The 122,689-nt window shown below is 33.9% G+C and overlaps 6 protein-coding genes across 9 annotated transcripts; 4 read left to right on the forward strand and 2 right to left on the reverse strand.

Moving 5' to 3' along the window:
* The first annotated feature begins 4,493 nt into the window (after positions 1-4,493).
* DNApol-alpha50 (DNA primase small subunit) lies at positions 4,494-12,893 on the forward strand. Its single transcript, XM_023162719.2, has 6 exons — positions 4,494-4,727; positions 4,780-5,311; positions 11,587-11,794; positions 12,248-12,453; positions 12,524-12,723; positions 12,773-12,893. The coding sequence occupies exons 1-6, from the start codon at positions 4,625-4,627 to the stop codon at positions 12,790-12,792; spliced, it is 1,269 nt and encodes a 422-aa protein (XP_023018487.1). The 5' UTR covers positions 4,494-4,624; the 3' UTR covers positions 12,793-12,893.
* A 799-nt stretch (positions 12,894-13,692) lies between these two features.
* On the forward strand, positions 13,693-15,422 carry LOC141481222 (uncharacterized). Its single transcript, XM_074172425.1, has 2 exons — positions 13,693-14,146; positions 14,209-15,422. The coding sequence occupies exon 2, from the start codon at positions 14,292-14,294 to the stop codon at positions 15,420-15,422; it is 1,131 nt and encodes a 376-aa protein (XP_074028526.1). The 5' UTR covers positions 13,693-14,146; positions 14,209-14,291.
* Positions 15,423-24,504: 9,082 nt separating this feature from the next.
* Positions 24,505-31,752, reverse strand: LOC111507424 (syntenin-1). Its single transcript, XM_023162718.2, has 4 exons — positions 31,228-31,752; positions 28,708-28,989; positions 26,110-26,432; positions 24,505-25,968 (listed from the first exon to the last, which is right to left on the reverse strand). The coding sequence occupies exons 1-4, from the start codon at positions 31,489-31,491 to the stop codon at positions 25,914-25,916; spliced, it is 924 nt and encodes a 307-aa protein (XP_023018486.1). The 5' UTR covers positions 31,492-31,752; the 3' UTR covers positions 24,505-25,913.
* A 7,332-nt stretch (positions 31,753-39,084) lies between these two features.
* MED19 (Mediator complex subunit 19) lies at positions 39,085-40,299 on the forward strand. Its single transcript, XM_023162715.2, has 3 exons — positions 39,085-39,389; positions 39,447-39,703; positions 39,893-40,299. The coding sequence occupies exons 1-3, from the start codon at positions 39,209-39,211 to the stop codon at positions 40,157-40,159; spliced, it is 705 nt and encodes a 234-aa protein (XP_023018483.1). The 5' UTR covers positions 39,085-39,208; the 3' UTR covers positions 40,160-40,299.
* Positions 40,300-48,209: 7,910 nt separating this feature from the next.
* On the reverse strand, positions 48,210-111,958 carry obe (activating signal cointegrator 1 complex subunit obelus). 3 transcript variants are annotated; one of them, XM_074172370.1, is made up of 24 exons: positions 111,704-111,958; positions 111,393-111,648; positions 110,992-111,344; positions 100,611-100,729; positions 100,337-100,487; positions 100,155-100,276; positions 99,757-100,100; positions 99,514-99,706; positions 89,831-90,183; positions 84,717-84,903; positions 84,504-84,628; positions 84,226-84,450; positions 84,033-84,152; positions 83,728-83,979; positions 82,653-82,826; positions 81,944-82,526; positions 77,867-78,156; positions 70,139-70,534; positions 68,549-68,832; positions 52,819-53,425; positions 49,313-49,506; positions 49,090-49,255; positions 48,419-49,037; positions 48,210-48,366 (listed from the first exon to the last, which is right to left on the reverse strand). In XM_074172370.1, the coding sequence occupies exons 1-24, from the start codon at positions 111,787-111,789 to the stop codon at positions 48,275-48,277; spliced, it is 6,291 nt and encodes a 2,096-aa protein (XP_074028471.1). In that variant the 5' UTR covers positions 111,790-111,958; the 3' UTR covers positions 48,210-48,274. The 3 variants fall into 3 exon arrangements, with proteins under 3 accessions (XP_074028471.1, XP_074028470.1, XP_074028472.1); XM_074172369.1 differs by having other exon boundaries at positions 100,337-100,499; XM_074172371.1 differs by lacking the exons at positions 110,992-111,344; positions 111,393-111,648; positions 111,704-111,958 and having other exon boundaries at positions 100,604-100,729.
* Positions 111,959-112,399: 441 nt separating this feature from the next.
* LOC111511814 (uncharacterized) lies at positions 112,400-117,230 on the forward strand. 2 transcript variants are annotated; one of them, XM_074172373.1, is made up of 2 exons: positions 112,400-112,777; positions 115,604-117,230. In XM_074172373.1, the coding sequence occupies exon 2, from the start codon at positions 116,002-116,004 to the stop codon at positions 116,713-116,715; it is 714 nt and encodes a 237-aa protein (XP_074028474.1). In that variant the 5' UTR covers positions 112,400-112,777; positions 115,604-116,001; the 3' UTR covers positions 116,716-117,230. The 2 variants fall into 2 exon arrangements, with proteins under 2 accessions (XP_074028474.1, XP_074028473.1); XM_074172372.1 differs by having other exon boundaries at positions 112,412-112,777; positions 114,490-117,230.
* The last annotated feature ends 5,459 nt before the right edge of the window (positions 117,231-122,689 follow it).

Consider the following 122,689-nt stretch of genomic DNA (forward strand, 5'->3'; position numbering starts at 1 on the left):
ATAGCATGCAAATAAATAAGTGTATGTTTTTTAAGTAGAATACTTATATTTATAAGAAAATATTTTTTTGAAATGCTCAAAAAAAATTATTTTTTTATAATCAATTGATTAATTAATGAAGAAAATAGAAATGAAACTTTCTATGTTTTTTACCACTTTTATTTGTAATTAACGTTACTGCAGTTTCGTCCTATAAAGACATTTTCAAACTTATACATTGTATAAGTTTGAATATGTCATATAGAACGAAACTGCAGTAACGTTAGTTACAAAAAAAAGTGGTAAAACATAGAAAGTTTAATTTCTCTTTTCTTCATTATGATTTCCTACCACGTAGTAACGGCTACATAATAATAATGAATTTATTCAAGCGAAGACATAAAATACAATGTTACAGGCACGCATAATATGTGGAATACATTGATACGATACATTGGTTACAATGACCCTAATTTATTCTGAACAAATTCATGGAACCCACAAAGGAAATCCTGTGCGTGGGTCCATCAATTAATTGATTAATTAATCACCATCTTCATCTTCATCACGAACGAGTCTCTGTAATTAGCTGTGATGGCGTCATGGCAACATAATTCAGAGTGGGGACGAATTGAGAGAGTAATAGATAGAGAAAAAGTGAATAGAGAATAGAGGAATAGAAGCTCGGAGAGGAAAATATAGGTACCACACAACTGCACGCATTAAACTTTATCGACGAATTTTTGTTATTTCGGCTTGCGGAAATCGTCAGATTATATATTTTTCGTTATCCTTGAATTATTTCCTTCAAAATAAAAAAAAATAGCTACTCTCGAGAATGTCGAAATGACGTTATTTCTTCACAACTTTGTTGTCGTCCTCTTTCTTTACGTCACTTTCAAATTGTCAGATTACTGATATGCACTTTTTAGCAGGTAATTAACTCACCCTACCTTAATCTGACGCGCTCGAGAATTTCTGATGATCAATTTTTTTTTACTAATCTGATCCTTTATCCCTCACAGGCGGCCTTATATATGGGGCTCATATTTGGTGGAGGTACTTAACCGGCTACAAGGTATCCCCCTGTATATTAATCTGCCGCGCTTTAGTAAATCCCGAAATCCCCGCTTGGCCTCCCCTATCATTAAGCATCCAACTTCAGCAGTCGGCTCTCTAGAGATAATCTTGTGAATTCTTTTGCTGCGTGGTAAATCAGAGATACTCTCACAGAACTTTCTCCAAGACTTCCGTTTTGCCTTTCTTATTTCCTTGTTGTATGTCATTGGAGTAGTTTTATAAAGCTCTCAGTTACCTGACTCTTAAGCTCGATTGAATAATCGTCGAACTACTTTTCTTTGGTTTTACAGGCTTTTGTTCCACCAAGAAGAGTTATGGTTATCTGTTTTAAACCTCAGTGAACAGTTCTCATGATATGATAAGATCAGTGCTTCGCGAAATTGCTCCGCTAGTGTATCCATATCATTACAATAGTAATGAATCCTCAAAGTACGATTGGAGGAAGTTTTCATACCCAATCCAACCAGTAGATTTTTGAGTCACGATATTCCACTACTGGTCTTAGACCTGTTTCAATATTGAAAACAATATATCTTTAATCTGATCAGGAAGGTTCAGTAAATACAGACCAATGGTGTATCTTGTTGCATGGCCGTGCTTGACCAGGACCCAACTTTTCCTTGTGGAGAATATTCCACTCCAAGGTTGACAGCCTAGTGAGGACCTGGTCGGAGGTCAGTCTGCAACTGCCTTCGTCAGGTAGGTAAGCAACACAGATGTGTGGCTTCGGAAGTTGGTCCCCTGTGACGCATTTCAGAGAAGCGCCCTCCCACGGTTGCAGGGTATTAACTACACCCACAAGCCACTCGGAGCTAACCTGATCCTCACAGACGACCTGTAACCATCTAAGTCGAAAAACGCAGCTCTGAAATTGTACCTGTGGCCCATTATCTGGAATAAGCTCTATAGCCAACAAAATAACCCCCCTGAAGAGATTGGCTGATTGGCCGTTAATGAGGTAGTCGGATAATCAAGTTGCAAGATTCTCACCTTGATACCCGCGACAACCTTCCCATATGAGAGTTTTTGCACGTCATCTACACCTGACGATGCCTTAGATTCAGCCGTGCAGGGCTTTTTCGCCTTTGGTTTCAATGAATCATCATTTGAGCGCAAACGTTTGCTACCTTCTCATGAGGGGTTTGTTCCTCCACCTGAGACAGATTCTGCGTACGCTGCTGAAGAATTTGGTGCAAGGCGTTTTCACGCCTTGCACCGCTCCGCTCTTAAGGATATGACTCAATCGTTTTCTGGCTTCACCACCAAACTATTTTTTTAGGTTCAGTTATTGGATCAGGAGTTGGAGAGTTAAGAAGCTCTCGCTCCTGATCTGAAGTTACAGGGAGGTCGGTTGGAGTCGTAAGTCCCAAACCCATATTCCTTTTGAACTTCATGTCACGTTCACCAAGAGTGGCGACTTCGGATCGGAATCGATTTCAAAATTCCTGTTCAAGCACCTAATCAACCTTCTTTCATCGAACGAATCCACCTTCGAATAAGCAAAGTCGTAATTTTTTTTGTAGCTATATATAGCTACTTCAAATACACGTGGTGCGGCCATTCAGGAATAAAACTGGTCCTGGAATGACGTTAGCTATCAAAACGATACTGAAGAAACCGCTATACTCTCTGAAGAATATTGTTACTGATCAGGGAAAAGAATGTTTCCACAATTATTTTGGGAGTATAATACTAAAGCATCACATCAATTATTATTTCACATTGTCTGCGAAAAAAACAGCTTCAGTGGAATCTGTGATAAAGACTATCAAAACGAGTAACGAGTAAACGCGAAAAAAATCGTTTATTTTTTCATTATTTGTTAATAATATCCCTGCGCTTTACACATTTTTCATAGAAAGTATTGAATTTGTTAACACGTTTCTCACCTTTTCCTGTCGGCATCCTCACACTTGTAACGCAGGATAAAATATTCCGATATTCTAACCTGAAGAATTACTTTGATATATGGAAGATATTTTCTTCCACATATCTTCTGTTGTGCCTAGTGATGCCGGTTGAAAACGTATCCACCCCTTTTCTTTGCTGAATTCTTTAAAACAAAAAGTTAATCATACTTGATCAGTTAGCTTTCAAATTTTCCGTTCACGTCAATATAACAATCTATGGGACAATATAACAGCCCTTCACCGGTTTGATATTGATCGAAACAAGTCGTAATTCAAACATACGTCAAGTTGAACTGTATGATTGAATTATTTTGACAGAGTTTTTAACAACAAGATATTTCTCCATTTCCACGAAGAATACAGGAACTTTAAAAGTTTACGAACAATGTTCAGTATCACAAACATTCTAAAATATTTTCTAACACTTTCACCAGTAGAATGAGGCAACACCGCATGTCATTCCATTTTTTCAATTTCATTTTTGATTTGGGCGTAACTCCCATTATGAATAAATATCGCTGAGTTTGCAGTTTCCACCGAACGTGTTGAAGCATTACAGAAGCACCAACGAAATGTTTTACAAACATCCACAAAACGTCTAGAAACATTCTAGAAACGCTTCTAGACTCTTCTACCAGGCTTCTAGACGTTTCTAGAACGCTTCTAGATCTTTCATGAGCGCTTGTTGATTAGCCTTGGACGCTCTTTGGTACATCTGGAGGGCTTCACATTTTGCTCATAACATGAAACTACTTCATTATTAATTATTACCCGTAAGGCATAAGATAAACATTGGTTATTGTGAAAACTAACTGTTTTCATGAACAGTGGAAAATTCGTTGTTGCTTCTTTCTATTGCAATATTCTTTCACAAAAATGAAAAAGACAACTCTTCATAATGATTTAAATCCAAAAGGTATTGTTTAGTGAACCGGTGTGATAATTATGTATCACACTATCTGCTCAATTCGTTTTAAACACCAGGATCAATCTCACTTGGTAACGAGTGAATTTCAGTGGAAATGAAGGCCAATCGTCTAAGTTGCATAAATAGTACACAATTAAACTCTGAAAACTGCTTTAGGTTTCACTTCCGAACTAGCATCATCCTCCAATTAACAGATTTTTTCTGTCAACAATGCTTTCACTACAGGAATTCTGAGAAAATGTTTGTTGAAATAATAAAATTAATTCGAACTGAAAGGGTTATATTTTTTTGGCTTTATACTTCTTTACCTCCATACAAGAAAATGTAAGAAACTTCCAAAGAAAGGAAGTAAGCAATCAATACCAAAAATGTAACTCTGTACGAAGATGTTTAGATCATGTAAAGTAGTAACTTGCAGACACAAACTGGGAGAACAAGCCGTCTCGAAACAATTAATATTCAATATTTCGCAGAAATGTCGAAACAAAATATAAGTTTGATAATTATTTTTCATTTGTTTTCTTTGAAAAGTATCCACCGCCACCATGCGTCAATGGTCCTTTCGAATTTTATTGCTCTGAGATAAAGAAGATGATATGTCTACATAACCTTAAAAATTATTTGGCTCCAAAGATTTGTCATAGATTCAAATTTCAAAATATAGCTGTTGACAATAACTCAGCGACTCGGCTACTGCTTACAAATATAGAACTTTTATATCTTGAAAATGAGTGGTTCGGTGTTCAATGAAGATACTTTGCCAGATTTGTTACCTCTATATTACAAGAGGTTATTTCCACATTTACAGTTTTATAGGTGGTTAAGTTATGGTAAATATACTTCAAACTGAATAAACTCATTCTAATTGGAGAGTTTTTGCAGGTAATGTTGCTACATTTGCAAGAAGAGAAATATCCTTCACTCTTTTCGGAGATATTTATATTCGATTTCAATCATTTGACACTCAAGAAGAGTTCATTGCCGAACTCCAAAAGAAATATCCAGTCAAAATGGATTTGGGAGCCGTTTATTATACCAAACCTAAAGATCGTGGACCAGTAGGTACCATGACGCCAGTAGAAAAAGAGATTGTTTTTGATATAGATATGACTGATTATGATGATATTAGAACATGTTGTTCTGGTACTGATGTATGTACAAAATGTTGGAAGTTTATGGCTATTGCTTGTAAGATTCTTGATGCTGCTCTTCGAGAGGATTTTGGTTATGATCATATACTCTGGGTTTTCTCCGGAAGAAGAGGTATTCACTGCTGGATTGCTGATCATCAAGCAAGAAAACTTGATGAAGGTGTAAGATCAGCTATTGCTGATTATTTACAAGTTGTTAAAGGTGGTGCAAATCAAATGAAAAAAGTGCAACTTCCTGGAGAAAAAATACATTCCTCCCTTATGTAAGAATCTAGCAAAAATGATTATGATTTTCTATCATTGTAATATTAACTATTTGTGGTTTCAGTTTTTAGACGGTCATCTGTTGGAATTTATTTCTATTTTCCAACACATGTAAAACTCATGTTTGCAAGTATAAAAACACGAACAAACTAACAACTTGTAGTTGTTTCAATATATTTTACAAGATTGTTTTTCAACAATTTTAGAGCAGTTAAGTGCAAAGAAACTCATTGTGTTTGGCCTAGTTGAGGTTACAATCAATGACCATACCAAGCACTTTTGTTTGTTCATGATATTCAAGGATTATTTCGTTTGAAGAAATGGTTCTTTCAGAGTGCCTTGGCCTACTGAATAAAGTGCATAAAGTTTTATCTTCACAAGCTAACTTTGGCAAACAATTATTGAGCGAGAATAACATATCTTTCATTAGTATTATGTGTGATGAAGATGATAGTGTCATTAGCTTATAATGAACAGATTATTGTGGTTGTATATGAATTGGACAATTTAGCAAAAATCAATCATAATTTGTTTGTAAACTCATAAAAACGACCTTTTATGGTATGGACATATTTTTTGTTTCTTCCCAAGGATAAGGAAACTGAAGAGTAAGTCATCATTGATCTATGAATCTATGGTAATAAACTAAACGATTCAAGCAAAAAATGATATCCTAGTTTGAGATTCAGTGATATTCATCCAACATACTACCATCCACGTTCCTACCTTTCAGAGGGTTAATTTTTTTCTGAACATGAAGAATTATACTAGAGATTTTGTGCTCATGTTTTCCTGGATTTCTGTAAATTTTTTTTCCTGTTAAGTCAAGGAATAGGTGTAATATGGACAAGTTTTCATCCAAAGTAGTACTCTTAAAGTTATAAATGATTTTGTCAATAAGCATTTGATGCAGTTTCTACATCCTTTTCTCGTCAAACAAACAAAGATTCTGTACCAAGTAATTAGCTAGACTGAGAACCTTGCTTATATTGATTTACTTTCAAAATTTTTTAGTTAATGGTAACAGGTTCATTCTGCATAATATATTTTTCTTAGACATTCAAATATGTCATTTGAATGATTTTGAATCCTCTCATTTGTACTTTATGATGTTCCTCTCTGTCCTCATTTGAATTCGCAACTACACTTGAAGTAACGAAGAATTACACATCATCAATAAAATATTTGATAAAACACACACTTTCATGAAACATCCTTCTCTTCTACAACTGGAAAATGAAGACAAAACAGTTCAATATTTGAGTTCAATCAGAGAGCTTGTTTGGGTAATAGCTTGCATTTGGTACATAAGTTCTTAATCATTTCCTCAAAAGTGTTTAGAAAAATGTTGAAGATTGCACTTGAAATTCTAAACTACTTTTATTAAAGAATTCATGTCACATTTGTTCAGTGCCCCAACATCACATCTAATTGCTGTAACTTTAAAATATATTTCAACAGATCTAGTTTTTACTGTTTCGAATTTCATATTATTTTTAAAAATAATATTTCTTGGCATTAGCATTTTGGAAATCATTTAATCTAACTAATGAAACCTGATTTTCATGAGCCCAATGCTCAGACACACAAGAAAATGTCGCATTTATTGTCTTCTGAAAAATTTTTCAACTCCAACAATTTGTTACCAAGTCCTTGATTACTTTGAGGAGCTAAAGTAAAAACCTTTGTAATGATAAAATTAAGAATGTTTTCTTTTTCTGAGATGGAATTATTGTTTTGTCAATTTCTACATTTGATTTAATCGTTCTAATTCCATCTATTCACCGTTCAGGCATTCTTCGCTCGTGAGAGGATATGAAAAATGATCTTCTGTGTGGTGTCTTCCTGATTCAGCTTCTTTTAGTTCTGCAGCAAGAAAGTGTTTCCCATATTCTTGGGTCTCATTATCAAATGATACGACCTCATCCGTTCCTAGGTTAATAGGCATTTGTTTTACTACAGTTGGTGTCAAGTTGTTATATAGTACTACTTTCAGGAGAGATTGTTACTGTATATTCTACTGTTAATGTATTCAGTATCTTATCTGTAGGGGCTGTATTATGACTAATATATTTGTATCAAATAATGATGAGAAGAGAGGTCTTAATAGAAATGTATGGGTATTATTTGGCCAAATAATTCAAGTAGAGAAATCTTCACTGTCAATTATTGCTGTTATTATAAACTCACCATTCATACAACTCATCTTTAGAAATGATTAAGCACATCCGATCCTGTGTCGATTTAAAAATTGATTTCAGTTTCATCAGTCTTTTGTTCCAAGGCATTTTTCCCCTAGACCTCAAAATCATTATTGTCGCTTTTTTCTGTAATTTCATTCGCAATTTTCACTCTACATTCTGCTCACTTCACATGATGATTATAATTACATCATACTTGATTTTTTTTTGTCATCTGTTTTTTCTCATTTGTTGATCAGAATTTATCTTATTTTTTGCTTGTACATATTCATTCCTATTTTGTAGTGTTTCAATCAGTTTTCTTGTAACTTCTACAGAATGACAAGTTTCTTCCATTGTTTTCAGTAATATATCAGATATGTATTCTTATAATCCTCATACTGGAACATTTAAATGGACAGATATTGAAGTTGGAAAATGAAATATAAAATTTAATGTATTTACAGAATATCAATGGAGTGCTGACAAATTTTATGAAATACGCTCAAATCGTATCTGGGGTAACTCTTTAGTGAATTTAGAAAATAAAAGTAATCCTTTATTGACAGATAATATTGTTCCAAGCAGTAACCATGTCATTTGTTTTTTCATTACTTTGTGACTTTATCATACACAAAAAATGACACATGTATAATAGAAAGAAAGAAGAAAATCCACGAAAGAATCAGTTCAGCAACCGAGGATAGGTCTAATGGTACTTTAATTGAAGCAGCGGTCCCTAGACGAGCTTGGTTCTATGTAGTAAAAATCAAAAATATGGAAGCAACACCTGAGATGTAGGAAAATTGGCTCAAAGAGGATAACAAAGACGCCGTTTTTACTGTGGAAAAACTCAAAAACAAAGGAAAGTTCTCATCCTTCAAGATTGGAACATCTATGAATTTGCTGAGTAAATTCGAAAACCCGAATTACTGTCCACCTGAAGTCATAGTAAGACGTTTCAACTTTTTGAAAAACAGAGGAAATGATTTTTTAGATCAGAAGTGAGCTGCCACAGCAGTTCCAAGAAGCATTTTCAAATTGTATATCAAAACGTGAGGGGCCTGCGTACCAAATTAGAACCCTTCAATAAAAATGTTTCTTGCCAGAATTCAGAAATCAAAATCCTAATATGTTGTGTATACATTCCCCCAAATTCAAGACAAGAAGTATACAATGAGCTCATTTTATCTCTAGAAAGTGTTGATGAATTGAATAACTCCGATTTTGTCTACAGTAATATTCCGAAAATAAATGGTGCATCGTTCGGTTTCGAGACCTGCACAGGTAAATGAATATATTGATGACCTCATGAGCAACTATGATCTCTTTTCTGTAAATGATATAACTAATTCAAACCACGTCACTCTTGACCTCGTCCTAACAAATTTAGCCGGCACAAGTGTTACAAAGGCAACTTCAAGCCTATATGATGGCATAGACGAGTATCACCCCCCACTAGAAATTGATATTACTTTGATCGGCTCAGAATCTGTGACAAACGAATAAAATATCCCAGAATATATTTATGATTTCCGGAGCGGTGATTACATCAAACTCTATCACCTAGTAAGCCAAATTCAATGGGAAAATGTGTTAGTATCAAAAGATCCGGATGAGTTGGTTGATGCTTTTTACAAAAGATTCTATGGTATCTTTGACGAATGCTTGCAAAAAAAGGAAATAAAGTTCAATAATAAATTCCCCCACTGGTATAGCGCTGAACTTAGGCAGACAATAAAGGAAAAGAAAAAATACTTTAAAAAACGTGCAACTCCAAAACATGGTGAATACAGAAATAAATTTTGTGAACTTAGACTAAAAGTGAAAGGGAAGCCAATGTTAGCTCTCTCACATACAAACTATTGAAAACAAAATCAGTAAAACCTCTAAAGAATTTTGGAATTACATAAACAATAAAAAAATTATTACAAAATATCTAATTATTTCAGATATAAAGATGAAGTCATTTCTGATGACCAAGATATTGCTAATGCTTTTGCTGAATATTTTCAATCAGTTTATAGTAATGATTCTCCAGGTGGTACCAATCTCTCTCTAGGGATCAACCTGCGAGAATTATGTATATCATCAATTTCCGAACAAGATGTAAAGCAGTTGGATCCCTGAAACCCAAAACATCAACTGTAGTTGACGGTATTCCATCTTACTTTTACCAAGGTTATATGGCAAACCTAAAAAGACCTCTGAATATAATCTTCAATAGCGTTGTTGAAAGTAATGTGTTTCCAAAACAACTCAAAATGGGACGAATAATTCCTATCCATAAATCTGGCAATCAAAATCTCATAACAAACTATAGGCCGATAACAATACTCCCCTCATTATCAAAAATCTTAGAGAGAGTCTTATATAACAGACTTTATGCGCATGTTGAAGACACTATCTGCAGAGAACAGCACGGTTTTGTTAATAAAAAATCGCCTATAACAAATCTCATGGTGTTAAGTAATAACTTAACACCCTCGATAAATACTGGAAAACAATTTGATGTAATCTACACAGACCTAGCGAAAGCTTTCAACAAAGTGAACTATGGAGTTCTCATTGCCAAATTAAGGAAATTCCCAATGAATCAATCAATGATAACATTAGTAAAGTCATATCTTTCAGATAGAGATCAATTTGTTGCTTTCGACAATATTCAGACCGACCTCTGGCGTTCCTCAAGGATCAATTCTAGGCTCACTTTTATTTATAAAACAATATAGGTGATTATATAAGACATTCGGTCAGTCGGTAGCCAAGCGGTTCGGCGTAGGTGCTTTGTTCACTCACTCGAATTGACTGCCGTGTTGGTCGGTGGTTCAAGCCCTAGTCTGAACGATCGATCTTCACTTGCTACCGTCCAACCCGTGTTAGGAATCACACGTTAAAAGGTAAGACCTCGTTAATCCTTAGCTCGCACAAGTTTCGACTTCTGAGGGTTGTTGTTCGTAGGGGTGCGACAGCTGGTTAACGGAAAAACAGATTTTAAACAGATTCCAAATTCCTACTCTATGCAGATGATCTTAAACTATACTAAACCATCAACGATGAAAGAGACAGTTAAAACCTTCAGAAAGACTTAGATTCTATCACTCTTTTGTGAGATGAACAACTTAATGTTGAAAGAGGGTGATTGCAAAGTTATGTCTTTTTCACGGAAAAATATTATTACTCCAACAGAATATTCAATAAATGGCACCAAACTGGAAAAAGTTGCTCAAATCAAAGATCTAGGAGTCATATTTAATAGTAACTTCAACTTCAGAAATCACATAGAATATATTGTACATGATGCAAATAGAAAGCGTGGTTATGTGTTAAGAAACACCACGGATTTCAAATGGGAACTAGGAATTCTTCTATTCAATGCCTTTGTCAGATCAAAGCTCGAATCAGCATTTCATTCAGAGGTGATAAAAAAAATACAGAAGAAATTTCTCAGGTACACCTACTTCAAAAAAAAATAAAGAGTCTTCCTCTATGATCTCCTATAGGACTCAACTAGAACATTTTGACATGTCAACCCTGTCGGATCGTCGAAGCTTGAATGATGTACTATTTATATTTAACATATTTAATCAGATAATAAATGTACCTGAACTCCTCAGTGTGATCAATCTTCATGTTCCTAGTGCTAGTCTAAGAAATCGCAATAGGGTTTTCTATGCAGACACCCGATCAGAGTCTCCACTCAATCGCTGCCTTAGGCAAGTGAATGATCTAGTCGTAAGTCATCAAAGTCTTGATTTTTTTTTGCTGTGATGAATTAGAAATAAGACAGTCGTTTAAAAAAAATGCACCATACATACCTGTTTTTATTAATGTTTCTCTTGTACGTAATTTTATATTCATATCATATATTTTATGTACCATGACATTGACTGTATACATGTAATCGGGTGTAAACCTGTTTGGAATGCAGTTTAAATAACATCTATCTATCTCTCTATTTTTTGTTACTGCTAGTACATTCAATGTATTCATAAATGATAGTCAATCTTGCTTAACACATATTTTCTATGCAATGCAAATGACCTGAAAATCTAAATTTTTGGTTCTATATAATAAAATTTTGTTATTTCTAGGAGAGCCCTTTCAATTATTGACAAATATTTTCTCAATGATATTGTCAGAGATCAAGATATTTTAGGAACAGATGAAAGACTCAATAATTTTTTACAAATAATAGATCAAGATTTGAGACCAACGTTCAAATCGTCTATGAAAAGAGCTGAAAGTTCACTAGATAGATGGAATATTTTCGAGGAAACATTTGTAGATCTATTACGAAAGGTAAGAAACTGACAAAATGGTTAAGAATTTCGCGGCCGGGGTTTTTAGTGTCACTATTTTTCGGGTTCGAAGGCTGTGGATTTTTGGAATTTTTTCCTGACGTTTTCCTGTGCTAGTAGCTAGCTTCTTCAGAGATTTATACATTTTGGATTACAATTTGTTACTATTCGTAACGTGTATTTATGCTTTGTCAGGTAGTTTGGAGTGCTAATACCTGTATCTGGATCAGGGATCAGGAAGAAATTCCAAAAATCCACGGCCTTCGAACCCGAAAAATAGTGACACTAAGGTAAGAAATTATTAAATTTTTAAAAAACTTTTAGGTCATTACCACAATGAAATTTAAATATTGTCTATGGGAAAAATGATCATTTTAAGTACTTACTATAAAAATATTTTGTTTTTTCATTCCCAGTTTGATGTGTTTTCTTTTAACATTAAAATCCATTTCAGAATCAGATTCCAAAAAATTTAAGGAACCTTCGAGAAGAAATTAAACTACAATATTCATACCCGAGACTTGATATCAATGTTACCAAAGGTCTAAACCATTTATTGAAAGCACCATTTTGTGTTCATCCAAAAAGTGGTAAAGTTTCTGTACCTTTTAATCCAAAATTGGTAGATAATTTTGATCCAGGAAATGTTCCAACTTTAAAGTAAGTTCATAAATGTGACTAGTTGATTAATAGTTTGATGTAGAGTCAGCATATATGTTTTCATTTTCAGTTTACTCATTGATGAAATAAATGCTTACGATGAAAAAACAAAAGAACAAGAAAAATCTCTAATGGAAATGGAAACTGAAACAACTCAAAAACTCAAAATCAAAGACTACAAGAAAACCAGCCTCTTAAAACCTGTTAGTATTTTCGAAGAATTTCTCAGGCCACTGGAAAAAGCTGAGAGACTTAAGAGAAATGAAAATGGTATGTTAACATTAAATAACATTGAGATTTTAATATATGTCGATTTCAGATGCTTCAATGGAATTTTGAATGGAAACAGAAGATGCGATCTGGAAACTTTTCAAGTATTTTATGTGTATATAAGTTCTCATGTTGAATAATAATAATTTCAATATTAAGATTTTGATAAACTTATCTTTTATTGTTCTCATCTGGAGCATCCCTTCTACAATTGATAAAGAGTGGAAATAACCAAGAAAGTTATATCATAATTAGCTTTCTATTATTTATTTACATATTGTCCTTGTAATTGTCTTCTTGCCTTTTATACATTTGTGTAAATTTTACATAGTAAAACTTCATTTTAGATATATTCTGGGCCCAAAAACTGACTGAAAGCAATTTGTATTGGACACTTAAATGTTCATTGGTTTTATATTTTTAAGAATCATTAAAAAATTATTTCACTTCAAAACCTTATTTGTTTAAACAGCGCATTTCTCCTAAACTAGAGAAAAAATTTCAATTCTGTAAACGCTTGTGGGTTAACAAGAATGACAACTTCAACTTATCATCACAGTCAATTCAATTTTTTTATATCAAATATGGCAAAAATTTTCAAATGTGGATAGGGTATCAAATTTAGAATAGTTTTCATCATTTGAGCTTTTTTCTAGAAAGATATTGAGACAATTTTCATCAGTATCTTGTCATATAATCTTCCAAGTAAGAAACAGAAAATAATCATTGTCAAAGTACTCCTCTACGTCACTCATGATATCTCATTAAATGTTCAAATTGCCGTCCATCATTCCTCAAACACATATTCCCTTTTGCAATCGTTTTTAATGTCAATTTTCCAGCATTTGTGAAGATATAGCCAATAAGCCCTGCTTATTGGTTCTTTCACGTTGTCAATATTGCCAAAATCTGAGCTGAATATCTGGTCTTTAATGAAGCATCACAATGAAACATCCAGAAGGGTCAGGTCAGGTGTACGTGAGTTACAGTTCGATAACCTCTTACATCAGCAGGATATTGTTCGATGACCCGAAGACGACATCAATTATTTTGCTGATATCTGCAAAGTCGGCAATAATTTATGTATAAATAGGTTCAATTGATTTGTAATAGCCAGTAATTATATTTCATAGTTATTAGTTGTTACTCTGTTCAAATAAAAAGTTTTTAAAAACCCTTTTGTGTGAACGAGAAATATAATTGGCGCAGTCGCTAGGATAGTGGAAGAGTCCTTAGAAGATCCTCGTCGTTCTCAAACGTTTATCCACTATTCTCCCGAACCAAGTTCCACCGAGAAGCAAGTACTCCAGGAAGAATTCCGGCCGTAGACAAGAATACCTCTTCACTATCGTCCGTCAAGGAATATCTACATAGAAATAAGTTTTTGGTGACAGAATATGCAACGAGCCATCATCGTCATCCTGTAAGCATAAATGAACTCAACTTCATCAATTGCAAATACTATTTTACGTCCCCCTACCTTAGTTTTACCAAATTCACCTTCAAGTATCAATTCTCGCCCATCCATTATTCCTCAAACAATTGACCAACCTTTAAATCCCATCAACATGGCAAAACAATTCGACCTGAAGAATTTTTGGATTGTACCCGAATACGATGGAAGCCCAAATGAATTATACCAGTTCATCAACGTATCAACAATGATTCTGAACGAATATTGGAATACTGAAGACCCCGGTTGTTTTCAGAACCATATATTGATACAAGGACTACTCAACAAGCTACGAGGCAGAGCCAAAGACGTCATCTCAGTTTATGGATGTAGTGACTGGAACAGCATCAAAGGAACTCTAATCCAAAACTTCGCCGACCAACGGAATGAAAATTCCTTAACAAGAGATTTGGTAAACCTGCGACAAGACCAGAACGAAACACCACAACGTTTCTACGAAAAAGTCATGGGACTTTTAAACACAATATCAAACTATATCGAATTACACACCGCCGATGATACGATAAAGATCAGCAAGAAAAGCTTTTTCCAACAACAAGCTCTAACAACATTCCTAGCCGGACTACAAGAGCCCATGGGATCCACCATAAGAGCAATGAAACCAATAGACTTGGCAACAGCAATGCAGTACATCCAAGAAGAAAACAATATCCGTTATCTACAAAGGACGTTTGGACCCCCACAAGTCCCCAAGAAACCTGTCCAGACCCAGCAAAAAACTGCAAATCACCAATATGCCCAACAATCAATACCACAGCGGATGTACCAACCCATGCAACACTTTCAACGACCCGGACAACAACAACCTCATCAGGCAATGGGACTCCAAACACAATTTCAACAACCGACCTTCAGACCACATTGGCAACCAAATACTCAACAGAAACAGATGTGGCCTTCAGTCCAACCACCACGTTTTGGACAGAATCAACCAAACAGGCAGAATGGACAAGAACCAACACCAATGAGCATCAGTACCAGAAATACTTATGGAGCACCAACGAGGAGCATGAGAACCCAACCTCAGGCAAGACCAAATTTCAATCCAGCTCCCATGTTCAACATTGAGCAACATGACGAAGACTTTGCATATGAAGCGAACCCCTATTACATTGAAGAAACCTGCTTTTATCCCAATCAAGAACCAACTGAAGAATTCCAGGTTCAAGAAGACCAACCAGATGTAAATTTTCCATTGGATCCAGGACAAAACCAAGAAACATAGCGGAACTGCATACATTTGACGATAAGAGAGAACTTCCTTATATAACCATTGCAAATCCTCCCCTCAAACTCCTCATTGACACCGGATCAACAAAATCCTTTCTCAATCCTGAATTAGCTTTCCAATATTACAAGGATTGCATCAAAAAAGATCCCTTCGTCGTCACTTCCATTTTCCAAAACTATTCTCAAGATTACAGTGCAGAAATCCCCATATTTCCTGAGTTTAACTCAAACGGCATTCTGAAATTCTACCTCTTCAAATTCCACAAAACTTTTGATGGCCTCATTGGACTCGACAACCTGAAATTTCTCAAAGCTGAACTGAATTTTCCTGAATCCTCCCTTTTAACCGAATACTCCTCTCTCCCAATCCAGTACTACGAAACCAATAAGACCCAGTTCTACTCTATTCAATTGGAGCCAGACAGCGTGACCCAAGTACGACTACCGGTGAAGGAAAAGAATGGAACTATCATGATACCAAGACAGAAACTGCAAGGCGCTTACATCCGTGAAGCTCTCACTGATGCCCGTGATCATCTAGCCTGGACGGAAATTGTCAACTTCAGTCCAGATAAACTCCAAATCGTTCTAGCCGAACCAGTATGCAGCAGCCCAATAAATCTTCAAGAGCATCATATCTATTCTGCTGACATAATCCCATCAGGAAACAGAGACCCAATCAACAACATAGATGATCTAATCAGAACAGACCACCTGAATCCAGAAGAGGAGATGCATATCAGAAAATTATGCAGAAGATATGCTGATATTTTTCACCATCCAGATTCCTCACTCACATTCACCAATCAGGTCAAACACCATATAAAAACCAGAGACGAAATCCCAGTCTACACAAAATCATACCGATATCCGTATGTACACAAGGAAGAAGTCAAGAAGCAAATAACTTCGTTATTGGACCAAGGAATCATCAGACCTAGCCAATCTCCCTGGTCCTCACCAATTTGGGTCGTTCCAAAAAAACTGGACGCCTCTGGAAAAGCAAAATGGCGTATCGTTGTGGATTTCCGCAAAGTCAACGAGAAGACAATCGACGACCGCTACCCTATTCCGAACATTTCTGACATCCTCGACAAACTGGGAAGGTGTCAATATTTCACTACCCTGGATTTGGCAAGCGGATTTCACCAAATAGAGATGGCAGAGGAGGACATCCCTAAGACCGCATTCAACGTCGAAAACGGACACTATGAGTACCTGCGTATGCCGTTTGGACTGAAAAATGCTCCAGCGACCTTTCAAAGGGTTATGGACAATGTCCTAAAGGGTCTACAAGGGACTATCTGCTTGGTTTATATGGATGACATAATCATCTTCTCTACATCTCTGCAGGAGCATATGGTCAACCTCACAAAAGTTTTCCAACGTTTACGAGAAACTGGTTTCAAAATACAAGTAGACAAGTGCGAATTCCTGAAAAAAGAAGTCAGCTTTTTAGGACACATCGTCACTCCAAATGGGATAAAACCAAACCCAGCAAAAGTCAAAGCAATCATGGATTATCCTGTACCTCGAACTGTCAAAGAAATCAGAGGATTCCTAAGACTTCTAGGGTACTACAGGAAGTTCATCAAGGACTTCGCCAAGACTACCAAACCGTTAACCTCCTGTCTCAAGAAAGATGCCCATATAGAGCATACGCCAGAATTCCTAAAATATGTTCAAACTTGTAAAAACCTGCTTACCAATGAACCACTACTACAGTATCCGGACTTCACAAAGCCCTTTAATCTGACCACAGATGCCAGCAATTTCGCCATAGGAGCCGTTCTGTCCCAAGGACCCATAGGAAAAGACAAGCCAATAGCTTATGCATCCAGGACCCTGAACGAAACTGAAATGAAGTACTCTACCATCGAAAAGGAAATGCTAGCAATAGTTTGGGCCACCAAATATTTCCGACCGTATCTCTTCGGCAGAAAATTCAAAATTCTGTCAGATCACCGTCCCCTCCAGTGGCTCTTCTCCTTGAAGGATCCAAACTCAAAACTGGTCCGATGGCGCCTGAAGCTAGAAGAGTATGACTACGAAGTGGTCTACAAAAAAGGCACAAGCAATACCAACGCCGATGCGCTCTCCAGAATAGAGATACATACAAAGGAGCTCCATGAAGCAAACTACGACGACGACAAGGCATCTCTATTCAACCATCCTCCATCAGAAGTTCCTGAGTCTGCAGATGACATCATCAACGATCTGTTTAAAGATTGCTTTCATCAACATTTTCTTGAAGATAAGGACCCCATACCGCAAGAACAAGAAATTCAGAATGAACCCCCAACCGAAGGAGACAAGGAATGCGTGAACCTGAACCCGGAAATTACCCCAGACGAAGATACTAGTGGCATCACCAACCATACAGCCAGAGAAAGTCCAATATTAGAAATACCAATATCAGAGAAACCTCTCAATGTCTTCAATAACCAAGTCATCTTCAAACAAGTAAGCTATAACCCAGCAAGAACGGTGATAGAAGAAATATTCCCGAATAAAAGAAGATACCATGCTCAATTGGGAAACGACAATATGGACGAAAATGTTTTTAACTTTTTCAAAGAATATATCAGCCCGGGAAAGAAATACGCTTTGATGTTCGAAGATGAAGAACTCTACCCCAGCATGTGCAGAATCTTGAGAGAGACATTCAAGAATTCCTCTTTCGATCTCATAAAATGCAACCGCCTTTTGGAAGATGTCAGTTGCTCAGCTAGACAAAAAGAAATAATCAAGCAGCATCATGAAGGAAAAACAAACCATAGAGGAATCACCGAAACGGAAACTCGGATCAAAAGATTGTATTATTGGCCCAATATAAAAAAGGATATCGAAGAAGCTATCAACTTATGCGAAACTTGTCAAATCAACAAGTATGATCGAAGACCAGAGAAGCCAAAGTTCATGCTGACACCTACCCCAACGAAGCCTCTTGAAATAATACACATGGATACCTTTCAGGCTAGTGGACAAAAATTCCTGACGATTGTGGATGCATTTTCAAAATATGGCCAGGCATATCCAATAGAGGGATGTAATGCTATCAACACTCTCAATGCTCTCTTAGTATTCATCAACCATCATGGAATACCACATATGATCGTCACTGATAATGGAACGGAATTCAAAAATGGACTGATCCAAGAATTTGTTGACACACATAAAGTCAACATTCACTATACCACTCCAGAAAACCCTCAGTCAAACGGGATAGTCGAAAGATTCCATTCCACATTGATCGAGCACTTGAGAATATTGAGAGATACGCATAAGAAAAGAGACATCAAAGAACAGATGCTCTATGCCATCCTAGGATACAACAACTCTATCCATTCAGCAACAAGACAGAAACCTATGGATATTCTGAACGGACATCTCAATAGTCAAGACCCATTCGATATCGACATAAGACGAGCCTTGATTAACAACTACGTCCAACAACACAGGGAAAAAACGAAGGAAATATATAGGAAAATCAACGAAGATTTACAGAAACAGAAAACAAATATCATAGAGAAGAGAAACAAGAAAAGAGAAACTCCTATTACCTACAAACCCTGCACCAAGGTGTACACAAGCAAAACAGTGAAAAGAAACAAACTGCTACCACCCTTCCTCCCAAAATCCATCCAAAAAGACCAAACAGTAACTGTCGAGACAGAAAATGCAAACGTCCATAAGAAAAATATAAGACATTTGCCTAATAAGATTACTAAATTCTTCGTCCCTTTACAGTCTTCATCTGACGAGAGGACAGGAGATCGAAATCCAGAACCTCAAGACAAATCCAGGACTACTTCCCCTCAAGATGGGACAAGCAAAGATCAAGACTAGTACGCACGACTTCATCCACTACTACGATCTTCAACCCATCCACGAAGAGATATTCGCTATAGAATCCCAATATGATGCCGTCTCCACAGCAATTCGTAACGGACTAAGTGACCCTTATTTCTTCAACTTGCAAAATTTCGATCAAGGACTGAAATACCAACTGAAAACTGCCAAGGAAAAGCTACAGACTCTTTACCCTCTCAGTAGACCCAAAAGAGGACTCATAGATGGCTTAGGAAGTGTGATCAAAGCAATTTCTGGAAACTTGGACCAAGAAGATGCAAGGAAATATGAGAATGCTATTGCTTCCCTAGAAAACAACCAAAGGAACATAATAAGTCATGTGAACCAACACATCAGTTTAAACACAAGAATAATGGAAAGCTACAATGAAACCATCTCTCTATTAACACATAATCAAGATACCATCTCAATAGAAGTCAAGAGAATTGAAACCGATCTCAATAGACTCGTTTTTGACTTCAATCACTATCTGGAAACCAGAAACGTATTGGATCAAATCAACCTGATACTTCAAGTTATTTTACAAACACTGAATGACTTAGAAATGGCAGTATCCCTGGCAAGGATCAATACAGTCCATAACAGCGTCCTCAAAAGCGAAGATTTGAGTTGGATCGTAAGGACACTGCTCACCTACCACTCAGAAAACCAGTTACTCTATAACCAGGAAGACGACATTCATAAATACTACGACGTCACCAAAATAGACGCCTACTACACGGATCATAAAATCGTATTCATTCTTCATGTTCCCTTAATATTCCCTGATACATTCACCTACTTCCACTTATTTCCCATTCCTACACAAAATTCGACAATAATCATTCCACCAACTCCTTACCTAACAGTCAGTCCCTACCTCTACCAGTACCTAAATTCACCTTGTGAACGAATTGGTCTGGATTACCTTTGCGAAGAAAATTTCCTCCAAGATACTGGCAGATCCCCTGACTGTGTTACCCAGATGTTGGAAATAACAGATGAAGAAGCAAGATGTGAACACGTTCCAGTTTCGATGAATGCAACACTGATTCTGGAAATGTCAGAAGCCCATTACATAGGAATATTTCCACAGGCCACGAAGATATCTACACATTGTTCCAGTACGAAAGTTATGGTTCTGGAAGGAGTGCATCTGATAAAACTTCCACCAGGTTGTGAATTCAAAACCAACAACGAAGCCTTCATAAACTCCAAAAGTGTCATATTAGACGAACCCCTCACTTTACCAAATATCAAGACAGCTCACATCAATTCCTCGCTGAAATTCAAACCATTGAAATTAGATAAGATTCCCCTGGATAAACTACAACATCTGACCCTAGAAGAAGAGAGGTTACAACTCATCCCAGAAGAAACCAGACAATCTGATAATAGCCATTTCTGGATGACTCCCATTTACATTTCAATCACCATCTTCATTCTATACGTAATTTACAGATTGAAAAGGCAAACGAAGAAAGAACCATCCAATGATGATCCACCAGTTCCCGAACACGAAGCATCATCTTCAGTCTTGTTCGTCCCTTACAAGACTTCCCCAGGGGATGGAGAAGTTACAGTTCGATAACCTCTTACATCAGCAGGATATTGTTCGATGACCCGAAGACGACATCAATTATTTTGCTGATATCTGCAAAGTCGGCAATAATTTATGTATAAATAGGTTCAATTGATTTTTAATAGCCAGTACTTATATTTCATAGTTATTAGTTGTTACTCTGTTCAAATAAAAAGTTTTTAAAAACCCTTTTGTGTGAACGAGAAATATAATTCGTGGTTTGCTACAGCTCTGGCTCTGGGAATGAGTTCTTACCAATAAATAAAAAAAATTGGCCTACGAGCAGTGGTACTGTCACTGCTGACCACCTCTGGTTCTCCGAGCCAGATCTGAAGTCTTTCTCAGAAACATCAAAACAAATTAATAACCTTCTCAATAACAATCTAATATCAACACTATCTGGAAATAATTGGTTCAATTGAGTTACATAAAATGTAAAATACAGTTCACATTCCGGTTGAGGTCTAATGAAATTGCTGATACATGATCATGATTGTGTAAACTGGACTGCTTGGGAAACAAGGGAACCCTTTTGTGAATAAATAGGCTTCAGAAAACATTCAAAGAAGGTACCGGCATATTTCATGAGTAATGAATGATTTACGGCAAGAATCCTTGAAACCGATTCCAACAAGAATTCTCAGAGCTTTTTTCTGTAATATAAAAATGCATTGTGCATCACTAGAATTTCCCCAAAGTTAAATTCCATAAGAAATATGAGACTGTATGAATGAGCAAAATACTATTTTCAAGATAGTGAAATTTGTTATTGGTTTCAGCTGCTTAGGTAAACTTGAAATGTGGCTTGGCCAATTTAGCCTATTATCCAGAGTAAAACCCAATAACTTGACACACTGGAATTCAGGTAATGGCGGAGCCATAGAAATAATCATGTTTTGTGATTTTTCCTTATTCATCATGAGTTTATTAACACTGAACTAGTGCTCCGCTTTTTCTTGTATTTCCATAGATTTGTCAACAAGAGCTGAATAATTCATAGAAGAGTATATCAAGGATGCATCGTCAGCAAATAATACACTGTAGCATGGCTTCATATAGTTGTAAAAATCATTGATGTAAATAACAAATGAAAGCAGGCCAAAAACCGATCCCTGCGGTACACCTAGGTCAATCGGTCTCACCTTGAAAAATGTATCATTAGAAAAAATTATCTGGAAACGATTATTCAAGTAAGTTTCAATCAAACCAAAGAAGTCCCTTTTACACCATAATACGACAGTTTCTCAAGTATGATGCTGTAAGAAACACAGTCAAAGGCCTTTGACAAGTCCAATAGTGTGACCCCCACAACCTTCCCGATCTCGCGTGTCTCAACTATGACAACACTCATAGTAGCATCGGTGGTACACGAACACCAAATTGATAACTGCAAAAAGAGTTGTTGATTTCGAAATATTTGGTGAGTCTTTTCTTAATTAATTTTTCAATGATAACTACCTCACTTCAATCATGAGAAGGTTCTTTTAGATAGTCTTGTACCTAAATAGTTTATACAAGTATTTCAACAATGAGTTATTTTAGACTGTGCCACCCTCTATAAAATCCTGACTGTAACAGTAGTGGCCACTTAATAGGACCATTCATTCATCATCCTGGCAGAGTCGTATTAAGAAAATCTCTGCAAATAATTCTGCAATGTGGCGGAGCTATATTATGTTGGAAATATTGATATTTTCTCAATATATTCAAAGGCAAATCTTCCAACAACTCAACTAGAGTCTCCTACAAGAATTCCTAATATAATTCCCCCGTCATAGATGTCTCAAGAAAGTAGGGACCCATAGCCAAATATCAACTACAAATCTCTCTTGGAAATTTGTAGCTCTATTTCTCTTAAACCATTTGTTATTTGTGGATTGATTCTCTTCATACCATAACATATGTTCACAGATTTCATTATCCTGAAGATGTTCTCTGAGTAGCCATCTAAAATATATGTTCTCCTATCATAGTCTGTTAAACGCAAATGGTGGAATTTTCTGACTTTGTAAGGTCTAAATATTTCTTCTCAAAATTTTCCGAACTGACATAGTTGATATAGCACTATTATGTGCAATATCTCTCAATGTACTTCTTTCTTCTCATTTTTTCGGTATTCCACAACTCCTGGTTCGACTAAATATCATTTTGTTATTACTGAGAATGTCTTCTGAACTTACCCAAAATACCAATTTGAGTATCGCTACCTCTTTTAGTAACTGTACAACTCTTACTCGAGGGTTTTTCAAATGAACCATGACTCCGTAAACATCTCTCAATTATTTGAAAATATCTTTTGTATGTCTGACGTCTCTCAGGATACAATTCCCCACACAAAGCAGTAAATTTAAAAATTATACATATTCTGTTAATGAATGGCTCACGTTAAACAAATTCGTTTCAGTACTCTCATTAATTTTTTCTCCACTATTTTTTCTTGCCAGAAAACGTCAGAAACAAACATTCATGTTCCATAAAAATTGGTTTTTGAACAGTTATTCCATATTTATACAAAACCCCTGGAATTTTCAAATGTTGTTTGGGGTTCTAAGATAATGGTATCTACCTATATTTGATGGAATCGGCCGATGCTTGATGTAGATCCATAAGATATTCAAAAAACACTTTGCGAGATTTTCATTAAACAGTTTTACAAAAACACAACACGTGTTTCGCCATACAATGGCTTCTTCAGGCGTGTCTTTACACGGTTTATACCTTTTTGAGACTACACAAATATGGATGTTTTTTCAAAAACAAACGTTGGGAAACATATTCTAATACATAGTTGAATTTTTTATTACAGTGAGTACAAAAATCGATGAAAAGAACTAGAGGTCCGTATAATAAAAATAAAGTTGATGAAATCTAATGAACAAAACATCACATTGAAAATTGGTTCATATCAGATCATCACAAATGTGAAAGAGTACTGAAAGTTCCTGTCTTTTGCCTATCATTCGAAATGGAGGCCATAGAGCCAAAGAAATTTGACAATTCTCCACAATAGAAAACTTTTGTCCAAGTAAACCGGTCTTGTAGGTCTTATAATATTTAAGAAAGAAATACTGGGATCAACTATAATAATGACCTGTATATAACGACCTGTAAACAAACAATACAATGAAAATTCTGAATAAACTCACCAAAGTTAAATTGAACGTTGAAGAACTGAAGATACCAGATGTGGTTTAACCGGGACTTCAGATTGCCGCCTGCAGAAACACCTTGTGGTGTTTGTGTTGTGTGTGGATGGTGCATGTCTCATAGAAACACCCGTCTTCCGTAAATATTGGACTCGGCGACGAGTCTAAATCTTGTCTAGGATTGATTCAGGATCATACACTGCTTGTTGTGGTGATGGAATCACCCAGTTTTGCGAAAAATAGTATCAAGGAACAATATAAGCTTAAAATTCCAAGGGATTCAGAATGGACATCAATTTTACTACCAATACAGATTTACACTAAAAAATTTTCGGTTCTGAAACAATTTTACAGCTCTCTAGTCAATTTGGATTTGAGGATTTTAGCTCTACAGTTGATCCTCACATCTCATCACATTTTGTCATCTTACCTTTCAAAATATATTATTTGTAGTTTTTAATAACAATGAAATTTCCTTCAATGAAAAACAAAACATGTTTAGTTGATACATTTATTTATAAAACCAATTTTACATCTGGCACAGATGAATCACAAAACCTTTGGCATACATAAATGAGAAGCTAATAATAAGAAGTCAATATTATAAATATAAGATATATAACATATAGGTAATCTAGATATAAAAGTCAATTAACATTACTATAATATATATATAATAAGATGATTTTCGTTTCCACTATCAAATTTTTTGTTACTTTGTTCAAATACAAAAAAATGTGTAAAGGCAGTAGGAATAGGAAATTTCCTTAACCCCCCAGTAGTTGCTCCCGCTCTGTAAAATGAGGTGGCACTGCATTTATCATTTACTGGAAACTCAGTTCTTTTTTTAACATATCAGGGTCAGTTTTACCAGTAGGGCTTTTGTTTTCTAAAGATTACAGCGAAAACTGATCTATGACACTGAGATGACTATTGGGGCATATATTTTATTCTTAGCAAATAAATTATGAAAAAAAAATTCATTAAGGCAAACTTCTTTTTCTTTGCACATGTTTGAAATTCCTTCAAGATATAAGCTGTCACTGTAAAGATGAAACGGGCTGAGACTTTGTTAATAGAGTTAATAAATGATGACAGTGTTCTGCTATAAAATCCAATGGTGAAGAATAGGATCATAAAGAAATAAACCTGAAGTGAATTGCAGAACGGTATTTTAACCAGAGTGAAATGTAATTTTTCTGAAAACAAATGCACATTCTGAGATTAGAACATGAATATGCAAATAAAGAGGTTACCAATCCTGCTTATTACCAAGTGCAATCAGATTTTAAAAATGCTTTTCAATCAATTTGTAACAAAAAGTTCCAAAATTCCAAAATGATATTTTGATTTTTGTGCAACTGATTGGATTAAAAATGAACGTTTCCAAACGATCATTCAATAGGTATATAATTGATCCTTGTAGCCCAAATTGTAATCTAATCATTAAAAATAAATGAATAAGTGAACCCTGGTTTGCCAGACAGTACAACTATCAGTGTAATAAAATTTAGTGTAACTACTGAAGAGATAAAAAAACAAAACGAATTCATTGACAGTTTTTGAAATAATATTGTACTCGCTGTATATTGTGTGTGTTAATTATATAATAAAGTTATAACACATGTCTATTTTGATGTATCAAGAAAAAGACATTTCAATACCTAAAAGTGAGAATTGGAAACGAAAAAGATACTATTAAAAAATTGATAGAAGTAAGTTTAAGTGTCTCCAAGTTTATTATTACGGAATAGTCCAAGAGTGTATTGTTGCTTAGTGAAACAGAAATAACCATTGATGAAAATTATGTGTATTATTACTGTGAGAATAAAGTACTATTTGTTTTACACAGTTGAAACACACTTTATTGTAGAGTAAATAATTATATGAAAAATAGATGAAATATTTAGAGAGATGGAACTGAATGGTCCATTAAATCTTTCAGAAGGGATCCCGCCATCCTGAAACAAAAATAAATTATGAAAAATTATAATGAAGATATGCAAGCAAATTTCAAATTTTGTAATGATATGTAATTTCTGTAGTTCCAGAAACAGTTTGTCATTTAATTTTAAAATATAATAATCAAATTATATACATACTTTTTCACCATATGGTCATAAAGGAAACTAGGGATCACAGTAATAGTGACCACTTGTCCGGCATTTTCAATGATACTGCTTATTTGTTTATCTTTCAACCCAATTACATTTTGACCATCTACTTCCAGCAACTGATGATCTGTGAGGACACCATTTCTAGCAGCAGAAGAGTCTTTAACAATAGCAGTTATTTTTCCATTCTTGAATTGAAAACCAATGCAACCAACACTATCTTTGTGCAATGTAATTGTACGTTCAAATGGTCTATCTCGTACGATCACTTTAATACCATTAACTGGACTTTTCTTGAATAAATCGTGAACCTGTAAGAGAATATTTCATCAAATATTTTTGTAACTCATCATAATTTCGAAGTAAAACTGATGAAATTATGGTTAACTCCTTAGGTTTGTCAATTTTTTCACTAAATCTTCAAAATCATATAAAATGAATATAGTAGAGAAACACTGATAATTGTAGAGGTTTCTAATAATAATAATAATATTGAAAACATCAATATAAAATATTCAGACGACACTAAGTTTCTACGACTTCATATAGATGAATTCTTGAAATGGAACAAACACATTGATACATCTAAAAAATTGGGCAAAATTTCAAATGGACTAAGAGTGGTTCCTAAACATCTCAACGAACAATCAGTAAAAATTTAATACTTTGCCAATTTTGAGCCTGTAGCTATATATGTGATTATATTTTGGGAAAGCAATAGTAATACTGAAAAAAATATTTGTTATTCAAATCATGTACATATGTTTTCAAGAATAATGGAATAATGATATATGCCCTTTACAATTATGAGTGCTTAATGTTTCTGATAAAAACGGAGACCTATACTTTAACAATATTCATCAACATTGAAAAACTGTTTCCTCGTTATGTGGCAATGAAGCTGTATAATAAATTGCCTAATCAAATCAAGGATTTGGGAGGCAAAAATGAATCCAAAAAAGAAATAAAAACGCTGTTAATAGAATCAGAACCATATAGAGTTGGTGATTATTTGAACCGTACTGAATTTGTAATTTCATAGAAATGTTTATCGTTATGGGTATATACAGTGATTTTATGCCTTTAGGTTTACATATATGTTGTTTTATGACATTATTTCATTCATGTTGTCTGTGAAGAAGTTGTAATAGCTGGCATATTTATGAAATAAAGATTATTGTTACTATTATTATTATTATGACCTCACATGCAATCATTGTATACAGACATTATTAACCATTAGAAAGCATATGAATATGATAATACCAGAAAAAAAATAACTGAGTTGTTCGACACACAAGACTAAAAAAAACCCAAGCAAGATAGAAATCCTCTGCAAGTATAACAGTTTTCCATCTCAATTACGAAACTTGCCTTCAACCTTTACAAAAACAGACTGAAAAATGTCTTTGTGACCACTGACTGTATAGTATTGATGATTTTACTACACTGATGAGCAAGAACAAATGTGCTTTTTTGTAAATATTTCAGTTTTAATGTGATGTAATTTTGATTGTAAGTTATATCAATGATTTTTTTTACCTTTATGTATTGATATGTTCATAAATTTATATTTCAATAGGAGTGAATAAATATCATGATCTTACAATTAATTTTGAATTCATTTACTCAATATTATTATTGTAATTTTTCAAAACTCACGCTATATAAAAAGTAAATTAAGATACCCAAATTGAAGAATTGAACACTACGACACAAGCATTCATTGCTTAGGTATGTTCTATGCTTCTTTTGTGTTTACGATGTATTTTCTTTATAGTAGATATTGTACCACCAAAACATTAATTATTTCAACATTTCTGAAGAAAAATAAATAAAAAAATCATCACCATTAATATTATTATAAATATTAGTAAAAAAAAACTCAATCACAAACTGTCAATGACAGTTGTCCTTTATCCCATCTTACATGATATTTTTAACTATCTGGAGAAGTGAGGAACATGAGGAATATTCTGGAATAGATTGCTAGGAATCGTATGTTAAAAAAAGACCTTGTTAATCATTAGCTCACACAACTTTTAGACTTTCAGCCTAAAATTGATGACTTTTTATGACTTGGAACTCTTAAATCTCGTATTGTATAAAGATTTAAGGAATTCCTTTTTGAAGGCTTAGGAATGAGTGGTTGAAATATTGTATGAAGAATCTGTTTAAAAAAAATCTGTTCAAAATCTGTTTTTCTGTTAACCAGCTGTCATACCCCTACGAACGACAACCCTCAGAAGTCGAAACTTGTACGAGCTAAGGATTAACGGGGTCTCACCTTTCAACGTGTGATTCCTAACAAAATATTTTATGAAATATTGTTTCATTTGGATGATGGAATAAAACTGTTTTCATTTATTGTACTTTGTGACTTAACTCCTAACTTATGAAAAATGTTATAGTATTTTACTCATCAATTCATTTAAAGCGATTTAGAAGGTTTCTTAAAAAGTTCGTCAGAGTTACTGTATTAACTTCAACGATGAATAAAATATTTATATTTCTAACTCTATAGATTTAATTCGGCCCAGCTGAATTCCCAAACTTAATCAAATCAAAAAGAAAATTTGAACTCACTTTATCCATAGTATATCCAGCAACATTCTCATTATTTATCTGCAAAATTTGATCGCCAAATCGTAGTCCCGCTAAAGCTGCTGGTGATTTCTCAACAACAACACTAACAAAAATTCCTTTGTTAATTGCTTTAACGCGAACACCTACTTTTCCATCCTTGTCTTTACAAAGAATAAGCTCACGAATACCATGAGTTACCTCTGCCCTATGGAGGCCTACAGATTGGCCAGATACTGGAGCAATAAGGCCAGTGGCTGTTGTTTGAGGCAAAAACAGTTCCCTCTGAAAAAACAGAATATGTTCACTTAAAAACAACTCGACTCCTAATATTTCAAAAGCAGTATGATAATATGCAAAAATAATGTTATAGGTTGATCTTTACTTCTACAGGTCACCTTTTTCATCTGAGATCAAAAACAGTAAGACCTACAAGGTTGGTTAAATGGAACAAATATTGACTGCAACAGATTGATTTTCTCCGATTGAAATAGTAATAATAATAACATTTATTTTATCATAAAATCTTACAATTTTCTGATTGATTCAGCCGTTACTTGATGAAGATCCACAGTAATTTCATAAACTACACCTCACGATTTGAGGTGTAGTTTATGAAAAAATCTTACGATATATAATAATAATCGTTTATTTAGCACAAGGCTAATTCACATTAAAAATACAAAATATTGTACATACATAAAACTTCACAATAGATGAAAACAAAAAAGTGAAAATATTTTTGTCACATCACATGTCATTCGAAGGAACAGACATCAAGATTCATAAAATACAAGTTTAAATTTAATTAAAAGTCTGTTTCAACAATCCCAGTGAGAAAAAAATCAAATTTTGACTTGAATATATTAAGATTTCTTGAAATTTTCATATCAATGGGTAGTTCCTTGTGGGTATGCAGGCCTTTGAAAAAAAGGCCTCTAGGCCCTACTCAAACTTTGAATAGAGGCTTGAAGATGATCTCACAGCACAGATATATATTCCTCAAAATTCCTCAAGACACTCTCAACCTCAACAGCCACTGCATGTCAAGCATCTACTTTCTTTCCCAAAGCAAATTTCACAAATTTCTCCATACTCCACACATTCCGACCTTCTCCTTCTCACACACTGTTTACCGAAAAACAACCCCAACCAATCTCTACATCAATGCTAAGTCCCATAATAGATCCAAGGCACTAGGCAAACTCAAATCTGTCCTTTGCCAAAACAACTATTCTAAATCCAAAAACCTATCCAACTTCAGCAATCCCGTACAAGGCATGATATAAAACTAGTATTCACAGCCAACAATCAAATTTCTACTTTTCTATTAACACCTAAGGATACGATACCCAATAAGACACAGGGCATACACAAAATACCATGTTCCACCTGCTTCAGAACTTACATCATCCAGATCAACAGAATATTCTCCAACAGAGCCTACAATCATGGGCTTGGTGTTCATGAGATATACCCTTCGTCCTTGCAGTTCATGCACATACTGATGATGTCTACCACAGTAGCAGACGTTTAGTAGTACAAGTTCCATTCAACCATGGCCTACCAGCTCGGATATTGTTTTCCCAAAGGCGTTAAGAATAAATGATATGAGTTTGGATTCAAAACAAATATTGCAAAAGGATATTGAAATTGACTCTTATCTTCTCTATTTTTTCAATGTTGAAAAAATTGTTATCTTCGACCAGAGTTGTCTTCATAAAGTTCTTGCAGTGATTTGATTTTGTAAGAATAAAATTGTAGAAGTAGAGTACCAATATTTGTCTTCATTACAACTTCAAACTGAAGATTTACATACGGTACTCTTTTGTAATGACATTTCTCATTCACTACTGAAACCTTTCCAAAAACTTTCTTACTAGTTCTGAAATGTATTTGTGATCTACTAGTCGTGAAAGGGCTGTGATAACAAAAATAATGATCTGTATAAATTATCTCCAATATCTAAAAAATGTAATGGTTGGAAAATGTAAAAGACTTTTTGAATACGAATTTATTGTTCAAAGTTCTGCCCTTGTAATATTTGGGACAGATCTTTTAAATAAATGTCAAATATTAAGAACAAATTGAACACACATCATTTTTGTGGAGGAATCAGTGGTATTTTGTTGAACTTCTTCAGGACTGAACTCTTCGCCTTCAACAATCTGAACGGAGAACTTTATAGGTTTAGAAAGAGTTAGACTTCTATTTTACCAAGATACATTACTGCTGAAATTCAATAGATTTTTCCAAAAGAAAATGTGCTTTTTATATGTAACTTGTCATATTTAATAATGTTGCCTATCAAATGAAAGAGTTGAGAATTTTTTAGAGTAAATATGTTGCCACCTCATAGACTGAAAGAAGGTAAGAAAAAATCAAGTAGGTTAAAAGTTTTCATTATGGTATGACTCATATCATTTGATAGCATCTCAGAAAGATATTACCTCATTTACCAAAACAACAGTGAATTTGTGAAAAATCAGCATCCCTGAAAAATCAAGTAGGAGATAAAGTTACCTGTTGTAAAGAAGCCACTTGTAAATATTCTGGCATATTTTCTGCAATAATAGCTTGACTCAGTTCTAGCCCCATGAATTCACCCAAAGCAGGATATAGTTCTCTATTATTAGCTGGAACTGGCATTGTATTGAAGGATGGATAAGGGGAAGATAGTGGAGCACTAGCAGTGCTTTCGGAAAAAGACTGTGGCTGCATTTGGCCAAGCTGTGCCTTATACATCTGGTCCACTTTCATGTCCTCCAAGCTTGGATAAAGAGACATTTTTGTAGATTTTCTATTTAATTTCTTCTACCAATTATTCTCTACACCTGAATTGGTTCTAGTACCTAACCTTTGATGACAATTAAAAATGTGTGACTCACAACTCTCAAAAACAAAGCTGTGGCGATAATGATATATCTTATCACCTATGATATCAACGCAACCACAGTAAACAATAACATCCAAACGTTACCAAATTCAATAATTCCAAAGATACAAGTCACAACTCACAAATTGGACTGACATTAGAAAGAGAAGATTTAGGACAACATTATTGGAAAAGAATGGAATATTTAAGTCATTTGTCTCGTACTAAATATGATCTAAAGAAGGAGAAATATTGTTAAAGATGAAATAATTCAAGTCATATTTTATCTCATCTTTCATAGTCTCTCCTTCTCTAATGCAGTCGCAAAGATATCAAATCAAATAATTAAATAGCAAAGTGACGGGCATCCCAGCCCTTATAATAACAATGTCTGTGATCAAAACTCAGAAAGGGCGCAAGAAGGCTTAACAAGAAAGTTCCTTTCTTTCTTGATAAATTAAAAAGTTTAGCCTTCTTCCCTTCTTGGGAATAGTGTTCTGGGGATTTTCCGTAATCAAAGGTCCTTCTGAGGCGAATACGGTGTTGTCACAGCTCAACTGTCAAATGGGGAACACGCATATAAATTTTATAATTTTTTCATTTCATCAAGTGCATTACCCGAAATGAAACTGTGAAAACTGATAGAAATCACAAATAGAACTTCACTTTTGTCATAATACAAAATTGAAAATGAAAAATAGAAAATGCACAGGTTAAAAAAAGTATTCAGCATTGTCTGGTGGACAAATGGATCATTAGTTGGGTAGTTTCAATTTTTCACAGGAAGGACGTTTCAGTTGTCAAAAATTTATTATCTGGAACATTCTAGGAACTTTTATTATCATAATTCTTGAAGTAGTTTTTGTATTATTGTTGGTAATTCATCATGAATGACGTCGATTGAACTATTATTGATAATTAATTATGGTTGTAGTCATGGGCGCCGCCAGGACTTATTCAGGAAGGTGCATCTCTGCATCTACCACATACTATAAACCAATATAAAATATAGAATAATATATGTATAGCATGCAGATAACAGAGTTGTGAGTATTGAATATTTTTTCTAATGCATTGTGCTTTCATTGCCAAATATTACTTGATTTAGTAATTGTAGTATGAAATAATATTGAGTATCTACTTTTTATTTTTACTTTACATTTTCAATAATCCCAAATATTGTTATATTTTGCAATACATTTTGTGATAATGTGGAGAAATATTATGTACTTTTCATTTTCATTCCACATAGTTGCTAATTCTAAATATTATTCATTTCATATTTGGAAGAAATTAAAGTACAGGATGCATTGTAATTTTAGTAGATTTCATAGAAATCTAATTTTTGTATTTCTCCTCATGACGCAACTTTCTGATTCACTTCATCGATCTGAATGAGAAAATACATATGATTCATTTCACATACTATACCCCGGAAACGATTTCATCTTGTGAAGATCAAATCGTTTCCGGCAAAAAATAATTTATACATATCGTATCAAATTCAAAACGAATTGATTGAAATTATTTCCGATGTTCTTAAGAGAAAAATATTTGAGGAGGTGAAGCATGCTTCGGCTTTTTAGGTTTTAGGTCATTAGACTGCTGTTATTAGTGGCACAGAACAATTATCAATTGGTGTTTGACATCTACGTTATGATAACGATGCTAAAAAACAATAATTTGTGAAGAATTTTTCAGGTAGATTTATTATTTAGGTAGACGAATAGGTACTAGGTTATAGTATATAATGGTGTAATTTAGAAGTAACTCTCACTTATGCTTGAAGAAGCTATTGTATAGTGATACACGTGTCGCGGTTTTTGTAAAACCCTTATAGTGAAAATCATACAATAAACTGTATTGATTAGTTTTTCAATTTGGATTTTCATCAAGTATCGGCCAGTTCTATTCAATTATTGTGAAGAATTCCTGAAATATGTACCGGTACTAGAACTAAAGGCACAAGCCTGAATACTGTCAGTGCAGTGAGAAATACTGCTGAAACTACAAAGAACATTATATAAATTTCTTTCGAGAGAGAACATTGCAGCGGAGTACCTAAAATTTCAAATACTCCTACCATTATTTTGTCAAATGCGTTGGACAGCAAATTACAAAAATATCAGAAACTGTTCTGACTTTTGTACAAGTTTCAGGTGAACTTTTGCAGGACGCACCGGATTTTAAAACAAAAACGAAAGCGAATCAGCTATGCACGACTGCAACTACTCCAACGTACATTGTGACACTTTTAATAATTACTGCTTTTCTGCCAAACTTGGGCCCGTGTGCAGTCAATAACAGAAAGTAAATATGGATATTAAGGCAATACATACAGGGATACAGACAGACTATTTGAGGAATCACCTGACCATGGTGTGGTACGGTCGTTAACAGCCTCTGAGGGTAACAATACCTCCCTGACGAGGCAAGAAATCATCGTAGCGCAGAAGGAGGATAACGTCTTGAAAACTGTAAGAGAATGTTTTGCCAAAGGAGTGAGGCCAGAATGGCAAGAGATTTCCAAGAACGGCCATGAGCATTTGAGATGACCCACTAGGAAATGGGAAAGCTCGGATGGCAGAACCCACAAATTTCAAATCATCCTTCCAAAGACGTGTATCCCAAGTATACTTGAACAGGTCCACGATGGTCGCACTGGAGGGCATTTCGGAGTAAACAGAACTCTAGCGAGAGTGCGTGAGAGTTAGGTATTATTGAGTCAATTGCAGTCGAGATGTGGAAGATTGATGTAAGCGCTACGACCTGTGCTCTTCGAGAAAAAGTCCGAAGACAAGGCAAAGGGAAAAGTTGAAGCAGTACCTTCGAGAGAATCACAGTTGACATTCTGGCACCACTCCCTATGACACATCCGGTAACAAGTACCTTATGGTTGTGATGGACTACTTTTCCAAATGGCCTGAAATAGTAGCATTGCCCAACCAAGAGGACAAAACGGTGGCAGAAGCCCTGTTGCAGATCGTAATTGCCAGACACGGAGTACCCTAAGAACTACACTCGGATAAGGGCCGCAACTTCGAATCGTATTTATAGAAGAAAATGATGACTCTGTTGGGAATAAAGAAGACAAGAACAACTCTCCACCCACAGTTCGATGGAATGGTCGAGAAGCATAATTGCACCATCAATAACTACCTCTCGATGTTTGTACCCGAAAACCAAATAGACTGGGATAAATTGGTTCTTCTTTTTTTCTTTTTCTGTTGGCTTACAGAAGCTCCCAACATGACACGACAGGTTACACACCATTCATGTTGTTAACTGGTAGGGAACTGAAGCTTCCGATAGATGTATTGTGTAGCAGTCCTTTCAATGAATCTAAAGAAGTACCTCTTTCAGAGTATGTGAACGACCTAAAGGAGAGACTGGAAATTGTACACGAATTTACCAGAACCAAATTACAGCGGAGAACGATGCAGTGTGGCTCTGCCAACCTCAACGTCGGAAAGGTTTGTCCCAAGTTGCAGAGACCATGGAACGACCTTAGCTGGTAACCAAAAAGATAAAAGATCTGGTGTACAGAATCCACCCAGAAGCAAGCCTAAAATTGTCCACATAGAGAGGCTGAGTCCTTACATGGGTCGTGATGTCCCCTCTTGGAATGTTGTAGTGGGGTAGTGTTAGTAAATCATGCCCTAAAGAAAATAACGCCGGCCGCCACTTATAGCCATAAACCAATCGTAACGTAGCTAACAGCGCCCGAATGAATAATGGTTGCTGCCGCTCTAGATGTAGCGAGAATAATGCTACCGATTTCGATGGAATTTCGACGAAATTTTCTAGCGTATTCGATTACGATATATAAACGCTAGCCACGAGCATATCGACACAGTCTAGTGGAAGCTACAGTGTAGTACAAGAAGCGATCCAGTAAGACGATAGACATTTGAATAATAGTTGAAGTTTTAGTTGAAGTGTTTGTTGTATTTGAAGTGAAATAAAGTTGAGTTTGATTATTGTTCAGTGTATTCAATTATTATTGGTCAACCCAAGGGGGAAAACGGAACAGTATTCTTGGCCTTCTCTTCACTTAGGGGCATTTGGTCAAAGGCGGTCAAGTTGAAATTGTCCGCAATAACACATTTCATAAAAAGTTCCTATTAAATTATTCATTATTTACTTACTGTCGGGAGCTGGATTTCAACGAAATTCGCTAAATGGAGTGTAATAAATACTGATTTTCTAACATTTTACAAATGTATCGTTGGTCAATGGCATACCTATATAGACTATATCGAATAAGGGTCTTTTTTGAAGTGCTTGTTTTTCTTTTGAGTAGGCTATTCAGTGTTAGTTGTCTTATGTAGTTGATGTTTATAGTTCATTTTTGCATATGTTTTCATTGTTGTATTCATTTTTCATCATTTTTTTTAAATATTCAGTTGAAGTAGCGTCCTGAACAATCAGTATCTATATAGGTGTATTTCGCTGTTGAAACAAGATTTGAAAAGATGAATTTTGAGTCAAATCAGATTCGCTCACTTTTACAGCTCTTCAATTCAATCCAGAAACAAGAGCATTTTGAACTATAGCTGAACCGACAAATGAATCTAATAATGATGTCGCGAAGTTCTTTGAATTAAATAACTGCAAGTTTATGCTAATTAGTTGCGGATTCTTTACAATGCCGCGACATCGGCAGTCATGATAGATTTTTGCTGATTGCAAAAACTTTGAGAGTAGCGTACCGGCATCTAGTGCATGTCTGAATATTGTTAATGAGTCGCGGTGTCTTTGTATTGTTTGAAATATCGACACCAACTCAACTAATAAATTAAAACTAATGACGTTAGCCAGCTAGTAACGCATTCACGATGCTTCCTCCCACGGATATATTGGTCACTTTGTTTTTTAAACGAAAATGTCACTTGCGAAATAGTATTTAAACTTTGGCATTCGATTGATTCACTCGATTCATGGGCGTTTGATTGGTGCAGTCGATTTGTAAGCATTTTATTGATACAACCTATTGATCTTCATTCAGTTTAGTGGTGCATTCAAATGTGAAATTTAAGTGGAAAGTAGCTACTCAATTGAGAAGTAAAATCCATTAGGCCAGTCAAGTGTTAGTAACCCTTTTTCCGAAATTACAAGAATAGATAAACCTCGATATATTCACTGTGCTTGAAGACCTACGTAAATTGTAATAATGATGTTACTAATGGACACTTCAGTATAGACTATTCCTTGCAAACCACAGAGGAGACTGCCAATATCGCTAAATGGACAATAATATCAATGAGATAACTAAAGAAAAATCTCAAGGAACAATTTGGGATTCTGCAATTTCCAGGTCAGTCCTTGAATTTTTGGAATGCCGACAATACCAAGGAGACACCTTGAGAAAATACTTGGCCTCCTGAAAGTAAAAGCCCTAAAATACACGAACTAATTAGGGATGCCACTGTCGACGCAAATTGCGGCGAAAATTCAACCGTGAATTTACCACCCACCTGCAGAAAAGGAGTAAATAATCATGAAGCAGCAAAGAAGAAAATATTGAAACATGGAACCAACCACAAGACAGACGCAATGAGCATTATCATTTGAAGATTGCTTCCATTGCAGCAGAAGAAGGCACCCTGCGAGAGAGTGTCCTCGTAAAAGGACATATTTAGACAAGAATCCATACTTTGAATGTGTGATAAAAATCATATAAGTATATTTATTCCTTCCTGCATCCATACTTATTCTAGAAATCATAGTTGTCACTATCTGTCGTATTATATGTTGAAAAATGAGAAATAAAACTTTCTATGTTTTTTCACCACTTGTAGGTACATGAAACTAACATTACTACAGTTTCGTCCTATTAGGATATTTTCCAACTGATACAATTATTTTGAAAATGTTCTGAAATGACTAATACAATTACATGAAAAATAAAAAATAACACTTTCTTTTTTTTTACTACTTGTATTTGTAACACGTTACTGCAGATTTGTTTTCTAAGTACATTTTCAAACTAATACAATATAGCATTTGAAGCGTGAGGAAATTTATTTCAGTTTCTGCAAGTTCTGTTTGGAGTAACCAATGGTTTTTCTTGCTTTCAGTGAGCAATATACAGCGTGACTCACGGTCGATGGTAGGTTAGACGGTTAGACGTTTCTGGAAAACGCAAAGCATGATTTTTCTGAAAATTTCACCTCTCACATTTCCTTACCTGTTCTATCGATCTAAAATATTTTCAGCATTGCGGCGTTGCCACTTCCATCAAAAAGTCCTAGCAACTTTATTTTTTTAAATAAAAACCCCGTATATTAATACATTTTTGGAATCGCTCTGGTATTTTAATACTTTTTTGTTAATAATGTCTTATACCTATCTCTATCTGTTTTCGAGATAAAAAATAAATTGTGCTAAATATGGTCCAAAACATAGCCTTAATTGAGATTAAGTACATCAGTAACGAGGTAAGACCTCGTTAGTCCTTAGCTCGAACAAGTTTCTCAACTTCTGAGAGTTGTCGTTCGTTCACGCTGAAAATTATTGTTGGTTTACCTGATAACAAAGATGAAATAATTTAAAATTTATTTTTTTTTGTCAAGGTCATGTGAAGTGTCATAATTAGATTATTTCCATAATTTTGCTAATATTTACCATTTTCAAATACAGCAAATGTCAAATTCCTGTGACTTGTAGGCCTTAATTAATTTAAAATTTTGACTTTAATTTTCGGAGCAAACGCACATACAAACATCACGAAACCACTATAAATTTATTTAATTATCCGAATAGCACGAGTATTTCATACAAAGCAATAAAATGATGAAAAAAATTGAAGGCTAAATAAAGTTTCACAGCGATGAAACGCTTCTTCCGTGAAGTTAGATGAAACTTATAGTCATGAAATTGAAATTGGTTTTGCTTGAAAATTTATATTTTGTTCTTATATCGATGCATTCAGCTCAGAATATTTCAGGAAATAATCTTTACGAATACCACTCGATTTGAAAATTTTCTCAGATTAATGTCCATTTTTCAAGTTAAACCTTAATATTGCTTAATAACAAAGTTTTCAATAAAAAGGGAAATTTTTTGTTGGAAAACTCTATTTTGGTTATCTAGCCTTCCATATTTTTACTGTTTCATTTCATTGAAAGAAATAATCCATATAATTTTGAGGACTTTCAGTATTACCACAGAATAAAGCTTAACAAAAAGTTTATACTTTGAAAATCACCTGGCGGCACTTTAATGTTGAGAAATTTCTGTGACCTTTATTTTGTGTTCGAGGTGTTCAATATCATTTTTGGTGATAAATTCAAATTAGTTGAAACTTATCAGAAATATAAGATATATTTGCAGTTGAGGAATTATTACGATGTCATTGCGGCAAGTTGTTACATTTCAACCAAACTAACGTTATTTTTCCATGTTCATGTTCACTAACAACTCGAAATTTTAAAGTTATGGAATAGGCATTGATGACTGGCAAATTGCTTACGAAGCACAGAAAAAAATAAGAAGAAGAAAAAAACATCGAATGGCAACCCCGCCTAATGGTAATGATTATTTTGACCAGACGAAATACTTTGTAGCTCTTATTTTCCCTGTTCTAATTTTTCTATGCAGTATTTTGGTAAAACAATGAAATGAAAAATGATGGGAGATCAGTTTCGTAAAGTCGAACAATATTCTCCCAAATCATCGCCAAGAGGGGGTAGGTCCCCTGTAGTTTCACGTCAGGATTCATCAGGAACATTAAAAACGACAATTTTGCTAGGAAAGAATCCATCAATAGTCCCTAGTGGACCTTTTTATTTGATGAAAGAACCACCTGGTAAATTTTCTCATTATTAAATTCTTGGCATAGTGTAGCAGAATTGTTCCATTTTAGGAGAATCAGAATTAACTGGGGCTACCAATTTGATGACATACTATGGCTTAGAACATTCATATAGCAAGTTTAGTGGAAAGAAACTGAAAGAACAATTGTCTTCTTTTTTACCTACCTTACCTGGCGTTATCGATTCTCCAGGTCAGCAAGATAACAGTTCGCTAAGATCTGTTATAGAAAAACCCCCTATTGGAGGAAAGGAATTGCTACCTTTGTCAAATGTTCAATTAGATGGCTTTAGGTTACATCCAGGTCCCGTAAGTAACTGTTTTTTTTCAACTTGCATGACTGCTTATTTTTTTGTCTTCAAAAATATCTTTTTTACACAATGAAAGTGTACAAATCAATATTTTGTGGTTAAAAAACACAGTTTTACGAAGAAAAAAGACAACTTGAGTAATCATGACTATTGCTAAGAAATATTTATTGATAAATTATTATTGCAGCTGCCAGAACAATATCGTTATGCAAATGCAACTCCAATTAAAAAACATAAGAACAAACATAAAAAGCACAAACATAAAGAAAGTGGATTACCCAGTCAAGAAACTACTGTATCTGACACAAACAGTGAAACACATGAAAAGAAACACAAGAAACAGAAAAGACATGACGAAGAAAAGAGAAAAAGAAAAAAGGAAAAGAAGCGTAAGAAACAAAAGCACAGCCCTGAGCATAGTGCTGGTTTAACTCCTGGCCAGCATTCCAGCTGAAAAACTTGATGATATATCAAATACCATATGCAGTTTAATCTATTTTATTCTATATTTTTAATTTAAAGATTTCCGTGTCTATATCATGAAATGTATTTATGGTTTTTGTCTAAAATATATCTTGTTATTTTTTTGTATCATTTTTCGTAATCACTTATGCAAAGTGTTACTAATTTAAGTGTATATTTACTGGATTACATAACAAGTTGGTAGTTGATTTGTAATATGACAATTTGTAATGGGTCTATAAGCTTTACCACTTTTATTGGTATTATAATCTTGGAGCTAATATACCAAAAGACAAACCATGATTATACCAAAAATTTCATTTCTTTTGAAGTTACTGAGGAAAATACTTGATCTATTTGTGAGAAGCAAACTAACAAAAGTATGTTTTTTAAATGGAACCTCTTTTAATATATATATATATATATATATATATATATATATATATATATATATATATATATGGTACGTTTTAGGTTCCCCTTCGAGAGCAGATAGTTCGTCAAAGTTTAATCACTTGAAATGTGTCCAATACAAATATCACAACCAAAGGTGGACTAACTAGTATAGTGTTGGATGTCGAGCTTACGGCTCCAACTGACCTCCCTGTGAATTTAGTTCAGGAGCGAGTCTACAGAGGAGATGGATGTCTTTACGACTCCAACTGACCTCCCTGTAAATTTAGTTCACGAGCGAGTCTACAGAGGAGATGGATGTCGAGTTTACGACTCCAAGTGACCTCCCTGTATATTTAGAGTTCAGGAGCGAGAGCTTCTCAACTCCTGATCCAATAACTGAACCCAAAAAAAAGGTGTGGTGGTGCAGCCAGGAAACGACTGAGTCGTCTCCTCAAGAGCAGGGTACCTTATAAAATCGTCTTGCACCAAATTCTCTAGCAGCGTATGCAGAATCTGTCTCAGGTGGAGGAACAAACCCCTTATGAGAAGGTTAGCAAACGTTTGCGCTCGAGTGATGATTCACCAAAACCAGAGGCGAAAAAGCCCTGCACCGTTGAGTCTCAGGCATCGTCAGGTGTAGCTGGCGTGCAAAAACTCTCATATGGGAAGGTTGTCGCGGATATCACGGTGGGAATTTTGCACCTTGACTATTCAACTACCTCATTAACGATGAAACAGCAGAGCATATATTTTGTGCCTGCCCCGCTGGGGATCGAATCAGGTTTTTAAAGTTCGGCAGAGCCGTACTCTTATCATCTGACCTGAAAGACCACTCACCATACAAACTTATCGGCTTCGTTAAGAAGCTGGGTTTATTTATTTCGTCGAGTGTGAATAGGTGTAAGCCGGTGGAGGGTCGAATAGACCCACTCACTTTGGACCTAACCTAACTGGTATAGTGGAATACTTGAGTTTATAATTTAATATTTTCAAAAGACTATGTAATATTGTGAGTGGATTGAAAGGGGTATATTTAAGAAGATTAGTTTCTGGAAAAATAGCTTTTTGGCTTTTATTTGTTACGACGGGTTTCGGTTCATTGAGTCATCCTCAGGTAAGTTTACTCCAGAATGGTCTAATAAATCGAAACCGGTCATAGAAATTGAAAATCTTAGTGGACATTAGACAAGTTTTTTTTCTCTATATCCTATATTTGATAAGAATTTCCACAAAATGAATAGGTCATCAATCGCACTAGTTAGTTATATGTGTAGGTCATGCATAGAAGTACTTTCAGATACTAACTGGAAGAAACAACTACTTTCACGTGAACATTGAATCACACGAAAGAAATAAAATACTTTTGAAACAAGTACTTTCATATCAATATTGAATTAAACGAAAATCACTTTTTCTCATTCAGTTTGTAGTACTTCAAACATTCGTTACGGAAGTGAATCAGATATCATTCATAGGAACGATACCAAGTCGATTTACTGGGGCCTGTTTAAAAAATAAGTTGCATGTTCAAATTTCGCGGGCTACGTACATTCGATTAGCGATTTTTTCATGTTGGTACATTTGTCTCAAACATATGTTCACAGTTTCTACTGTTTAGTTTGTTGGTGAAAGGCATAAAAGTTAGAAGTGCTTTGCGTGTTAGGCGATTTTCGGCTATCGAAAATAATATATAAAAAGAATTTTCATAAAATCAAGTGCTCTTGAAATGTTGACAGTGGCATACGGTGATTGTATTTAGCCAGAAAAATGTTTACAAGTGGTACAAGCTTTTCACAGATCTCGACCTTCACATCTTCGAAGATGTGAATCACAACTCTCCCTGGGCGCCTCATTACATTAACAACCGATGAAAATGTTGAGAAAGTGGAGAAAATTAGTATGGAGAATCGTTGAATCACTATTAGATAAGTTGCCATGCAATTTTTTCGGAAATTTTGGGCATAAAGCGGAAGCGAAGTTCTTTCCAAAATTGCTGAATTTTGTACAAAAACACCGTCGCATGAGAATTGCTCAGGATTTGTGTATGACGTCAATGGCGATCTAGATTTGTTTGAAAGAGTCGTAACTGGTGACGAATCATGGGTATATGGTTATGACATCGAAACCAAAGTCCACTATTCGTAGAATAATTAGGGAACAACCAGAAGGTATATGCCATGATACGATATGAAGATTTTCCAGTACGACCGAAATATGCCAATTGGTTCATGGATAAGAAAAAAGAGATTATGACTTTTATTCATCGAGTTTTACTCACTGATGAAGCAGGTTTTAGTAGAGATGGAGTTATCAACTCTCATAATCTCCACATATGGGTCGAAGAAAATCCCCATGTGATATTGCAAACCAAATACCAACGGAAAATCAACGAGAATGTTTGGGTTGGTATCATAGGAAACCATTTTATAGGACCATTCGTTCTACATGACCGATTGAATGGCGTTATTTGGAGTTCCTTCAGAACGATATGAAAGGACTTTTGGAACATGTTCTATTGCAAACCCGAAGAGATAAGTATGTGGTTTATGCATAATGGCGCTACTCATTTTAGTTTGATTGTGCGGGACCATCTGAACCATACTTTCCACAATAGATGGAATGGTAGAGGTGGGCCATATGCATGACCACCGCGGTCCCTGGATTTAAATCAATTGGATTTCTTTCTGTGGGGGCATCTAAAAAGCCTTGTTTACTCTACACATATTCACACAAGAAATGCCTTGTTGAATAGAATAACATTACATAATTAAGCCATACGAAACGACCCCGGAATGCTATTTCAGGTACAGACTACGAAAATGTATTGAGAGAGAAGTGGATCACATCGAGCAGATTTTGTCGCGGATTTATCATTTCTGTTTGCGATTTATATTTACACCATGAGTTTTGTTAAGTTAAAGTGTTGCCATATTAAAAATGCGATATGAACATCTTACCTATCATTTCTATTTTCATTCTAAATTAATCTTTTCGAATAATGGTAGACATGTCAGGTTGGATGTCGTTAAACAAAAGTGTATTTTTATCAAAAATCGTTGCTTCGGTCGTTTTTTCATACGAGTACTTTCATTCAGAAAATTATCTAAGTCACCTGATTTTGTTGAAAAATATTGACAAATATCTGTCATTTCAAAGTTTTGGGGGTGTGGACCATCGGGGGTAGTCCGTTCCTGACTTTGTAGATCAACAACTGACTCCTGCATGAAAGCTCATCAAAGCAATTCATTGGTTTAGTCAATCACCAAAATTTCGTTGATTTTGAATATTCGCTTGAAAAGTTATCAAACAAAAACATTTTTCATTTTGTATTTTTGAGTGCCCATAACTTGGTAACGAAGGACTTTAAGAACAAAAGTTATATGAAGTACTGGTGATATTTTGACCCCATGCATCTATACATTTCCGAAAGAAAAAAAAGAAGTTCAGGGACACCCTGTATTTGCGATGTCGTGTTCTTATGGAGCTGATTAACGGAAAAACAGATTTTTTTTAAAACAGATATTGGTCCATATTTTCTTGAAAAAACATGTTTTTCATTTTGCTATTTGAAATAGATTCATGTTTGTTCATTTCCTTGTAAAGCAAATCAAATTATATAAAAAAAAATAGTTTTTCAGTACATATTCTTTTTAGCATATCGAGGGACGTAACTATTTTGCAGGTCTGCAGATCAGCAAATTGTTCTCAGTAGACATTGCTCTCGTATTCTTGTAGAAGGACAGATTTCATATCAGATTTGGTACATTTCAGGTGGCAATTTTTTAAGTAAAGAGGATGCATTGGGTTGGGAAATAGGAAATACTACCAACGCTCATAAGTATAAAAATAATTCACTCTTGGTGGCCATATCGCACAAATAAACAAATTAAAATATGAAAATTATATAACAGAAATATATTTTCCATAACAAATAAACCTTAAGAAATTGAATCGTAATATCTCTGAAAGAAATAAAAGTTTTTTTTATGACACACACACACAAAAGTCATTGAATATAACGACGACTTTATGTAAATTATGCAAGCTTTTTTGTGCATAATAAGATTGAGTACAGCTTGTCAAATGTAGGAAGAGCTTTCTAAATTATTTTATGCTCTCGTTCACTAGACGTGCGTTCGTTAATAGTGGGTGAGTGCGACACAGAGAAAGAGAGAGAATTATCAAGTCTCCTCCCAGATTTGAGGAGCTGTATTCGTTTTTAATCGTTTCAAATTTGGACTTTGGCAAAAATTGTGTATCGCTAATAGTTTTTCAAATATTAGTGAATATTTACCCACTCTTCTACATCTGTTTCAAAATTACAATGTTCCCACCAATGATTCCTTCGAAAACTGATTTTATATTCAGGCCTTTTGTAATGCTATATATTATATATTATCAAAATATTCTTCACGAAACGCAATAATTTTTTCAGAGTTGCAAACTAATATTCAATTTGGATTATAGGGTTCTGTGTAAATGTCTGCTGAAATTTTACGGTGGGGTTTGGAAAATTTTTTCTTTCGAAAATGATTAACCTGGTCGAGATTTTTATCTGGGAGAACCGACCTGCAAGAATTTCAGCTGACCTTTGAAATGTACATTCAATTTTTTGAGAATTGTGAACTTTTTGGGTGGGGGTTGGAAAATGTTTCTGTCGAAAATGATTAACCTGGTTGAGATTCATGTCTGGGAGACCCGACGTGCAAGTCAAATAAGCGTTAGAATGTTTTATGTACTGTCATCATGACGTGAGCAGATTTGTATAATCTGATGTGTGTTTTTGTCTTCAAAAGTCCAAATAGGAGCTGATGAGGTTGTGAAAAAAACTTTTTCTATCAAAAACTTCGAGTACCCCTTAAAGATGATACATTTACGTGTGAGTGAAATTTTATATCAATTCTCTAGTTTTCCTATGAATGGTATCTGTTTCAATTTGATTACAAATATCTCACGAACAGACTGAAAAAAAATATTTGCACTTGCTGTTCTTCCAGAATGGACGGATGACCTGAGGGCTTTTTGTTATGTACACTACTAGTAGTTGTGAATTTTGATACAAGTTCCCTCAAATATTTTCTATATATAGGACAAATCGGAAAACGTTCATTGAAAATCCTTTCGGTCTCGTGGAAGTTACGCGTCGCACCGTGAATAAAAATCGCTTCAATTTTTTCTTCCAATGGACGAGAATTGACCATTTTAGAGATTGTTGACATGGTTCCTTTGTACTAGTAAAACCGAAAATTAAATAATAATATTCTGATTGAATATTCTTGATGAAGATCCATAGTAATTTCAAAAACTACACCTCAACGATTTGATCTCCACAAACTTTATTTGAAAAATATATCACATGTTTCGCTAATAAGACATTAGCTTTTTCAAGTGATTCAAGTGACTTGAAAAAGTTAATGTCTTAGCGAAACATGTTGTGTAGTTTTTGAAAATAAATAATAATAATAATAATGTGTTTTTATTCTGTCAATCTAGGATACATATAGATTTTTTTACATTTGGAACATTAATGATCCTAGAGCTGACGTCAAAGGCGAAGTTCAAATTAATAATTCAAAATTACTGATATGTTCTACCACTTAACCTCACACAAGCTTAACATTATGGAATATGCCTATAATACATAATTTGAAAAATAAAACAATAATAGGGACTCTTAACAACTTAGGGATCTGAAATGTATTATTTGATTTATTGCTTCCACAAAACATTCTTATAGTAGTACTTGAAACTAATCACATTCATTTTTTTAATTTCGTTTGGAATACCGTTGTACACGTAGCCAATTTGGTAACTGAAAGACCGTTTAAAGAATTCATGATGGTGAATTGATGGTGTTAAAATACCTTCAAATCGAATATTGATTGCATGAACATAGGTTCAAAATGAATTTTTTCCATATACCTAAGTAAATCGGAATCTTCGTTATTATTATTATGTTAAATAAGCACGCTGCATGCAACCGCTTACGCATTGCCATATTTAACCAACCCGTTTCAACCAATTTATTGAAAATACTTTCTCGCCTTCGAACCCCATGAATGAGACGTAAACATGAATTCTGAATCTTTTGGATTTTTTGCTCATATGCTTTCGTTAAGCAGGGACTGTACACTGAATCAGCAAAATTCAGGGTAGACAAAACTAAACTATCACATAACATTATTTTTGTTGGTTTTGTAAGAAAATTTGTATTTCTATAAATAATCTTAAGAGTTCCATAAGCCTTTTGAATAAGTTTTTTCACGTGTGTTTCGAATCCAAAATTACTTTCGAGAATAAGTCCCAGACTTTTTGCTTGATCTACAATGGACAGGTATTTATTAACTTGTGCACAAGCCTTATCAACGTCTTCAGGTTTGAAAGAGATATAGATCTGTGTGTCGTCTGCGTATAAATGAGAAGAACAATGTCCAAGGGAGTTAACGAGCTGGCTGGTATAAATAGAAACGAGTAGTGGACTTATTGGCTGCTATTGTCACACTCTGATATCTTCCCCTCAAATAATTATTGGAGAATTCAACACTATCTGCAGATATTCCTATATGATGCAAAATTGACATTAGTACATCATAGTTTATAGTGTCAAATGCCCTACTAAAATCAAGTATCAGGGCTGTACATAAACCTTTATCTGAAGCTGAGAGAATATTATCGACTATATGTAGCAAGGCGGTAATGCAACTATGTCCTCTTCTATATCCAGATTGTGTCGGCGGTAAAATTGATTTTTCATTCAGGTAATTCGTCAGCCGATGATTAACAATTTTTTCTAACACTTTTGACATCCAAGGTAAAATGCTTTTTGCACAAAGAGAATATTATAACTGAACAATGATGCTCACTGTCATAATTACATTTTTTGTCGTTTTTATAAACAAAAAATAACTTAATAAACCTCAGCGGGTTGTTGGAATTGCCATATGGCAGATAAAAAGGAATATTTATAGAAATATCGATATTAATGTGTTTGTCTTTACGAAATTATTAATTGTTCAGCCATTTTGTAGTAGGTGAAGATATTGACTTCATATTCTAGGGTTGTGAAGTATTCGTCAGGAGCTTCAAAATAATGTGTCACAAGACCCCCTCTTTCCATTTAATGTTTTTTCCCAGATGGCGCCCAGTCACTATCATGAAAGTTTCATCTGTCTATTTCACTTCAAAATAAAGTATTCATGCATTAATTTCATTATCCCAAATTTCAATTTTTTGAGTTGACCCGTTCAAAAAATAAAAGGGGGGACTTTGAAGAAATGCACTGTATAATAATATTCCAAAGTCTACTATCTGTCAAAACACAAAGTATGATTGAATTTGAACTGTCAGTCAGGAAAGGTGAAAATATTTTCATCAATATATCTGTTTAACCTAAATTTTATTTGTAAACGTGTCAGAAATATAATACTGATCAAAACTGAAATACAGAATATCAACAAAAATATTGAAACAATCAAAAATGGCCGTCCGCTATATGTTTGAGGGTGTAAAAATTATCAGTTAATTTACTCAAGTGCTGACACATTTTAAAAATAATTGAAGTGTAATTTTGGTGGTAATGGAACAAGTTTCAAAGAAGTACCTGAAATTCTTTCTGGATTTTCCATGTATAGTGATTAATCACAAAACAAAATATATAAATTATATTGAAAATGTAACAATAATATTAAATAATTAAAATCAATATCACATTTCACTTATCATCAATCATTACTTTGTAAGTTAATGTTTGGTCAAAACCTATGTAACAGTCACTCATAATCATCAACTTGTACATGAAAGTTCCTGAAAAAAGATAAGTTATTAAAAGTAGATAGAAAAATATGTTTTTTCTAACCTTTTCGGGTTGGCATTTGGACAGGCAGACCAATTTTCTTTGTCCTTTTAGAAAATGAAAATTTTCTAAAACTCATTGTATCTTCTTCAACAAATATTAAGAACCAAAATTCTTCCTTTTGTTTATTGAACTTCTTACTACAAACGTTCATCTTGCTGGAACCATCTCTGAACATACTCCACTCAAATATACACTGTTTTCCAGGAGACATTTTAACACTCAGAAAGTTTTGCTCATTAGTACAAGAAACTGTAATATTGTCAGTAACATTTTTAACAGATGTTTTGATAGTTAATATTGGTAAATCTTTTAGCATTATCAGAACCTCTTTGGAAGCTTTGGAGCCTAGTAGGTCCATAAGGATGTTATCAAATTTGTTACTGATGCTTTTATCTGATATTAAGGACCTGAGAAGTGGAATGGACAAGTTTTCAACATTTACATTTTGTATATTCAAAAGTTTCGCTTTCAAACGTTCAAAAATCTCGAAGTTAATGTACGGTAGCATCATTACATTAGGAGTATTCAATGTTTGTCCTTGAATAAGCATTTGACAGAAATAAACCAATTTTATGGTACAGTTCAACCATTTGCGCCCTGCAGCTAAGTTCATCATTGCCTGAAAAACATAATAATATACAAATATTTTTGACAAAATTAGATATAATTACGTGTATTATCCTAATAACTTGATCTAATACTGATTTCAAGTCAAGAACATATTCTTGATTTGGTAAATTGATATCCAATAAGTAACATTTAATCATCAACAATGTTTTCAGACAGGGTGAATCATACGCAAAAGAAGTTCTTAACTCCAATTCCTTTACTAAATCCCTAAAATAAAATCCACAGTAAAATTTATGAAAATGTACTCAAAATGAACTATTAAACCTGTTAATATTATCCTCATTGTGTCTGACTGGAAGAAGCCTGTACTCCTCAACTTGGCAAATGAGCTCCAGTAATTCCTCTATAGAACTATCTGCCTGCAAATTTTCGCTAAGGAAATATATGGTTTTGTGTGACAGATAATATTGTGCTGCGAGCATCCCCAAAAAAGTTGGTTCGTAAAGAAACTTCATTTCCTAAAATTCAGAACTGAATTATGGACACGGCATGGAGATATTTGATAACATTGAAGAATCCCATTTTTTTTGCTTTCACATTTACAATGATTTGCAATTCAGTTCAATAATTTGTTTACATGACGTTCTCAGATTAGCTCCCACCATGGACTTGATAATTTTTTTGCAAACAAATATTGTAGAGTGTACAATCAAAATAGTGCAAAGAAATATACAAAGAATATGAAATATGTAAAAGAATTAAGCTCCAATATACAAAGAGAACAAATTATTGGGACATCTAGTTGGAAATCAAAGCCGCATCATTACATAATATAAAACAAAGTTGGTTCCTGCTGTTTGTCCTTATATATGCTTAGATCTTTAAAACTACACACCATATTTTAATTCGAGTTTCTTCAATAGATAGAGTGATTAAAGAGGAGGGTTTATACCGGGTGATTCTCTAAGGTGGCTCACCCATATATCTTTATTATTGGAGATAGAAAAACGAAATTTGGGGGTTGTGTAATATAGTTCAATTTACATTTTTTGGCATATTTACTTGCTTTGCCGCACTTCGGTTTGACCGGAAATGACCCCAACTTTCGATTTTTAATTGGAACATCCTATAAATTTAAACTTATTTCGATCGAGAATAACATTCTAAATCCAACAATACTCCACTTGTCAATATCTGAGAAATGAAATCATTTTATTCCTATTTTTATTTTTTGATCTAGAATGCCATGGATCGTGTAAATCGCTTCATTCTTGATCAAGTAGCATGGGAAAACTACGACTTTGAGGCCTATGCCTTCACAGTCGTTTTAAGAATTATTTTACAGTCGCAAGTATGAATGTTTCCAGTTTACTTGATTTTTTCAAAGGAAAGGAGGTGGCTCGTCGGCTTTTTGTGAAAGATCATTTTCTTATGAATAATTTGATCAAGGATGAAGCGATTTTCATGATCCATGGCATTCTAGATCAAAAAATAAAAATTGTAATGAAAATGATCTTATCATTTCGGGTCAAACCGGAAGTACGGCAAAGCAAGTAAATATGTCAAAAAATGTAAATTGAACTATAATACACAACCCCCAAATTTCGTTTTTCTATCTCCAATAATAAAAAAGTTATAGGGGTGAACCACCGTAGAGAATCACCCGGTATGTATATAACATGCATAATATAGTAGAGAAACACTGACAATATTAGAGGTTTCTAATGTGACAATGTAAATAAACACATTTTTTGCGCTTACATTGCAAACGCTGGCTGAATCCTACGAGATAGATAAAAAAAATTATACCTTAAAAAGGTCTACAAAAAAGTCCCAATCTCTATCTCTTAGGGATAACCCACAATAACCATTTTTTATCCTCAAGAATAATGGCTCATTTACGAAGTGGTTTTAAACAACACAGCATTAATCCGTATCCAATTAGGTACTTTAAATACATTGTGCATTTAATATAGATCAATATACCTCTTTACATTATGTAATTTAAAATGCAGGGTCATAGCGGTTGCGGCGGTGCCGTCTGGGGGGCCGACGGCGCGTGCCTATAAATAGCACGTCGAATGCCGCTCTTCGCCCTCTAGCACTTCATGGTTAGCAGCGATCGCACGCGTTTATATGTATATTTAGCATCAGCATTGCACCGGTGCGGAGCCGGGGCAGGTCGCTAATAATTTATATATAATCATCAATTTCAATGTAGAAAGCCTGTATATCAATATTTCCCTCAAAGAAGCTCTTCAGATCATCCAGAGGAGGCCGTCTGAAAACGAGGATCTGGAAACTATAACATGATTACCAAATAGTGAAATCATGAAATTACTGAAATGATTTGTCCGAAATTGATATTTCTAGCTGAGGGACAAATAATTCAAACAAGATAATGCACTGCCAATGAAATCGCCACTATAGCCAATATTTACAAAGAATAATTTGGAATTAAGGTCATTGATGGAGCACAAGAAGCTTAGAGTCTAGTTGAGATAAGTTAACAGAATGTTCATAGTATGGAATCATTTCTGAAATATCTCAACATTAAGAACAAAGCAAACACTGCTCCTACACAGAACTGCATCACTCCTCTCGACACGCGTTTCACCATCCAAGTTGGTGTTTAGAGCTGAACTATACTGATCATAATATCAATCGTTGGTCAGAAGAGAAGAATCCCAATAAGGAAGAGAAATCGCTACAATCAATGCTTTCCCATTATATGTCAAAGAACTATCGAATTGGATCTAAGAATTGGATCTAAGTACAACAGTAGAACCTTCGTCAGAGCAGAAAAATCAAGTTACCAATTGTGTTCACAACTGCATTTACTTGATACCTTTTGATTTTTGATACATCAGTGGAACTACGAGACTGATTAAGTACGAATTGCCAAGTATAAGAAGAACATCCAGTAAGAAGAAACCACCAGGTCGGACCTAGAGGAGCATGTCTGAATCCACCAACATAATAGCAAGTGATCCGAAACAAAGCTCATTTATAGAGAGAATTACTGTTTAAAAGTAAGTTTACAAAAGCTGCTAGGCCAACTTGGAAATCTTTAACGGGTGGAAACCTATAATTAGGTAGCAAAACGGTTTACAGTGCACTGATTATGAAGATAGTGCTATTAAAAAAAGAGAGTATAAAGCGCATCAAATCGATCCATAGGGTGTCTCAAATGATAATCAACCAATCAATCGGTATACTATGTCTCAGAAATTTTTCTTAATGTCAATATAAAAATAACAAGTACAGACAAAATAACAGTAAAATAATGAACATTCAGTAGTTGAACTATTTCAGAACCTAACAAGTTTGAAAATAAAAATTCCGAATCAAAAACCAGTCTCAAAACCTGTCAGCGTATAATAAGCTTTTGAAAGTTCTTTTCATAGTTACAGAATACATTGTGGTTTACTATACTTTTTATTTCGGTAGGTTCAGGAATAATAACGTAGTGAGGTAACTTGATTTGAAATTTTATTCTTCTCTTTTTTCAATACTTTTTTCTTTCTCATTTTTACATATAACTAACATTTCTCTTATTGTTTGTAACATTTTTTTCTAACCCATTTTATTAATCCACTAGTCAGGTTTCCGGTCACAATAATTTATTTTCTTTACAAATAAGTGCTTCATTCTTTTTTTGTATATTCAATATACATTGTTGATTTATTCCCATAGTCCATTTTGACTAATTCATAATATATTCATAATTATATTTCATTCATTTATCTTCACATATATTTCAGATCAGCTAAGATTCAACAAGTTATATAGTTAAACTGCAACAAGCTGAACACTTAATAACTACATACCTCCTCTTGATTGGCAATACAATCATTATTTTGCAAAATCTCAATTACAGAATCTGCAAGTTCACTAACATAATCGTCAGGATTCGAATCAGGATCCATTTGGTAATATGACGGATTAGCCAGTAATCTTCTGTAGAAAAAAGTGGACTGTATGAATTCTATCAGTTGTCCTTTAGAAGTAATGTTTCCATTTGCTACTTCTGCATTTACATGATCCGGAAGAAACTCCAAAAGGTTTGATTCTACAGGAAATGGTTCAAAAAGGAACTTTCTGTAAAAGTTTTTTTTATTTTCTTGCACCATAACACATGCAACACCAGTCGTATCAAATTGAGGTCGGCCAGCTCTTCCTACCATCTGAATAACATCTGTGATTGGCATGTCGACGTATCGCTTTGTAGCGCCATCAAAGTACTCAGTCCCTTTTACTATGACCAATCTGGCTGGAAAATTAACACCCCATGCCAGAGTGGCAGTTGCTATAAGCACTTGTATTTTTTGACCAACATAAAGTTGTTCTACAATGTTTCTGTCACTTTCAGTCAAAGCTGCATGATGCATTCCAATACCAAAAGTTAAAAGTTGAGCCAAATCTTGATCAACCAACCTAGAATTGAAATGAAAATTATTTTTTGATGGACAAAAATCATTCATTTATTTTGAAAACAATCCTGACTAGTATTAATCACTCATTTCACTTCTTTTAAAAGTAAATAACAGATTTTTTTATCGAGATATCAAAATAGTCATCTAACTCAAAGATGTTTTACTAAAGAATTAATCTCGATTTAGGATTTCAAAAGAAGGTGGAGCTTCAATCTGATCTTTTTTCTATATACCTACTAAATTTCAATCTGCTTATTGAAAACATTCATTGATGAGACTAAGTGATGTCATAAAAAGATGCTAGTATGTCATCTACCTTGATGACCAGATGAGTTAATAACCATTGCCTTTTTGATGTTATATGACTACCATTGACTGGTGTGAGATCTTGAAGTGTCTAGTAAACTATGTTAATTGCTAATTAAAGTATAAAGTTTAGAGCCGAGCGTATTAAAGTATGGAGTAGAAATGTTGAATTTTGAAGACTCTGGTTGCTTTTGAATATTTGTTATTTGTGTTTGATTTGAGCTTTATCCTTGTAATGTTAGAATTAATATTATAAACGAACACAGAGTTTCATTTGTTTGCAGTTTCTTGTAAAATAATTTAATTATTTCATTGTTATTGCCTGCAAATCTTCATTATAACCTAAATCTAACAGTACCATCAGTCTAAGGGCTATTATAACCTGAGGAGTTCCAGTCTTAACACAAATTTTAATGTCAACTTTAAATATTTTTACTTAAACTAAGGGAAGGAATTATACGAAAGTAATTTCACATTTACTAAATATCTTTTATGAGGTATGAATGAACAAAATTACTTCAGAAATCAATTTAGATTTTGTTGCCTGGAAAACTAAACCGTAAACAAACATCTGTTGAAATAAAGTTATAATTTAAATTAAGAACACTAAATCAAATCGAAACATATGCCTAAACCATAAATACCAATAGAAATACAAAATAAAAAGTCACATTTCGGTGTGCCTTCCACCACGTTCAATGCAATCAATTGTCCTTTTTAAAACATCTTTAACTGCATTCTTTATACTACGGGGTTTCGTGCTTACAACACATTCTCGAATAACTGCCTATCTCGAAAAGGTCTTTGCTTATACACCTTTTGTTTTAAGTAACCCCACAAGAAGAAATCTGGTGGGGTTATATCAGGAGATCTAGGCGGCCAAAAGTGTTCCATATTGCGACTGATTACTTTGCCCCTAAATATTTCCAAAAGACGCTCTTTAACCACCCTTGTAGTATGAATAGGTGCACCATCACACTGATACCACACAACATTTCTTACTTGAAGGGGCATATTATCCAAAACTTCAGATAGTTCGGTATTCACAAAGTGTAGGTAGTCCGCAGAATTTAAATTATGTCTAAAAAAGTATGGTCCTATAATTTGATCGTTCATTATGCCACACCATACATTCGTCTAAAACGAATATTGATCTCGACATTCGATTACGAAATGTGGGTTTTCTTTTGCCCACCACCTGCAGTTTTGCGAGCTCATAACGCCATTTGAAGAGAAGGTCGCTTCATCTGTCCATAAAATTTGATAAAGAACATGATAATTTTCTTCTTTTTCCCCTTGAAACCAAAAAGAAAAATACAAGCGCATATCGAAGTCCCTTTCTATTAATGTATTGATAAATTTCGGTTTATAAGGCATAAATCTATTTTTGTGTAAAATACGCCGTACACTCTCTCGGTTAACATCTGTTCTATCTGCAATATCTTGAATACTTGTTTTTTTTATGTTCTACGACATCCAAACATATTTCAAATTCCACTTCTTCAGTATGTCTAGAAGGTTGATGTGCTTTTCTAAAATTACTCTCAACCGAGCCAGTAGATTTAAACTCAGCTATTATCCTACTAACTGTTGACTGATGAATATTTCTTGCAGGATGTCTGGCATTGAAAATATCAGCTACTTGTCGGTGACCGGTATTCTCGCCGCATATTAAAACGATTTCAATTTTCTCTTGAAGATTCAGCATTCTTAACAACACACTAGACAACGAATAAACTATTTTAAATCTAAAACTGATAAACACTATTTTGAGTTATTCAACAAATGTCATATGACAATAAAATATTTTGCTTATTCAGTTCAGTTCAATTGTTTCCACAGTACCCTTAGTTTAATTTCGTTGTAATTTTTCGTAATTAGTAAATCAAAGTTTAACTGTTTGAAAAGCGCCGTAAAGAATAAATTATTGACTTTTCATTGATATTGTTTTTTAATTATGCTTATATTTCAAGCTATTTCGCAAAAAGTAGAAATAAAGTGAAATATTTATCTGTTTTTAAAAACTGTATCAACTTTGCATCATTTTTGGCATAATTTTTTCTGGTGTTCTAAATTTTTGCGAATCAAGTTGTATTTAGAATTGCAATTGGTAATAAAAATGCGTTGGAAAGATAAGTTAGGCATAAAGCACTAACTTTGTTGAGGTTTGGCCAAATTTGAGAAATCGGCAAATGTCAAATTTTCGAAAAACTGTAAAAAAACTAAATTTGTACTAGAGAGCTAAAAATTAGTATATGGGTAAAAAATTAAAAAACTATCATCTTTTCTCTTTACCGATTTTCGAAATTTCGAGCATTTCTGAACATTTTTTGGAAAAAATGTCAAATTGGACAGGGAAGAAAAATCACTTGATCGGTCATATGCATGTCATTTGGCATCATTTTTAAAGCACAACCTAGTGGAGATATCAAAAGTTGCTTGCAGAGATGAACAAAAAAAATCCCATTTGATATATATATAATATATATATATATATATATATATATATATATATATATATATATATATATATATATATATATATATATATATATATATATATATATATATATATATATGTCAAGCTTTCAGTATATTTCACACCTTCGTCAGGACAACTACAATAATAAGATTATATATCTTGTAAAAAATATATAAATATGGAGAACTTACTAACGTGAGAATAAAATATACAATGGTTCAAAAACAGATAGAAAAACATTAAATAATGACAGTTGATAAAAATAGATTTATTAATTACCATTCCTATCATCCTAATAAAATGAAAATCAATTTAATAAAATCATTAAAAAATCATCAAAATTACCCATCCCGATTTACGAAACCAAAGTTTGTCTAATTTCAGTAAAATTCTGATCCAAAATTCTTATCCTAAATCTTTAGTAAACAGAATTTTATTTTGTGAAAGAACAAACTTTCAAAATAATGATGAAGAAGTTGAACATAACAACGTTATACCTTCATTCAATTGACACCAAAATTAATTAATGTATTCCGAAATAATAACCTCAAAATATCTAAAACAAATGTCACTTCTATATCTAAATTATACAGTAAACTAAAAGCTCCAATTTCAAATAAAAAAAAATCCAATTTAGTATACAAAATTTCTGATATGGATTGCTCTAAAACATATATAGGACAAACATCTAGACCTCTAAGTAGTCGCATCACTTCCCATAAGAGCGACTGTAGACGAAATGTTAATTCTTGTGCATTAACAGAACATGTTAATTCGGAGGATCATAAAATGAATTTTGAAAATCCAAATATTTTAGATAGAGAAACCAATACAACTAAAAGAATATTTTTGGAAATGATACATATTAATAACGAACAACATTCAATGAATAAACGAACTGATATTGATAGTCTTAGCAAAATTTACACATATCTACTGAAATATGATAAAGAAAATAAAAGATCTAGTAATTCGAGTATCATTCAGAATTTTCCCACTTGGCAGTTGTCATTCGTATGGGGGCGGCAGCTGATTAACGGAAAAACAGATTTTAAACAAATTTTAAACATTGTCAGCCAAAAATTTTATCAACTGTCATTATTTAATGTTTTTCTATCTGTTTTTGAACCATTTTATATTTTATTCTCACGTTAGTAAGTTCTCCATATTTATATATTTTTTACAAGATATATAATCTTATTATTGTAGTTATTGTAGTATATATATATATATATATATATATATATATATATATATATATATATATATATATATATATATATATATATATATATATATATATATATATATATATATATTATTGTATCTTATAAGTGACTGACTGTGCTATGAAGAGCATTATTTGCTAATAAGGAGTAATAATAATAACAATACAACTGAATAAATTATTGAAGAATTTCAAAAAATGTCTTCTCAATTTAGAAATACGTTAAAACATTTCTGTGTAGTTCTGTTTTGCCACATGGTGAGATTAAAAAACTCCATCAATTTCAGACGAGTCATTTATGCATTGTCAGGTTTACCATTCAGAATTTTAAAATGATATATTTTAAATGTTGTGATGATATGGACGAAAGTGAAAGTGTGTTTTCAGGTACTCTGAGAAAACAATGAATATTCTGTAAATGGCTGAAAATGTATGAAGTGTCTCCCAATAATGTATCACAATAGTTGTGCAACAAAAACAAAAAGCTGCTGTGAACCGTCAAAGAAAAATTTGCATATGAATCCAAGAACAACAATGAAATGAAATAGAATTTATTCTTCATTAAAAATTTCACAATTGCATTGCATTATAGGACACTTATGATGCCTTGATAACTCGCAGAGTCCTGTCCCACCGCCAAACGTGAGTGAGGTAGTCTCAATTCGTTACCCCTTTGTGTTGTAGTTCTGTATCTGTATCTGTAGAGTAGGGAGGGTGAGTGTAAGCCCACGCACTTAGGCCACATGTGACCCATTGTACATCCTCCCGAGGAGTTGTCCTCCTAGGTCGTCGTCCATCCTGTCCTTTCCAGGAAGGTGGACAGGTCGCTGGGAGACATCTCCTTTATATCGGCAGGTGTAGGCCAAGACTCGCCGAACACACACTCTCTTATTGACGATAACTCCGGGCACTCGCACAGGATATGCCTGACAGTCTCATCTTCCTGTTCACACATCCTGCATAGAGGTGTGTCCACTAGCCCCATATTATGTAGGTGTTTCCTTAGCTGACAGTGGCCAGTCAGAAATCCTACTGTAAGGCGTAGATTTTTCCTGGTCATCGCCAGATATTTCTTCGGCGCCAGCTTCCCAGGGTCGCCCAAGGTGATCCTGGCAAGATTACATCCTTTGACTTCATCCCATCTCTTTAAAGATTGAGCATGGGTGTAACATTTGACTAGTTCCGCAATTGTCGATGTCATCAGGCCGTGGGTGCCACTTGGTCCTAAAATTCTTAGTCCAGCCGCTTCCTTGGCTAAAGAGTCGGCAATGCGATTACCTTTACTCGTTTCGTGCCCTTTAACCCACCTCAGGATAATGTTATTATCTACCGAGGCTTTGGCTAAATCTTGGTGGCACTCTAGTGCTAGTCCTGAAGTAACACGGTGTCTGTTCAAGGCTAATAGTGCTTGTCTGCTATCAGTGCAGATTGTAATGTTTTTGCCAGAAATTCTTTTCTTGGTTATTTCTTTTGTGGCGATTGAGATACCAGCCAGTTCTGTTTGGACCACGCTGGTATTTCTTCCCATTCCCCATTTAATCCTTAGGCTTAGTGATCTGGAGTACACTCCACATCCTGAACCTTCTTTGGTTTTTGAGCCATCTGTATAAATCCGTATTGCATTTGTAGCATCTGACTCTGTGTTCTGCTTAATTTGTATTTTGTAGGGTTTATTAAACACAAACCTGGGTTCAATTGCATCACTTGTTGCCTGCAGCAGAGGTTGCGCAGTAAGCGCTTCCCGCCATAGGCCCAGCCTCAATCGACCCATTCCTACTTCTAGGTTTACACCAGCCGTGTGCAATCGTATCATGGCCATTAACGCAACCTCCTTAACGTACAGATCCAGAGGGGTCAGACCCGTGATTAATTCCATTGCCGCGGTTGGTGTTGTTCTCATGGCTCCTGTGATGTTTAAACAAGCCAGTCGCTGTATTTGATATAATTTTTGGATGGCCGTTGCTTGTAGAACTTTCGGTCCCCATGCAATGGCTCCATACGTTAACATAGGTCTTATTATTGCAGTGTAGATCCAGGCGACTACACGGGGTGAAAGACCCCATGCGCGTCCCACTGTCCTCCGACATTGCTCATAAGCCACGTATGCTCTTTTTGCTCTGCTCTGTAGATGAGAGTTCCATGTTAGCTTCTTGTCGAGGATAATACCAAGGTATTTCACCTCTTCAGAGAAGTTCAGTTGGCTTTTGAAGATTTCGGGAGGTTTTAAGCCCGTTAAACTTCTTTTCCTGGTGAAAAGGACCATCTCAGTCTTCTTGGGATTGATCGACAGTGAGTGTTCCTTACACCATGTTTCTATCAATTTGAGCCCATCCTGCGCTCTATCGCACAGTGTGTTTACAAATTTGCCGGTCTGCAAGATAACTATGTCATCTGCGTATGCAATTGTGTAGAATCCATTTTTGTTAAGGTGATTAATTAGGGTATCCAGAACTATGTTCCAGAGAAGGGGTGATAAGACCCCTCCCTGTGGACATCCCCTCATGACCAGTCCTTTAACTGTGATGTCTTCTACATTAATACTTATTGCTCTGCTAGAGAGCATCTGGAGTATCCATTCTCCTACTACCAGGGGTACATTCCTGGAGTGTAGTTGCTGGGTAATTGTTGGAAAGGTTGTTTTATCAAACGCTCCCTCAATATCTATGAATATACCTAGGGTGGATTCTTTGTTGTCCAATGATCTCTCGATTCTGCCAACCACATGGTGAAGGGCAGAATCAGTAGACCTTCCCGGGGTATATGCATGCTGATTTGGATGAAGTGGGTTGTTAACAAGTACTTCATCTCTTATGTACCGCTCACATAGCCTCTCCATGGTTTTTAAGAAAAACGATGTGAGACTAATTGGTCGGAATGCTTTTGGTAGGGTGTAGTCCATCCTACCTGGTTTGGGTATAAATACTACTCTTACTTCTCTCCACTTACTGGGAATATACCTCAGAGCTAGAGAGGCTCTGAATATTCCAACCAGGTGTGGCATAAGAGTGTCCAGTCCCCACTGAAGTAGGGCTGGTCTTATACCGTCAGGCCCTGGTGACTTGAAGGGGGAAAAGCCCGATATAGCCCATCTTATTTTGTCCTCATCAATTACTGTACTAGCATATTGCCAGTCATATTGTGAGGGTGTTATTGGTACATCCGTCCAGTTCGCCGTTCCAGGAAAGACAGAACCTGGGAAGTGAGTTTCCATAAGAATCTCAGCACTCTCCTAGTCTCAATTCGTTACCCCTTTGTGTTGTAGTTATGGCACAAATTATTTTTCGTGTAATGTAAATGATATATTTATATCATAAGAGGACTACACCATTATTGATGATATAGAAAATAATATTACTCTGCAGAGACAGAAAATACTATCTCTTGAGAAATTGTTAGAATCTAGAAATTAATCATCCATCCATGGACTTGAAAAAATTGATGAGATAATTAAGTTTAGTGAACGATTTACTGTTGTAAATCATGCCCGAAAGAAAATAAATCCGGCCGCCAATGGTAACCATAAACCAAACGTGACGTAGCTAAGAGCGCGCAAATGCACAATCCCTGCCGCTCTGGAATCAGCGAGAATGATGCTACCGATTTCGACGGAACTTTGTAGAAATTTCTAGGGCATTCCAATATGATATTTAAAGTCTAGCCATGAGGATATCGAGATAGTCAAGCGGACGATACAGTGCGGTACGCGAAGTGATCTAGTAAGGCGATAGACATTCAAATAAAAGTTGAAGTTTTAGTTGAAGTGTTTGTTGTTTTTGAAGTGAAATAAAGTTACGTTTGATTACTCAGTGTAGTCAGTTATTGGTCAGCCCACGGGTAAAAACGTAATATTTGGTGTCGGAAGTGAAATAATTGACGAGATGGATGAACATAAGAAAATGTTTGAGGCGTTGCAATTGAGCTTGGCGAAGAATGAAGAACGAAGGAGGGAGGAAGAACAATTACGCCGGAAGGAAGATCGTGAATTATTACTGAATATTCTGGAAAAACAAGAAAGAAACAGAGAGGAATATCGTAAATTATTGGTAAATATCCAGAAGAAACAAGAAAAAGACAACAAGATTTACCTTCATTTATTTGAAGATATAAAAACTTCTCAAGAAACAAAGGAAGGATTGGAAAAAGTAGTCGATGAGAAGCTTGATGGGGTTGAAAGGAAATTTGAGGAGGGAATTTCGGAAAGAATCACCGGACCTGAAAAGGATTACTGTAGATTACCAGGAGGACAAGGATACCCAGCTACCAGAAGAAGAAATTCCACCAGACGTGATAAGATAGCGGGCAGATACTCCTTTATGAACAGCCCTGATAGGGAGATAAGCTCCCCTACCTCCCGCCGCTTCGGGTTCCCTCTGACCCAGAGGGTAGCAACCTGTTAGGGTCCCTTGTCCAGGGATACGGATGAACAATTTGAGGAATCACCTGACCATGGTGTGGTACGGTCGTTAACAGCCTCTGAGGGTGACACTACCTTCCTGACGAGGCAAGACATCATCGTAGCGCAGAAGGAGGATCCCGTCTTGAAAACTGTACGAGAATGGATTGCCAAAGGAGCGAGACCGGAATGGCAAGAGATTTCCAAGCACGGCCAGCAGGAAAAGGGTTACTGGCTCCAATAGAACTCCATGAGCATTCGAGATAACCTACTCACTCGGAAATGGGAACGCCCGGATGAAAGAACCCACAAATTCCACATGATCTTTTCTAAAACGTGAATCCCGAGTATCCTCGAACAGCTTCACGATGGTCGCACTGGAGGGCATTTCGGAGTAAATAGAACTTTAGCGAGAGTGCGTGAGAAGTACTGTTGGGTCAATTGCCGTCGAGACGTGGAAGAGTGATTTAAGCGCGGTGACCTGTGCTCTTCGAGAAAGTGTCCGAAGACAAGGCAAAGGGGAAAGTTGAAGCAGTACCTCAGTGGATGCCCTTTCGAGAGAATCGCAGTCGACATTTTGGGACCACTCCCTATGACCATATCCGGTAACAAGTACCTTATGGTTGTGATGGACTACTTCTCCAAATGACCTGAAGTAGTAGCCTTACCGAACCAAGAGGCTGAAACGGTGGCAGAAGTCCTATTGCAGAACGTAGTTGCCAGACAAGGAGGACCCCAAGAACTACACTCGGATCAGGGCCACAACTTCGAATCGGATTTATGAAAGGAAATGATGACTCTGTTGGGAATAAAGAAGACAAGAACAACTGCTCTTCACCCACAATCCGATGGAATGGTCGGGAGACCATTCCATCGGATTGCACCATCAATAACTATCTCTCGATGTTTGTCTCCGAAAATCAAAGAGACTGGGATAAATTGGTTCCTCTTTTTCTGTTGGCATACAGGAGCTCTCAACATGACGGGACATGTTATACACCATCCATTTTGTTAACTGGTAGGGAACTGAAGCTTCCGATAGATGTATTGTATGGCAGTCCTTTCGATGAATCTCAAGAGGTACCTCTTTCAGAATATGTGAATGACCTGAAGGAGAGACTGTAAATTGTACACGAATTTGCCAGAATCAAATTACAGCTTTCCAGCGAGAGGATGAAAATAAGATTTTGCAAAAAGTCGCTGCCAGTGAGTTTCAAGGAGGGCGATGCAGTGTAGCTCTACCAACCCCAACGTCGGAAAGGTTTGTGTCCCACGTTGCAGAGACCATGGCAAGGACCTTACTTGGTAACCAAAAAGGTAAACGATCTGGTGTACAGAATTCAATTGTCACCCAAAAGCAAGCTTAAAGTTGTCCACATAGAGAGGTTGAGTCCTTACATGGGTCGTGATGTCCCCTATTGGAATGTTGTTCGGGGCGAACAACCTCAGGGAAGGGGGTAGTGTTGTAAATCATGCCCGAAAGAAAATAACGCCGGCCGCCACTGGTAACCATAAGCGAAATGTGACGTAGCTAAGAGCGCGCGAATGCACAATGTTCCCTGACGCTCTGTAATCAGCGAGAATAATGCTACCCATTTCGACGGAACTTCGGCGAAATTTCTACGGCATTCGATTACGATATTTAAAGGCTATCCACGAGGATATCGAGACAGTCAAGTGGACGTTACAGAGCGGTACGCGAAGTGATCTAGTAAGGCGATAGACGTTCAAATAATAGTTGAAGTTTTAGTTGAAGTGGTCGTTGTATTTAAAGTGAAATAAAGTTAACTTTGATCATTCAGTGTAGTCAATTATTGGTTGCAATTCATCTATGAAACAATATCTTAACCCACAAATTATGAATAGTGTTGGTATATGAAGTAAGCAAAAATGATCTAACCCACTGAAGTGGGATAGACTTATTTTTGAAAAATTACCCCCATAGCTCATAGAGAATGAGATTAGTTGATCAGTATCAGTGTTGCCCTTCAGATGACTACAATTTAACTTGAACTTTCAAGTGGATTATGTTCTGATAATGTTGTATCTTTGGTGAGTTTATTTTATGGTGGGTAAGATTTTTTTGTTTACATTTGACAATGGAGAAATATTTTACTGGTTATTTCGGTTATAAATTTATTGGTGCAGTAAAAATTGTGAAATAGTAAAGTTATGTTGACTATATTATTATTTCAAAGTATTATGACGTAGGTATGTAGTGTCCGACCGAAAGTTCGGTTTCGGTTTCAGTCGAGTTTCGGCAAAGAAACGGGTTTCGGTTTAGTTTCGGTTTCGGCGGCAAACCTGCCGAAACTGCGACCGAAACTGCATTCGAGGGTTCTCGCGCTGTGATCGGTTATGTTCGGCGCGTTGAATGTTATACAAGCTACGAAGACATTTTGCCGCGTCCACGTGCCTAATCATGTCGTGACGTATTTTGTGATTTACTTTGTTTACTACATAAATATTAATAATATTCAAAAGAAGAATCTACACCTACTCAAATAAACACCTCACCTATTTAAAGTATTTTTATGATGCAATTAATATTTTTTCTTAAATAAGGGGTTGTAATGTTAATTTATGGATTATCAATAAGTGAAAATGTCGAATACTGCATAACATGATTTAAAGATAAAAAAAGACTGACTAATTATAATAACGTTTTCTTTATTTTTCCCTCAAAACATATCCTTGTAAGGAAGTTTCGGTTTCTGCCGAAACTGAGACCGTTGCTTTTAGCCAAAGTCTTTTCTACCATCGCTTTGGAGTAGTCATTCCATTGAAGATCATTTTTGATGATGTCTAGTTCCTTCTCGGGACCTTCCTTCGTATTACAGAGCCCAAAAGCACGGTCTAATAGAGTCTTGATGATTCCTCTTTTAGTCGATTGATGGTGGTTGGATTCGTGGTTCAAATACTGTGCCGTATGAGTGGGTTTTCGGTATACAGATGTTTCCCACTTAGTGTCGGCCCTCTTCATTAAAACGTCTAAGAATGGCAAGTCGTTGTGGATTTCTTCCTCCATTGTGAAAGTGATGGAAGGTCTCACGCTGTTGATGTGTTTCAGGAAGGCGTCTAGTTCAGTATTCCCATGGTTCCATATTATGAAGGTGTCGTCAACATATCTCAAACAGACTCGGGGTTTCTTGTAGGCTTCTTCAATGGCCAAAGTTTCAAACCACTCCATATATATGTTGGCTATGACTGGTGAAAGTAGCGATCCCATTGGCAGTCCCTCATCTTGTGTAAAGAATTCGTCCTTTAGTTGGAAATAACAGTTTCGTACACAGCATCCTAGTAATTCCATAATTACTTCTATAGGTAGATTCGTTCTCTCTTTCAGGTTCCCATCTTCGGATAGCTTTCTCTGTATGATTTGGAGTGCTTCTTCGACCGGAACGTTGGTGTAAAGGCTTTCCACGTCGAAACTAATTAGTTGATCTTCCTGTGTGACCTCAATTGACCCTAGTAGTTCGACAAAATGCCTTGAATTCTTCACAAAAGATGATGTTTTTCCTTGTAAAAATCTAGACAAGTTTTGAGTAGCCGAATCTCTGGAGCTGATGATCGGTCTAAGCGGAACGTCCTTCTTGTGGATTTTGGGTAGTCCATACAAGTGAGGGGGCTTACTGTGGTGCGGTGTTAGCCATGATCTTTCCTTGTCCGAAAAATAGACTTGGTGTTTTTTCAAAATCTGGTACAACTTCCTTTCGATTGATGCAGTAGGGTCCCGTACGATCTTTGTGTATCGTCCCTTCTGAAGAACCTCTTCAATCTTCTGTTCGTAGAGAACGGTATCCATTACCACAGTAGCGTTTCCTTTATCTGCAAACTGCGATTCCAAAAATTGCATTTACCGGATACCCTGTGAGTGAAATCCTATATTGGTGAAACTAAGAGGCCATTGAATGTTCGCATTGCCGAGCACAAGAAGCACACACAGCGAGGGGAAACCAGCAAATCAGGAATAGCAGACCATGTTTGGACCCATCAACACAACATCGAGTGGTCCCAAGCTGAGAACTTGCACATAGAGGAACATTGTTTTAGGAGAAAATTCAAGGAAATCGCATACATGTTGTCCAACAACGTATTCAGCCAGGCCAGCGTAGAAATACGCAACATATGGAAACCCATCATCAAGCGAAAAATGGCCAACTCCCGCCAAAACGGTCATCTCCCACGGAACCAGTGAAGAGGAAAATGGAAAGCAGGGATAAGTGAAAGTATTTGAACGACCTATAAATAGTCATCTCTCGGAGGAATCAGTCCAGTCATCACCCGAAGACGATTGTAGATACTAACAATAGAAACGTCGTAAACTAACGTGACTTGGAATCTCTACACTTTTTATTTTTATTTTCTTTTTTCATTCCTTTATTTTTATTTTGTTTTTATTTATTCAATTGTTATATTTTTACTTGTAGTTTATTTCACTATTATTTCATTTCAGGTTTATTTTGCTTAATATAATTGTTATTTTCAGCTATTCATTTTTAATTATTCTTTTTTAGTTGTTTCAGGGATTTCAATTCATTTTATATAGTAGACAATGGAAGTCCGAACTAGTAAAATTCATCATGAAACATTGTCAATCACCTTCAAACAAAAGCATAAAGACACATGTAAAACGTGTGATGTATACAAAGCTCAACTCAACAGTTCCAGCAACTTGGATAGAGAAAAAATACAAGAGGAGCATGACAAGCACCTGAAGACTGCAGCAGAATTGCGTGAGCAAATGAATAAGAATTTGAAACTGTCCCAAGAAGATGATACAGTAGAGACATTAACCTTTGATTTGCAAAAGACGCACCACCTTCCAAAACCACAGACAAGTATTGTTTACTACAAGAGACAATTGAATTTTTATAATTTGGCCATTGCCGTGGGAAGCACTGAAGCACATGAAAGGGAATTTTCAATATATGGTAAGAACATGAAGCAGGCAGAGGAATCCAAGAAGTTGGCTCCTGCCTTTAATTTACCATGGAAAATGTTAAAGCTCCAGTAGCTAAACTTAATTTATGGTCAGATTCATGTGGTGGCTAGAAAAAAAGTATGAATCTTGTTTTAATGTTGATACATTTTCCCCAAAATCACCGTTTTTTGAAAAAGATTCAATTAAAATTTTTAGTCTCTGGTCATTCATTTTTACCAAAGGTTTCACATTTTGGTGATGTAGAATGTGCATTAAAAAGCGATCAAAGAGTTTACACAAATCAAAATTATATTGATATCATGAAGACATGCAGAAACAAAAATAAATTTATCGTGAATAAATTTACAAAAAGCAATAACAAACAGAAAAATTGATATTGATAAGGAAACAATAAGTTGGTTAAAAACTCATGAAATAATTCTAAAGAAAGAGCAGCCAATGCAGAAATGAGAAGTCATACAACAGACGAAGCTCACACCCAAGTGAACACAGAGAAAAAAGCAAAAGGTCGCAAGCCTATAATAAAAGAAGTCAAGATTCCGTTATTGTGGTCAGATGGCAAACCTTCATCCACAGAAAAAATTTAAGATTTGAAAGACATCCTGAAGCCAATTCCTAAGACTGCTGAAATATTTTACGATTTTATAAAGTCAAATCCAGGGCAAGCTTTTGATGACAGTTTCCTGGAAGATTAGTCATTTTTATTGTAATAAAAGGAAATTTTGGGTAATTTCTTATATTTGGATCATTTTCATTAATTTAGAGTGTTGGTGATCCTAATTTTCAAATATAATGTAAGCCGCTTCTGGTGATTGTTCCTGTCAAATTTGGCAGTTTTTGTTCATGAAAACAAACACTTAAGTTTCCTTTTCTTTATGTTCAAATTAATTTGAAAAATTACTTGAATATTTTTTGCAAACCATTTTTTTTTCACCTAATCTTGAACTTTACACTCGATTATCTTAGAAATTGTGTACATTGGGTTAGACGATTTTTGCGTAACACTGTCCGTATGTAGACTCAATTTTGAATTTACATTATATTTTATGACGAGTCCAATAAGTTATACATTCTCTACTCCTTTTTGTAATAACTTCAGTGACGAGTAAAGTTCTATTTCTATTAATAATTCAGTAATCCAAATAATTCAAGATTATACAGATGAAACATCAATGAAAACTTTGAATAAACGTCCACTACGATAGTAAAATAAGTCATTTGTTAACTTTTCTCATTTTTAAAAGTTGTTAATAACAATATTTCTAGTCAGCTATCTGCTAATTGTATAGAGCTAATATATTATTTTACTTTGAAATACCATTTCCAAAGTTATTCCAAGTTATTATATCTAATATGAATAATCCTTTTGCGGTAGGTGCTTCCAATTATATTTATGTTCAGTATTTTAATGAGGTGGACAAATGAAATCAATAATTCAATCAATATATAGTGTATATATCTACTCAAGATACACAATTCACTGCTGAAATACCTGAAGCGTACTACCCTTCCGTAAAATATAAATAACTTTTTTTAATAACTAACTGTTCTCCTATGAGCAACCCTTGGAAGTTTTCTGTAAGCACTAAGAGAATTCAGGAAGGCAAAAGATTTGATTTGCCTTATCTTTAGCATACTTTATAAACGTATACTCTTAACAGTAAGATTTTTAATTTTATAAAACCTAACGTTGATAATTATGTATAATTGTCTGCCATGGTTTTGATTATACATTTCAAATAAAACTAACAATGATGAAGCCCAACTTACCGATACTTTATACTCTCAAGTTCATTGGGGTCACAATGAAGCCATTTTTGTGGATTACCTTCAGACAGTAAAAATTTCATTAGTTCATAGCCGGTTATTCTTGTCTGTTTACGTGAAGATACAAAAATCAGTGCTGAACTGTCTGAAGCATATTGGCAAATTGCTTGGTATACTGATTTATTCATGGCCGCCATTCGGGGGCAATAATGCTTTCCTGCAAAACCCTGTAGATGTATTTCCAATGGAACTGGTCTAACTGCAGAACTAAAGTTAAATATTCCCCTCTGAAAGAGAAAGCGCTTATTTTGTTATGTGTCGAAAATGCCTTCATTCTGATCCCAAGAGTAAGCAAGTCCACTCTGCACCACTATTTATTCAGTAACAAATCTGACGAAATATATACAATACATGAGAAATACATGACAAAATATACCAGCCACATGTCAAAACCATAAACAAATTCAGTGGCTGAGAAAAAAATTATGTGTCAAAGGGAACACATATCAACATAACTACCAACCTTGGAACTTTCAATAAAAAAAATGGGAGTTGCGAAAACATAGACTGAAAGTCATATTACTTATGCACTTGAGTCTGACATAGTTCGGTTATTGAACATTTGAATGTACCAATACACATTTTTACTCTGACAACAAGAACCACCTGTCAGTGCCCAGCTGCACGTCTATACTACACACCATTCGCCATTTCAATGGAGACGAGTTTTTATCTTCGAGAAGAACCATTTTCAGGGATTGTCTTTGAGATTTCCACTTGATGCACCGTTACAAATTCACGAGATTTCGTTTGATTACCGTCTTCAAAAATGTTGCACCATTTGGGTCAGATGTTGTTATCTGTCCAATCTGTTGGGATTTTTACATTTCAAGTCTTCTTGAGGTATAGCTAGGAGTGAGGTTCCACGAAGAAATGGTGAATTTAGGCAAGCTGTTTGTGAAAGAACTAACTAACTCTTCAAACTTTAAAGCTATAATACCAACCACCCTTCGCAAGAGAAGTCTATTCAAATCTATAAAATAACTAACTAAAGAAGTTGTTTATTTTTTATTGAGTCAGTCATTGCTGCTGTTTTATTTGTTTTTGTTTTATATACAATCCTCAAAACACCTGACAGTTTGAAGTATTTCTGGAGCTACTTAATGACATTGTTTTCTCACAAAAGGGCGCCAAAATGAAGGGTAATGTAGTGAACAGTCTCATGAATGAATTCCTTATGAAATTATCTATCTTTTTATTGTTTACTACTTTACCTATTCACATTCTAAGTGATGGTTATTGAGGGACAGGAGCGGAGGTATGACAGTTGATATTTAGATAGAAAGATGTCCCCCTTAAATTGAAAATAGATCCTTGCCACTGTATATGTCATGTAGATTGTTTTTGTCATGTATCCCATTCAAGCATATCATCTATAATGTTTTTGAGTTGATGATATTTTTTTATTTCAGTTATATATTCAAAATTTTATATGTACACCTTTTGTATATTTCTGTAATTATTGTAATTTTCTACTACAAGTAGAACTAATACACTAAAGTACATTATGTCATCAATAATAATCAAACTTACCTTATCAGCATTCAACCAGTAAGCCAAATCTCCTGGATTGGCCATAGCAGTTGATAACCCAATGATCCTGACTGATTTTTTTGTTTTCATATTAATGCAATTCATCCTTGAGACAATTACTTCTAACACTGGTCCTCGATCTTCTCCTAATAAATGTATTTCATCAATGACTATTAACCCCACATCTTTAACGAAATCTTTTTCTGCCCAGTTTCTACTCATCGCATCCCATTTTTCAGGGGTTGTTATAATAATATTTGCATAACGTATAATTTCTGAACGTGGTGTTATATCGCCAGTAACCTCCACAACTTTCTTGGATATTTTTGAGAATTTTTTGGTCCAATCTATGACACGCTCTCTTACAAGTGCTTTCATGGGCGCAATGTATACTACCTATATACAAATCTGAATTAACCTCAACCAAAAGAATTATATATGAATATATATATATATATATATATATATATATATATATATATATATATATATATATATCCAACTATCAATAGAGCTTCCGTACATTTACAATTTTCTATCAATCGGGCGTCCGGTTTCAATGAGGCGTCCATATATGGACGCCGAATTGTTTCACCATGCCAGGCAGTTCAGAGGTTCCCTATCTTCCATCTGACAAAATTTCAGATGGGCGCCTATTTATCAATTTCATTGTCAAAATTATATGTATTGGCGTATATTCTAGTTGAGTCTTTTTTATTTTGGTGGCGCTCGGGAGGTACGCGTATACTTGTGCCGTATATTTTTCATACATGTGAGCGATTATGAGGCGTCCATATAACTGACAACAATGCAATAGTTTTTGCGAGAGGGAAGTCTCAATGATTTGTTAGAAATATCGTTGATTTGGTATGTTTGTAGGTCGGCGCCGGTTTCATACACAGGGTGACAATTTGAAAACTTACAAGGTCTATCTCTGAGCAACCAAATAAAATATAAGAAATCGCTGAAAACAACTTTCATAATACAAAGGGAGAAACAAATGATGTGATGACTAACTTGTTTTTTCTCTCACACCCTTGCCCCCAGCCACCACAACTTCATATTTTTGAAAGGCAACCACCTACTTGTGATACATTATCTGAAAGCTCTTAAGATATGCTCTTCAATGGTACTCTTCAAAGCTACATTCGATGCAGTAAGTTTTGGTTCATCAAATAAAAGAATTCATTCAGAATAAATTTTATTTTCTATTATTAATTTAGTAAATTTTCAAAAACATGATTTTTACCATCGTAGCATTAATATTAAGACTTGAATATTTTACGCCTCTTCTATTTTTTTTTATTCGTCTCGATAATAGATAGGGATAGATAGGGAAGGAGAGTGGCACCTTGTTTTAGAGGTCTTTCGAATACCTTTACTACTCTGTCAACAGAAAATTTTTGTGACGATTAGTTTTCGAGATAATTTGAAGTTTTAAAGGTATTTGCATTGAGTTCAACTCTTTTTAAAATAAATCAAATTGTTTTTAAGGTGCAAGTTACGTTCAGAACTCTCATAAAAAAAATAAATTTTTGCTTTTTATGACAACCTGCTAATACGTGTCCATTTGATGTCGAATTATTTGTTTATTACGAGGAGATTTCTCCGGGGGATGGGGTTGGTTACCACCATTACATTTTAGGTAAATTGAGTGGCACCTACTTATGAAGGTTGAATTGCCTCTTCAAGAAGTTGTTAATAAGAATCACCGGTTGAATTTCCATCAATGAAAAATGAACCTATAATATGATTGCCTAATATTCCGGCCCAGATATTCAACTTTTGGGGATGTTGGGTATGTATTTCTGCGTATTGTCTTGGGTTTTCATCCGACCAATAACGGCAATTGTAACGGTTCACGCAACCATTTGAATAAAATGAGCTTTCGTCCGAATAACAGATGTTATAAAGCAGTTCGGGATTTTGCATTAATATTTCACTCATGCCCTCACAAAACTCCTGTCTTCGGTCAAAATCATCCTCATTGAGTTCACGAACAAGTTTAATTTTGTAAGGATGGTATTTGTGGTTTTTAAGGATTCTCCATGCGATCATATGGCTTATTCCTGCCATTGCGGATAAACCTCTGGTACCTAACCTGGGATTGGCGATGACTTGACCAAACACTACAATCGCATTATCGTCATTCACTACCCTTCTCTGAAGATCACTTTTTTCATTTAAAACCGAACCTGTCTCCCTGAATTTTGTGACCAAATCCAGAACGTGATTTCTGCTTAGGTGTTTACCAGGTTTTTGCTCGTTAAATAAAATTGATGTTTTATTAGCATTTTGGTCGTTGCCAAAAAATGAAGCAATAACTGAAACCCTTTCGGCAGTAGTGAAAGAAATGTTTAAACAAATAACAATACACGACCCGTTTCAACAAAACAATCGAACGTTGTTATTTAACAAAAAATTGATAAGAAGAACTGCTTAAAAATTTTTTTATTTAGGCATACAAGTTACCGAGTGGTCTGTCTAATGTATTATCAACATGGCAATTTTAACTTCAAATTATCTCGAAAACTAATCGTTACAAAAATTTTCTTTTAACAGAGTTGTGAAGGTATTCGAAAGACGTTTAAAACAAGGTGCCACTCGACCTACTTTCCCCATCTAAATAAAGGTCGTCGGACGCACCTCTCTGAGGGGGTGCGTACTACAAAAAATCTGATTAGTCTGAAAGGTGTCCCCCTTCAATTAGAAATCGACGTGTCCGAGCTTTTTTGAAAATCTTACTTTTTATATTCAAAAACGGCTCTGTTAGGTTTTCGTTGTTACACACTGTATATAGAAGAAAATGTAAATGGCGAAATGTATGATCACATGCTAGAAAGATCTATCGAACCTCGGATAGTTCATGAATTAGAGAATCACAGAGACATACACGGCAATTTATCTTTGAAAGAAAATGTATTACATTTTCAACAGAATGGGGAACCTTATTATTTTGTAGTTCCAGTTATTCAATGGTTAGATAATAATTATGCTGATCAATGTATTGGAAGAAGAGATTCTACTGAATGGCCTCTCACATCCCTGGACCTATCTCCTCTAGATTTTTTCCTCTGGGCCACTTACTTAAAATAGGTTGTTTTAAAGACGACGCAATCTGATTCAATAAAGCCACTGAAGGAAAGAATAATCCAAGAATGCTGAGCTATTTTCAGAGAAACATTTGCCAATGTTTCGGAATGACTTTCGGAAATGAAAATTGCGAAAGTTATAAACAATTTAGTGAAAAATAAAAAATGGGTCCAGTTTTTTGGAAATATCTCAAAAACTAATTGGAATTTTCAAAATCGAAAAAAAAAAATTCGAAAAGAGGAAGAAATTTCCTATCGAAAAGTCCTGACTACCGGAACTGTAGGACCAATATTTATAATTTTCCCGGAGCTCTGAAATAGAGCTCTAAATCGGGTGTTTAGCCGCGTGTAGGCCGTGCGTGTTTAGGTTAATTTTACAAAAAAAATTTATAGCATATAAAATATATAAATTGAGGAATGAAAAAATTCAGTCATATACTCAAAAGATAAATTAACAGTAATCTGTCGGTAAAAAAATTTTAATGCAATTATTAGATTTATTATGCTATTGTTAATTAACAATTTTTTATCACTCGATTATCATTATTGCAAGTGTGATATTTTTCAAACTAAAAGTGTGGAATTTTTTTCCTTCCATAGAGTTATGATTATAACGGTTAGGAATTGATTTACTTCCAAAATATTGAAAAATTATTATTTTTCAGTTATTTATTAACCATTTACTGCATTTTTGAATTAAAAAGTTTATTAAATAATCGAAGAACAATTTTTTTTGATTATTATTATTAGTATATTTTTTTTTCAAATCAGAAGCTACATAAAAATATTTTTTCCATCACCTATTGTTTAAAAATTTGTTATAAACAAATGCGTTTATAACATATTTGAATTTATTTTGGATCCTAATCTTTAATAAAAATTATGATTAAAAAAAAATAGCGTTTCTTAAAAAATTGTGTGCAATGCAAAAAACCGCATTTGTTAATTTACAATTTTTTTACCACTAATTGTCAATATTTCAAAAAAAAAATTTGTAAAAAATTAGAATAATTCGAATGAATAATTTTATAAAAAAAATCAAACTTCAGCTGAATATATTCTTTTATTAATGGAGAAAAAATGAGTCTAGCGATTTTTCATTGTATCTCCATTAGTTTAATGAATATAATAATTTAAATGATGAAAAAATAGATTGATTATAGAGCGCCAAAATTTATAAAATTCGATAAAAAATTAAAAAAATTAAAAAAAAATACAGGGTTGTTTTTCATTCATTAATTGCAACAAGAACAAAAATGAAATGAAAAAATTCATTTGTTTATTACAAATTGTTTATTTATAAAACAATGAAAAATTTTAAAAATTTTAATTTTTTTTTGTTCCAAATAATTGAAAACATTTAAAAACATTTAAAAAAAAATTGTCAACTAGTGGTGAAAATAAAAATATTAACAATAGCGTAATAAATCGAATAATTGCAATAAACATTTTCACCGACAGATTATTGTTAATTTAGCATTTGAGTATCTGCCTGAATTCTTTCATTCCTTGATTTATAAATTTTATATGCCAAATTTTTTTTTTGTAAAAACGGCCCAAACAGGCACGGTTCACGGCGGCCAAACATCCGATTACGATCTCATTTTCAGGGCTTCGGGAAAATTATAAATATTGGTCATACAGTTCCGGGAGTTAAGACTTTATTATAGAAAATTTCTTCCTATTTTCGAATTTGAAAATCTCAATTAGTTTTGAAATAACTAAACCCGTTTTTTATTTTTCACTAAATTGTTTATAACTTTTGCTATTTTCATTTCCGAAAGTTGTCCGTTCCCAAAAACTTTCTAGACGCTATTCCGAATCGAATGACACCTCAACCATAATTTTCGGAGACTGCTGAAGAAGAAAAAAGCACTTCTTGATCAGACTAGTCAAGTTCGAACATAGCTGAACAATCTTACAACAGCTACAGATTGGGGATGAGAAAAAATTGAGACTCTCTTTTTGTCCATGAAAACACCAGAATCATTGGCAGGTTTAGAATTACTGAAACTAGTTCATTGTAGTTGCATAATAGGTATCTAACTGCAGTAAAACTTAAAGCAGTAGAAAAACAGTGATGAGTGCATCCGATGTTGTTGGGATGATGACAATTTCAACTTCGAGTACGGCATGATTGTTGATCAACAAAATACTAACCATCCAGTATATCGAAAACTGATCCAGGCATTCTACGTATCAAACTCAGATACTAACTCTGACGGTTAAGAATGCGTTAATAATAAATTGTTTTGGTAATAAATGATAAAATTAATTATGAAAAATGTTTCTGTCAATTTGTAGAGAAATGTCAATTATGATTTTCAAAATAGAAAACATTCTCCGAATAATCATTTGAACATTCGAGATATATAAAAAAACGTTCATAAACAATTAAAAATCGTATTTTTTTCTGAATATCATATTATGAAGATAAAAATTTTTTGAATTCCCATACGGTCATACACAATTTATAAACAAATTGCGCTAAAACAGTTTGTTCAACTTACCGAATGTCTTTATTTGATACAGAAACAGGATATAATGATAAATATATAGAAAAATTAAAACAATATGTTATGTTACTAAAAAAAATCATAATGAACAAAATATAATGTTTTTGAACTTTTATAATGTGATCTTGTGGAGCACATTGATAAAAAGAGATTCACGTTCATTACAAGACCAAACACGACTATGATACGATATTTCATCATGGAATCCTAGTGCCTATCTTCCGGCTCCATCATCAGATCAGCTCCAGAGTACCTACCATATTGTCATCAAAATCACATAAAACTGCCAATTTTCATAACGCTACGATCTTTAAAAGATGGTTAAATTAGTTTTCTTAGATTTGACTACATAGTTACATACATACATACAGGTCGACCTAATAAAAGCGTATTAAAAACGAAAAACTCTAGAAAAAATTAAAAAATATTTAGGTCAGTCCTTAAAGAAATATTGAAAAATGCATGACTCGAAAAATCGTATACCATACACGGAAATGAATCTTGACAGGTCTTGATGCCTTCTAGATGGCTATCCTGTGTAGTGTGTATCAGCCAAATGGAATAAATATGACACTGAGTAAATATGACTGTGCTCAACAAAACACTCAGGCACGTCCAATTTTCAACAACCAAATTTTTCAATGCTCAATAACTCAGTTAACGGGAACAACAACTCGACCACGAACTCGGGCTTTGCAACCGTTACCACATCGCCTCTGATAATGTATACCGCAGTAGTAGACGAAACGTCAGGCATAAAAACCTGCAAACCACGCAAACGCTGAAAACAGATTTTACACTGTCATCTACGGCCGTGAATATTTACATTCTTTGGTAATTCATATTATTTATCCTATCGTCTGTCATTTTGGCGTCTTCAACTAGTTTGAATACTTTGAATTCTTGCTGTTTTCTAATGGAAATATACAATGAACTTTTTGTAATTAAAGTTGAACTTTCAATAATCACACCATGCATGTGTCGGTTTCACTTCTCCTATCATTATATTCGGCTCGCTTAAATATCATACAGTGTTAAAATGGAAATATGCCAACCAAGACAAAAATTATCGAATGATATTGAAAATTTCGTTATGGAATAAACTTTTCATGATCAGTCAATATCACTTGGTACCTATGTAAAAATGAACAACATACCGGCTACCTGAAATCCATACGCAATTTGTCGTTGGCACAACGCTTGTTGAAAAACAGATGTGAAGAAATTAAAACCCACTTGCTGCCTACATTTAATGCGGTAAATATTGGCAACGTTGTAAGGATTCCCAATAATCTATTTCATGTATGAAAATATACTTATTGGACTCCCTATTATCAATCAGATGTCTGATGATGGTGTATACTGAGGAGTTCTTATGAATGTTTGACGGACGGACGCTCTACTATCGAATCAATAGTGAACTCAATTTTTTTATGGTGGTAAAAATGTCATGCCAGCCTACAGAAATCAGTTTTCTAGTACTTACCATGAAATATATTCGGTAAATTCTTCAAATTATGATGGACGCCCTATCAGCGCATTCAATGTATGGATGCCATATTGATATCGGGATGTATATATATATATATATATATATATATATATATATATATATATATATATATATGTTAACTCGAAGATTCTCACGGATGAAGTATGATGAGCTGTTTTCTCGGGTTTCGCTCCGTGTTCTGTGTATTTTCTCCCCATAAGGATTATTTTCACAACGTTTCGGCAAAGTCTCATTTGCCATCTTCTGGTGATGTCTGGTTTTTTCAACTAGACCAGACATCACCAGAAGATGGCAAATGAGACTTTGCCGAAACGTTGTGAAAATAATCCTTATGGGGAGAAAATACACAGAACACGGAGCGAAACCCGAGAAAACAGCTCATCATATATATATATATATATATATATATATATATATATATATATATATATATATATATATATATATATATATATATATATATATATATATATATATATATATATATATATATATATATATATATGTATATATACGTGTGTGTGTGTGTGTGTGTGTATGTTTGTATATGTACATATACACATGTACGCACACACCCCAATCATCTAGTAATCTAGTATATACTAACTTTAAGACCAGGATTATTTATGAATTGTCTCAAAATACACAGCTCAGCTACAATAGTCTTTCCAGATCCTGTTGGTGCTCCAAGTATCAGAGGGGTATCAGTGTGAAAACAGGAATGGAAGACTTGGCTTTGTACAGCATTGAAATGTGTGAATGGATAAAGATCTTCAAATGATTTGTTCCGTAGGACACTTTTTGGCAAGGGTTGTACATCCAAAATCTTCGTCTGAAAGGAATCGTTAGTGAAGAGCTTGAGATCTTGTAAATTTATCACTTGAACTGTTTCCGAATCTAGTAAAAAGAAGTAAAAGGTATGTAATAATATGTATCAAAAGTTCATAATTATTTATAAGATAACAATTCAAACATAGGATCAATTTGATAGGTTTCCTGATATAGATGATTGGGTTTTTGTATTATTCACTATTTGTTATAGCAAAACAATGAAAAAAAATGTAAATATTAATATTATATGGGGTACCCAGTGTCACTATTTTTCAGGTTTGAAGGCCGTGTATTTTTGGAATTTCTTCCATACGAAGTATGTTCAGAAAATAACGGGAATTTTTAAATTTCACGTTTATTATGACGGTTATTATGTACGTATACATGCCCCTGAAATATAATAACATTTTAAGTAGTGAAAAATGAGAATTGAAACTTTCTATGTTTTTTACTCCTTTTATTTGTAACTAACGTTACTGCAGTTTCGTCCTATAAGAACATTTTCATTTTCAAAATTAAGTTTGAAAGTGTCCTTCTAGGACGAAACTGCAGTAACGTTAGTTACAAATAAAGTAAAGTACAAATGAAGTAAAGAGAATTGAAACAATTCTCTTTACTTCATTATGATTTCCTACCACGTAGTAACAGCTACATCCATCAATTTATTTTCAGCAGTGTTCATCCTTTACTTTGTCTGAGACAGATCAAAGAATTTGTATAAAATTTTGCGTAAAACACTGGATAAAGTGTATCAAAGTGTGTAAAATGTTAACAAAAGCCATGGTGGCTCTGCTATGAGTAAAACAAGAGTTTACGAGTGGTATAAGTGAAAACGTAGGAAATGACAAAAGCCCCGGACGCCCTAGTACATCAACAACCAATGAAAACGTGGAAAAAAGAGTAGTAGAAATTTATATTGAATATAGAATTAAAAAAAAAACGTTTGTCTAATTTCTACCAAGTTTATTATACTAATACATCAAGTCAAGACAAGTACTTAAATATACAATGATAAGGACAGGTACTTGTAATGGGTACCTGAAATAGCAAATGTTACCTGAATAATCAATACCAATGCTACAATAACTAATTATCTTCTATTATATATCACGATTACCTTAACTAGATGTCAAAGTTCACAAATTTAAAAGGGGGCGAGCTGCATAGTTCTACAAGAAACAAATCACACAATAAATAAAGAAAACATGAAAATTCTTCATATGTGCAATAAAGGAAATCTGATCATATTACAGGTACCTGACCTTGCTTCGACTTGATGTATTAGTTACTTTTTATTTCGAAATTGTTCAAGTCTTGAAATGGAGTTAATGACGATGCAAAATTACTGAAACGTGTTATAACAGCTGACGAAACATGCGTTTATAGATATGACATCGAAACTGAGGTTTAACCGACAAAGTGGAGGCATTCTGACTTTCCAAGACCGAACAAGGCTCGATAAGTGCAGTCATACTAGAAGGTGTTCTTCGATTTTAATGGCGGAGTGCATAATGAATTCCTACCACGGGGTCAAACGGTCAATGAGGAGTACTACCAACAAGTTCAAATCAATTTGTGTGAAGCAATTCGCAGTGTAGCAATATATTTGAATAGTTTACCGGCTAGGCTGTAAATTTTAAGTTTATATTGTTTAAATTTCATATATTTACATTGATATATGTCTATGTTTATACATACATTAAGTTTAAGTTAGTTTTTAAGGTATTACTGAGTTTGTAGGTATATTTCTTTTTTCTTATGGAGATTGCCCGTATACATGAATAAATAAATGAAAAAATTCCGGATTTGTGGAAAAACAACTCATGGCTTTCACGTGAATTTTTGGCTAAAAACAATACTGTGAGTATGTAACCTCTATATTCACCAGATATAGCTCCGTGAGACTTTTTTCTATTCCTAAAAATTCAGATTCTTTATTAACCATTTGTAGCCAAGCTGTGCTTGGATATGGCAAGTCATATTACACTCAGTAGCACAATATTAATGTTAAGCAAAACGAATTTAAAAAAGTTGGAAACTCGATAAATTATTTTGAAAGTACAATATTCATACAGGGACATACTTACATACAAGTATTAAAATAAATTAGGTATTTTTGCAATAGTTCGCAAATTCTTCAAGGCTGTAGAAAGAATTCATTGTCAGCATTTTTTAATTTTTTTTCTTGAAGAGAGGGTGCGATAATTCTTTTACGTTATTTGATATATAGTTATATAGTATAAGTCCAGTATGTTGTGGTGATTTTGTATAATATGTGTGGTTGAATTTTTCGATGCGAAGGTTATCTTTGTTTCTTGTTTCATACCTGTGTCTGTCACCATTTCTAGCATAGCAATCTTTTTTATTATTATGTATATACAGTAATATATTTGAAATGTATATGCAGGGAAATGTCAATATCCCTTTTGTTTAAATATTTCTCGGCATGAATCAAAAGGTTTCATATTATATATAATTCTTATTATGCGTTTTTGGAGAACGAAGACTCTAGTCCACTCAGTTGCAAGTCCCCAACTGATTATGTTGAATTATAAGGTCGAGTAGACTACAGAGTAATATACTGTAAATCTGAAAGTATTGTTGACCAGTTCAGTGCTTGGTGCCAAAGAAACAAACTTATCCTTAATACCTCCAAATCAGTATCGATGAAGTTTCACTTTAGGACTGATACTCTAAATGCTCCTGTTACATATGATATTGAAAACGTACAGGTGACGAAATTTCTTGGTACCTATTTAGATTCTAATCTAAACTGGGTAAAACAAGTAGACAATACATGTTCTAAAATAAATAAAGCATACTATGCAATAAAGCAACTGAAATCAACATTAAGGTAATCAGTGTTACTCAGCATTTATTATGCTATGGTATACTCCCATATCAATTTTAATATTATGATCTGGGGGAGGGCAAATGATTTTATGAGAGTTTTTGTTGCCCAAAAACGAATTATAAGACTTATATTCAATATGAACTACAGGGACAGTTGCCGTGCTATCTTTATTGAGAAAAAAATGTTAACAGCGCCTTGCATCTTTATCTTGAAATGCATAATGTTTGCTAGGGAAAACCCTAATCTCTTCACAGAGAACGCCACTGTCCATAACTACAATACCAGAAATGGACATCTATTGCAAATCCCTCAACATCGTATGTCATTTTTCAAAAAATCTCCACAGTACAATGCTATCACCTGCTTCAATAAGATACCAGATAAATTTAAAAAGGTCAAGAGTAACCTAAAATTTCACAACAATATTAAAAACCTTCTAATACAGAAATGCTATTATAGTTATCAGGACTTCTTGAACGACGATCTCCCAAACAACTCAAATACATTTTAATTTAAAGTTTTGTCTGGCATTCCTAGTCTAACATTGTTATTATGTATATATTTTTGCTTATTTTGTGTGTGCCTTATCACTGCGATGTAAGTTCACTGAATGTACTACTCATTTGATTATTTGACTTGGGGTCCTCATAATGTCATATTTTAAATATATACCCTGACTTACCACATATACCAAGTGTATCGCGTTTTGGTCAATAAATATTATCTTATCTTATCTTATACTTTCAGGAATGATGATTCATGAAGAGATTTTTTTTTATGAAGAAAGCTTTAAAAGCACATCGATGAAATAGTTAAAGGCTATCAACAATCTAATTCACTGAAATTTAACAAGTCTTATTTGAGACATTGAACAAAAACAAAAAAATGAGGAAATAATTCGTTCAACACCTATTCAAAATATTATTAAATAACTAATAGGCCAATGCAGACTTCGTAACCACTATACAATTGTGTAATCAATAGAATAAAAATACTTACGCATGAACTGACTATTCACTACTTTGATGAAATACTCCAATGACAATGGTTTCGTTAAGGGTACTGTCAGTACTAACTCTATAGGCTCATCGTTCATGCACATTCTTTTAGTCACCACAAAAGACTCTATATGATAAATACTATCATGCTGGGGATCCTCAACCCATGCATAATAGTGTTGGGCCCCTCCGTGAATACTATGATCCCACTTAAACTTGGGTGTTATAAATAATTTCACTCTTATAACCCCTTCTGTGATTGGTTTTACAATAAAGTCAACTTCGACACAAGGAAAAATTTGACAGTAATGCTTCACTTTATTACCAACATGTTTACTGCGAAAAAGAGATTCCAGTTCACGTTCTGAGAGCTCTTTTAGCTCACTCATCGGCATATTAAGGATTTCCATTGATCGATGAGAATTCAGATGTGGCAACAGTTCTTTAAATTGCAGTAGGGGATGTGTTTCAGACCACTGTTGCTGTTCTAGCATTTGAGCAATCAGTAGTGTACGAGATACTTGTAGTGCAAAGTCTTTATCTTTGGCTATCTCAAATAAAGCTCTAGCGAGTCTGGTTATTGTCTGAAAGAAATAACAATGAGAAAACAAACTTTATTATAATTAAGCCTCATATACAATTATGTTGAAGTTTTTTGAAATAATTCTTCAACTCAAGTGTCACTTGTCAAACATACTCATTTTACTAACCTGCATGATGAAGTTGGTGTCAGATATTAAAGAAGAAACCATTATTGGCGCTCTACTGATATTGGCTTGCAATAAAATTATTACTTTGGAAACATTATGGGTAAAATCTAAATTAATGTCATACTCATTATATTCTCTCAACCTGTCTAACTCGTGCATTTCATCCATTCGTACCTGAAATAACAAATGGTAGTATAAGGTATGAATAATCTCTTAGTCTTACAGATATTTTAGGAAAAGGAATAATTTTAAAAGAAATTAGTTAATTAATTAGAAATTATATAATTAAAAGTCGTTGTTTTTGGTGTACTTTTTTTCCATTTATGTATAATCTACCCATTTTCGCAAGAGTTTTGATATTTTTTCCTTTCTTTGAGAGTTTCTCATTCTTTTCCTATATTGATTTTTTTTCATCACTGTAATTAATTTGACTGAAATGTAAATACTCAGTTGAACAAATCATCATTTTCTGCTGTTTCAATTTCCATACAAACATTTGGAGTACTAAATGACAAAGTGACTTCTGACTTACAGTAAAAACTAATCGTGTCAAAGGCTTTTCTGGATTGGATTTTAAATAAACTTTAATGTATGTCCTACAACCACATAATTTTTCAAACAGTATTCACTATTTTTTCTTTCTTTCTTTAGAATATTTATTCATTTATTTCATATATTATTTGAGAAGTAGAACGTCCAAAATAATTTGTTCTCATCTCTTTAATTTTCAATGATATAAAGAAAATTCCTGATATTGAATCACTTTCCATTATCAAAAACTAAGAACAATCAGAAAAAGACAAATATTCAAGTTGTATTGTCCTAATATGATAAATTTTCTCCTTGATATCTGACAGCTTTTGCATAGTACAGTCATTGTTATCTGAATTGAATAAAGTTGTTTTATATCTTTGACCTTTTTTCACAGATACTCGTAACTGTGAAAAAACTTGGAATGTTCTCCTGTATTTCTTGCCATCTGAAACACCTATCTAGGATATTCGACTATCTGTCTTTTATTTAAAACAATAACTTGATGAACCTTCGTCTAATTAAAGATCTGGGAATTACTTACCTGTATTTGAGCAAATTCTGAGGCTTGACTTATGAGTTGTATAATTCCGGACTCTGAAATATACCTGTCAAATTTTTCATAAAACATCTCCATTGTCCTATGTGATATGTAATAAAAACTGGCGATTCTACCAAAATTTGTAGGACGCAGTTCACCAAGTGTTCTGTCAAATCTTATCAACTGCGATTTTTCCAAGGTATTTGCAGCAGTATCTAGTTGAAGTTGTAAAAATTGGTTGAACTGATTTATGTCCTGAAATGACCAAAGTAAATAGAATATTTTACTTTCCTATGAGATTAAATTACCCAAATTTCATTGTAAGTTAATCCGTATACCAGGGGATTTTTTTTTATACGAACAAATAAAAATGTATTGGCCAGCCATTCCATTGCTTCTTTAACATTGGAAACTGTTCCAAGTACAACCTGAAAAAAATTGGAAAATATTGAATTTTTTTTTCAGGAGGCAATTTTTCTAGTACTGATTGAGAATGCTTACCTCAGCATTCAAATTATCAGGAATGCAATTGAGAAACTGACTCTCAATGGGAGTTTGTGACAACATCAATCCCATGTACTTAGACATATTTGTCATTGAAGTTATTATAATGCCATGTCCAGAAGTGTCATATTGAGGTCGACCTGCTCTACCAAATATTTGTTGAACATCTAACATATCCATATCAACAAATGTTGATTTTGTTGCGTCGTAATGAAGTGTACCCTAAAACCAGCGGAACTTGAACAAATTAGTCAACAAAATAATCTCAATTTTACTCTTATGATTACTGCATGAGCCGGCAAATTTACCCCCCAAGCCAAAGTAGTGGTACAAACAATGACTTTCAGATCGCCAACTCTAAAAAGCCTTTCAACTTCAAGTCTGTCTGATCTCACCATACCTGAAACAATTACACATTTTAAAGATATAGAAGAGTACATCTACTAGAAATAGCTTATTAGTGAAATATTCAAGAATGAACTTCATACCTGCATGATGAATACCAAATCCTTGTGGAACAAGAAAGCCCAAATCACCACTTTTAAAGCCAGATCTCATTACTTTCACAGATTTTTCTGGTTCAAACAAAGGCAAAGTTCCTTTTACTTGAGCAATTTCTATAAGTTTTTTGGCCACTGCTGCAGTGGCATTTCTGGAGGTGACAAACACCATGGCCTAAAACATTTAATATCTGCAGTTCTAGAATTTTTATGAACTAAAAGTTGTAAATTTACATTTTTTTTCTATACACTAATATATTCCTAGTAACAATTCGTTCAGGCCAGTCTCAACTCCTTACAGTGTAGGTTAATGGACTGACACCTATCAGAAAACAACTACTCCCCTGGCTAATACCACGAAGGGCGTTGGATTATATCCGATAGGTGTCAGTGCAGGATTCTTCACTGAAGTTATTCCTGCATATGCTGTTGGCGACACGACTGCGCAATAGATTTTCAATCTAACGAGTTGTTCCTTCAGATGATTTGATTTATAGCCAGTCTTCAAGTATGCCCAATGACTATATGTGAAAGTTTTTTTATTATACGAGGAATTGGTCAAATTTCGGATATGCGGTTGGTTACCTCGTTCACAGGCAGATGGGGCGATGACAAACCTGTTGTTTGTTGTCCGCTTCAGTCTAGTTCGAGGAATGATACTCTGAAGGAATTCGATTTTCAATTATCGGAATTCACCGACTTTATGTTGATGATAGACACTACCTTGCACTGACGAGTGGCCAAACAGCCCGAAACCAGTCTGCAAGTGTGTTCCAATAATTGAAAATATATTGCGGCAGTTGTATCGCCAACAGCATGTGCAGGAATAACTTCAGTGAAAAATCCTGTACTGACACCTGTCGGATATAATACAACGCCCTTCGTGGTATTAACCAGGGGAGTAGTTGTTTTCTGATATGTGCCAGTCCATTAACCTACAGTGTAGGGAGTTGAGACTGGCCTGAATGAATTATTCTCCAGATGATTTGGTATATTTTTAGAGAATGAAGGAATCGTTATTAAATTTTATGAAATTGACCCAAAATGGTAAAATGGGATTCTTACTATCAGTGAATTTCAAAAATAAAAGTAATTCTTCACTAAAATGTTAGATTTTTCAGGTCAGTAACCATATCGTTTCATATTTATTACTTTTTTGACTTAAATCGGATTCAGAAATTAATGACGCAAGTACATTCTTTCATTGTTCTAACTGTAATAATATGATCTAATTGGATGTTTTCTGGTGAGTGCACCTTTACACTTCACTGTCACGCCAATAGTCAGAATTGCCACTATTGGTTTAAGGAATACCCCCAAATGTACGCAATATCCTGAAAAGGTTATCATTTGGTCAGGAATTGTTAGAGATCACATCATAGGTATCTTTTTTACTGGCGATAATTTGAATGGCTATAATTTTTAGTAGTGTTCCAAAATAATATCATGCCAACTTTGACAAACTCATATTCTGAGCAACCCCACAATTTCCAGTGAATTTGATATTATTTTAGCTAGATGGAGTACCACCCCATCTCCAAATCAATATCCGACAGTACTTCGGCTGAATTGATGTATTGACCAACACGATCCCCTTATCTGATGTCATAAGACCTCTTTCCATGGAAATATGTCAAAGGTACTGTATTACAAGAATAAACTGCTCAACTTAGATTTGACTTACAAAGACGAATAACACGTGCGTTTAGACCAGTCACGTTTGAGATGTTGAGAGAAGGAGAGCATTGTGGACATTTCCTGTATTGACAATAGCGTTATTTAATTTTTACATTACCAACAGATAAATAGTAATACTATTATTATTATTGATGTTAATACTATTGTGAAAAATGAGAAATGAAACTTTCTATGTTTTTTTAACACTCACATTATTTGTAACTAAAGTTACTGCAGTTTCATCCTATAAGAACATTTTGAAACGAATGCCATATTTTTGTTATTGTACTGTATTTGTTTGAAAATGTTCTTATAGGACGAAACTGCAGTAGATTTAGTTACAAATACCACAATTTAAGACCACTGTTGATGTTAATTTTTGCAATGAATCTGAAAACACTTCATAGTTGCAAGACAATTGAAGATATTTAAAGGACACTGTAGTTGTGATATAGTAGAGTGAAGACGAAAAGTATGTACACAGCCGATTGATCAATTGTTTATTCTTAAAAATTCATGTTTCTGATTGTGCTTGCCATTGAATCGTGTCACATTAGTGTAACTTAAGACTTGATTTCTACCCTTACTCCCAATAAACATAAGCTCTTCATCAATGCAGTTTGGTAAAATTGTCGACCAAAAAAACTTCGTCCATATCGCTTTTTCTTTCCACCTCCACAGCTGTTCTTGATGTAGTGAAAAATAAAAATAGTTTCTCACTTATCACACACTTATCGAGAAACAGAAAAGAACCACAAGATCAAATATGTTAAGTTCACTCCTAAAATTGTCCCTCTTGCAACCAAATAAACTGGTTCAAAAGATACTACAGTTTCCACATTGCAACCAGTCTACATCATCTTTGGAAACAAAGACACCGAGGATTTTGTTCAAGGTTCAGATGAATTTCATATTTTATGTTCATCAGAAACCTGGGCCACTAAGGATACCAATGCAATTCCCAGCTACAACTCATCATAAAACACAATCAACTCAATTGCCATCAAAGAAAAATCATCCAGGAGTGCAAGTGATGGACTATTGTAAAAACACCAAATATTCGAAAATACTTAGCTGTATGAGAACAAGTTAAGTCTGACAATACTGAAAATGCAAGAGTGCGAAGTTAGCTAGATTTCATGAACAGCAACGGATCCTCTTTACTGAATCGAAGATGTGTCTCTGACGGATCAGCTTAATTCACGTTTGCCACTATACAGGGCAACAGTATAATTGATCTAATATAGGTAAACAGCTCGGCTGTGAGCTATCTCTCAGAAGATTTCACACCTAACTTCTGCTTCCTCAAATACAATTTTTCAAAGTCAAAATGCAACAATAATTTCAAGCGCCACTTTAATAAGGTACGGCATTTGGATGAAACGCAGGTGTTAATATGCCCTTTAAAAATTTCATCTCTGCTAGTGAAACTGCTCAAATGCTAGACCTAGTTAAAAACATATCTTATTCAGACCAAATACCTTACATAAATAAACCTTAGCTCAATGATGACTGTGTTGATATGTGAAGATAGTAATGTCTTTATTAAATAAAAATCTGACTATCATAACTACAAATCTGAATAAAGGAAAATTTTAAATTCCAAAAAATATAACCATGAAAGGAATATTATAACTCAATTTCCACACAACGAACATTTGAAATGTTTTTGGAAAACCAAAGAAGTCTATGTAATGTCAGAAATTGCACAAATTCCACTAACTGTATCACACAGAGCTGAACAGTTAAAAATATCAATTTTTAAACCAATTACTAGGCAACGAGAAGATTGTATGTATGTATGAATCTACATTCTTTTAACAATTTATCCGATTAATTCATGAACAATTCTTTAAGGGTTTTAATTGTTTGTGAACTGTCATCTGCATTCATTTTCACCATGCGGGGACTTAGGCATGGAAATTTATTTCATTTTCCGGCTCTACTAATGTGTCATTGTCTATTTCTTCTATCTCACGGGTTATATGAGACCTGTTAGCAAAGGGTTTTTTATTACTATTTTCATTACTTTTCTTGGGAAACTTTTACACGGCGGATTGTGATTTCCAAAATTACGGAAATTTGATGTTTGTACCGGGTTAGATCGGGTAGTAAATATTTAATCTACGATAATTATCAACTTGGCGCAAACCCGTTAGGGCATCTTCAATGGTATTAGCTCCAATTAAAGAACATGCCACCTCTGTTGGAAAATGTCTTACTATGAACCCTATTATGGCTTTCTTGGTGAGAGGAGGCTGTAAAAATTATTTTTCATGATATTTTTCAGGAAATGTGCCACAAAATATCCCGAACCTCGCTCATATCACACTAATTCTAATTTCCGTCAAAGATTAGATTGAACATTATCGTTCCAAAATTGATTGAAAAACATAGTTTTGAAACTTTCGAAATCAACATTTGGAATGAAAATAGCATCTGCCCAAATTTTAGCCTCATTCTTAAATATGTCACCATGAGTTATAATCAAACTAAAAGGTATTATAAAGAAAAGGGCGTGATCAATTTTTTGTATGAAATCTACAGGTTCAAGTCATTCTCGAATGTTGGAAGATGTTTCAAAATATCAATATAGTTTTTATGTAAAGGAAATTGTGATGGTGTTAGTTAGCATTAAAATGCCGTTATTTCGAAAATTGTAATTTAGAATACTAAGTTAATCTGTTTCATTTTGGGCTTGGAATTTTATCTTTATTTATTTTCATGCTATAGTTCCGCCCCTGTATGTTATTTCAATTTATGTATTGAAAATCGTGATTAAGATCGGGTAAAAAATAACTCCCCACACACCTGGTATTTGGTTCAAGATATTTTCATTTGTGTTTTTTGAACTGTTTGAAAAATTAACTGCTTTTGCTGTATTTATTGACATGACATGTTGACAATCACGGCATTGAAAATTTATAAAGTCAGTATGATTTTAATAATTTCTGAAAAACTGGTTATCACTATAACCTACGTTATTAAACAAATCAATTCTACTTCTCAAATAGTATGGTTTTTGTGAAACTCCCTGAAAACTATCGTGATCATCTTTTGAACGTTGATTTGTTAAAGGAAAATTTGAAGAAATTGGACTTCACCTTCTTTTAGCTGTGTTTACAGGAGAAGTTAATGAGTTAGATTTTATTATTTTCAACCAAGAAAAAAAATTGCCACCTCAACACTAATATTTTGCTAGAAGTGAATATATCAAACTTATTTTGCAAATAAGATTCCGCCATGATTTTTTCAAATGATCAAATTTAAATCAAATACAAAAAAGTATATTTCAATTGTAGAGTCAAAATCCCATTTTCAAGAAATTATCACTAATCACCTCAGATTGACTAACATAATTTATCAAAATCCAAATACAAAATTTTTAATTTTCGTATTGTGATTTTAAAAACAAATATTATTACCTGGTGTCCTTCTCTTATGAACCCAACAACTTTCTCATAACAAACCATATCCATTGTCTCATTCTCGTTTTTCTTCTTGCAACCAATAAAACTTGTTGTCAAAGGCACCGACCGGAAACGGTTATCAAAAAAGAAAAGTCCAGTTTGATAATTAACTTTTAAGAATGTTGCTACATCTAAATAACCTGGTAGAGTTGCAGATAAAGCTACAATCCGTATCATGCTTTGACTGCTCACAACTTGTCGAAGAGTTCTAGCCACAAGCGCTTCTATAACTGGTCCTCTGCTTCCATTTAGAAGATGTACTTCATCGATTATGAGCAGTTTCACCAACCCAACCACTTCTGTATCAACTAAAATAACAAAAACATTTTTTCTAAAACCTAAATTTGAAAATTACTTCTTCCGTGTACCATCATGATCTCGGGTGATAATTATAATTCCAACAAAATTTGTATAAGCCACTGGATTCTTAATTTCAGTACTTAAAAATTACTTATAATATTATCTCTAATAGGCAATAAATGAATTCAGAAATGTAAACTAAAAGAACTGGAATATAACGTTTCTTGTGTGCGGCACTTTACTTGCCGTGTATAGATATATTTCCAGACATTCAACATTATCAAAATATTCTGGTTTACCTAAGCAAGTCTCCGTATAACAAAATAAATATTAATAAATAGATATTGATAAATATAATTATCAGGGCCTGATAAATGTCAGTCGGAAAACAACTACTTCCCCGGCTAATACCACGCTGGATATTTAATTATATCTGACAGACATTTATGCAAGATTCCTCACTGAGGCTAGTCTCACAGATGTTTCTCGTTCATCCACCAGGAGGACCATGCTGAAATCATTCAAGTAGATCACCTGCAGACCGCGGTGCATAAAAGAGAAACATCTGTCGAATTATCATGACTACATTCTGGTTCTCATAACTGTGTATGGGCTGTCTTCTAAGATGAGGAAAATTGTTAAAATCGGACCTTTTTATTGTATGTATTGGCAACGACAAGTTATCATGAGCATGAACTCCTCTCAAAAAGTGAATTTTACTTCCTTCATCAACTCGCAAAATCTTCAAATCAAATTTGACAGAATCAACCTGAGAAGAAAAGTTCTCGTTTGTCCACTGCAAGCATAATTGTTCTAGTTGTCCAACTAAACCTAGGCCTTCCACAATTTTTTAATCCAACAGAGTAACAGTTGAGGCTTTATTGCTTACTGTATGAATAAGAATAATAATTATCGAACTTCTGGACCCGCAGACTCTGATTGTAATCATTTTCCACAGTATTTTACTGTTCCTACCTACTGCAGTTTCTCCAGTATTGGCTGTCATAAAATTTTCAGGAGCGGTAGAACCAGTACCGTCATACCTTTCCTTATGAAGATGAGGTTTATGAAAATATTTACATCCAATGACTTCACCTGTGTTTTTGCGACAACACTTAAATGTTTGAATAGAAGGGGTTATATTTTTAGGAGTGACTAATTTTGGGAAAGAAAGTTTTTCACTTTCTACTACTCCATCTTGATACAAAAAAATGTAGGAATCTTTCAAAGAAAGGAAGTAATCAATTTTCAAATAAGTAACTCTTTACATGGATGTGTACTGAAGAGCCCTAAGGCAAAGTGTCTTACAGCGAAACATAGATGTCTACCAGTGAGGATGACAGTGTTCCATGTTAGTGCAATTTTTTTTACCGTTCATTTAGTGTGGATCTCCTGTGAATGATATCTGATTTGATACCATAAAGAATGTTTGGAATACAAACTGAATAGAGAATAGTGTTTTCTGTATAATTCAGTGTTCATATAAAAGAATTTGTTTCAAAAGAATTTTTCTTTCGTATAATTCAATGTTTACATGAAAGTAGCTGTTTCAGGAGGGCTTTTTCTTCCAGTTTGTGTCTGAAAGTTATTTCTTTGCATGATGTACACATTCACGTATAGAGTTACTTATTTTAAAATTGATTACTTTCTTTGAAAGATTCCCACATTTTTTTGTATCAAGATGGAGTAGTAGAAAGCCAAAAACTTTCTTTCCCATATTTAAATTTTTCTTGATGTTATCGGAAATCATTTTCAGACATCCACCTTCTTGAGAAGCAGAGTAGCAAAAATAGCATTTTTGTTCTCCAGGTATCTTCTTTCTGTTTTCGGAGATACTAAGAACTCTTTCAGATTTCTTCATTTATTTCTCTGTTGCGCATGATAGGAGTGTACTTATAAAACAAGCAACTCTTGCATAATTCTCCAACCATTTTGCAAAATCATCTGAATCGACAATTCCTTCTTTTTGGCAAGTCACTCTCAAGCTCAATTTCAGCACATCTAGGAGTTTATTTAACAGATCTTTTATTAATTAATGATTTTCCTCCGTATATTAGCATAACTCCCAAATATTATTAAAATATTTATAGAACATTGGTCAATCTTAAGGATTTCCATCAAAAAAGGTAAATTATTTATCAACAACTTGTCCAGCACTCATGTTATGAAATTTCCTTTCAGATAGTTCATAAGTTTTCACAGAAACAAGGACATTCTTGAGTGCATCACATAAAATTTCCTGGGTGTGTCACATAAAACTTTAACTTCATTATTCGTATTGTAATTTCCATGATTCTCTGTATTATCCAGAATAGTATTTATTCATTTTGCTACTGGACTACTATTTATTTGTGTTTCAATCTGACAGATTGAAATACTATTTCTCGAAAATCTTGATACAAAACTACTTTATACAATGTTCTGGGTTTCTATTTCAGCATTTTACAGTTCTTTCCATTTCTAGCATTCTTAGTGCATTTTCAATTTAATAATAATAATACAAGAAACAAGAATGTTTATAACAGGGATAACATTTAAAATAATGATTAAATAAATTATTCCAATATTAAATATCAGTTACATATACAGCACATAAATACATAAATACAAACACAAATATACATATATATTTACATATACACACACACATACATATATAAATATATACATTTTTGAATCATAATGGTAATTAAAAACAAAAAAATGTAATATGAAGATCAGAATTTCAATTAGAGGAAAAAAGCAGAAACTTTTTCAATTCTGATTTGAATTTTCGATTCATTTTTAGTTTCTTTGGAAGATTATTATGTATTTTAACTCCTAAATGAAATATTGATTTCTCCCCAAATTTTGAGCGATATGATTCAACTACTAATTTTTTTCCAAATTCGAATGTTTGTGATTTTTTATAACAGAATGAATGAAACAACAAATTTTCAATTGAAAAATAGACTGAATATCTAAAAGATCACGTGGTATATATAAATTTGACGTAGGTTCAAGATATGGTAATTTGAATATACATTTTATTATTTTGCAATCTCTCACAAGACTGCAAAATAATATTCCTAAAATTGGTCCGATTTTCTTTTTTAACATCTCAATATGAGTATTCCAACAGAGACTTTCATCAATGTATAGTCCTAAAAATTTTATGTTTTGACAATATTTAATCATTTTGTTGTTAACAGTCGAATTCTCTTTGTTTGTGATTTTGTTCTTAGTTATCAACATTAAAGAAGACTTTTCATAATTCAAACTTAATTTATGATAATTTAACCAAGAGGTTAGCAATATAATGTCATTTTTCATGTTATTGTAAACTTCTTTGGCATCACTAGTATCACTGGTATCATCCGCATATAACTTTATATTTCCTTTCAACAATAATTTCGAAACAGAATTTATGTAAATCAAAAATAAAACTGGACCCAAAATAGACCATTGTGGAACACCACAGGTGATAGTTTTCAATGAACTGGCATTTTTCCTTACACACACAAACTGTTTTCTGTTAGATAAATAATTTCCAAACCATCTATGAATAATTCCTCGAATACCAATACTATTCAATTTTTTTTAATAAAATATTATGATTGACTGTGTCAAATGCCTTTCGCAAATCGACAGATAATAGACCACATTTCATATCTCTATCTAATATGTTGTTGAATATTAGAAATGACATCCATTACTGCAGACTCAATATCACTCGATCTGCGAAAGCCATATTGACCTGAATATAAATAATTTATTGACTCTAAATAATCTATCAATCTATTATTCATGACCTTTTCGAAAGTTTTTGAAAATACAGGGAGAACCGAAATGGGCCTATAATTATTACTTTTGCTACCGGATTTGAATATAGGAGAAACACATGCAATTACAGCTAGTAGGGAAGATATCAGATTCAAAGGATTCGTTGATTATTTTCTTCATAATTGGGGTCAATTCTGATCTTACATATTTAATGGTGTATACTGAGATATTATCATATCCAGATGATTTATTTATATCAAGAAATTCAGCCAAGGCTGGAGGGATACAAGCAGACAATTTTTCTGCAATACAGGTGAAATGATCACAAAATAGTTCGGATATCTGGTCAGGATCTTTTGTCTCTTTACCATCTTTAGTGATAATTTCTTCTACGATTTTAGATTCATTGTTTCTATTATATAAAAGTTTGTTAATAGATCTCCACATAGATTTGGGAGTTGCATTGTCAAATTCTTTGTCGTAAAATTTTGTTTTTGCGTCTTTAATAGTTTTTTTAACTAACTTGTTGCAGTAGTTATACATTTCAATGAAATACTCGTTTTGTGGACCTTTTTCTTCTTATAGTGGAATTTATTTCTTGTTTTTATCATTCTACTTATTTCTTTTGTGAACCATGGTTTTGAATCTTCAAAAATCTTGATCTTTTTTGAAAACGAACATTTTTTGGAAATATTTCCAGAAGATTGTCATAAAATTCATCAACACAATCTGGAGTGTAATAGATATTTCTGGAAAAATTATTCAGTTCTATTTTAACTTTCAATTCTATACTTCATTTTTTTGTGATTTATAAGAAATGTTTCAATAATTTGTAGATGGTGGTCACTCATATTCAAATTAATTATTGAAATACTGATACTTTGTTCAGAATTTGTTAAGACGTGATCTAGAAGTGTTTTTGTTCTATCAGTTTCTCGAGTTGGAATCTTACTGTTACGTATGATGAAATTATTTACACAACATAATTCATTAAGTTTCTTGACTGCAGAATTTTTCTTGAGGTTATCAATGTTGAAATCGTCAAATACATAAACATTGTTGTTTTTCTCATTGAAATTTTGAAATTCAATATCCATAAAAGTCAGAAAGTCATTAATTTTAGTTTTTTCAGATCGGTAAACTCCACAAATAGTAATATTAGGTGATTTTAGTTTTATAGCGACAAATGATATATCTAAGCTCGACGTTTTTATTAGTTCATACTGTATATGATTTCTAATAAAAATTCCAACTCCACCTCCACGTTGCTTATGACACGAAAATTCTGCAGAAAAACCTGGGAAGTTGTAGTACTTCTTTTCTTCATCTTTGATCCAAGTTTCAGTTATAATGACAATATCTGCTTTTATATCAGCTATGATTATTTCTCTTGTATTTTGTTTTTCATGGATCAAGCATTGAGGAATAACATTGTTAAGTTTTTGTTTGAATCACATTTATAATCAAAAAGTGAATTATATTTGTAAACTTTCGTGTTGTGATTCATAAATTCAATTTTGAAAATTTATTCAAGATATATTGAGCTTATCAAAATATTTATATGATTCACACACATCTGTCAGTTGCCATATGGTTGATTGAATATTTTTTCTTGTATGTTTCATCAGCTCTGTGGCAGTTATAGCACTTCTTTCTACAGTCACCTTGGTCACAGTGATCTAAAGGGTGATTTTCAGCACAAAAGGGGCACCTTGTGCTATTTCTACAATTTTTTGAAGAATGGTTGAACTCGAAACATTTTCCGCACTGAGTTATACGATTTTTTTTATACACTCTACATGACTGCCAACGAAAAAATATTTTATTTCCTCTATTGAAAATTTTCCTGAATAAAGATCCATTGACTGTTGCAAATATTGTATATGTATTTTTTGTTTCAATTTTCTTCACATATTCAATTTTGAAATAATCATCTCCTGTAATTATTTCATTTTGTTTTTTTATTTTATACTCCAAATCTTCTTCTGTTAACGGCTCTTCAAATTTCATTCCAACTATTTTGATTTTCGGTTTTCTCAATACTTTTTTTCTATTGCATAAGCATTTCCCATTCAAAATTTCTTCTCTCAATTTGAGAGAGTCTTTTTCATTATCACATTCAATTTTAACATGCTCATTTTTTAAACCATGGATTTTATTAATTTTCACTTCAAGTACTGCTGGATCGATATTTTCTTCCAAGTCGCGGATCGTTTTAGTTATCCCTTGAGCACATTTTGGTTGTATTGAGATATCATTTTGTGTAGTATCAACTGAAACATGATTTTGTCCCATACTAGACTTTAAGGCATCAGAATAACTGGATTTCAGGGAAGAAATTTGATTTTCCAGATCAGATATTTTGGTTAATACCACACTGAGAATATCTTCACTGACGGGTTTTCTGATGAAGTTATTAAATATATATTTGCAGTTTTCAGACATCCAAATTGCGATTCCCTTTAATGACATGATTTTCTTTTCTTAGGTCGGCGAAATTTCCACGCAGCTAATATGAAAACATTGTTTACATTTTACTTCACACTTGATAAAATGTTCATTTTTAATTTGATTGCACTTAGTACAAAAGCTTGCACAATTTGAAGGGCCAGAATTTTTTATATCTTGAGTAGATGGAAGCATCTAGATTATATGGATGACTTTCTTCATCGGAATTTTCACAATTCCAGTCCTTTGATGTCTGCGATAGTTGATTTTTGTTATAATTCACTCTAATCATTGAATTATATTTCGAAAAATTTGGACTGGGCTATATTCACAAAATTTTTGTTAATTATGTCACTGTTATTGTCAATTTGCACTTGGATACAAATGCTTTCATAAAACTGCACTGATGCGTATATTTTTCTTTCTAGATGAGCTCTAACCTATTGTAACAAAATCCTCTTCAACGATGTATTTGATAATTCTAGTTTTTCACTTGAAACACTTTTATTTATTTATTTATTTATTTTCTTTCCAGCAATTAACTTGTGAAAAAATACAGGAAAATTGTGAAAAATGTCAAAAAGTAGTATAACAACATAATACAATACAGATTTGAAAAAATTTGTTATAGATATTCACATAAATATAAATACACATACATGTTTACATACATAAATGCACATTAGTTTGCATATACATGAAAAGCATATTGCCTACATATTCCATTTAAAATTAAAGTTTCCTAATTAAAAAATTCTTCTATGGTGTAGCAGTTTTTGCGGAGTAAGTGTTTTTTCAGGAGATTTTTGAAAATTGTTAAAGAAGCTGCATTCTTTATGTGATCTACCAGAGAATTATAGCATTTGCATCCAATATATTCAAAGTTTTTTTTGATACCGGACGGTGATTGCCGGTGGGGTAAAATAAGGTTTTTTCTTCTGGTATCATGTTCATGGTGTGTTCTGATGGCATTATAAGTGGCCTTATTTTTGAAAATGAAACAACACGCTTCGAGGATGTATGTGCTCATAACAGTCAAAATATTAAATTTTTTGAAAATCTCTCTGCATGACTATCTTCTACTCACTTTTGTAATTATTCTGATTGCATATTTTTGTAATAAAAACACCCTTTGTACAGAGGAACTTGCTCCCCAGTTCAAAATTCCGTATCTCATGTGAGAATGGAAGTGGGCAAAGTATAAAGACAGAAGGATATTTTCACTGCAATGACTCGACATAAACTTGAGTGCATAACATCCTTTTCTAAGTTTGCCGCAGACAGTATCAATATGAGAAATCCATGAGAGCTTTGAATCAAAGGTAATGCCTAGCATTTTGATAGATTCAGAAGAAGACACGACGTTATTGGTATTTTCAAACAACACAAGCTGGTGGTGTTCCCGACTATTTGAACAAAACATCAGGGCATTAGTCTTTGATTTATTAATTATTAAGTGGTTTTTGTCTGACCATGTTATCACCTTAGCATAGGTAGTCTCAGCCAATAATTTTAATGATACTAAATCTTCTTTTATGATCAAAATGTTTGTGTCGTCTGCATAACATGTTGTAATAATTTTATTGTGTTCATTCAAGTATGATATGAGGTCATTGGCAAATACTATGAATAGAAGGGGGCCTAATATTGATCCTTGAGGGACACCTTGCGTAATGCCTAAGGGATTACTGTTATTGTTGTTTATTTTAACAATTTGCTGTCTGTCAGATACATAGGATTCTAGCAAGCTATACGGCGTTCCCCTCAGTCCATACCTTAACAATTTTGATAATAGAATCTCATGACTAACACAGTCAAATTCTTTAGAAAAGTCTATGAAGAGGCCCATAACAAGTTTTTTATTATCAAGAGATTGAATTATTTTGTTTTGGAATTCACATAAGGCTGTTTCGGTACTTTTTTTAGCTACTTTTAATGTAAATTGACATTGACACTTTCAACCTATATCCAACCTATTTCAGCATTTTACAGTTCTTCCCATTTCTAGTATTCTTAGTGAATTTTCAATTTCCTTCAGCTGCGACTCGAGCTCAAATGATGTGTCTTTATCTGGCCGGGAAGTGTTCACCCCATTTCCAAAATCGTCTGGCCATACAAAATCTGCTGACAAAGATATATTCATTCCAGCATTCTCGTCGAGGTCTATTCTTCTCCATGTATTGAATCAAGTCAGGGTCACAAAATATTCAGTTCTGTATTGAACAGTCTCAATAATAAGCAAAAATAACTTCTTTTTCCAGTCAAAATCTATTTTTCTCCAACTGCCAAAAACATCAAAACCTACTTCTCTAGATAACTCTAACACAGGGTCATATAAAGTTACTTAAAACATATAAGGCAAAAATAATCGGACATTCACAATGTCACTAAAATAAATTTTGAATTGGATACAGAAGCACAAGTAAATATCATTCTATCGAATTATTTAGAATTACTTGATATTTCAAAAAATAACTTGTTAGATGAGAAATCAAAGTTGGCGATATAATCAAATGTAAAAATATTTCAAAGTACATTATTTCTTTATAGTCAACAAGAAAAATTTTCAGCCAATATTAGGCAAAAAAGAGTGCGAAAACTTAAATTTAATTAAACTTATTGATAATTTGGAAAATCAAAAAAATTATCAAAATAATGAGAATGATCAAAATATGATGAAAGAATTTAAAGATGTCTTCAGTGGATTAGGATATTTGCAAGGGGTATATGATTTTAAACAGATATTTCAAATGTAAAAATATTTCAAAATACATTGATTTTTTTATAGTCAACAAGGAAAAATTCAGCCAATATTAGGCAAAAAAGAGTGTGAACTAAAAAAAGTAAGTTGGATCAATTGAAAAAAATTAAATAATTGCCAAGTTCTATATAAGGTATTTGAAGAGAAAAATTTTATATTTTCTTTTTTACCATTAATCATGAAATTTAATTGAAATTGTGGTTACTATTGAATTGGTAACATTTTACTTTTCTTCTCTGTCAAGGGTAATAATTATCAGTTCGTTGTTGGCTACACAATAAATTTGTTTACTAATAAGGATCATGATAGAAAATAATTATCAAATCCTTTTTAAGCTCATAATTTTGTACAGTTCAACCTTACATACCTGCTCCTTTTCTTGTAATAACATCCCATTTTTCTGGAGTAGTGACTAACATTTGTGTTTCTGATATTTCCTTTTTGGTAAGTTGCATATCACCAGTACATTCTTTAACAGTGATTCCAATTGGAGCAAGTTTTTTTGAAAAATTTGACACCATTTCGGTTGCTAAAGCTTTCATAGGGCATACATAAATAATCTAAAATATACAATAAAGAGTAAGAATTCAAGGACATCTATAAAATCCACCTTAAAATCATTTTTTTTAATGAGACTTCCTTCCATATGACATCTTATTTGATGTACTATTGCTAAAAGAGCAATATTAGTTTTACCAGCTCCTGTAGGGGCACAAACTAACATATTTTCATTAGAATGATAGGCAACTGAAAAAACTTCTGACTGAATTCTATTGAATTCATTTATATCTCTGAATACTAATTGGCCTGTTGCATCTAGAGAAGAAACTTTGACAAGTTCCATATCTGCAACGTCACCTTTTTTACCACCTGGTATCGTAAATTCAGCATAATCAGCTGTAACTTTTTTTACAGCATTCTCTGGCTGGGTAATTGAAACACCATCATATTTTGCTAAAAAATGAATAATCAAGATATATGAATTACAATGAAGGAGTTATCTATTACTTGTTATCATATGGTTTCTTAATTGGTCATGAACATGTGGATATTCGACAGGATCTAATCTCTGGGGAGCCGCCTTTTTGAAAATAGGAGCATTCTTGGCTATTTCATATTCAGCTTCAGTTCTGAAATTTTATTGCATAAGTAGAAAATATGTCATAAATGAATGTATCTAATGAGCCTACTGTTTAATATCTGTAGTTGAAAACTTGGACCTGTCTTTTTTTTCCATTTTCCTCAACTTTTTGGAAAGAATAGATTCTTTTTCAGATTGTACAATAACTTGCCCTGCAATGAGTTCAGAAGGATTTTTCTTTCCTGCTCGTGGTCCATTTTCTAAAAACAATGCTACTGAAGTTTAAAATTCAAATATTCTAAATTTGTTAAAAAACAAACTATGCTATTTATGCAATTTGGAAACTTTAAACAAAAAAATCACCAAAATATGTTACCTCTTACCGTAAGCAGGTGAACCGTAGTCAATTTTTTTACTGCGGTGTCTTATAATTTCTGTTATAAAATCTATTGTTGCATATCCAAAAGTTTCTAATAAAAATTCTATCAACTCATCATTGCTTCTACCTGAAAGTCAATATTTGGATTATTGCCCGCAGAAGATTTTGGAAAAATGTTTATTTATACTTATGTTAAATGGTGAACAGAACATTATTCTCAAGTCAAAATGAGGCACTCTTCCTTCATTTAGAAATTATACCCACCCAAAAGGTGTAGCTCCCATCAGATGCCAGCCACTCTATACCACCGACCAGAGAAATCAAGGTACTAGTGACTAGTAGATCACTACCTCAACCAGAGAGTGGAGCTTATATTGGGTTGCGCCTCAAACTCTCACCACTTGAGCTGGGGCAGCAAAGATATCAACGCCCGAGGTAAGTCCCTATACAGGGTGTTTCAAATTCGATCCTCACCATTGGGAACTCGGAAACTATGAGAGATACGAAGATGGTTAAATTGGGGAAAAGTTGCGCATTTATCTGACTAACAATATGCTGTTGAGAATGTTCTGAAATTCTGAGTATATCCGGAGATATCCGGAAAAAACAGAAATTTCGGAAAACGGTGTGCTATCCGAAGTTTCGTCTTCTGGCCACCATTATCAACTTCCTTTTTTCTTATGGGCGCTACATTAGATTCTTCATTTTGAATAGAACCAAATTTTATCTTTTCGATGATGCATCATAAGTTATCATTCTTTTTTGAAAAATTGGTGATATTGAAAAAAATCAATTCTTATCATAATAGGCTTTGACTTTGATGTTTCTAAATTTGACTTTCAATTTATTACACTCAATGACATTTTATTATTGTACAAGTCATTGAATTTTTGGCGAAAAATGGCTTTCACGAATGAATAAAAAAGATATATGATACAAATTTAATACAAATACAATAGAAACAGTGTTAGGACATCGGAAATGTATTTAAACTTGTGTCCCGAAAGACGACAACCACATCGAAATATGTTCAAGTTATTGGATCAAAATCTCACCGAGTTTGGTTCATTTGAAAAGCCGAGGAAAAAATACGAAGACATAATCAACAATCAAAATTTGATGAGGTGTGTATGAGGTAAATTAGACATTGTGTCCTTTTCAATGAAAATATAACTTTGAACAAATAACAATAATTAACTAAAATGTAAAGACAAAAGTCAATCACAGCATAAGCTCAAAATGCTAGACTTGTTCATGATAACACAACTGTGCCCTTCTTCGAATATTATTCACTGCACGATTAATTTCCCTCATCGTCAGTCTTCCAAACACTCTAACAATGCTGTGTTGAAGGTCCTCAATATTTTGATATTAATAAAAATAATATTTATTCATCCTTAAAGACGTTGACAAACGTATAGGATAGGTAAGTATTAAGCACATAAAAATCACATCAAACGATAAAATTGTAGATCATTAGATAAAAATAATACAATAAAAATGTATACAATTAAAGTCAGAATTACAAAAATTAAAACAATTGTAGTTATAAAAATTGAATACTTATGTCATGCCAAAGCCGCATGAACCCATTCAGTCGAGATGGTCCGAGAGAAATTCACCAATACTATAGTAGGCCTTAGAAAGAAGCAATGTTTTAACCACTTTATTAAATTATACAGTGTTCATCTCTTTGGAATGGTCTGGTAACCGATTGAATAATTTTATTCCCATATATTTGGGAGAATATTCGAATTTTATAGTTTTATGTTTAGGAATGCTCAACTCCTCTGCATATCGAGTTGGGTAGCTATGATAGAATGAGTTGTTAGTGTCTGTTATACATTCGCGAACATATAAAAGTATTTTGAAGATGTAGATGAATGGAAAGGTTAAAAGTTGATGATTAATGAAAAATGTCTTGCATGATTCCCTCCAAGGGATGCCTAGTAATTTCCTATAACTTTTTTTGAGCAATGAAAACCCTATCTTTGTCACATTATAACTTAGATGGCTATAGACCAGACTGTAATATACATCTAAAATGGCGTGTAAAGGCATACAATTCTTAATTCTTGAGATTGCATAATACCCTGGATTGATTTTTTACATACAACTGTGATATGGTCAGACCACTTCAAACAGTTGTCTACATGAACGCCACGGAATTTTGTACAGCTTGTGCATGCCAGTGTCATTCCATTGATTAATAAGGCAAGCGATTGCTTTTTCAGATCGTTTTTTAAATTAAAATAGATATATTTTGTTTTGGTCAAGTTTACAATCAGATCGTTCATTTCACACCAATTTAAGAACAGTGATATTAATTCCTCTGTTTTTGATTTTAATTCCTCCTGACTCTCTGCTGATACAGCTAAAGACGTATCATCTGCGAAAAGAGTGAGAGCATATTTCATTACAGGTGAAATAAGTAGGCAGATCATTTACAAACACATAAAGATCAGCGGACCTAACACAGAGCCTTGAGGAACTCCAGAACGTATATCATGATAGTCTGATTTCATGTCTTTTATCTTGACGAACATCATTTGATATGTAAGAAAGTCAATGATCCATTCTAGGAAGTCCCCTCTAAATCCTAGATTATATAATTTGCTCTTGATGAATTTGAAATTTAAACAATCGAACGCACGTGACAGATCGAAGAATACTCCTGCAACATACTTATCACTTTCTAAAGAAGCGTATATGATTTCTAAGAATCTCCAAGTAGCTAATTGAGTGGACTTGCCTTTGCAAAAACCATGTTGAGAATCGGACCGGATCTTAAACCTTGATAAAAATCTTAATATTGTCTCATTCACAACCTTTTCAAAGGTTTTTGAGGAAATGCTTAGCAGGGCCACAGGGCGATAGTTTGTAATATCCCATATATCATTCTTCTTATGAACTGGTATGGTCATGGCTGTTTTTAGAATTGAAGGAAATTTGCCACTTGTGACTGATAGATTCAACAAATAAGCTAAATGTTTTGAAACGTGTAACTTAATTTCTTTTAAAATTCTCACTGATATATTATCAATTCCAGTACTTTTTTTATTTTTTAGACTGTTAATTACTGTGTCAATTTTACATTCATTAACGGGCATAAAGAAAAAAGTATCGGATTCAATTCCAGAAACTGTGCATACGGATGATCTATTGTTGCCAAAATGGTCTCCTAAGCTATTTTCTACCACTGAAGAGAAATAGTCCCCAAATATGTTCGCAACATGATCTCTATCTGTGATTACTATTATTATAGTTGAGAGTAATATCTCTTTGAATTTTTTTTCTGTTCGTTTCTTTATTGACAAGGTTCCAAACTGTTCTATTTTTATTGTTAGAATTCTTAATTACATTTTGGTAAAAATTCAACTTTGAAGCTTTCATTAATGATTCATAGTCCTTCGCTTTTTTGTATGCAGCACAAGAATCTTCGTTGCCTATATTTTTACATAACCAATGCATACTTTTTAAATCAAGACTGGCCTGTTTCACTTCAGGAGTTATCTTATGTTTGTTACTAGTGAACGATTTGTGTTTTTTGGTTGGACAACATTTATCGATAGCATCACTTATAATATTCATGAAGGCCAGAAAGCTCTCATCTATATCAGTTTTGATATATATTACATCAAAACTGGTTTTGGACAATGTCGAGAAGAGTTGTTTCAAGTTATGCTCTGATACATCTCTATACATAACATAAGATTGTTCAACAATTTTAGATTCTTCTAGTGGCATCTTATAAGTAACTGTGAATACTTTGTGATCACTGAAACTACCTTCATAAACATTAGATTTGCAAAACATGTTCTCAACGTTTGTTAGTATGGAATCGACTTTAGTAGATGAAGTTTTCCCTGACTGGTTGGTAAAAACTCTAGTAGGAGTCAAAGATGTCACTTGTAAATTGAAATTGAGTAGTAGTTCATCTAATTGGATCTTTTCAGTAGTATTTTCTAGGTAATTGACATTCAAGTCACCATATACAAAGATATCATCAGCATAGCCTACACTACACTATTCTCTAATATGCAAAATAATTTATGCAAAAATGTATCAAAGTTACCGTTTGGAGATCTATAAATACTAAGTATACAAATCTTTCTGTCCTCTATAACAAATTTTATCCCACTGCATTCACAATTTCATAACCAGGTATAGATATGAACTCAATATTTTCAATATCACACCAGTGTTCAACAATACTAATAATTTCACTTCTTCGATTGACGACTTGTTTATTTTGTGGAAATTCATGTTCACTGAGGATACACTACAAAAACACACTTTTGTCTATTTTCCACTATATTTCTTTATTGTTGACCGGTTTGGGCTATTATACCATTTTCAAAACTAACTGATTACATTTAAATCCGAGTAATTTATACCTATATTATTCTAGCATAAATGATTTGATATACCTGATATATCTGATATACCTGATATCCGGTACCTGCGTTTCATATACCTGTAAAATCCATGAACATAACAAAGCTTTCAATATAATGTAGGTTTTGGGATCTGGACTATAGGTTCAGGAGAGGACTATTGTTTAATTCAAGTTGTTCGTTGAGGACAATAGAATTGGGATCTTTCTTTGACCTGTTTATTTCCATAGATTCCAACAGATTCATCATTTTCCCTTTTTCGCATGTATGTAGGATCTTTAAATTATCTTTATCTATTTTATGTTTCGAATTTTGAAGATGTTCGTACATTAATGATTTTTTATCCGAAATGACATGTTCGTGGTACCTTGTATCAAAATTTCTCCCAGTTTGGCCTATATATATGGCAGGGCATTCACCACATTCTATTCGATATATACCAGATCTCTTTCCTTTCTCTAATTTAGGTTTGGCATTAAATAATATGTTTCCTAAATTTCCGTTGGATGTGTAGGATGTTTGTAAATTGAATTTTGAGAGATAATTTTTAATATTCTCGGAGATTCTACCAGCATAATTGATACTAACATATTTGTGTTCTGGTCTTGTGAAAATTGAGTATAGTTCTTTCATTATTGATTTTTGTTGATATTTCATTATTATGTTGTTAACTAGAGTGGTAGGTATTTTGTTATTAACTGCTATTTGTTTAATGATTGCAATTTCACTTCGGAGGTTTTGATCAGAAAGGGGTATTGTGAAAGTTAAAGTCGAGTTTATCATTTAACATTTTCCGGAAAAACACATTCACAGATTGCACAATACCTTTTGACTCTTTTAACCCGATTTCACAGAAATTGTCTGCATTCAGGTCAATGATACATAGGGCTTTCACAATACCCCTTTCTGATCAAAACCTCCGAAGTGAAATTGCAATCATTAAACAAATAGCAGTTAATAACAAAATACCTACCACTCTAGTTAACAACATAATAATGAAATATCAACAAAAATCAATAATGAAAGAACTATACTCAATTTTCACAAGACCAGAACACAAATATGTTAGTATCAATTATGCTGGTAGAATCTCCGAGAATATTAAAAATTATCTCTCAAAATTCAATTTACAAACATCCTACACATCCAACGGAAATTTAGGAAACATATTATTTAATGCCAAACCTAAATTAGAGAAAGGAAAGAGATCTGGTATATATCGAATAGAATGTGGTGAATGCCCTGCCATATATACAGGCCAAACTGGGAGAAATTTTGATACAAGGTACCACGAACATGTCATTTCGGATAAAAAATCATTAATGTACGAACATCTTCAAAATTCGAAACATAAAATAGATAAAGATAATTTAAAGATCCTATATACATGCGAAAAAGGGAAAATGATGAATCTGTTGGAATCTATGGAAATAAACAGGTCAAAGAAAGATCCCAATTCTATTGTCCTCAACGAACAACTTGAATTAAACAATAGTCCTCTCCTGAACCTATAGTCCAGATCCCAAAACCTACATTATATTGAAAGCTTTGTTATGTTCATGGATTTTACAGGTAAATGAAACGCAGGTACCGGATATCAGGTATATCAGATATATCAGGTATATCAAATCATTTATGCTAGAATAATATAGGTATAAATTACTCGGATTTAAATGTAATCAGTTAGTTTTGAAAATGGTATAATAGCCGAAACCGGTCAACAATAAAGAAATATAGTGGAAAATAGACAAAAGTGTGTTTTTGAAGTGTATCCTCAATACTAATAATGTCCGGTTTCTCTTCTGATGCGGGAACTTCCAATTTGTTAATTTTATTAGTCACTGACTGTGCATTCAATTGAAGTATTTTTAATGAATAGTTATTACTTTGTTTTTCATCGCATAAAAACTCTGAGTTACCATCAGCAGAGATTTCGGATGTGATATAAGTAGCATATTGTTGATCACTGTTCGTGCAAGGGACGTATAGATAAATTGGAGGCCAGTTATCAGAATCCAGAAGTTCATCCAAAGGTAAATCGAAACTTCCTATTTTAAAGCACTTTTTTTTTATTTAGATTTTAGGTCAAAACAGTCAATGCTTTTATCTGGAAACGCTTCCCTCAAATATCGTTTAACATTTTCAAGGATGGTGCACTGATCAACACCACCAATCCAAATCCAATTTCTTTTTGGTGCAACTGGGAGTAGGTTGTTCGGTTGCCCTGTGCCATACGATTTAGGAGGAAATGGTGACCCATAAATTTTTTTATTTATGTGTTTCTTGTAAGAAACTGATTTCCAATCGTTATCATTGGAGGTGCTGTTGTGGTTAACTTCAAGATCGTCATTCAGGTGAATAATTTCACTGCACTTCACTAATGTTTTTTCTTGCAGCAACTGAAATTCTTTGTTTTCTGTCTTGCTTGGAACATCCAGTATTTCCAAAGAGACAACTGTGTCCGCCCAGTTGCTATCTTTGGATGTCTTTTTGCTACTTTTGTTTGTTTGCTGATATGAGTTTTTATTCCCACCAGTGGAATTAAATGAGTTAATTACAAGAGATGTCTTGTCAGATAATGGATTTACCCATAAGCGAAGTGAATTGCTTTCTAACAAAGTTATTTTTTCTTTGAGAAGTGAGTTTCTTTATCACTGATAATTGTGGGAGCTTGTTCTCCTCTTTCAAGTAATCCACTTCAGATAGTACCTCTGTATTTTGATCTGCCGCCTGGTAACATCACAATATACTTTAACTCGTTTTGCACAACTGTTGTGGTAGGTAGAATCACAAGTGATACAGCATAATCCCGAATTGATGTATTTTTTACAATAATTGCAACACTTTTTCGACCCATCTAAACCAACACTTTTGTCGGTCGTCATATTTGAAATAGACCTCTGACCATAAACTCTATTTTTCAGTGTACCCCATAAGAATGTATCCATAACACTCAAGTCTGGAGACCTTGTTGGCCACCTCACTGGCCCATTATTTCCTATCCATTTATCACCAAACCTTTCAGTCTGGTAATTAGATACTGGTCTGGTAGTGTGCGGTGGAGCACCATCATGTGTTATAGTTAGCAAAAGGCAGATCATCCAAATAGTCTTCGAAAATCGACATTAAAAACTGATGTGATGTCTAACTTACCTCATACATACTTCATCAAATTTTGATTGATGATTATGTCTCTGTATTTTTTCATCGGCTTTTCAAATGAACCAAACTCGGTGAGATTTTGATCCAATAACTTGAATTTGATCCAATAACTTGAACATACTTCGATATGGTTGTCATCTTTCGGGATACAAATTTAAATACATGTCCGATGTCCTAACACTGTTTCTATCGTATTAGTAATAAATTTGTATCATATCTCTTTTTTCTTCATGAAAGCCATTTTTCGCCAAAAATTCAATGACTTGTACAATAAAAAAAATGTCTTTGAGTGTAACAAATTAACGGTCAAATTAAGAAACATCAAAGTCAAAGCCTATTATGATCAGAATTAATTTTTTCAATATCTCCAATTTTTCAAAAAAGAATGATAACTTAGATACATCATTGAAAAAGAAAGAATTCAATATAGCGCCGATAAGAAACAATAAAGTTGATGATGGTGGCCGGAAGACGAAATGTCGGATAGCAAATCTGAAAACACCATTATGTAGCAGGGAAAAAGTGGCAATGTGGAAGTGCAATTTATTTTCGAATTCTTCGAAAAATAAAGCCAGAAAAAAATAAAACCCATTTTCCGAAATTTCCGTTTCTTCAGGATATACTTGGAATTTCAGAACTTTCTCAAGGGCATATTATTTGCCCCAAGTAAATACAGATATGATACCATTAATATTAATAGCCTCAACCTAAACATCAATAATGAACAAATTGAAATTGTATCGAATATCAAGTATTTGGGCTTCCAGTTGGATAACTTTCTGAACTTCAATACCCATTTCAATTATATTCATAAAAAAATTTCAAAAAAACTTTATTTTTTCTCTCGTATAGCCCAGGAATTATCAACCGAAACAAAAATCACGGTATATAATTCAATTATTCAGCCGCATTTTGATTATTGCTCATCAGCCCTGTTTTTGTTTGATCTTACTAAGCTGAATATGCTACAAAAACTTCAAAATCGTGGCATGAGAACTACTAATCGTCTCACCCCCATAAGATCTATGTTAGCAACGCTTAATTGGTTCTCAGTCGAAAAAAGATTGTATTATTTCACAATGATTTTTGTATATAAAATATTGAATAACCTGGCTCCTGCTTACTTTCATACATTAATAATATTGAATAGAGACATTCACACTTATAACACTCGGGGTAAAAATGACATTCACATTAGCAGCACTGCTTATCGCAGTACTATGAACTCTTTATTTTTCAAAGGTTTCCAAGAATTTAATAAACTACCAGACTTCATTAAAACATCATCGTTGAATTTGTTTAAAAAACAATTGAAAGAACTTATTAAGATGAAATAGATATCGTACTGAAAGCAATTCTTGTAATTTTTGTAATTCTACTAATTCTATTAATTCTATTTTTAAAATTGTGATTTTCGTATATTATTGTTGCATTGTATTTCTTTTTTTGTGTTTGTCTAATGTTGTATATATACACCGTTGATTTAATTGGGATATATATGTATATTAGGGTTACCTATTTTTAAATAAAGATCTATCTATCTATCTATCTATCAATTTAACCATCTTCATATCTCTCATAGTTTCCGAGATCCCAATGGTGAGAATCGAATTCTAAACACCCTGTATGAATATATAATTGAGAAAGATCTAAAAATCTTGAACAGAGGCATGGAGCCGACGTTTATTAACGCCTGTAGCCAAACATTAATAGATATCACGCTGAGGACAGCCAAATTATCAAACAAAATCCAGGAGTGGCAAGTGTTGGATCATATTTCTATGTCAGACCACCGCTGGTTGACCTATAATAATAATAATAATAATAATTTTTGTTACAAATTTGTTACATATTGGAATTATTGAAAAAATATATGACAAACATTAGATGAATACATTCTGAAGCTGATCAAAATTCCTATACGGTAAGCCAGAATCTCAGGACCTCTGTAAAAGCCCGTGACCCGAAGAGGACGGATGTAGCTCTCTACAATCGACTCTTAAAAAGAGCTCTGCGGGAAACAGAGGTCCTGACTCCTGGCAATAATGAAGAACTGGAAAGGTACACGGTATCTACTCAAAATAAAATAGACATTGCCTATAAGGAATCCTGTCTGATGAGAATGGTTCAAACAGATGGCACAACCAATACATGGTGGTGCCCTGAACTGAAACACCTCAGGAAGACAGCGAGAACGACTTTTAACAAGGCACAACGTACAAGACTCGAAGAGGACTGGACTATATATCAAGCCAACTGCAGAGAGTTCAAAAAAGTCTACAGACAAAATCAAAGAGAAGCCTGGAGAGCTGGACTAAGAATTTTAGGACCCAGTGGCACATACGGCCTGATGACTTCTACAATTGCGGAACTAGCCGAACGTTACACCTATGCTCAATCCCTGAAGAGATGGAATGGAATCAAAGAATGCAGTCTTGCTAGGATCACCCTGGGAAGCTGGCGCTGAAGAAATATCTGGAGATGACCAGAAAAAACCTATGCTTAACATTAGAATTTCTGACTGACCTCTATCAACTAAGGAAACACCTCCGTATTATGGGGCTAGTGGATACACCTCTATGCAATGACCTAGGAGAACAACTCCTTGGGAGTATGTACAATGGGTCACATGTGGCCTAAGTGCTGTGGGCCTACACTCACCCTTACTACTCTACAGATACAGATATACCCCCCCAAAGATGAAAAGAAGTTATTATTTCACATTCTTTTTTGCACCTTTACAGAGCACATTATTTTCACTTCAGAATCGTGTTGATTGTCATTCTGTTAGTACAATTTTCTGCTGGCATCAATCAGAATATTTACCTACCTGAATTCAGCTCTGTGTGGATAATGGCCTTAAAGTCCTGGTAGTTGTAACTTGGTATTAAATCTTTATAGCATTCAAACATTGTTTCCAAAGGATATGCGGGATCCCCACCGGAGGATGATTTTGAATTTTGTTCCCTTGGTTTAACATAGAGAAAAGAAAAATTTTCTCTCCTAGATTGTTCTAAGGTTTTGTCAAGTTCAGGAAATTGTTCCTTAAGGGGAATATAAAACACTGGATCCAAAGATTTAAATCCTTCCTGGGGATCATATTCAATCTTTCTGATTACTGGTTTTGAAACATGTTCATAATAGTTTTTTGGCAATTTCTCAATTAAATTTTCTAAAGCCTAAAAATATTCCATTGAAAAATTTACACACACAAACAAGTAAAATACCTTTTCAATTTTTTTCAAATGGTTTTGTGATAATCGTACAAATACTTGCTGAACAATTTCACTTCTTTTGCTGTATAACTTCACAATGCGTGTTAAAATATTACAAATAACACTGTCAATAGGAATTTCATCTCCTATTCTGAATGCTATTTGCTTTTTTACTTCACTATGCAAATAATTGAGATAAATTAAACCTTCTGCAGTCTCCACATTATGAGCATACTTAAAAAAGTATTTTAACCTTTCATACTCGCACCTACAAATGATATATTAATTGGAGATTGAAAAGTTTAGATCACCTATTAAGTTACTCTGCTACTGAAAGGTTATCAATAGGTAAATCCCTAAGTTGTTGAACTCCTTGATAATCAGTAAAAAAGTTGGTTGTTTCATTCATTGTATAACACTTTGTATCCGCCAGATAATTTGTATATATTCATTCACATTACTTTCTTATGAGCAATAAACAGAAAATCTACATGCAGATCTTTAGAACAACACAAAAATTCAAGATGTTGCAACTTGCAGCGATAGTAAACAATTACTATTCTGTGGAACCGTTCTGTGGTAATCGGCAATGTACAAATACACCACAGAACACCCTATCTATGAATACACCATATACATTAAAAATGACAGTTCACCACTGAATTTAAGTTTACGGGTCTAAGAATATTTTTCCATGTTACGGAACGACAAGTCGGGTATCAGCGGTATCAGCGTTGGGATTTTCAGTACTTTAAGTACTAAAAGCAGTACTTTTCAAGAATTCATAATGCGTCAGTACTTCATAACAAAAAACAGTACTTTTCACCTAGATCTTTTTGAATTGTTTATCAGTCAAATCAAACATATGATCAAAAGTAATGAGAAATATCAAAACATATGTAATTTTAAGAAGTCACAAAACATTATGACCTAAAAAAATAAGAAGAAGAACTGGTCCTTTGCATTGACTTGACAATTGACAACTGAAGTCTGAGTGTTTTGTTTTGAGATTTTTGTCATTGGTTTTTTTAGAATATTTTAGCGGTAATTAAAAAAAATATTATTTACTGCTAAAACAACCAGAAACCAATGGATAGGTAACCGGCATGGTAGACAAAAAATTAGATTTCACACTTTTTTTTACTTTATCATTTAAGCAAGTTATTGTCTGCTATTTGCCCTGATTCTGAAGTGGCAAAAAAAATATCAATCAACAGAAAAAAGGGAACACATCTCTGCAAGTCGGTTATAGCATCTCAGCAGATAGCATTCATGCAAAAAGACAGATAACTTTTTCTCATTAATAATCGACGAAACAACAGATGCTAGTAACAAGAAAGCTCTAGCAATTGTAGCACGATATTTTAAAGATGGTGCTGTCCAGGATGAATTTTCAGGTATAGTTGAACTGGAGCATTCAAATGCTGAGGGAATACTTTGGTCCCTCAAACATTATTTAGTAAAATGTGATATTCCCTAGAAAAATAAAAATTTGGGGTTTGCTGCGGACAATTGCAGTGTTATGATGGGAAATATAAATGGTGTACAAGCATTATTCAAAAATGAAATACCCCACATTTTTGTTCTTGACTGTGCTTGTCACTCTTTCAGTCTATGTTCTTCCTCTGCTTGTGAAAAATTACCATCATATTTGGAAAAGTTAGTGAGAGATATTTGTACATATTTTTCTCATAGTACCATACGGGTGCAAGATTTTGAAGAGTGTCAAACTTTTATCAATTTAAAACCACATAAAATGTTGAAACTGTCTCAGACAAGGTGGTTATCTTTACAGGCAGTGGTTGACAGAATATTAGATAGGTATGAAGCTTTAATCCTGTTCTTTATTAATGAAACATTTGACGGAAAAGGCGATAGATGTCTAAAATCAGATGCCATATTAAACGCATTAAAAGACCCTATAATAAAACTATATTTTTGATTTTTAAGCTACTCTTCAGAATTGATAAATAACTTGAATGTTGAGTTTCAAAGTGAAACAGTAAAGCTTCATATTCTATTGAGTAGAATAGAGAGTTTATACCGCACAATTTTGAAAAATTTTATCAAAGATGAATTCATGAATAAAAATTCCAATGAAATACAAATTAACAATCCTCACCACTATTTGCCATTGAATGAAATATATTGTGGAGCAAAATTCAGTTTGTTGATTTTACAGAATGACAAAGATATTTCCATTGAGGATCTTTACGGTTTCAGAAAAGCTTGTTTAGCATTTTATATTGAGTTAGCAAACCAAATGAAAAAACGTTTTGATTTAAATGATCCTGTTTTACGGAACATGGAAGTATTGAATCCTCAATTTATTTTTTCTAATAAATGTCAAACGCTAGTTAATATTATACATAGATTCCCTATCCTAGCGTCTGATATTCAAAAGTTAGATTTAGAATGGAGATTACTTAATGAACATTTAGAAATTCAAGAATATTGGCAACATTTAAAGGGGAAAATGCAAGAACAAAAGAAACAAATATCTATTTTAGATTTTTAGAACTTTGTTTTTGATGTGAAAAGTGATTTAAACGAAATTATGTTTCCTCATTTGAAATACTTTTTTTCTGTTCTATTGTCCCTTCCTCACTCTTCAGCATCTGCTGAAAGGATATTCTCACAGTTAGCGCTGATTAAATCGAAAAACAGAAATTTCTCCTCCATACCAAAGAAATGTTGAAAGGTAGTAACTGTTTCAATTATAAACCTTCTATAAGTTTGATTTCTAAAAATATCAGTTATCAAGATGATACCTTGGCATCTGCTGTTCGAGAAAATGAAGAATTTTCATTTTAATTTCATGATGAAATTATTGAATATGTTCATCGGGAACAGACAATTTATTTTTAAACATTAATTTAGAATTAGATTATTATTAGAAGTACATCTTAATTTGTGATTCCAGAGGGTTGTAATTAACCTTCAATATGCAATAAATTATTTTTCGTTTCATATTTGTTATTTCATACATGTTCTATTGTCATTCTATTGGTCTAGCAGACCAAGATTAATGAAAAGAAGGTTTATTAGTCTTACTATATTGATACAAAAATAGAAAGAAACCTGTCTCATTGATTGATATTTTTTTTAGTGCCGAATTGTAGTAGTGCCAGTGCTCCCGAATCATGAATGGAAGATCGTTCGTTGATCCGCACCTCGACCAGATATTTTTCTCGAGAGAGAGAATGTATCTAGTTGAAGTGGGGATGATTCCTGCAATGTTGAATGGCGAATAGCTATGATGTTTGCAGATGGCTTAAAAGGACATTAACATTGCCTACTCAGGTCACTAGGTTGATGACCTAAGTCGTAGACACGTAAAAAAGGGCTATTTTTTATCAAATCAGTTTTCCCATATGACAAACCAAAAAATGCCTAAATCTGCTAGTGGCCTCAGCAACTAGGGCTATTCGACTAGTTGGTAACGGATGTCGTTTATAAAGCCAAACGTGGCCTCACTTGAATGGATTTTAATGCAAGCTATTCATATAGTTGACATATGACAAAATGCTACAATGCTCTTCAGAATCAAATAAACACTACGCAATAACATTCCAAAAGTATTTTATTCAAAATGGCATATATAGGCAAAATTATTGTGACAACGTCAAATGACAGTGGCAGTTATAACATAATTCATGGTTGTCATAACTGTCACAATAATTTAAGCTATATTTGACTCCATTTTGAATAAAATACTTCTTAATTGTTATTACTTAATGTTTATTTTTGTTCTTTGGCAGTTGTCAATGGATAATGTGGGTTAAATATTGTGATAATATGAAAAGACATTGACAGTTGATTCAGAAATCATGGTTGCCAATAAGAAATTATGGAAACGGACCACCACTTTATCCTTATCGAATATCGTCAATTGTTGATAATTACAAATATACGTTAAACGTGGTGGGTCAGTTTCATAATCATCTAAGAAATCATGGCCATTGTCATTATAGTCAACATTGTCAATGATAATTGTCAGAACTGTTATTTTACATATGGTCCTTTGATGAATCATATTTGATACATAAAGGCCAATTTGTCTTTGAATTTTTCATAATTCACAACCTGTTAAACACACATATCTATGCCCTATATTCAGAACATTTTTTCTAAGGTGTGAGAAATTGGTCGATTCAGTACTGTTTACTACAAATTCAGTACTTTTTGATGTATAAATTCAGTACCAAAAACAAACTCCCTAGAACAACGCTGAGTGGTATTAGACGAGTGCCGAAACCAGCCTTAAGGCAATCATTGTCTTCCAAACAGCGTCTACCGACTTGAAGAACTACGGAAACCAAAATCGTACAATGTTTCAACTGCAAGATGATGGGCCATTACCAGTCGGAATGTCCCCGAAAACGCCTGGAATGTCGTCGGTGTCATTTATTGGGCCACGAAGAATCCAAGTGTACAACGACAACGACCTCAATTCCGTAAGCATGGAAATAAATCAAACGAGGGTAAGTCTACTGATGTTTTATTTGCAAATCATTCATCAAGTATTGACTCGAATACATGCTATTTCATTGATTGCGTTATTAATGGGTACCCCTTGAGAGGTTATGTTGACTCTGGATGTGCAGCAGTTACGATAAAAATGTCAGACTTTCAAAACTTAAACCTACAGGGTGAACCTAGTATGGTGTGTTTACGAGATTATGGAGGTGGGTCGGTTAGTGTTCGCACGAAGGTACCAATCACTCTTGCAGTTGACTTGGCTATAGCGAACGTCGAATCACTCGTGTTCCCAGACAACGTTCAAAATGTCTCTATGATTGTAGAGCAGCCATTCATAAATCATGAAAACGTAACGGTTGTTGTTCAGTGTAGCCAAATTAGATTATTCAATCACAGTCAGAACGTGTCATTAGACTCGAGCAAATTGCCCGTAATGGCCAGGCCAATATCTCACATTTTACCACGATGCGTTACGAATGCTAGTAGTGGCGGTTACCTTCCTATCATGAATATATCAGTCAGAGATGTGTGTTACAAAAAAGGTAGGGTTGTAGCTAGGGGAGTAACGTGCTTTGCCGATACTTCCATTCTATTATTGACATGTATGCAGACTGGAATCAAGAACCTTAAACCGCTGACTTTGGCGGACATCGAAAACCAACTTAATCCAAATCTGACTGTTCATGAAAAGGAAATATTTCTGAGTTTCCTTAACGAATACAGAGGATGTTTCGCCTTAACCCTCGACGAAGTTGGTAGAACGAATGTTACGGAGATGACTATCAAATTGAGCGATGATGTTCCTGTGACGTACTGCCCGTACCGAATGGCGTATACCGAGAGAGAAAAGTAAGGGAGACAGTACAGGAGTTACTTGATAATGGGATCGTTCGAGAATCTGATTCGCCGTATGCCAGCCCAATCCTTCTTGTCAGGAAAAAGAATGGTGAAGAACGGATGTGCGTTGATTATCGAGCCATCAATCGAAAAACAATCAAGGATAAATATCCTCTTACCCGTATTGACGATCTATTAGACTCCATCAAAGGTAACAAGTACTTCACCAGTCTGGACCTCGCTTCAGGGTATCACAAAATCGCTTTGGATAAAGAATCTATTCCGAAAACAGAATTTGTCACACCTGACGGCCATTACGAGTATATTAGGATGCCGTTTGGACTTGTCAATGAGCCTGCAGTATTTCAAAGAACGATGAATCATATTTTGGGTCCTTACGTTTCGATACTGCCTTAACCTACCTAGATGATGTCCTAATTCCTTCTAAAACGATTCCCGAATGTATTAAAAACCTTCAAGCAGTTTTAAAAATATATCAAGATAACGGAATGACCTTGTGACTGAGTAAGTGCCGTTTTCTACAACAGAAAATCGAAGACCTAGGTCATGAGATATCTGGAGAGGGCATCCGTCCGGGGGCTGATAAGATCAGAGCTGTTTCGAGTTTTACCACTCCTACCACCGTGCATGATGTAAGACGTTTCCTAGGTTTGGCTAGCTACTTCCGAAAATGTATTCCTGGATTTGCTGCCATTTCTAGACCAATATCATGTCTCCCTAAAAAAGATTCGAACTTCATATGGGGAAGAGATCAAGAACTAGCCTTCAACACGTTGAAGAAAAAATTAGTCGTGCGGCCGGTTCTCGCAATCTATAACCGAGAAGCATGTACAGAAGTTCATTGCGATGCTAGCAAATTAGGACTGAGAAGGATACTTCTCCAAAAACAGGCCGACGGTGTATTGAAACCAGTACAATATTTCAGTCGAGCTACTACGAGGGAAGAGCAAAAATACCATTCCTACGAATTGAAAACGTTAGCCTTAGTGTGTTCATTGAAGAAATTCAGAATCTACCTGGTTGGAATTCGAGTCAAGGTCGTAACAAATTGTACCTCGTTGCGTCATACTTTGGTAAAGAGGGACCTAGTTCCTAGAATTGCCAGGAGGTGGCTCAATATTCAAGAATTCGACTTTGATATAGAATACCGTCCAGGAACCAAAATGGTACATGCTGACGCTCTTAGCAGGAACCCTATAGGAGATGATAACGCCCTTAATGATTTGTTTGAAGGTGATTGACAATGTTTCGTGATTAATTTCACTAGTTCGGACTTCGATTGTCTACTATATAAAATGATTTGAAATCCCTGAAACAAGTAAAAAGGAATAATTAAAAAAATAATAGCTGAAGATAACTTTCACTAGTTCGGACTTCCATTGTCTACTATATGAAATGATTTGAAATCCCTGAAACAAGTAAAAAAGAATAATTAAAAAAGAATAGTTGAAGATAACAATTGTTTCAAGCAAACAATAAACCTGAAATGAAATGATAGTGAAATAACCTACAAGTAAAAATATAATAATTGAATAAATAAAAATTAAAGGAATGAAAAAAGAAAATAATAAAAAAGTGTAGAGATTCCAAGTCACGTTAGTTCACGACGTTTCGATTGTTGGTATCTACAATCGTCTTCGGGTGATGACTGGACTGATTCCTCCGAGAGATGACTATTTATAGGTCGTTGAAATACTTTCACTTTCTCTGCTTTCCATTTTCCGCTTCACTGATTCCGTGAGAGATGACCGTTTTGGCGGGAGTTGGCCATTTTTCGTTTGATGATGGGTTTCCATATGTTTTGTATTTCTACGCTGGCCTGGCTGATTACGTTGTTGGACAACATGTATGTGGCTTCCTTAAATTTTCTCCTAAACCAATGTTCCTCTCTGTGCAAGATCTCAGCTTGGGACCACCCGATGTTGTGTTGATGGGTCCAAACATGGTCTGCTATTCCTGATTTGCTGGTTTCTCCTCACTGTGTGTACTTCTTGTGCTCGGCAATGCGAACATTCAATGGTCTCTTAGTTTCACCAATATAGGATTTTCCGCACTCACAGGGTATCCGGTAAATGCAATTCTTGGAATCGCAGTCCGCGTTTGGGGGCCTGGTTTTCGTGAGGCTGCTACGGATAGTGTTACCGGATCTGAAACAGGTTCTGATGTTGTACTTGGAACCAATTCTTCTTATCCTCTCCGATAATCCTCTGATAGGGAAGTGCAAGCACTGGTTGTGACGGCTTCTCTTCCTTGCGAGGCTCCTGCTGTCTTTTAGCCAAAGTCTTCTCTACCATCGTTTTGGAGTATCCATTCCGCTGAAGATCATTTTTGATGATGTCTAGTTCCTTCTCGAGACCTTCCTTTGTATTACAGAGCCCAAAAGCACGGTCTAATAGAGTCTTGATGATTTCCTTTTTGTCGATTGATGGTGGTTGGATTCGTGGTTCAGATACTGTCCCGTATGAGTGGGTTTTCGGTATACAAATGTTTTCCACTTAGTGTCGGTCCTCTTCTTCTTCTTCTTAGACGTTTTGGTGAAGAGGACCGACACTAAGTGGGAAACATCTTCGGATACCGTCCACGCGATATCAATGACGCATTTCTTGCAGCAGAGATCTCTAACGAGAAACGTCACGACCTAACGGTTTTGAGGGGTAATGTATCTGAGCAAATTAGATCTCACCAACTCTCTCTCTAAAGAAAGTTACAACAAGAAGCATGCTAATTTGAAAACGTTTACGGTTGGCCAACATGTTGTAGTTCAAGAGACTAAGACTTCTAACGACGGAAGGAGCAGAAAGCTTGAACCACGGTATAAAGGACCCTATTACGAAAGTACTCGATAACGATCGGTACGTTGTTGACGAACTACCAGGATCCAAACGTACACAGACAACCTATACGGGTATATGTCCTTCAGAACGAATGAAACCGTTTGTTACGACTGTCTCATCAAATGAGAGTAGTTCCTCAGGATAAAATTCGTCTCCTGAAAGAAAATACTAATCTAATTTAAGTTTGTTGTTTCAGGTCCACAGGTCTAGGTGCTTCTTCACGAGGGCGTGAAGTATATCACTGTAATAACCTTCAACGTGTAAGAAACCACTATCGACATGGGTGGAAAAAAACGCGGTACCCGAAAAAAACACGGGGCCGTGAGATTGGATGGGAATTAGTCAGTCATAGTTAGTCAACTCGAGCGAGCCAGGCGAGAGCATTGTTATTCATTTAGTTGTTTATATCCAGATAGGAAAAGGGGTGATAGTTCAATCATTGACTTCAATTGTGAATTGATGCATCTTTGGTGATATATATTTATAGGATCATTACAAATATCTGCTTTTCTTATAAACGCTATCGTTATTGGTAGACTTCTTCATTTGTTTGTTTGACGAAGATTTCATCATCACATTATAACTTATGGTGTAATAACCGACTATCGCGCCAGAAAAGTTGATGATTCGGAGAGACATGATTGATAGGGTCACGTATTGTATAAACGAAGTGTGGATTTTGAAGTCATCATTATTCTGGAAAAAAAGTTAGTCATATGCAGATCGTTGTTGCGAACAGAGATTGTTAGTGCTGTTCAATTAATTTGGTGAATATATATTTTGATAGAAACTCGCTGTTTTGTTTTGAAAAGTTATTTTAAGGTATAGTGTTTACAATTTTGAATATATTTAAATTTTTCACGTTAATTTTGTCGAAAAAGTATATTGGTTCTGAACAGTTGCTCAGGAAGGAAGTAATAATAGAAATAGTACAACATTCAAATGAAAATTTAACTGTTTTTCCACGGGGTTGGTAAATAAAATTAGAAATGTTTTATTTAATATTACAAAACATAGCTATTTCGACTTTGTCTAACAGTTACTAAACAAAATAAGTTTCGTTATTTTTTTGTCTAACTGTAGCACTTTTTCCATTCAATTGTAAATTTAACAATTTACTGTGGTGATACATTCGGCTCTTTAAATATATGACAGTAACTTTCCGAATGATCTAGATATCATGACATTCTTCACCTACAAATTCCTGAATTATAGCATGTCCAGGTTTGAAAATATTTATATTCACAGCAAAATGATTTATTACTGTGTTTATAATTTTCTGTTTAAAGTTTATTTTCGAAATAAACATGTCCTTAGTTTCGTCTTAGATAGACGAATTTGTTTTACCTACCACAAAATGTTCAATTTTGTAAACATCTAAAGCATAAAGAAGACCTCTTTGAGTGACAAAATTGGTGAACAATTTATGATATATAAAGTAATCTTTCAATACAATGATTACAGGTAGTGGCAGAAACGAGGTTACGAACTATATATCCAAAAACACTAATTTTTTTTTTGAAATTCACTCAGTTTTTTTTGTTCAAGCACCTAATTAAATTAGCAGTTTCATCAGAACTATGACCAATAACAAATAACACCAACAAAATTAAGTGTTTATTAAACCACACACAACAAAGGAAGCGAAACTAATAGCACATTAGAACAACATAAATGTATATCTTCACAAATATTATACTCTTTGAATAAATATAATCCCAGAAATAGCTGAATTTATACCTAAAAGGTATTTTATGCATCAAACCAAAACTTATTTGCTCGAGTATGACAAAGAAAAGTTATCGTAAATAATGCTCTTTCTCTCTCTTTCAACTGCCTCTGACACACTTTCTAGTTCACTGAAACAGACAGCTAGATATCAATTGAAAAAAAAATTATCAACAGTTTATAGACATTTCATTTTGCAATAGTTATAAAAAATCATAATTAACAAATTAATAAATTTTTATGAACTTTTATCACAGGATCGTATGAAGTATATATACCAAAAGGGTACCACGAAGTTTAAAATTTATAGGCCAATTATTTATACCTTTTATCCCATTATTTATGCCAAAGGAGATTGGGAAAAAATTGCCTAAATTCAATTTGAATTTTTCACAAGTTCTCTGTTGTGCTGTGAAGTTACGAAAGTTATTACGAAATTATTGTCAAGAGTGGTTTTCAGACATTTTTAATTAGCTTTTGTCAATATAGTGTCGTATTTGAAGCTTCAATAATTAAACAAAAATACGAGTAGGTAGGTATATAACTAAGAATGCCTGGTTGTGCGGTTTTTGGTTGTAATAATTACAACAGAGTAACAAAAGGGACCAATATTAAGTATTTTCGATTCCCAAAGAGCAAAGAACTGTCTAAACAATGGATTTCAGCATGTAGGAGGAAGGACAACATCAATTTGAAAAATGGTGTGTATTAATTAAAACAATGATGACACATAATTTATTAGGTATTCAATGGTTTTCAGCAACTATTTGTTCTATTCATTTCCATAAAGATTGTTTCGAAGATTTATCAGTCAAAGAGCAATATGGTACTTTTTCAACAAAAAACGCCTGGTTCATTACCAAACATTAAATTTTTCTTTCTTTTTTTTTCTTTCATTATTTTTGTTTCACACTTGTAAATATGGTTTAGGGTGCATTTACAATTTATGCGGGCAAATAATTTAAATTGTTGTTTTTCAAGAACCTTACTTTGATGAAATCCTACTACTTATTCCTACTATTCAAATCTACTCATGCCGATCGTGTCCTCTTTTTTTGTTTTCCTCGAATTTGTCGTTCCGAAATATATTCAAGGAGAGGAGCAGAGAGACGAAAAACCTTCGTCGTCGTGATTGGGTGTAAAAACTGCAATACAATTACGTCGTGGTGTGAACCCACAAAGTTACATGTGCGATTTTTCCTTGTCTAATAAGGAACTTCCACTCCTACCATACATCCTTCTGCCATACTACATCAAACAAGGTGAGTCAACTTATTCATCTTGCAATTGATTTTTTTATTCGTACTTTTACGCAAAGTTTGAGATCAAAACAAATCTCAGTGGTGAATCTGCGTCCCTATTTCATACACCGCTTAAAAAACGTTCATGGTCCTTCGAGCCGGATGT

The sequence above is a fragment of the Leptinotarsa decemlineata genome, unplaced genomic scaffold, assembly GCF_025532065.1.
Source record: "Leptinotarsa decemlineata unplaced genomic scaffold, Ldec_3_MD MMD2_tig00000090_RagTag_RagTag, whole genome shotgun sequence".
Classification (NCBI taxonomy): domain Eukaryota; kingdom Metazoa; phylum Arthropoda; class Insecta; order Coleoptera; family Chrysomelidae; genus Leptinotarsa; species Leptinotarsa decemlineata.

What these genes read in the sequence shown, in the direction of transcription:
- DNApol-alpha50 (XM_023162719.2), top strand. Translation starts at nt 4,625, where the DNA reads ATGAGTGGTTCGGTGTTCAATGAAGATACTTTGCCAGATTTGTTACCT. An exon ending in AAAATACATTCCTCCCTTAT is followed by an intron (nt 5,312 to 11,586) that starts GTAAGAATCTAG and finishes TGTTATTTCTAG; the next exon opens with GAGAGCCCTTTCAATTATTG. An exon ending in GGAAATGTTCCAACTTTAAA is followed by an intron (nt 12,454 to 12,523) that starts GTAAGTTCATAA and finishes TTTCATTTTCAG; the next exon opens with TTTACTCATTGATGAAATAA.
- LOC141481222 (XM_074172425.1), top strand. Translation starts at nt 14,292, where the DNA reads ATGGCAAAACAATTCGACCTGAAGAATTTTTGGATTGTACCCGAATAC.
- LOC111507424 (XM_023162718.2), bottom strand. Translation starts at nt 31,491, where the DNA reads ATGTCTCTTTATCCAAGCTTGGAGGACATGAAAGTGGACCAGATGTAT. An exon ending in CTGGATATACTATGGATAAA is followed by an intron (nt 26,433 to 28,707) that starts GTGAGTTCAAAT and finishes ATTCTCTTACAG; the next exon opens with GTTCACGATTTATTCAAGAA. An exon ending in TATGACCATATGGTGAAAAA is followed by an intron (nt 25,969 to 26,109) that starts GTATGTATATAA and finishes TTTTTGTTTCAG; the next exon opens with GATGGCGGGATCCCTTCTGA.
- MED19 (XM_023162715.2), top strand. Translation starts at nt 39,209, where the DNA reads ATGATGGGAGATCAGTTTCGTAAAGTCGAACAATATTCTCCCAAATCA. An exon ending in TTTGATGAAAGAACCACCTG is followed by an intron (nt 39,390 to 39,446) that starts GTAAATTTTCTC and finishes GTTCCATTTTAG; the next exon opens with GAGAATCAGAATTAACTGGG. An exon ending in TTAGGTTACATCCAGGTCCC is followed by an intron (nt 39,704 to 39,892) that starts GTAAGTAACTGT and finishes TTATTATTGCAG; the next exon opens with CTGCCAGAACAATATCGTTA.
- obe (XM_074172369.1), bottom strand. Translation starts at nt 111,789, where the DNA reads ATGAATGAAACAACCAACTTTTTTACTGATTATCAAGGAGTTCAACAA. An exon ending in GATAACCTTTCAGTAGCAGA is followed by an intron (nt 111,649 to 111,703) that starts GTAACTTAATAG and finishes TATCATTTGTAG; the next exon opens with GTGCGAGTATGAAAGGTTAA. An exon ending in CTTGAGAGTATAAAGTATCG is followed by an intron (nt 53,426 to 68,548) that starts GTAAGTTGGGCT and finishes TTTCAATTCTAG; the next exon opens with GTTGGTTGATCAAGATTTGG.
- LOC111511814 (XM_074172373.1), top strand. Translation starts at nt 116,002, where the DNA reads ATGTCAGACTTTCAAAACTTAAACCTACAGGGTGAACCTAGTATGGTG.